Below are 135,847 nucleotides of genomic sequence, written 5' to 3'. Positions count from 1 at the left end.
TTACTTAAATGTTCAAGAGGCTTGATAAAAGCATTATATTTCGAAACTTCCATTTTTGACATTCATCCTTAATATCCCGTATCCTTTATATGGAATCGCCTATTGACCTCGCTAACTAGTGTTATTGTGATTAATTTAAAATGTTCATTTCTAGTCAATGGGTTTAGCACTGTTTTATAAATAGTCAGTTTCCTAATTGAATTAAATAATTAGAAAAAAATATTACATCCTTTTATAGGAGAGAGCTTATAAGGTTTTTACATTAAATATTTTTTTATTAAATAACCTTTTTACCTGAATTGTACATGTCTTAAAATAATGTGTTTTTATGTATTTTTTTGTTATTTTCTTATGTTCATATCTATAAATCTATTTATCTTTCAATATGTATCTTTTTTGGGTGATCCCATGTATTTTGAATTCGTTCCGACGTTTCGGCTACCTTCAGGGTAAACTGTGTGTGAAGATGGCTCCTGCAAAGGTAGCCGAAGCGTTGGAACAAATCCAAAATATACAGGATCACATAAAAAAGATACATATTAATAATAGTGACCGTGAAAACCTATGCGCCTATCTATCTTTATCTAAAGATCATATAATAATACAGATTAAATATTTTCAAAATTGTCAAAATTAAGTTAGAGAACTTAGTGTAGACCAATTTATTTTTATGTTCTATTTTGAAATTTTACAATAGAAAAAGTTAATATAGGTATCTAAAAAATTATTCATGGTTTTATTATTTTTCTGTCAGTGATTTCAATGAGGAGCTTCAGTGTCTTTTTGAAAAAAATTTTATTTCGTATTATCAGCGCTTTGATTTTTTAAAGTTTTGTATTTCTGAAATAACGTCGCGTGTAACGTCAGAGGTTGTAAAATTAGTTCTTCCGATTGGTTCGTTTACGGTAAGCCAACCGGATATCCTTCACAGCTCTCATATCATTGGTTGGTTCATATGAACCAGTGACGTCAATCAAAGTAGTGCATTTTTTTTTTTTGTACATTTTCAAGAAACTTTGCCGTACAATTTAATGCTCTAATTTTCACCGCGCGCAAGAAAACATTTTTTGTATCCAATTTCCCGTGGGGCTGAAGTTCTTTATTAGACGCAGTGCTAACTATAAAAAAAATGAATAACCTATTCATGACCAACTGCTCTCTAAGACAGGAAAAAACCTTGTTAAAATTTCAATATGAACAAATTGGATGAATTGTGGTACAAAAATGTACAAATATATTATTATAGCACAGTAAATATTTATTGATTTTATTATATAATTATGTCAATTTTAAATGACCTTCACAAATCACTCCCTAATTGTTATCATAAATCATCATCATCATAAAACAATCACAATAATTTGTGATTTATGTACTACTATGTGAAAAATTCCTACAATTTATTTGATATATAAAAATAATTATTTATAGATTCAGAGCTTACTAGTATTATTTGTAAAATAATATTAGGTTAATGATTCAATAAAAATAGAGTATCTGCACATATTGTGATTAATGTTAAGCTTATTTCGAAATATCTAAAGGTCTGTGCCTTCTGGACTATAAAAGAAAAAAAGTTTAAAATAAAAAGAACTATCATTAATTTTAAATAGCACAAATTCAATGTGTATTTTTTATTTACTTATGTATTTTTATTTTGAAATGCTTACCTCTTTTTATAAATATGTATTTTTTGTAATATTTAAAAAGTGGTTCAGTTAAAATAATTTTATGGTGAGCTGTGTTCTTGAGAGTTGTGTTAACATCGTTATGAATATATTGTTGGTTGTTGTACAAAATAATGTACTTATTGAAAAATTGCATAAAATTGTTGTCACCTTTTCTATATTATTATCATTATTTATTTATTCATATTTTACTCTTACAAACTATGAACAGGGCACTTAACAAAATACTTTTTTGAAATGTTTTTACATTTGAGAATAAACAATGAAGACTAACTTAAAAAACAGAGATAATTAAAAAAATATTCACTCTGTTTTAAAAACTAGGTATATACAGTCAAACTCGGTTATAACGATCACGGAAATAGTGAGATCTCGGATGTATTGAGGAAACATTAGTTGACATTTAAGTTCATGGTTTTCTCCATACAATTATTCACTGTTACAACGAGCTACTTCTCGGACATACCAAACAAAAATAATGTAAAAAATTATACAAAAAATATTCAATTGTTAAAAATATCATTCTTGAAATAAGAATCGAAGTAATAAAATCCAAACGGCCGGCTAACGTAAAGAATAAATACCGCCGGGCGTTGGGATCGGATTATGTTTATGATAGCTATGTAAGTGTCTAAGTACCTAATTGGATTTTTCGCCGACAATATTGAAAAATTAAATTGGTGGTGGTTTTGGTTTTTGGTTTTTAAAATATCCGAGCTTTGTGAACTTAGTAAATGCCGGTTCGGCACATTGTTACAATTTATAGCTGCTTTTGTAGTTTATGAATGACATGCTTGTTTCGGGGGTTTTTACGGGGTTTATTTTTAGATTTTTTAATGTTCTAGGCTTATTTCAATACACAGTAAACATTACAAGTGGGTAATATCAAATGAGTTCTAGACCAGATCAGTTAAAACCTAACCCCTGTAAAAAAAATCCGTATGAATTATATATACACATATGTATTTACTTGTTTACTTAGTGACAATGGGCAATAGCGATTGTATAAAAAAAAAACATACTTTGGTATAATGAGTAATGCTTATAACGAGTAAATTCAAGTGGTCCCATCTTCCTCGTAATAATTAAGTTCGACTGTATGTGCGTCTATATTATTTATATTACAAAACGCACAATGAAAATAACAAAAACCTAACATAAGCTATACACTTGTGGAGCAGTTGATTCAATATTGATTTGGGCGAATGAGACAATCCATTTTACTTCTACCTTGCTCCACTATCCATTTTTTTATAGCCTTTTTAAACATTTTCTCGTATTTTTCGTATTCTTGTATTTAAACTATTATTCTGGATAATTTCTGTAACACCATTTTTATAAAAATCACCTCAAAAACATCCCAACATGATTTGCAGCCACAGAGCGCATAGACGGTTGAGATTCAGTTCCCCGTTTCCAACTATATGAAATTTTAGTAGCATACAGAAGCTAGATTGCGACTCGCCTTGCAGCTACAGAGCGCATGGACGGTTAGAAATCTAGCCCTCATTTACATTTTACGAATAAAGTGACTGGCGGTCTTTTAACAAAATTTCAGATAAAATCTAGATTACGACATTCTGCAGCTACAGAGCGCATGGATAGTTAAAAATCTTGACCTATTTTTTATAGTTAAAGTTTACGTTAGAAGATGTTTAGTTTATGTTATTTAGTTAGTTAATTTACATAATATCAAAGGTAATATTACCAAACGTCTTGCAGCTACAAAGCGCATGAACGGATGAAATGATTTTTTAAATGAAAAAAAAAAAAAATTGCGTCAAGCAAAGTAGTAAGTTGGCGATCATAAATATAACAAAAAGTAAATATTAAGAGAAACTAAACAAAAATGGCATTAAGGACTATAAGATGTAATTTACTAGTACTTGCAGTCAATTGAACATAATATGTATTGTATTTATAAATACAAATTCTGTAAAAACATAAAACAAACCAAATAAAAATGTTTTCATATTTCGATAGGTTTCCAGGAAAATTCTTTACTTTTATGGTCAAGTTGTTGGCTGTCCATATATTCAACATTTTTGTGAAATCATATAAACATTTTCATAATAAGAAATATACTACTTTTTCCTTTAAAAAAAAAATGTATCGCTAGAAAATTAAAACAAAGACTCACCATATCAGTTGGGTTTTTGCTGTTAGAGGACTGTAGTTAAATGTTCGCACAGGTTTCGGACGCAATGAGGGAGTTCAGTTGTTTTTTTATTTGTTTATGGTTATTTTTTTTTTAAATATTTTTATTTATCGTAGTATTATTAGCGCTATGAGAAATATATTAATACTCTGTTCATTCAGAGTAGCTAATTTTTATAATTTTTTTCATTCGTTTTCAGGAATTACAATTTAATGCTCTAATTTTAATGATAAAACATTTTTTATATCCAATTGCCTGTAGCACTGAACTTCCCTATTCTCAACTGGGTCAAAATTAAATTAATCTAATTGTTAACGTAGGTTTGCAAGAAACATAAGCAAAAATTATCTAGTAAGTGTGTAATTATTTTTTTTTATTTTATTTCAATATAGTGTATAACGTTTTGAAACACCGTGTGTATTAGAAATTGTGGACATTATGCTGTTTATCTAGTTTTAGTGTGTTTTATGTTTATACAAAATAACATATCCTCTGCACCAATAAAGTTTAATCTTGTTGAACGTTTGTTCGTTTTATTACTGTTCCAATATTTCTATAAACATGTTTATTACATTAATATTTTGTGTAACATTGATGTTTATATTTATTTATTTACTCAAAATATCCAGGGGAAAAACAATATAGAAATACTTGCTTTGTTCCTTTTTGTGATATAATCCCAAAGTGAGTTGTAAATTACTTTTATAACACTACAATCCTAATGAAATGACGGATGTTGCCGTGTGGTTTAAATGTCCAAATTGTTGTCTAGAAAAAGTGTTAAACCGATTTTTTAAATAAATCTAAAAATAATTTTTACCATTCTTAAAAAAAAAGATAATTTACATATTCATCTGTTGAAATCTTTAAGAAAAAAGAATTAGTACTTTGGCAAACTTATTGCTAAAATCTATATCTTCCAGCCAACTAAAATCAAATTAAATCTTAGCCAAATCAAAGCCAATGAGAAACTTCAGCCCTAATTTTTTTATATTTTTATTTATAAATCAGTCGGGACATAAATAAAATTAACATTTAAAAAAATAACACATATTGAGAACAACAAAGAAACAATGCAAGTTTAGCACCTTTATAACTAAATATAGCACAAAAATATATATGCCAAAAATCTTTTCGTACACAAATAGAATAAATATATTAAAAATAATGCTTTTAAGAATAAAAAAAAAGTGAATCTACTAAGGGAGATAAGGTCATTAACATCACATGCAATGCAGATGATGCAGCCATAGTGATGATGAGAAAATATCCACCTCAGTTAGTAAACATCTGGATGACTAAGAAATGTTGTGTAGTACAATGAACACATGATTATTGGAAACATAATTCGGATATACAAAGGCATAAACATAAGGCGAGGATAGATAGAGAGAAAATAAAAAATATGAAAAACCAAATAGAAAAACTAAATAGAAAATAGAAAAACCAAATAACTGCTCGGAACGTCGGAGATGAAAGTACTAAAGGCAATCGCAGGGAAACCCAAAAGAGGTAGAATCCAGAGTCAAGAAGTTAAATACAAACAATGTTTTCTCACATGTGGTAAAAATGAAAGCATTAAATTATTAATGCTAAATGCAAAGTTTCTTGAAAATGTATGAAAAAATATTTCAATAAAAACGAACTACTTTGAACGACGTCACTAGTTCATATGAATCAACCAATGATAAGAGAGTTGTGGAAGATTTCCAGTTTACTTACCGTCAACGGAATTGTCAGAACTGATTGAGAAAAAGCGGAAGAGATACAAAATACTAAACTTTAAAAAATCATTGCGCTGATAATATGATACATAAAAAAAAAATTAGGCTTAGTTTCATTTCACAAAAATAAACTCCTGAACTTCCTCATTAAATCTTCTAATCTATTTTTTATTCAACTAAGTATTCTTTTCAAAAAAGGCGACGTTTTTAGCTTTCTTAGTTAAATTTTTACATAAATCGAAATAAGCACTGTCAGAAAAAATTCATCAAAAACTGGATAGTGTCTATTTAACAGAAAAGAGGTACATAAATATATATAGGTAGATAAAATTTATTGTGTAAAAATCATAACAAAATATAATATAAATATAATCTTATAATAATGATTTTTCTTAATAAAAAATAATATACATAGGGAACAATAATGAAGTTAGAATATATCTTATACAAACCAAGGAATATAAGAAAAAATGTAGAAAAAAATAAAGAAATAATGAACATTATTACAATGAAACGAATACCTATGAGAATTTATTTTATATTTTATGGAATAAAAAAGAAAACTAGAAATATTGATTTTTTTTACAGCGATACAACTTTATTAACTACCCGTAATTTTAATTTCAATCCATACTAAGAGATGTCGCTGCTTTCTCCGCGTTAGCATTATACATAATAATAAATTATGGAAAAAACGACGCTGCAGTACAGCAAAATTTATCTATAAAAAGATTTTTACTTGGCTGCGTGAAAAGTTAAAGATAAAGAAAATCCAAAAGATGTTTCTGAGATATCTCTACATGAGAGAGTGCGAGTATTATCCTCGGCTCTACTCGACTGAGTTTCTCCAGGGTATGCTCGGCTACAACAGTTTAGAGACTAGAAGGAATGTATTTTATTCGTTCCAAAAGAATATTTTAATGTGCCAATATGTCTTCTTGCTCATACTGATCATCGTGGTTTCGGATGTGGCAGGGTTTAATGAACACCCTGAGTGTAAACATATTTTTAAAAATATACTAACTTACAAATGAAAATACCTATGTTGTATTCGTAAATGTTGTCACTAAGCATAATGATTTTTTTTAGTATAAAACATTTGCAATAGTACTTTCGTTCTTGCATCCGAGTACTTCCATGCCAAGTTTTGAATCAGATTGAATACTGTTGAAATTCATGGAGTCCAACTGAAAAAAATATATAAATCCCAAAGTCCTGATAAAACGATTATTGATAAAGTTACATTGTGAAAACTTGATAAAAAATAATATCTATTACAAATAATCGATTTAAAAAAAGAGCATTTTACCGAATTCAGTAAAAAAACAAGAGCAGTATTTATAGAAAATTCACAAAAAGAAATCATTCCATTCTATACACCGAAATATATTATGTTACTATACCGAACCTGCCAAACATACCTCGCAACGGTATCACAATCATTAGCTCAATCACAAACAACTATCGACGCGCTAATAAGCGACGTGTTATCAATTTATCACCATGGTTGTTTATCGTGTTCGCGATCACAATGGAACATCCGTGAACACCTGATATTAAATGTCAAAATATTTACGTTTCACGACGTATAATCCTGCTGCGCAATCACATATTTGAATTTCACTGGTGTAAATATGGAAAATATTCCAAAACTACTATTTTTATTAATTATTTTTCACGCTATTCATTGCATTTAGCCGGCGGCGGCGGTTGGCGAGCCAAATGTCAAGAAAAGCAGTCGCCATAGTAATTGTAATTTAATTTTCACTTTTTTGTATTAGATACTCCACTCCTTACTATTTTGCAAATGATTGCATTACAATATATTGATATTGTATTATTTTTTATAAAAAAACTACTTTTACTATAGTAAACGCCGATTTTTCGCTAGTGAACAGTTGTACAGCTGTATTTATAAATTACGATAAAGAGGAAAACAAAAAACAAACCGACACGAGCGTGTTCATCATTATTCATTGTGATGCTTAGCTTGTTTTTAAGCACGTCGATAGTTATTTGTGATTGAGCTACATATATTGATAATATTCACATTACTACAATATCATTTAACAACTCAAATGCTTATTTATTTATTTATATTTATTATATATACGGGCTAAGCAGATTACAACAGTTACGTGAAAAAACTGAACAAAAAGAACATAAAACTATGGAGCAAAGACAAAAAAGTGCAATAAAATAATGGTGTACAATACATTCATAAACCCGATAAACATACAAGACTTCGAGCTAAACCATGCCAATCTATCTTCATCCCTCACTGTTTTAGTGGCGAAGAGATCTAGGAAATCCAGGAAGACCTATCCCGAAGAATTCCAAGTTGTGAGACAAATTGATTTATCCACAAATCATGGATATATTAAAACATAAAAATAAATATAAAGCCATAAAAACAAAAGTTGCTCTTAGAAGATTTAATAAATAGCAGATTTTGACTTCCGGTGACATGGTTGGGAACGCGAAAAGAAATTGATTATATTAAATTAACAATAATAATAAATATTACATTAAATACACTAACTTTTTTTACATTGAAATAAAAACTTAAGATTTTTTTTCTCTTAAATTATTATTTTAAAATACAATTTCTAATACAAAGCATTTAAAAACCTACTCAAATAATGTTGGCCTCGTGGTGTCAGCGCGTTTGCCTAGCATTCAACAGGTCTCGGGTTCGATTCCCGACATGGTTGATATGAAATATTTATTTAAAAGGGTTATTTCACATTATAATATTTTATAGTCCCTGGACTGGTACCTAAAGCGTAAGACTGATCATCTGACCATGATATAACAAAAATGATTAAGATATAAATTTATTTTACATTTTTTATACATATCCAATTTATATACATATAAGGGCGGGCATATTGCCTTGAGGCAATTTCTTCCTACCTACTCGAACCGTTCAGTTTGAGAAAATTACAAATACATAGACATATTTTAACAGAATATAATTTTACATAACAATTTAAAACAAAATTTAACTAAAAATTTACACTTATAAAAATACAAAAATGAAATACTAAAATTCAATTTTAAAAATGCACTATACTATGAAGAGAGAAGAGTAGAGTTTATAGGATGGAAAGAAGAAAGAGAAAAGAACAACTCAAGCCTTTAGGTAGTAACATTTCAGTCGCAATTTAAATGTAAATAAAGAAGGGGCATCTCTAACATAAGATACGCTGCGATTGGTGTACCAATTCAGTGCCCTATGCACATAAGTTACGGAAAGTTAATGATGATGACTTAAATAATTATTGCTAACTTTAAGGGTCCAATTCCACACCGTGCAGCGGGCGTGCCTTGGCGTATGACGAGTGGCATCTGCTGCAGACGGTAGCTGTACATTGTGTTAGTGGAGGTTATTTATGCAACACGGCGATCAGCATTCTGCAGAAGGGGGAGGAAAGGAGGTACCGTCATCCCCTCTGCACTCTGTGTACTCTGCCACCACCCTTCTCTGCAACCCCCTACACCAAATCAATAGTTGTCCATGTGATGATGGCAAACCGGAGATGTTCCTCATTTGTTGATGCATTATCCTTTTAGGAGCTCAGAAGTTATGCAACTGAATCGCGATGAGGTCTTGAGCGATATTGGAGCCGTGATTTGAACATTGAGGTATATAATCAGAGTAAACATAAGCGTTCGAAATATGCTCCTTCAACCTGCGGCCAAGTGGTCTATGTTCGATAGAACGGACTTAAGTCTGTTGCCAGCGTTCGCCAGTTACTTTTCTCCTCGAAATTACTAAAATGTTCATATGTAAGCTAAGATACTGCATAAATCTATCTTGAAAAGCGATGGTATAATCTTTCACCAGCAAGTAATATTTTTATCTTAATCAATGCTTGTTTATTGTTTTAAAAAGCTATTTTAATATCAAAAGACGTCTTATTAATATGTTACAATTCGTGAGTTATCTCCTGTCTCCGTCCTGCTCAGTTAGTCGGGCGTAAACCAAAACGACAAATAAAGGTGAGGCATATATTATGTTATGGTATGTTGGTTATGTTTTTTATGATTATTTTAGTTTATATTGCTTATTATGTTAATGTTTATGTTATTAAATTTTTCAGGCGTTACCTAGTATGTAGGTGAAATAATTCGATGAGATGAATCTCACCCACATAAATAAAGGTTTCAGCTCTTTAACTTTACAAACATCAACAGATGAAAGGATTGAAGATATATAGATGTTAGGCCACTTAAACCAACCAAAAATTTTAAAATGAAAATAACTGCACATATAACTAGTGTAGCGAGAGATTAAAAAAAAATTTATATCTAAATCAAAACCCGTAGTACTTTATATAATTGATACACATATTATTTATATTTTAATGTATTTCATTGCTTTATATTGTTTAATATTATATATTATACCATATTATTTATGTTTAAGTAACATGTATTCTTGGCACATATATATACTTTAATTTGTATAATAACGATTTTTAATTTCCTACATTTGATTAGCTAGGCATTTATATTTAAGTAGTTTTAGTTTTTCTTTTTTATGTTATTGTTTTGTTAGTATAGGACTACTTATGCTCTAAAGATGAAAATCTCCATCTTAGAACACGCTGAACTATGTTAGATGGAGACTATCATAAACAGATAACCCTCCGTTTTCGTTTTACATCAATTAATTTTATATAGATTCTCTGTTATTAAGTATGTACACTATTTTTTTACAATAAATTTATAAAATATAAAAAAATGACAGGTCATAAGCCCTGTAGATGCCTAGACTACTATATTACCCTATCTAAAATGTTCTTCATCTCTGTTGTAATATGTTCATCTGGTTTGGTTCAAAAGTTAGCCTTCCCACAAAAAATACAAAACTGTGTTTTTCCCACATTCCTCTTCTCCTCGAGGCAATCCACGGAGGGAAATTTTCCATTAAATCAGGTTTAATTAAGTTGGGGGCTGTTCACGTGGTTATTTGATTCCAGAAATCCATCCCAGGAGAGGAAAAGTCAACTGGCAGAGTCTAGAACTTTAATACGGGATAATGTTTACCAAACACTCTTTCCGACCTTCCCGCTTTTCACCCCCTTCCTGATTATTGAATTATAATTAACATAAGCATCGTTAGTCCATTATTTATTTATTAGGGATATCAACAGTAATACATGTAAAAAAATATAACAAATAAAATATACAGAGAATAAAACCAATAACAGATATCCACAGAAATACATTAAATACTCGTACAATACATGCTAGTGTGTTTGTGTTAGTGTAAGTGTGTGAGAGGGTGGGTGAGTGGTTGTTTTATTGGAATGAGGGTGGACATGTGTGTAAATATTAATCAAATAGCGTGTGTAAATATTAAGTCAAAAATATAAAAATATAAAAAATATTAAGAATTAGAGATTAAATAAGATTTTATTATAAGTATAAGAAAAAAAAATGTTTTAAAATGCGAATTTCAAATGTCAATTTGTGACAATCAAACGGATCAATGAGGGGAAAGTTTAAATTATATTCACTAGCTAAACGTATAAATGGAGAGTTCTGGGCATAGTTCGTACGAACTGCTGCCACATGAAATAGAGAGCTTGACGTGTGATTGGTGCAGTAGCCTTATTAGGTAGTATTATTAATTTTCATCAGCACTTTCAACTGATTGCTAATTTTAATTAAATAATTTTTGAGGAATCTTCGCATAAATTTTTGTCTTTTTTATTTCACAAAGATCATCAGGTACAAAATCATATTGATGTTTTTTGTGGATATTTCCTGATGAACTTTCCTTGTACAACCGTATTCTTGTATTGTCATCCTGAATTATAGGAACTAGAGTAATATTTTTTTACACACTACAGAAGGGAATTTGAACGTCTAGGCATATACAGGGCTTATGACCTGTCATTGGCTGGTTTAAGTGGCCACTTTACACACTGTGTAACATTCACCATTTCGCCCTGTAAATGCCTAGACTTCCATCCCTGTCGTTATTTGTTATATCAAAGTATTTTAAAAATAAAAATAAAGGTATTTTTCTTTGTTCTCAAATATCATGTTGACATTTAAACTTTTCAATTAAAAATAATATTTGATTTCACTGAAACGAATAAAAATGTAAATGTGGAATGTCGTGTGCGGTGAAAGGTCACGATACAAAAATATTAGTAACTTATCGTCCAATTTCAAGGGTCGTATTCAAATGCCAAATGCTACACAATAACATTATGAACAACGACAATACGGCCCATCTGATATCTACAAATCTACATACTTTCTATTAACGCTATAATATAACTATATACAAGGTGGCGCAAAAGTCATCATCCTATCGAAAGATGCTATAATTTTTGCAAATGGCGGCAAATGTCAGTTCTGCTTTGACATTTTTGAAATAAACATATACAAAATACACGTCAAAAAGACATGAAGCGCTATATTTATTAAGAACGCGGAAACATTCATTTGATTTTTGGCAAAATAATTCGTCGGTGGTGTTGGCGCAGCGGGAATTTAGGCGCAGACTTCCCGGTCGTTCGACACCAACTGGGCAAACACTACGGCGTTTAGCCGCTCGCCTAGAAGAGTATGGGACAGCACGGGATGCTGTCAGGTCCAGCCGGCCCCGGAGCAGCCATTCGGCTCTGGCTGAAGATATCGCAGAGGACCCTGGAGTATCGACCAATTGACGTGCCACGCAGCTGGGCATCAATCGGCGGTTTTTACTGAGAATTTCGGTCAAAGTCTTGAAGATGTTCCCTTACAAAGTGCAAACAGTGCATCAGCTGCTAGCCATGACCGCCAAGCGCGTGTAACGTACGCTCAAGCCTCCCTAAATCTCGACCACGAGGAAGACAACTTTTTATCGAAAATCATCATGAGCGACGAGGCTCATTTTCATCTCTGTGGATATGTGAATAAGCAGAATTATCGTTATTGGGACACTGGAAATCCGCGTATAACCCATTAAGAGCCTAGAATATTTTTCAGTCTGCACTCACTTAGAAGGTTGCAAAAATTCTTACCCATTAATACTAAATGCAACCTTGTACAAGCATTACTACTACCCATTCTAGATTACGCTGATGTTTCCATGAAGTTGTGAGCAACTAGATAAACTTGAACGACTTCAGAATACATGCATAAGGTACATTTTTGGTCTTAGGAAATATGACCACATTTCTGACTATCGTAGGCAACTGATATGGCTCAAAATTAGACAGCGGAGAGACTATCACTCCCTCTCACTTCTGTTCAATATACTTCATAGTCCTAACGCTCCTATAAACCTGCGCGAAAAATTTCAACGCTTATCAGTTCATGGTTTACCTCTTCGTTCTAATTCTCAAGGCACTCTCTTAATACCCATCCACAATTCCTCTTTCTTCTCTAACTCATATAGTGTTCATGCGGCTCGACTGTGGAATCATCTTCCATCCACCATTAAAGATGTTACTACATTATCTCTGTTTAAATCACGTCTGAAGAAACATCTCCTTTCTCTTCCTTAATCTTTCCTCCTTTCCTCTTTCCTCTTTTTTTCCTTTTTACCATTGAGTAATAGTTTTGATTTATGGTAATTTATTACGTTTATTTCTATTTTAATATATCTTTAGCTTTTTAATATTTTTTTTCTATTGAATATGTTCTGTAACTTGAATTATGAAAATAAAACTTTAATTTTGTTGGTTGGTTGGAAGAAATTGCCATTTGGCAATAAGCCCGCCAATGTACAAATAACATTATGTACAAAAAGTTAAATAAATAAATAATATAATAAAAAAAGCCATTAATTTCCCCCAAATTTACTGCATGATGTGGTGTTTACGCTGAGGGCATCATCTGGCCTTTTTTTTCGAAAACTCTGCGGGCCAAACGACTATTGCGGACGTTGAGCGCAACAGAGCCATGCTCAACGACTTTCTTCTTCCTCATTTGGATGAATTGAGATTGGAAAACATGTGGTTTTAACAAGATGGAGCTACGGCTCATACTGCATGAACCACGACCAAGATTCTGAGGGCTGCATTTCCGGGTAGTCTAATCTCTCGTTTAAGTGATTTGCTCTGGCCGGCAAGATCGCCTGATTTAACCGTTCCAGTCTTCTTTTTGTGAGATTTCTTGAAGTCACGAGTCACGATTATAACAAGCTTCAGACTCTTAAAGCTGTAAAAGAGAACGTCAGTTAAGAATGCGAGAACCCATTCCCAGAAGTTCTGGAAAGAGTGATGGATAATGCCATAAATCGGGCCCGCGTGGTCATCAATTCTGGCGGCGGCCACTTGGCCGATATCATTTTCTCGACCTTATGGAAAAAAGTCAAGACATCAAAAAAGCAGAACCAATTTTTTTCATTATAAAAAGTAACAGCCAAAGAACATCGGGTGACAACTTTTGCTCCACCTTGTGCAATAACGCACTGACAGTTGAATACGAATAACGAACAATTATTCGGAGCCATTTTATGTGAAAAATCCATTAGTCGATATTCAAGAGAAGAAATACGAAAACAATGTTGTAGCCAAGTCTTCTAAGTGCAAAAAGGTGTAAGGTAAGAATTTCATCCGATTATTTCTGCAGAATATAGAGAATAATTAATTTAAAAAATGGCATTCACGATAATCGAGAAATCAATACTCTATACTTCGATATAAAAATTGTTAGGAGCTGAAACGTAATCTGTATTTGTTTATTTATTTTTATTTATTTTTTATTTCACATTTTACAAAATACTTTAAAAAAAAAATTAATACCTTACTGGGCACAACCCGTGTCGAGGCATTTATTTACATGATTAAATATATTATACTTATAGTGTCTAAAATATATTTATAAATTACGTATAAAATATTACATATTCATATTTAAATCCACACAGATATATATACATATATATATAATAGTAAGAGAAAAAAAAAGAAAGAAAAAAAGAGAAGAAAAAGAAAACAACATTATATTATTAGTACAGCTCACACATTTAACTACTGTGCAGACATTGGGTCAAGTAACAAGCTACTGTCAGCTCCCGGTGGCCCAACATCCGCACAAATACCAAATATACGAGTATATGACATATATTCATAGAGACACTGTGTGGATACAAATGCAAAAATAATTATATAAAAACAAGTTTACTGCTTTGGTGGGGAGACCATCTCGAGACAGTTCTCGGGACCCAAATCAAGAAGCCATTTTTTTACAAATAGTTTAAATTGCTTAAGATTTTTATCTGCTTTTGTGGCAAATAGTATATTGCTATATATTCTTGGTCCAAGGTATATTTGACTCCTTAGACCAAATGATGTTGTCATTTTAGGTGCCATGTATAGCTGTTTTCTTTTAAGAACCTAAATTAAATTGTAGCTTAATATGGAAAGGTTTCGGAGAATTGTGTATTAATTATTGTTCACAACTAAAAAAATAATAAAAATCAACAATTTAAAAGTCGCTTATTACGCAATTTTACAATCTTTGTTACAATATAGTATTGTAGGATGGGGTAGTTCATACGCCAATATATCAAACCCCCTTAAAATAGTACAAAGATTAATTATTAAAGTAACTTTAAAGAAACCCTCAACTATCAATAAAAAAGTCTACTTAAAGTTCAAATAATTTACACTATTTATAAAATAAATTCCACTATACAAATTTATAAACAAGAAAATATAAAAGAATTTGAGATGAATAAGTCATTCAGATACCAAAATAATATTAAAATCCCTAAATTCCACACAAGTCATGGTCAAAATAGCTTTTCCTTCAAAGGTATAAAAAATTACAATAATCTCCCCAATGAACTAAAAACTATAAAAACTAATATATCTATATTTAAAATCAAAGTAAATCTAAAGAATTTTTTGAATTAGTGTAAACACTGCATTAATATTTTATTAGTATGAATGTATTATAATTTTCTGTTTTTCTTTATATATCCTATGTTTTTTTTCTCATGTACTTGTATATTCAAAATTATATAAATTCTAATAAATAAACAACTATAACAGTGTAAGTCACTCTCCGAGCACAAGAGCTAGTCTCTTTTTTGGAGAGTTACAGTTATAACATTTACTAAATGTATAAAAGTAAATTTGTCTAGTATAAAAAAAAACGTTTACCATTTATGAAATTTATTAATCCGTTAAAAAAATGTATAATATACCATTTGATTAATCATCCTCATAATCATTCCCTTTCCGCACCCAATGGTGCATAGGGCACTGCATTGGCACACCAATTTCAGCGTATCTTGATCATTTTTGTTTCCTGAAGGTATGATGATTTTATATACCTAAAAATTATGCTTGATAAGAATAAAACATATCCCTCCATCCGATTATTTCAAGAAGCCAAACTTTTAAATATAAGAAGGTTGTATTGTTCTCAATGTCTAAAATTCGTTGTAAATCGTCAGGACTTATTCCCTCAAAACCCAAACCGCCATAGTCAAAGAAGGAATAAAGTGCTGGAGATTTCTGTTGTTTGCGGATGACTTAAAACTGTTCTTAAAGGTTGCAACTTCTGACGATTTTCGTCTTCTCCAAGCGGATATATCTAATAAATCTGAATGGGGAAGGCGAAACAAACTTGGGTTTAATGTTTTCAAGTGTTCGATCACGTCCTTCACTAGGGACCAAAAAACTCTTTTTTTTCGCTACAAAATGAATGACCAGAATCTGATACGAACATCGAATGTTAAGGATCTGGGCGTTAGATTTGTGAGCACTCTGACATTTCATGAACACATAGAGACAATCAGTGGTAATGCATTGAAGATGTTAGGATTTGTTCTGCGTACTGCCAGGGTTTTCGAAAATACCCGCGTACTGAGAACTCTATACAACTCCTTGTGCGAAGTAGACTCGAGAGTGGCTCAATGATTTGGGGGCCACATGAACCGAAGTACTCTCTTATGATAGAGAAAATCCAAAAGAAGTTTCTGAGATATCTCTACATGAGAGAGTGCGGGTATTATCCTCGGCTCTACCCGACCGAGTTTCTCGAGGGTATGCATGGCTACAACAGTTTAGAGACTAGAAGGAATGTGTATTTGACTACACATTTTCATCGATTGTTGCGCGGTATGATCGATAATTCTGAGATTATGATGAGCATTGGTTTGTATGTTCCTGATAATTACCTAAGACAGCGTCAGCATAGATTGTTTCATATTCCGATATACAGAATCAACCTGCCTATGGTTATGCCTGTTGGAAGAGTTACCGCTATGCTGAAAAACATCGCTCTGGATATTCATCTGTTCCATGTATCCGAAGGGGTATTCTGGAGCAGGATTCTCCTACTACTTTGACATGAGTCTCTTTCATGTATTTTTTTCTTTTTTATAATATGTACGTATTCAATATATGTTTGTAATGTATATGTTATATTTAAAATAAATTAATTGAATTGAATGAAAAAAACAGAGAGTACAAAACATTTATCAAATTCAAATTGAGTCGATATAAATAAAACAACACTTGACAATAGATCCCCTACATAATATTATATAAGTTGAATCAAATGATGGACAGTTTCCGCTGTTTTAACAAAGAACAACAGTTCAACAAAATAATGATTTTACAAACCTTGTAAGAACGACATGCTTTGAGTTTACCTGCGTAAATAAAAAAAGCGAAAACTTTTGTTTTTAACAAATTACAACCATTACATTTTAACAGACAAGGACTGGATTCAACTCCCTGGGGAGCTCTGAATATCAACATATTACAACAGAGATGAAGAACATTTTAGAGAAGGTAATATAGAAGTCTAGGCATCAACAGGGCTTATGACCTGTCATTGGCTGGTTTAAGTGGCCACTTTACACAATGTGTAACATTCAACACGTTGATATATCAGCAATGATATATCCACGTGGTCCATAAAGAAGAATAGAAATAGAAAAAAAAAATTCAGGCGTTGCTTAGTATGTAGGTGAAATAATCAATTAGATTAATCTCACCTGCATAAATAAAGGTTTAAGCTTTTTAACTTCATAAACATCAACAGATGAAAGAATTGAAGGAATACATGTTCAAAATTTTGTTTGTTAATGCTTCTTTCTTTTTTTAAAAAATGTTTTAAACTATTCTTTTATTGTAATATTTAAACCTTATAAATTGTATACATGGACAATGTTCGTTAATAAATAAATAAATAAATAAACATGTACACACTGTGTAACATTCACCATTCTACATTCTACTCATAAAGTCGTATGAAAACCATTTTTACTTTTTTTTTTAATATAGGTTTAAACCATTAATATTGTGGTCTTCAGAGTTTGCTAATCATCTTATAACTTCAAATTACGATTTCGATAAGGATAAAGGAGTAAAAATTTTACATTCAAATTTTTATTATTAAAAAGAACTTAAATAAAATAATAATAATTGAATAAGTTTTCAGTACGGCCCTCTTTTAGAATTAGAATTTAACCAATAGGGTAACCCCACCTCTACCCCTCCTCCCTCTCAACTCCCTACCAATTCTTAAATATAAGATTAAATATTTTTTAATTAAACTTAGTGCATGTTTATACATGGTGGTGTTCGCATTTCTATAAATCTGCAAGTAATTTATGTATTTTTGTATAGTGAGATCCATGTTGGTATAGTGACTGTCCCGACAAAGAGACGGTAAGTGGTTATATTTCAATATTTACTAACATTTGTTAATTATTATTGCTATTGGTTTTTACTTGATATTGAAAAACATCGCTTGGAATTTTATTCAGAAATAAATGTCCTATACATATTTGCAATTCAGCTTCATTCGCTTGCTCCAGACTTGCAATTTCCGCCGTTAGGATATTGATCAAAAAGTAAATACAATTTCTAACATGTTTTTTCTATTTATAACTAAAATATCGGCTGAAGATGAACAGATCCTCATTTATTACACGATGATATGTGCCAATCAAAACCGTAAATTAAAAATAGTACGTCCTCATACAAATTAAAATAGATACGTTCAACCATTTCTCTTCCGAATATGTGCTGCGCTGTTTCTGACGCTGATTACCTTCCCCTTATAAAAATACAGTATAAACAACCAAACATCCATACAGGTAGATTGAGTGTTAACAGAAGCAGCCCGAATGAAGCAGTCAGATGAATCTCTTCACAAGAATAAAGGTTTCAGCTCTTTTACTTCACTAAAATCAACAAATGGAAGAATTGAAGCAATATGGATGTTCAAACATAGGCAAAATGGTGAATGTTACACAGTTTGTAAAGTGGCCACTTAAACCAGCCAATGACCTGGTCCAAGAAAAAGTTTAAAAATTTGAAAATTGTTTTCAGGCGTTGCCTAGTATGTGAAATAATTCAATCAGATAATTTTTTCACAACAATAAAGGTTTCAGCTCTTTAGTTTCATTAAAATCAACAAATGGAAGAATTGAAGAAATATTGACGTTCAAACATAAAAAAAAATGGTGAATGTTACACAGTGTGTAAAGTAGTCACTTAAACCAGCCAATGACAGGTCGTAAGCCCTGTAAATGCCTAGACTTCCATTTTCCCTTGTTTAAGGTATTCTCCATCCCTGTTGTAATTTGTTAATAACATTTTTTTTTTAAAAAGGTTGTATGTTAAGGAATGGAGGAACGTTTTTTCAAGACACGAAATTCGCCCCACATGGCGATTTGTTTTTTTTTTTAAAAACACACTGAAAATCGGCTTAAAAAATATTAAAGTCTTTTGCTTTTAAAGCAAGATATTTTATCGTGTATAATTATTATACAACATTATTTTTGGTACGTGTATTTTGTACATACACAAATCTGGATTTCTCCCAAGGGGGAGTAGGTATATATTAAAATAAAGTAATATGCTAATTAAAAATACTTAACTTCAATATCAATACATAGATGGCGCTCCAACTCGCTTGTGAATGGTTTCTCATTTAATAACATATATACAAAAATCAAAAATGTTACCTGTGTCGATATTCGCTAATAAGCGGAATGGGGAATGTTGTAGTACGTAAAGTGGCCACTTAACCCAGCCAATGACAGGTCATAAGCCCTGTAAACGCTCGAATATCTATAATCCTGAATTTGAAAAAATTCTACCTCATCTCTGTAGGGATATTAATAAAAAAAATATAATTATTATGTTGATTAATATATTCAATAATTTATATTGGGCGCTAATGAAATATTAAAGGAAATTACCATCTTTATGTTTTTAAATTAGATTACTTTCAGGCTTAGTTGTAAGATGTATTTTTTAAACAAAGATTGTTTACGCGATTTGACGCAAAACACAAAAAACCCTCTCCCGAAAAATTACGTTTCTAGCAAATTTCGAATTTTTAAAAAACGGTCCTTGATTACTAGGTGAATAGTTGGTACTTTTTTATAAAACCCTATCGGAATAAATACATTGCATTACAAATAAGGCATTTAATGCCAAAAAAACATTTTAAATTTACTATGTAAGTATATATAGGCCAAATTAAGTTTAAACTTGCTATGGAAGTACATATGTAGTTTAGGAATCTAACTACTGTTGAAATATTTATGTTAATTGTAGAATGAGAAAAACAAATTAATAAATAAATACATGTTAAATATGTGTGACTGGATTTTTGCAACTTTCTGTTTTTTTATATTTTAAAAATCTTTTTTTAAATTTTTATAAGACTATTTTTTTATTATTATTGTGCACCCCTTATATTATAGTCACAATACTGTCTGTATTACATCTAGGGCATTCAATATCAAAACATTGCAACAGTACCAACAATTAAAAAATTTAGGATTAAGGATTTGTGCCATTCCCTATTTACTGCGTTTTCTTTATTTTTATTTACCGTAGTATGTTAAGTATAATGTATCGCATGTAGCATTATAATGCACTACAATATCGCTAGCCAAAAAGCAACACCAACGGTGAGATATCTCTGAAGAGCATATTCTAAAATAAACGGACTTTGAGGTGCGCAAAGGGTCTGACTGGATAAAATTATTTAAAGTAGATTATAAAGACTATTTTTTCACATAGGTAAACAACCTAACGTTTTCTTATGACCGAAAACATTAATTTATTTAATTAATTAGCGTATCTGCAAGTGTATCTCAATATCGTCCCACTCTGTTGCAACAAATTTAGATCTAAATAACTCCTCAGGGAGGAAATCCAGCCTGTCTACAAACATTTGGACATACTCAAAACATTGTTGATTAAACTTACTGGTATAAGAGGTATATAAAAAAAAATTCAGGCTTTGTCTAGTAGGTGAATTGGTTTAGCCGGATAAACCTCGCCTACACGACAGGTTTCAGCTAGTTTACTTTACAGAAGTCAACAGATGGAAGAGTTTAGAAAATGTGGATGTTCAAACATGGCTAGAATGGTAAATGTTACACAGTGTGTAAAGTGCCCACTTAAACCAGCCAATGACAGGTCATAAGCCCTGTAAATGCCTAGTCTTCCATATTCCCTTATCTAAAATGTTTTCACTCTCTGTTGCGACATATTTAAATTCACGGGATGTTTACTGTAGACTGCACAAATATCGCGAGCAGCTTTTGGCAGCTTTATTCCATCGATGGAACGTGAACAGAAGGTGTCTAAAATGCTCACTTTCGTCTACTTGCCATTCCGTTTTAAAGGCTTTTAATAATATAAAATAATATCCGTAACATGAAAGCAAACATAATCTCTCGTAGAGCAGATTTTTTTTTCTCGAATGACGTATCTTTACCGCTTTGTATTATTTTTGATGCTCATTTTAAAATGAGGAAAAAACGGACGCAATTTATGTTGACACCTAATACAATCCGTTCCTTTACTCGAATGGCTTTTTTCTTTTGTTTAAGGCTGTTGAAAAATACATATATAATAATTTATATAAATACAAAGATAGAACATTTTTGAGAAGAGAATATAATATATTATATTACTTTTATTATTATTATGGATAACTTATACAGCGCCATTTTTGTAATAAAATACCTCGAGGGCGCTTTACATAGTGATTTTTATTGAAGCTTTTAAATTTGTAATTTAATTAAAACAATTTATTTTGTTGTCACATGCCACGGATTTATTCAAATGATTTAGAGAACAAGGGGGTTTTAAGTTTTTTCCGAAACATCACTTCACTTTTACAGCCTCGCACCTCTGCTGGGAGAGTATTCCATGCCGTAGGGCCTGCGACCGCAAATGCGCGTTCACTAAATTCAGTGCGCTGTTTGCGTAGAGGTATAATAACTTTTCCTCTGTCCATAGACGTAGCTGATCTAAGCGTGAGACGCCTGTCAGCTAGTTCATCTGGAATGCATAGTTCCCTTAGATATTATGGAGCCGAATTGTGCAGTGACTTAAACATAAGCCAACAGAGTTTGTATTCGACTCTCTGTGTAAAACGTAGCCAGTGTAGTTCCCAAAGTAGTGGAGTAATATGACTGAACTTAGAGATTCCGCAAATAAGTCTCGCTGCGGCATTCAATACAGATTGTAGGCGAGTCATTTTGTTCATTGGTAGACCTGCATAGATACCATTACAATAATCGACTCTAGACACTACAAACGCGTTTATTAATTGACGGGCGGCATCAACCGGCAAATTTTTGCGTATGCATTTAATTTATCTCAGCTGGTAGAAGCATGAACTTATCGTTCTACTGCATATTACACATAGATTTACATACATATTATGTCATGAAAATCTATGTGTTCCCTCGGCACGGAACACCTCCGTGACGGAACATTATTCTGTATAAAAAAAAGAATACAAACATTGTAAAAGTATAAATGAATAAATAAAATAAATAAAAATGTGTTCACAAAGTTTCTGACCCGGTATTTTTTCTATACTAAACATCTGTCGATGGCCTTGTCGTACAAAAGTTTAAAAATAAATATGGACAACGTACGTTGGATTATATTGTTCCAAAAATATTTAATATGTTGCCACTTGACACGAAAACATGTCGTAGTAAAAATAAAATTATGTTTTTATTACGTAAGTGGTTAATAGACAGAACGTTCCTATATTGATTTATTATTTATGTAAAACATCTTTTTTTTATCTCTCATTGAATACATTTTGGTTATTTTCTTAGGTTAACCTTTTTTTGCTTATTTTATTTATATTTTTTAGATCTTAACTTTAATAGGTACTTTTAATTTTCTTATTATTTTTATTTTTTCTGTAGATATGAATTGAAATTTTCGAACTACTTTGTTTTATTTTTAATCTTGTTTTGATTACATTTATGAACACACATTATTTATATATGTGTTCAATTTTTTTCTTATATTTCAAAAATATTCAAGTGAATTGCTATTCTTTAATTTTAATTGTATTATTTTACTCTATTTTCTTACTTAAAAAAAAAAAAAAAAATTTAAAACTATTTTTTATGTTTTTTATTTTATACGTATACAGTATTATGTCTGTACTATTATTAATTGAAACTAATGTCTGAGCACCCGATGACAAACTATTATTGAATATAGTTTATCGGGACAAAATATATTTTAATACTTTGTTTTCTTTATAATGTATTAATATTGCAACAATGTGTATATTTGATTGAATAAAGATTATGAAAAAAAAATATATGGGAAAGGGGTCATAAGCCCTGTTAATGCCTAGATATTGATTTTCCCTTCTAAAAACTTTCTTTGTATATCTTTTTATGTATGCCAATATCATTAAAGTTAAATTCTAAGGACACTGGAAAAAGGGATTTATCAGATATTTTTTTTCCGAAAGAAAAGACGGTTATTTATTTTATCGGAATTTTCCCAGAAATGAATTCCGCTTTTAGGAAACGAAAATTTCTTCTGCTTTCTTGTTTCCCGTTTCCTCCCTTGTAATAAATTGGGTTCACACTGTGACGTCACAGGAGCGGGATGACGTCACGCGAAAGGGGAACTACCCACCGACCTAGTTGTGTATGTGTGTTGGTTTCCGAATAGTTTGACCTACATTGGTAAGTCAATATTTTGGCTTAATTATTGTGATGTTAAATTGTGATCTCTTCACATAGCATTATGTTATACGCAACATTCGCCATTATCAATCCATGACCGTTTGATAGTTAGAGAATATGAAACCACGGGAGAAGAACAAGGAATTTCAATCAAACATAAATTCGGGAAAATCGAATTTTAAAGATTAAGATTGAGAGTTTCAACCATTTTAAGACTAGAGCAATAATACGTTCTATAAAGTTATCTGTGGTTAATTTAAAAGTATAAAACTAGCTTGTTTTATTTAACACATTTCAATAAAATGGCCGTTAAGGGAAAGCGGTATTTTTTTAATTTACAGAAACGAGGAATGTCAATGACATTATAACCCCAGTAATAATCGGACAAAGCAAATTATTTTATAGGCTGCAGCGTTGAGGTTTTTTTCTGACTATTCTTACAATAATAACGGCATTTTAATTACAATAATAAAAATATGTATATAGCTTCATTCCATAATGTTATTACTTTTTACTTCAATTCATATTCTCATAAATACATGAAATCATGCTTGACAACACCCCCTTGCACTTTGATGTAACATTTAGAATAAATATAAGTTTATTTAGACTGCCATCAATCTGACGATATCGGTCACAACGAAACTCGGTCACTGGTTAAAATTAAAAATAAAAGTTGAATGAAACTATCTATTTATTTTTACTATTACAATTGTGACATTTATGGCGCAGCCGAGATACTGCAACAAAAATGAGAATTTTCGTGTTGAGTGACGTCAGCAGGCGCTACTTAGGGGCGATTTTGTGGCGCTACGAAATTGAACAGTGCTAATTTATTTCGAACACCTGAGAGATTCCGAAACAAAAACCCGGAACCTCAAGCATAGTGGCTGAACGCGCCAATTACTAGACTGAGAGGCGGACTTATCTCTACTCGATAGTAACTATCGAATCGAGTCAAAACACTCGTCCAGGCATAGAATATACATTGGACTGTATTAAAAAATCCCCCACTTTGACACACTTTCGTCGCCGCGTAATGTTGCTAGATGGGAAAAAATAAAATCATAACATGAATGTAAGGTAGAAAAATCATTTTTTTTTAATTTTTATAAAATTTTATTGGGCACGCGGAAACGTTGATTGACACAACTAAGTAGATAAGTAAAGGGCCATTTAATAAAAGGAATTTAATTAATGAACTTTGAACTTAAAATATAAAATGAATTTTATTTTACATTAAACGGATATTTTTATATCATGTTAAATAATATTTAATGTTTTTAAGTTAATGTGGGTCAAATGTCCACCACGGCCTTGTTTAAACAAGGTCTGAGGTCCAATTTTTATTAATTCTCTCATTAGATGAGCAAAGTAGGGTAAAAAAAATTACTACCCTGGCAACACTAACGATATGTTCATTTTGATTTCTTCGGCAATCTGACAGATGGAAAAATAATACGATTTTTAAGTAATGTATTTGCTACTTACACATTGATTTGCTAATTACACATGAAATGTGATTGCATCCTGTTTCTTTAAGATCCTAGCAGTATTTTTACACTTTAAAAGGACACAACACGGCATAGTTGAATTCAAATCAGAAGTTGCGTACTGAGCGACGTCTACAAAGAAACTAATGGGTCCAAACGTAAATCTACTAATTTATGAGTAGTTTAGTCGCCTTCTGTTTGATGCTTGTATGCGGTTTCTAAACTATTTTTAATTCTATGCGTCCAGGTTTCTGTTTCATTTTACACATAGAACTTATTCTTCATCCGCTCGGATGCAGAAAGTATACCGTATAATGAATGTACATTTTTATGCAGAAATCCGGCGGAATTGTGATATTGGGTTCACACTAATAGTAGAGTTTTCTACGAGTATTATTACGACCTACATAATTATATCGCTGGTTTTACGAAAGATTGTATCGCTAGTGGGGCGTGATGGAAAACAGTCTTACTTTCTTGTACCCGGATTACAATAAAACGGTAAGGGATTAAAAAACAATACCTATATATATTTATCAAAAGCATACAAAAAATTAACCTATTAATTATACTATGTTTTTTTAAATATATCCTATGTTTTTATTTTTCTTTCTCATGTACTCGTATTTAAAATTATATAAACTCTTATAAATAAACAACTAAAACAGTGTAAGTTACTCTCCAAGCACAAGAGTTAGTATTTTTTTTGGAGAGTTACAGTGTTAACATTTACAAGATTTGTAAAAGTATATATGTTTAGAATTTTACAAAAATATGTACTTTTTATGAAATTTATTAATAAAAAAATAAGTCCCACTGAACTGCATAAAACGCAGTTCGTCAGCAGATGCTTATAGTTAAGTTCTAATATATATACATTATCTTATCTCTTAATTTGTGGCAATTTGTGCTTTTAACCACTTTAACGTATAAGGAGAATACATTTTTTATATACATCCAAGTAAATAGATTTATTTGTAAATATGTATATATATATTTTTTTATTTAAAAAGAAATATTAGCGTTCTTATAATTTACACAAATATTTCAATTTTGGTGACCATTTTCAACGAGTTGTAAATAACTCACTATTAAAAAATGGAAAATTAAGTTGGGGTAGAGTGGGGTTTGAACTTCGAACCTCTGATCCTTGAGTCCGCAACACTAGCCACGGGACCACAACCCGATTTATGACATAATAAATAAAACAAAACAGTTGAGCCAAAAATTTTCAAATTACAGTATTTTGAGTTTGTTAAATTTTTGTCGGCCTCGTGGTGCAGTTTTCAGCACGTTTGTCTACCATGCAAGAGGTCTCAGGGTAATTTCCGGACATGGTTGATGTGAAACAATTTTCTGTTTGGTTTTTTGGTTTAACAGCAGACGTGTAACGAACAGTTTCGTCGCTGCACTTACGATTCTTGTCCAATTGGTTTATTTATTATATAGAAACACGCAGTCAACAATTAAATTACATACTAAAGATAAGATTGAAGGACAGATCAGCAAATTTTCTAAATAATAATCATTCGACAGTGTTTGAGTATGTCCAAATGCTTGCAGACTGGATGGATTTCCTCCCTAGGAATAATGTTTTACCTCTCTGTTGCAATAAATTTAAACATGAATAACTCCCTAGGGAGAAAATCCAGCCAGTCTGCAAGCATTTGGACATACTCAAACACTGTTAAATTGGCTACCTGGTAAAATAAGAAGTATAAAAATTGGAAATTGTTTTCAGGCGTTGCCTAGTAGGTGATTTGGCTCAGCCGGATGAACTCGCCAGTATAATAAAGGCTTTAGCTCCTTTACTTCACAAAAGTCAACAGATGGAATAGTTGAGGAAATGTGGATATTTAATGTGAATGTTACACAGTGTGTAAAGTGGCCACTTAAACCAGCCAATGACAAGTCGTAAGTCCTGTAAATGCCTAGAATTCCATTTTTTCTTCTCAATAATGGTTTCCCTCTCTGTTACCATAAATTTAAATAATCATTCATATTAAATTATGCCAATGTGTGCGTGGATATATATATATATATATTACGGTGTCCCAGAAAAATTAATGTTTTATTTTTTCAATGCATACCCTCTAATTTTGTTTGAATGATGTCAAAACACTTACAAATAAAATTTCACGTAAATTGAATCACGGCAACCCGTGCCGACTTGCATCGGAACTTGTCAGAACTTACATAGTACGGCGCGCGCGAACTAAGTGTTAATGTGCTTGTTATATCGTGTTTGTTTTTATTAGTGAACGCATTGTTTTCGTTATGTTAACATGTCTGTGCAGTTTTGCAGTTCTAAAAAGGAAATATTTTTGGTTGGGGATATAAAACATCAAATTACAGGTTCTAAACTTCCTCTAATGGACAAGTGCTGGCGGTTTTATTTTATAATATTCGCAAAGTCAATTTAAGCGTCAATGAAAGTGCAAATCTTACTATTCGTGAGTGCATTATTTATTGGGAAAAGGCACGTATACCGACTAAATCTTTACCTAACTGTGTTAAGAAACTTGTAGCCTTATACCAAGATTGGAGAAATTTGCAAATAGATGCAAACAAAACTCAAGATGTGTTTGATCAGCGTCGACAAGAGTTTGTTACAAATACAAAAAACATGTTTGATATTGCACATGCCGATGCGCTTCAATTAATAAAGATAAGATTTTCTTACAAAAGCAGAGAGAGCCAGGACGACCCGGTCATTTAGCTGGAGTGGACAAAAAATTGACAGGAAAGGAGGAAAAGGCGAGTCTTAGAAATATCCAGGAGCAAAAGCGGCTGGCCACTTATTTGGCATCCATAACACCCTCAACGTCTTCTCATGAGCCATTACAAGAAACTTCATTTTCTGATTCTGAAGTAACGGACTTACCAGAAGATTTGTCTATTCCAATTGAGAGGAAACAGCCCGTTATTATTAAAACTTCTGTGAAGAAAAATTTCGTTACTCCGAAACTGGTGGCGGCATTAGACAGGTGTCAGTTAAGTATGAGAGATTCTGTCTTTATTATTGAAGCAACAATTAAAACACTTGGCCACAACACTGACGAATTTCCTATAAGCAAGTCCTCCATCCAAAGAATTCGTACAGAAAAGCGAAAACAGCGCGCAGAAGCTATAAAACTTAATTTTCAAAACGATGTACCAGATACTGTAACTGTCCACTGTCACTACAAGTCCCGATATTCCTTTAATTTTTTTTTTCGATCAAACTGGAAAAACATCAATGTAGAGAAGATACAAAGCCACAAAGAAACGCTATTACGTCTGAACGATTCTAAAATTGATGAACTTTTAGAGTATTACAGAACTGAATTGACCAAAGAAATTGTAAGAGATGACTATCGAGAGTTAAAAGAGCTCTGCATAATATTTCTTGGCGGAGATAAAGTTAATGAATTTAAAATTCGGCCTCCAGGCGCCATGCACCAAGCAAGATGGATGGCGAGAGCTATTTATTCATTAAAAATATTGTTGTATAGCTCTCAATTCAAAATGTCAAATAAAGACAAAACAGCTCTATTAGACATCGGCCTGTTTATCGCGACATCCTATGTCAAGCCTTGGCTGCAATGCACTTTAGCGGTAAAAGCGTCCTACTTGTGCTTTTTGAAGGCTGTAAAGGCATAAGAAATGGTCGACAAAACTATATTAAAAGCGGCTATACAGAAGTTTTGCCAGCATTTGTTGTATTTAGCAGACGAAGTGTCTATCTTGTCTCTATTTGACGATGATATTAATCAAGAAAGTAAGGTAAAAATAGTTGCTAATTTGGCCAAAGAAAATCTATCGGTCCACAATAAACGCTACATTCCATCGATAGAAGAACTTAGCTTACCTCTTTTCGAAAAAAAAATCGATGACTTTGTTTCCATGAACAGCAGATCCTTTTTCAGGCGACTCAAAATTGATGACAGTTTTCTCATGGAGTGTCCTACTTCGTGGCCTGCTAATGCTTCGTTTCAACACGCTAAAATGAAGGTGCAGTCACTGAAAGCAGTTAATGATACGGCTGAAAGAGCTGTTAAGTTGATGCAAGACTTTCATGGCTTAATCACAGTGGACGAGGAACAAAAACAATATTTATAACGTTGCGTACAAGAACACAGAAAAGTATATCCTGACTGTAAAAAACAAACCTTAAAAAGAAAATTTAATTAATAATATCCTTTAAATAATTAATATGTAAAATACATAATAAATATGATACAATAATCAAAGTACCATTGTTTTATTTACAAAATAAATATGAAGTTAAAATATTCCCCTATGGTTTCCATAAAAACTTTTATATTCAAAGTTTGACATCAAGTCGGCACGGGTTATCACTATCCGATTTCAATAATATTTATTATTTCAGTTATTAAGGTCAAATGGAACAAAATAAGAGGGTATGCGTGTCTCAATCTGTAAAAAAAAAAAATGCCCCTATAGTCTGGGACACCCTAATATATATATATATATATATGTATGTATGCAAGAGGGTGTGTTTGTGTGTATTTGTATGAAAGTAAGTGTTCAGGTGTGTGTAAGCATGTGCATCATTAAAAAGCAAATAAGAGTGTATCGCAGCCTGATGGAATAAGTCGTAATTTATTTTTAAATAAATTTAGCGACATGTTCATTTATTTATTATTATAACTAACGGCCGTAGCAAATTTGTACAAAATTGAAGTTAAATACAAAGTTATTTATTAGAAAGAAAACAAAGTTATGGTTTTAGTTCAAATTAATAAAAGTAATGTATAGTAAAAAAAGAATAAAATATTTATCGTAAAACAGTGAAGTATAGAAGAAAAGTAGTAAATAAGAGATGCATTTTAGGTTTGTAAATCTTACATAGGCACACATTATTAGGCACAAATTCAGCAAAAATAAAAATAAATAAACCTTTAAAGTGTATCATACAAACGGACTGAAACTGACTAAATGTTAAATATATATACTCATTGCATGTTAATTTTAGTTTATATAGGACGGCCCTTCACGCGTATTTCATGGGTAGGAGAAGCTAGTATTTAATAGTTCTAGATAAGAATTTTTTATCAATTGGTATTCTTCAAAATTGGGTAAATTTCTTCATTAATGTTTTTTTTTTTTTTCTTGATTTTATTTAAAAGTACAAAATATTTTTTTTTATCAGTATGTATTTATATGTATATTTATACTAGTTACCTAAGTAGTAGATTTAAATCTAATAATTCATGTAATTTAAAAAAGAAAAATCTTCGTTTAGTGTTATTCAAAATTGTTTTAATTTTTTTTTATTTATATGTGTTTTTTTTTTTATATAGAAAAAGAAATATTAGCGTTCTTATAATTTACGCAAATATTTAATTTTGAAGGCCATTTTCAACGAGTTGTAAATAACTCACTATTAGAAAATGGAAATCAAGTTGAGTTAGAGTGGGATTCGAACCACGGATCTTTGATCCGTGAGTCCGAGAGACTAGCCACGAGACCACAACCCGATTCTGTTGCTTTTTCACTTTTATTTTCTCCTTTTTTTACAGTTTCAAAATATTTCTATTACCAAATATTTAATTTTTCAAGTATTTTTATAACTTGTAATATTATTTTTAAACCATGTGTTTTTTTTTACTACTTAATTTGTAAATAACTGTTTAGTAATAATTTGTTTTAAATACTATATTTTACTTATTTCACTTACATGCGTGTATAATATTATATGAAACTTATATGTAAAAGGCACTGAGTGTCGTTTATTTCAATAAAATAAAATATACAGACAAAAAATATAATTATATTTGAACAAGAATGATAGTAGAAATAGTGTTGTACATAGTTAATGCTACAGACTGGCAGATGGAATAAATATTTATTTAGAGTCAGGCGAGGTAGGCTTAAAGAGTCTACTTTAATTTTCAATATTATATATAAATAGCGTAATTTAGATACAGGGCGACTATTTTCAAGGGTTTTTTGTAAACTATAGCTAACTTCATGAATGACAATCCTAGAATAGTATTTCTCTGTACGTAGCGCGTTATTACTCTGAGGTTTACAATGTACATTTTTTAATATTTGCGAAATCAGAATAATGTTTGAGATCATGTTTTCATTTTCACTCTCACACGTGACCCCGCTTTGGTTGTTGGTTTATTCAAAATAAAATTAATCTTACGTTATGGTACATAAGGTCACTGAGAACATGCAATAAATGGCACACTTATGGGAAAGTATTATAAAAAATCGTTAGTAAAGAATCATCACGCGATACGAGCTGTGAGGAAAAGTTAATTAGGAGACCTTAGCATAGGTTTTCTGGTCCCCAACACCTACTTATTTATGTGTTTATTTTTATTTAAATCTTAAAGTACAAAAATATACGCATTTGGGCTTACGTACTGTTAAAAGAAATATCTTCCACCAACTAAAAAACAAACTGGTCGAAAAAGAGAATTGGACGAAATCTGTACCAACTAAAAATAAATATAATTTTTATTTTATTTCATTTTATTTATTTCCTTTACGCTTAAGAGTAAACACGAAAAAAATAAATTAAAATTTACAGTGTTTAAATATTTTTAAACGAGATGTTTTTAATTTACTTTTTGCTGCGTTTACTTTTAATTGTATTTTATCATAAGGGAATTCTGAATTGGTTGGATCCAAAAATTGTATACAAAAAATGTTTTCTTGCACGCTGTAAAAATTAGAGCATTAAATTGCATGGCGAAAATTCTCAAAAATGAATTAAAATGACCTTCTTTGAACTACGTCACAAGTTTTAACGAATCAACCAATGATAGTGTTATGATAGATTTCTGGTTTACGGGAATCCAACTGACCAATCAGAAGAACTCAACGAAGAGAACTTGTGACGTCACAGGTGGAGTACTGTATTCTTACCTAAATGTTTATACCTAGATGCTATTAAATTAAAGTTGAGCCTTGTGTGTTTTATAAATCAAATTATTTTTTTTATATTTTTTAATTCCCCACACACGTACTTACATATTTATAATATAACTTTTTAATGCTGATATGTTATTGTATTTATACAATACGAACTGAACCCGGCAATGCTTTGCTATTGCTAGATTTGAGTACAAACTAGTTTCAGGCAAAGAAGAAACATTCACATTCTATCACTATTTTACAATATTTTAAATAATCTCACCACGCCTTTTTATCTGAGCGAGCTCTTCCAACCTCTATCACAACACGGACTTTTTCATCGTTCTAGTAACGAGAGAACCTTTTTAATACCCTTTCATCGCTATAATTTTCTTGCCTCGTCTTTCACAGTAGTAGCTGCTCGATTGTGGAATAATCTACCCACTAATGTTGGAGACGCCCCCTTCTTTATTTACATTTAAGTCAAGATTGAAATGTCACTATCAAAATATTTTAGTTGTTCCTTTATCCTTCTTATTTTCTTCCCATCCCCTCTCATCTCTTCATAGTTTAGTGTTTTTTTTTATTTTGTTAATCTTTGTTTTTAATTTTGTATAAAATCTTAATATGTCCATGTACATGTAATTTTCTCAAATTGAACTGTTTTGGTAGGTAGGAAGAAATTGCCTTAAGGTAATATAAAAAACGAAACAAAAGAACGCACTTATGGTAAATATCTATACCGTGTAAAAAAATCACTGCCTAGTGCCATAATCCAAAGAGAAAATACGGGAAAATATTCATACAAAGAAGAATCGGACCGCGTTTCCTCTTAAGATTAAACATTATTAAGCATCCTTCCAAAACTTTACAAAAAAATCTTTAGTAAAACCCGTTTAGATAAACGTTAAAAAGTTTGTGTAACTTTTCATTGGTAAGTAGGTACCTAAGTACTTTTTTCATGATCGAATTCCAAAACTTAAAATAATTCGTTTTCAAATATTGAATTTAAGTAGGTACCTAGGTACTTGCCTATGGTGGAATTCCAAAACTTTAAATAATTCATTTTTAAATAAAGAATTATTTTTGCAAATGTCAAACTCTGCTCTTCTAACCAACAGGGGTGCACCGTATAAAGGAATGCGATTTTCAAAAATGCATCGAATGTCAGTTGATATTATTTTAATATTAGCAAACATAAATCCAGTAAAAAGAAATAAACGGGAAGAAAGTATAAGGAATTTAAGGAAATAATCTGATTGGGATTAATAAAAAACGAATGTCAAAAAAAAACTTTTTTTATACACTTATAAATAGCATCTTCCCAATTGTTTATTATATGTATTCTCGTCGAATGCAACCCTGGTGATGGATAAAAAAAACATTTACGCTAGTAACTTTTTTCTACTTAATAAATTGAAGATTTTAATCGCTATAAATATGCTCGTGGCAAAGAACTACATTTCGCTGAAACCCGCAAGTAAATTGGTCCCGTAGTTATTCAGTCTATTGAGGACACACATAAGAACATTGCTTTTTTAAATAAATATATTGAACTATTTGAAAATCTAGGGATTCGAGGATTTAGTAAACTAGAGTTTTTACTTTGAAAGTTTGTATAATAGTTGCTTTTTCAAATAATATAATTCTATAAGTTGTGTACCAATGTTTTTGTATTTACTAGAGTATTCCATCACCGCCATTTTGATATCAAATAATGAAATCTTTATTATTGTATTTGATTACTTGATTAAACTTGTAACTGGATTATAGTTCCGTAGCAATTTGCCACAACCCTACCCTTATTTTCTCCCTGCTTTCCATTTGCTTCCAATGTATTTTCATCTTCTTAATCAATTCAACTATCGTCCTTATTTAAATAAAAAACATTTCAGGGAAGTTGATTTGCAAAAGCGAGATGGCTTCAGATCAAAACAGAGTTTAGCCGAAACGAGAGAAAGAATAAATTGATGGCCACGTTCAACCGTTTCGTAAACCTTCAATTTACTCCTACAAAATAATATTATTAAAATATATAAGTAAAGCTATCTCTTGTGGTATTCCCAAGTCTTTGAAGACAAGTACTTGATATACCCACCCACCGAGGAGTTTATTCAAAAGTATATATAAATCAACAGAGATGAAGAAAACTTTTGAAAAATATGTATGGAAGTATGGAATTAAGAATAGTCTATAGAAGTTTTATTTTTACATTTAAAGCGCTAATTTATTTATTTAAACGCACTGTAAGCTTTTGTATACATAAACATATAGAAATACATTTTACAAAATTTAAGTGACAGAAATGAAAAAGTAATAATATAATACCTAATATTTGGAATCATCCAAAATTTAATGTTTTCACTTAAAGCAAAAATAAAACCAAAGTAGGAAAAAAAAAATTAAAAAAAAGTTTACACATTAGTAAACAAAATAATATTTCATCCACACTTTTACTTTTATTTGCTATTTATATATCTTGAAATATTTTTATTTTTTTCATTTCGTATGAAAATTATTGTATTATTTAATTTAGTACTCACTGTTATTTGGCAAATTATTTATTACTCTTATTTCTCACTATTTATATTTTTTAGAAACCATATGTCAAGTATCATTTCAATTATGTTTTTTATATATAATCTTTTTCTATTGATTTCAAAGATACTATTATTTTCTTGATTTCAATGATACTAATATTTTGTTTATTTGAATACGTATAAATCTAAATTTGTATAATTTATATTTTAATATCTAATAATATTATAATATTTTAATATTTTATATCTGTTTATCGTTTTTATATTGTATTCTTTGGAATTGTATCATTTATTACTTATACCTTGTTTTTTTGGATTGTTATTCTATTGTATCAGATGTCATTATAATTTAATCTTATTAATTTTACCATGTATTTTTTATTGTTAATTATTACGGCTTGACGAGGGCACAGACTAAAAAGCCTTAAAAAGTTAATTAATATTTGAAGGAGTGTTATTTTGAATGAATAAATAAATAAATATACATAATATGTTGCGTATTATTATGACCAATCATTAACTGGTTAAAATAATCACTTTTTTAATTTTATTTGTTTGGACGAAATTCCCATTTGGCAATAAGCCCGCCAATGTACAATTCACATTTCGTACAAAAAATTAAATAAAAAAAACTCTTTACACACTGTGGGTAACGGTAGCTTTCTGTCTTTGTTTTAACATTCATATTTCTCCAGTCTCATCAATCAGTTTTTACGTGAAAAGTAAATTTTACACAGCGTGCTAAGTGACCACTGAAACCAACAAATGACAGGTCATAAGCACTGTAAATGCTCAGACTTATACATTTACTCATCAAAAGTGTTCTCAAACTCTAATGTAATTTGTAATACCTGTGCTGATCGTGATAACTCCCTAAGAGTTGAAATCCTGTCCTCGTCTACAAATATTTGGACAAACTAAAAATATCGTGCTTCTGTACAAATTAAAGACCTCAAACACGTGATCTAAAGCATATTAGACAAATGTACCAACCATTACACTACGAGGCGGGCTTATTTCCACTCGGTTTCCTTTTCCAGGATTTTTTTACCTGAGAGTAACCATCGAGTCGAAAACACTCGTCGAGGGTTCTGGCTCTACTTCACACACAGACTGTATCCTTCATCCGCCGGACATTGAGAAAATAGTTCACATGAATTAAAAAAATAAATTAAATTTTGATAATTTACATTGCTAAATGTTTATTTTGATAGTGTTTACGTGTGTATACAAAATGTGTTTTATATTACTGAATTAGTTTATACTATAATTTAATTTTGATCATTTCCTTTGCTAGTATTATTCAAAAGTAAGTATTTATTATTTGTGTTTACATATGTATACGGGATGTGTTTTATATTAATAAATGAAGTTTTACAATAATGTAATTTTTAATAATTAATTTTATTTTAATGTGTATTTTATTGGTGTTCACATGTAATTGATGAAAAATAAGTAGTGCAATTTTTTTATTAGAATATTTCTGTATTTTAAATCCTAATTTTCTTTGTTTTAGATCAAATAAATAAATGCACTGTGTAATCGAATTTTTCGTCCACATAAATCTGTGGCTTGGATCTATAAGGGCCAATGTCGTAAATTGAAGAGTAATTTGTGGCGCTATGATAAACTGTTTGACGTGTTTGATAACTTATAATAATAATAAAAAAGAAGGAAATCAGAGAGCAGATGAACGAGCAAGAGCCGCAACTTGTAAAAAAACGGCACCTTTCTTCTCAGAATTTCCCTTTAGCTTTGCTAAACGTATAAACAAAGTACGCAGCAGCGTCGGGAGAATCATTACCGCGTTTCTTCTACAGGTAAAATCACTAAACCCAACTCTGGCTGATGCAGCAAACTTCCGCCGTCATCACCAAAGTACTTTCCCCAAACTTTTTACCGGACACGGAGCTATGAGAGGCTACCTATATAGGTTTAAATAAAGGAATGATGACTATTGTCCATGCGATGATTTTTCTTCACAAAGTATCGAACATCTGTTATTTTGCATGAATGCAGGAAAGATGGAATATCCTTAACAGATATTCACGCTGTCGTTAAAAGTAGTTATCACGCGCCATTGTTCTTGGACTTTGCAACAATGGTGATTGAACTCATAAAGGTAATAAACCAAAAACAGTGATCGAATATCCCATTTTCAAGACAAACAATAAAAAAAAATTCCGAGTACTTTAGCCTTGTACATGACACGTAGGGTTACTAAATACAGGGGTCCAAATACAAACAAAACAAACAAACAAACCATCACGCCGTTTCCCCGTAAGGGTAGGCAGAGAGGATAGAACGCTGGCGGCCTCCGTAGTGTAGTGGTCAAGACGCTTGACTCACGCACGGGAGGTTCCGGGTTCGATTCCCGGTGAGAACACAAAAAATAAAATGTGATTTTTCTCAAGCCTGGGTGCTCTGTGATGTAATTCACCACTGTAATTAGGCCTCCTGGCCTGTTGTGGTGCAAAAAAAAAATGTAAAAAAAAAAAAAAAACGCCACAACACTCTATCTTTGCATACAGATCTCGCTTCCTCTACATTCATACATCTTCTCATGCACGCGCGCCGATTATTCCGACTTTTGACATGTCCATCTTTAAGTATTTGTTGGATTTGGTCATGCCATGTCTTTTTCGGTCTTCCTCTATTTCTGCATCCATCAACATTCGCATTGTAAATATTCTTAGCCGTTCTCTCGCTGTCCATTCGTTCTACATGTCCAAACCAGCGCAGAGCTCCTTTCTTGATTTTGTCGATAATGCTTGTCTCAGCCTTACATAATGTACGGATCTCAACATTTGTGCATCTATCGTACAAAGTTTTACCACACATTCGCCTGAGAGATCGCATTTCGACAGCATTCAGCCTACTTTCATCCGTGTTTTTCCAAGTCCATACTTTGCTCCCATACATCAGGGATGGGACCAGGACTCCGTTGTGAACTGCCAATTTTGCCTCTTGTGACAAGCATTTATTTGCCAAGGTCGATTTAAGTGCACCGTTCACTCTGTTCCCGGCACTCACCCTCCTTTCAATATCTTTCTCAGTCATTCCATCCCTAGTGAACATACTTCCCAGATACACAAATTCCTCTACTTGTTTTAGTATAACTCCATTCACAGTGATTTCACATTTAGTCATACTTTCATTTCTTTCAAAAACCATTACATTCGATTTATCGACATTCATCAGCAAATCGCTTCTCTTGCATACATCGTAGACCTTTGTTACCAAGAATTGCAGTTCCTCTTTGTTATTAGCAAGGAGTACAGCATCGTCAGCATACAAAATACAATTGACTTTTAAATCACCCATTTTTGCTCCCATTCTTAAGCCTTTCAGTTCTTTCATGCAGTTATCGATATACACCAATCGGGTCCAAATATATTACAAAATAATAATAAAAAAATAGAAATAATAATAAACATAACAATATATGTATTTGTATAGAATAGTTAAATATGTATGTTTTTAAATTGACATCGACTCTCTACGAAACGTTGGTGAGATAAAAATTAAATCCGACGTTGGCCCTTATAGATCCAAGCCACATATATGTGTAAGCTTCCGAAAGTTTTGAGGAAATTTGTTTTATTTTTAGCCGAAAACTTTACCACTGGAAGTGTTTCTGAGGGGTTTTGAAGCAATTTTGCTCCTGTATATGGTTCACTGAGAATAAGCAAACCCTCGTAATTAGCCTCTCGGTCACGTCAACGGAACATGTATAATTTGGGTTTAAAACACAATTTGGTTTTGCTAATGTATATAGTATGCATGCTATGCTTTCTATTCACTCAGCTTTTGTGTTACATCCAGAATGAGTATTTGTGCATTGTAAGCGTCTTAATAACTCGTGTGTAAACATTTTACACATTTCTCTCCATGAATAGTATTACTAATTTCAGTACTTACATCTATGTAAACCAGTGGCGTGAGTTCCATATGGGCACATAAGCAGTGCCTACCCTACTAGAACAATAAGAAAAACTAATATAAAATGTACGAGTAACTATTTGTAAAATGTGCCAGATATAATTCAGTTAACTACTATCTCGTACCGATCTGCGCACCGCCATCGGCCAGGGTCGGCCAAGGCAAAAACGTATTTTTGCTTATTTTGTTCATATTTCAGCTGTTGTTTACATGAACAAAACGAGTATGCGTGGGTTTTTTTCCCTTTGTAATTACGCTTTTATGGGTAACTTTGTAGGCAGTCCTTTTTATGAACTTTGGTTCATTGTTTTAGAAAGAAAAAACAAACACGTTACTTACATCTGGCGTTTTTTTCTATTATTATTTAACAAAAGACAGTCAAACATCAAATGTCAAATAAATAACCTCAAATGCCTCAAATCGATTTCTTTCATACAATCTTGAATATGGTCCACGTTTATTTTGTTAATAAAAAATGAAATGGAGTTCTCTGTGAAACTTGTGATATTAACGGAAATATGTGTTTAACCGTTTTAAGAAACAACGCGTTTTCTCGATTATCTTTTATAGACAAAAAACTAATATGACTAGTTAAGGAAACTGTTTGGTAAGATTTTTTACTTTTATTATTTAAAACTAATTTTTTTCTACTGCCTACACTTAGCTAAAAACTCTGTGCACGCGACTGATGTAAATTGATATTAAAAAATATAAAAATTGATGTGTAAACTAAAAAGTTATTCGTCTTTTTTTAAGAATAATAAATTACAAATGCAATGCTCATTGTCGGTTCTTATTGTTTTCTTTCAGACAAGTTAGAGAGAAAAAGATCTCAGGTGGCTTCTTTTAAATTTATTACGAGGATCTATTCGCTGATGTTGCAATAAGAAGTTCAATTTATTTGTAGTCTAGTCAGACCATCTCAGGGTAGATTGGCCATTATTCTTCGGGACTCACCAAAACAGTTCTAACTTATTAAGTCTTCCTTGGGTTGCCATTTCCCTGGAAAACTCGAGAACATTCCGCCTCATTGGATAATATTTTCCACTTCGTTAGTATTCTCTGCCAAAATGGTTTTATTCTGGAAACGAAAAAATATTATAAGGGCAAGAAATCTGCTCGTGTCTTATTTATAGACATTCGTTTAGGGTCACTGCCGTGAGATTACTTTTTCTCGGGTATATTTTTATTATAGGATTTCCTAATATGGCTTTACTTACTCGGATTTCCTAATATGGGAATAACGTTATTTTAAGATATTAGATAGCATAGATCAGCATAATTATGCTCACCAAAGACGTGTTCATTTATAGAATACCTTTCCTGGAATTTAAAATAGACGAATTAGATTTTACAAATTCCTTATACCGAACACATAAACGAAATGTTATTAAATATTTGTATATAACTACTTACAGAATTTTCTATGTCTACCGGTTTCGAGGCATACCCGTCTCTTCGTCGGTAATCGCCCCATTTGCCTGTTGGCAGATGAACTCTTGAAATTGTCTGGTTCGTGGAGTGCGTTATCTTTATGTACTTTGCCACCGAACCCTAATACAATAAATGCAATTACCTAACTTGTACTGGGATTCTGGCATCTTATTGTTTAGAACTTCTCTCGCGGCCGTCAGGATCATATTAGACCCTGTGGTCAGGGAGGAGGTGCACTTGACGTAATTTCTTGAACATGAAATGAGATTTCACGACACAGTGGGTTGAATTAATTATTGATCGCAAAAATAACTTATTCGCGATCGCGGTGAGAATATCAAAAGGCACATGCACACACGATCAGTTCAGTTGTTATTATGGGGCTGGGACAATATTGGTACCCAAAGTAGGCATTGTAACATCTCCACCAGGGCCCAGTAGATAGCAAATTAATTTGAACGCCTTAACCTAGTCAATGTGCTCTACACACATAGAGTAAACGAGGCGTAACCAGTCGGGACACCAATTAAACCAACATATTTATCAAAATAATGTCAAAATTTCAACAGAAGGTTAATAGAATTATCTGTTAAATAACTTATAAATGAAATATATGAAGATCAAAATTTGTTGCAACAGAGAGGGAATTTTTTTTTTAAAAGGAAAGTGGCCACTTAAACCAGCTAATGACATGTCATAAGCCCTGTAAATACCTAGATTTCCATATTTCCCTCTCAAAAATGTTTTCCCTCTCTGTTGCAATAAATTTGAATCTGAATAACTCCCGAGGGAGGAAATCCAGCCTGTCTGCAAACATTTGGACATACTCAAAACATTGTTAAATATATGTACATTGCTAATTGCTATTATAAGAGCACACATAAGAATATGTTTATGAGTGTCCTATTTCAAGATTTAAAAAAATATATACATATATAATGGCGCGTACATTGCTTTAAGGCAATTTCTTCCTACCTTCCCAAACCGTTCAATTTGAGAAAATAAATACATGTATAAGATACTATTTACTAGAATCTTTTTAATTTTACTTCATTAAAAAAAATAAAAAATATTGCGTGTACGGTAATGCCAGCCTCACCCGAAATCACGATAATTCGTATAAGCGAGAAATAATATATTTAAAAAATATATATTAATATATATTTAGGAATAACCCACTAAGCCTCTTCTTTAGAGGCTTGTCAGCAGGTGGGAAATAGAATATGGAAGGAAATTATTAAATATGCCATAACACCCAGACCAATTGCGAAAATATCTTTCTTGGATTTTTTTCTTGCAATTGGCGGGAGTCGAACCCGCGACCCTAGCTTCACAGTTAGCAGTCTTACCAACTGCGCCATAATGCCTGTCAAAAAGGCGAGTTAAAAAACTCTTCTTTTTTTTTAATAGGCCAATATGTCTTCTTGCTCATACCGACCACGGTGGTACAATACACACCCTGTAGATATTTTATTTTTAAAGAAACAAATTAATAAAATAAATACAAATATCAAATAAAATATAAATATCTCTGTAAGTGCCGCGCCCATAAATTATTACGCTGAATAATCTAATCTGTTCTTGATACGTTTCCCACTACGGGACAGTTACATACATTTCCAGTTAAAACGTATTCGGGTGATATGTCTGAAGTGATTACGGATCCCCAGTCCCAGATGTTGCCATGTTGCTATATTGCTATGTTGCTATGTTGCTATGTGAGTAGTCCCAGTTTTCAGAACTGTGCGACATGGCGGAATCCGCTCCTCGGACGAATAATTGCGCCGGCTATAAATAGCTCAGGGGGAGGCTGTGATCACCTTTCCACCCCCGCAGCGCCAGCCCGCCCGCGCCGCACACACCCCCTGTACCCTGTACAGGCTGTACCGCGGGAAACGAAGATTTGCGCAAGGGTGATTTTATATATTGTCAGCCGTCCTTATTTTTTTCTAACTTAAGATTCAGCTGAACAAAGGTTCCACGGATTTAAGTATTATGCGGCGAAAGCTAAGAATAATTCGGTATCAGCCTTCTGTCTTCAATATTTTGTTTAATTCAAATATCATTATCCGTTTTTTTCGTATTTAAAAATAAGCACCAAAAATAAAATAAAGTGGTACTTATAAAACGACATTCGAAAAAAAATTCTACTCTTCAAGGCATTGTGTTTGCTTTTACGTTACATATGTGTCAATGGGTCATTACGTGTCACCTAACTAAATAGTTCGGTAGTCAGATGGCAGAAGAGGACATCTGTATTTTTGTCAATGGTTTAGTTTTCAAAAGTTTTAATTAATATTTCAGTAAATACACGCAGAATTTTTTTTTTAAAATCAGCGTTGTTTAGAATGGTAATTTATTATTTAAAAGCAACACTAAAATATTTTAGTTTGTAGATTAAAGTCTTGAAATTGAAACGTATTTCAGATCTCCTGAACATTTGTTAAAATTACAGATGGTCCCTTCTGCCATCTGACTACCGAGTCACGAAAAGACACTTCAACACTTTTACTTCAAAACGTTACAAACTGGAATAAAAATAAATTATTTGTTTTATTTATATAAAATTGACAATGGTAAATCGGAAAGTTTAAGCTGTTTGAGTAATATAAAATTAGGGTTCCTAATGGTCATACCTTAAGGAACCCAAAAACATAATACGTAGATTTGTTTAAGAATAATGTGTCCTTCTTCAATCCAGTATCAAATATGTGTAGATTATACAACAGCATTGAAAACGTAGAAATTGACGTTTTTGACACGGAATTGTTTAGGTTTAAGAAGTTTATACAGGTGCCTTTTTTGAAATATTCATTTTTACAATAATTTAATTTAGATAAATTACATAAATAATAACAATAATAATAATAATAATAATAATAATCATGGTTTATTAACAAAAAAATACAATGTCTATATCTACTACATACACGCTTATGTAATAGATTTCTCTGGATTATGTCTAGTCTGTCTAACTAGGTACAACCTGTTTAAGGCAGACATTTTTATGCAAAATAAACAAAAACACTAGTTAATTTATTATACAGTATTAAATTATACCATTTATTATTTAAAAATGTTTTTGTGTAATTATTCTGATTTTTCTCTACCTAAACCCAGTAACCAACTTTTTACTAATTTATTTAGTTAAATCCGGGTCATGGTTTTGCAATGTCCGGATAATATATTGAATATTTTAGGGCGCAGAAGCTTGAAATTTCTTTGCCCGAATTCAGAGTTTGTGGCAGACCCCATGACCGATCCTCTAGTTTGACTTCTGGTAGTATGGGAGGATTTGGTTAAATAACTTGTTTTCACATACATCTAGAAATATAAAATTGCCTTATCTAAGATCTCGCATTCTTTAAACAACTTGACGCTGGGGTACCTGAAGGGATTTTTAAAAATTATTTTAACAGTCGATTTTTGAGCAGATTTGAGAGGTATTGATTTATTAGTGCCTCCCCATCATATTATGTCATAAGTTATAATTGAGTTACATAAAACATAATATAGTTGTTTGAGTTTGATTAGGGATAAGATATGCTAGTTACTGGATACATTGCTAGTTCTATTTCGATGATTATTTTATAAGTATTTTGTTTGGTGTTTAATGATTTAGTTTTAATTATTTGTATTTTATTAGTGTTTACATGTAATTGATGTAAAATAAATAATGTATTTTTTTTATTTGAATAGTTCTGTATATTATGTATTATTTTTAATAGTTGGTAAACCAAATAAATTGATTAATAAATATATTATTTTATTTTATTACGAGCCTTCAAAATGGAATGTCGATTAGACGAATGTGGGCATTTTAGACACATCATTCTGTTTGCGTTCAATTGAAGCAATAAAGCTGCCAAAGCTGCTCGGGATATTTACGCAGTGTAAGAAGTATAACGCGCTAACCATTTGCCACGAGGCGGAATGACAACGATTTAATTTTTATTATTTAAAAAAATACAATATCATCATCATTCCCTTTCCGCACCTAATGATGCATAGGGCAATGTATTAGTGCACCGATCGCAGCGTATCTTGATACTATTTTGTTACATGAAGATGAGATGATCAGTCTTACGCTTCAGGTACCAGTCCATGAACTATGAAATATTTGGGTGTGAAAACACCCTTTTAAATAAATATTTCAAATCAACCGTGTCGGTAATTGAACCCGAGACCTCTTGCTTGTTAGGCAAACGCGCTGACCATTACACAACGAAGCCGATAAAACTAATTTAAAATACGTAATAACGTCATGATTTACTTTGAAGTGATATTATTAGTATTTATCTAAAAAACAGTATTAATCTTAAAAATCGTATTAATCTATAATATAATAAATTAAATGATTTTATTTGTGACGCCATCGAGTCAAAAACACTAGTACAGGGTCGTGGTTCTATTTCACACATAATTGTATTCTTCATCCGCCCGGACACAGACATACATACAAATACTTTTTTTTTTAATGCATATGCTACTTCTATTGTACAATATTTATTTATTAATTCTCGTTACTCTTGATAATAACGCCATTACTGAAGTTTGTCAGGGCGGAGGCGGCTTCGGGGGATGCTGGTCGCCATGGCAGCTCCTGGGGTGGCAGCGGGGGGCAGACGGGGCGTGAGAGGGGGCGCAGGCGCTCTGCCCGCCGGGTCGTGGTCTCCTATCGACGGGTGCGCTAATTGTGGCCAACTTCACAAAAATCCCCACCTTCCTTCATAACCTGAGAATTCTGATAATCAACCTGACTAGTGCAAATTCTCCATTATCACTACCCTATTCGCACCCTACTAAAATGTTTTTCCCTACAATTTTTCATGCCTTAGATTTCAGGAGAATGCAGAAAGCTGGCTACGAGCTCACCCAGATTCTCACGGGTCATGGTGGGTTCATGAGCTATCTGCATCGCTTCAAGCTCTTCGAAATCGACAGCTGCCCGTGCGATGATGAAACTCCTCAAGATGTCCCTCACCTGTTGATGCGTTGCCCCTTTTTCAGCTTTCAAAGAAAACAGCTGGAGGCGCGATGCAGAAGCCTGGGTGAAGATCTTTGCGACATTCCATCAGTGATGACGATAAATAAAGAACTCACACGAGAGGTAGTATCATACATGATCAATATAGTGCGGGCAATTGGTAAAATAAAACAAAGTAGGGGACAAAATGCCGAACACTCCTCTAGTGGAATGGAAGGCCGGTTGACAACTGTCAATAGGCCGGCTTCTCCTGAAGTGTTTTAAGTGGTTTCCTCTCCACATGAGCAAATGCTGAGAAGTTCCTGATTAGCCCACATTAGCATATCCTTCCTGATTCCAAACAGTTTAGCTAAAATAAAGTTATATAATTGCAGATCAATCCTCTTTGTACCTTGTATATTATAAGCAAGGTAAAAAATAATGCAACTCGCATATATTTTATTTTTTTAAAAGTACATCCCCCAGGGCACTGCATTTGTATAAGTGGCTACTTTATAATAATAATTCAAATCCATAATTTCTAATAGAACTTTATTCTGTCGGGCGGCTGAATAATACAGGAGGCTTATTTTGTCAAAATTTCGTTTCGTACGTTCGTTCGTTCGTCAACATCCATCTCACTCTAACGCAATCAAAATTGTATTTCGCTCTCGTTCCGTCTTGTACGATACGAATGAATTTACGAAACTTACAGAATAAGGCTAAAGTTCTGTCCGTAAAATTAAACTCTACCTGGGCCAGTCCAACACTCGTTGCTCGTACAATGGAGAGTTAACATTCTTTTTCAATTTTATCTACAATGTTAAATTATGTTTTCCAATTGAAAAAAAGAATACGTATACATTTTTTTTCTAAACATGATAAATTACAGGTTACCGTTTACATACAAATATACTCATTTGTGTACATAAAAATCGATTTTATTTTTTACCGTCTCGATATGAACCGATGAAAACAGCGTTTGTAATCGCGGCCCAGAGACAATGAAATATTAATATTTAAAACCGCATTTCGTATTGATATTTAGCCAAGTAGCCAACGAGTCGGATTCTTCACACACAGCCATTTCACATTCAAAACTATTGTCTTTATCCGCCCGGAGACAGATAAAAAACACAATCTTTTTTCAACATCTTTTCAGACACATATTTTTTCAACATCTCTTCAACAATCGAATCTGGGTAAAAAAATAATACATTCATCGAGTATGTTCGTCATACAACAAAAAAATTAGCACGATAGATCTTTTCAACGAAAGAAAATATTATTTTAAAAAACATGTCGAAATTGCCATAGAGACGTCACAAGAGCAAACTTTTTAGTTACTATTTTTTTTTGTTTTATTTATTCGTTTTCATTCTTTTATTATTAATTATGTACATGTACGCGTATGTATGTGCATTTGTGTATGCGTATATGTTCATGCGTGTATGTGTATGTATATGTACTTGTTCATGTGTGTATATGTATGTATTTATATGTATATATACATATATATGGATGTGTGTGTATGTATATGTATGTACGCTGTATGTGTACATTTATATTAATTTTTATTTATTTTTTCATTGTTTTGTATTTATTTACTATTTCTTCTTCCTTCTTCGCCTCCTTCTCTATTTTCCTATCTCCCTTTCTTTCACCCCTAGCGAACTGTACATTTTGTTTTTTTATACTTTTGTTCCAAAATGAAACCCGTAATTGGTCTTATTATTTGTTGTTATTCTGCATGTATTGTATATAACTATGACTGTGTTGGTTTCAAAAATGAATAAAAAATATAGTAAACTAAAATCCCTACAGAGATGAGGTAGAATTTTTTTTTCAAATTCAGGATTATGGATATTCGAGCGTTTACAGGGCTTATGACCTGTCATTGGCTGGGTTAAGTGGCCACTTTACGTTTTACAACATTCCCCATTCCGCTTATTAGCGAATAATAAAAAAATATATACCTACTCCCCCTCGGGAGAAATCCAGATTTGTGTATGTACAAAAAATACACATACCAAAAAATAATGTTGTGTAAAATAAAAATTATCATCGTATTTCGATACAAAACTTTTTTTAGTATTTCGTATGACGTCATTTATCTTATCTCGCATCACCATCCGTTTTCCACCCCGGCAGAGATCTGCTCTGCGCCCTGGTCGATAGCGTCCCCCGCCGCCCTCCGCCGCGCGCCCCGCCCACCCGTGGCCGGGCCGCAGTCGTGTGGGACCCTCGACACAGGTGAGTTCCGCTCGCAACCCTCCTCCCTCGAGACACCCAGACACTCAAAACACACCCACCCCCCGAGAAAACCGAAAAAAACATAGTTATCTGCAGATCGAACCCCTAAAATCGAGCAATTATTTTTAAGGAATACGCACCGCATATTTCGATAAATTTCAGTAAGAATTTTCGTATCTAAATACAGGCGCACTTGATCGGTTTGCATACAAATGCATTTTGTTGCGTTTTTCGCTTTAAATTTATAAACGTGTTTTATTTTTAAATGTTTAACTATCTCTAAAATTAGCTTATACAGTTGTTTTTTTTTGCAAGATACTAATTAATCAAAATTTACAATTATTTCAACAATAATTAAAAATGGCGTTATTCTGATGAGTGATGTTTTCATTTTTCATAACATAAGTCGAGAGTTTTGATGTTATCGGAGATTTGGGGGTGTTTTCAGTTTTCAGGACTCGTTTACGTAATAATGAATAATTGGTTGTGTCAAGGATCTCGTGTGAGGCTTGGGGTGCTGGTAACTGGCAACTGGTAACATAGTGCTAGCATTAAATAGTGTTATAGTGTCGGTGATAGACGTTCTGATTCCTAGAATCGGAGATGTGGTGATTTATTTACATTCCGAATAATTTCGCCGAGTTTACGAGTCTATTTTCTTGATATTTAAGGTAAGATTACTTTAATTATATTATAACCCACATAATATATTTATTTATTTTATCCAATAAAGAATACAAATACACAGTTTACAAAATATAATGTTTATACAATAGCTACATTCAATATAATTTCCTTTTTATTTATGAATGTAGCCACTCCACTGCCTCACAGGCACGTTCCGGAGTCTAACTAACTAACTAACTAACCATCACGCCATTTCCCCGGAGGGGTAGGCAGAGAGGATAGAACGCCACACCACCCTGTCCTGGCACACTTCCTTTGCTTCCTTCACATTCATACATCTTCTCATGCACGCACGTCGATTATTCCGACTTTTCACATGACCACTTTCAAGAATTTGTTGTACTTGATCATGCCATGTCTTTCTCGGCCTTCCTCGACTTCTACAACCAGACACATTCGCATCATAAATCTTTTTAGCCGTTCTTTCATCATTCATTCGCTCCACATGACCGAACCATCGCAAAAGACCTTTCTTAATTTTGTCGATAATGCTTAACTCAGCCTTGCATTCTGCTCTAATTTCGACATTAGGGCACCTATCATACATTGTTTTTCCGCACATTCGCCTGAGGGAACGCATTTCAACAGCATTCAGTCTACTTTCGTCCCTTTTTTTCCAACTCCATGCTTCGCTTCCATACATTAGGGTTGGTACCAGAACTCCATTATGAACTGCGTCTCAGTGTATTATTTATTTTATACATAAATGTACATACTTTCACATCAATTGTTGTGTAAAAACTCAAAAGAAATATGAAATAAGATTCTTAAATATACGTACATTAATAAAACGAGAAAGGGCTTTCAAGAAATTAAAATTATATTCTGATATATGAAACATATTCCTCAGCTTCCTGTCTAGTCTTTTTAGCAATCCATTTATGGACTCGAGCTTTGAAAATATTGTTTTTCATTTTGCTCACCAATATTTCCTTTCTTAAAAAGTTGTATGGCTTATTATATTCTTATTATATTCTTGTTTAATATACCTCCTAATAAATATCTATCAGCGTTATGAACGGTGTATTATACCTAGGTAATAAGGTCAAAGTATAAAATTTTGCAATTCAGCGCAATTTTAAAAACACGTTTTAAGATCACGTTTTCATTTAAAAATGATAATTTTAAGAAAACATTATTATTAATATTGAAAGAATTAACGTTGTAGTCAAGCGTTTGTTAAATATTATTAAATATTCTTATAAAACCACTTACCGACTTTTCTATGTCTGCCGGTTTCAAGACGTACCCGTCTCTTCGTCAGGACACCAATTAAACCAACATGCAAAACCACTATCCACCTTCACCATAGTTGTTGCAGAAGAATAAAAAAACCACATGCCTTTAGTAGGCAATCCACGGCCTTAAAATAAAAACATTATGAAAAACTAACAATAAAGTATAAAATCCCACCCCTTATATTTATTTTTACTGATCCTGTCTCAAAAATAACCCTATTCCCAAATTTATAAAACCTTAATTTATAACCTAGTCAGTGCCATGTAAGGGTTGCCTACTAAAAGCATATGATTTTAAATGCCTCAGTGGTCTGGTCTCCATTCTATGTCAATGGCATAAATCACATTGAATCAGTCCAACATCGCTTGCTTCGAAAAATAGCGTGGATGCTTGGACTAGAGAGAGATAATTATTCTTATGCTGAAATAGAGTCAATGTTAAATATTTCTAGTCTACAAAAACGTAGAATTAATATTGACTCCGTATATATGTTCGGCATACTAAATGGTATAATCGATGTTCCATCATTACTGGGACAAGTAAAATTCAATATTCCGACTCGTAGATTGAGAAACAATGAAGTACTGTTCATCGATCAGCATAGAACAAACTATGGCCTAAATTCTCCAATGACCCGCCTTTGTCGTATTGTTAACTCAAGATAGGATCTGGACTTTTTTGGTTTAAGTTTACAACGATTTAAACGAGCACTAAATAAATAGTCCAGACCTTTTCTCGATGTCCCTTATGTTTGTCAATGCTTCTTTCTTTTTTTAAAAAATATTTTAAACTATTCTTTTATTGTAATATTTAAACCTTATAAATTGTATACATGGACAATGTCCGTTAATAAATAAATTAATTAATTAATAAATCGACATCGACAATATTTTGAGTTTGTCTAAATTTTTGAAGACAAGTACTGGATTCAACTCCCTGGGGAGCTGTTAATGTTAACATATTACAACAGAGATAAATAACATTTTAAAGAATGTAATACAGAAGTCTAGGCATCTACAGGGCTCATGATCTGTCATTGGCTGGTTTAAGTGGCCACTTTACACACTGTGTAACATTCACCATTCCACCCATATTTGAACATCTACATTCCTTCGATTATTTTATCTGTTGATGTTTGTGAAGTTAAAGAGCTGAAACCTTTATTTATGCGGGTGAGATTTATATAAATGAATTATTTCACCCACATACTAGAACAAATAAAGGTTTCAGCTCTTTAACTTCACAAACGATGAAAGAATTAAGGAAATATAGCTGTTCAAATATGGGCAGAATGGTAAGTGTTACACAGTGTGTAAAGTGGCCACTTAAACCAGCCAATGACAGGTCATAAGCCCTGTAGATGCCTAGACTTATATATTACCTTCTCTAAAATGTTATGTTTTTTATCTCTGTTGTAATATGTTAAATCGACATGTTGGTTTTATATCATTTGACAGTTGTTTTCTCCATAGTTATGAAGAAGGTGTAAAGTGGGTTTTGCATGTTAGTTTAATTAATGTCGTATAAGTATACTTTTCGGTTTTTACCGCTTTAAATTTTTACCCGGCACTGGTGAATAATTTAAAATTAAAAGTGGTCAAAAATTAATCACATAATTTTAAATATTCCAGTTTGTCAATCCAAATTCTTTGTGTAAGTAATTATAATAATATAAGTAATTAGCGCGTTTGCCTTCCTCCAGCGTAAACACCCGCATGGGCGGGTGTTTACGCTGGAGGCGTCATCGGGTCTTTTTTTTCGAAAACGCCTTAACCTAAACGACTACTGTGAACGGCCAGCGCTACAGAGCCATTTTCAACGACTTTGTCCTTCCTCGATTAAGAACTTCAGCCCTACGGGAAATTGGATACAAAAAAGTTTTCTTGCGCGCAGTAAAAATTAAAGCATTAAATTGTAAGGTAAAATTTCTTAAAAATGTCCGAAAAAAATAATGATAAGTATTTTAATAAAAACGCACTTCTATAAATGACGTCACTGGTTCATATGAACCATTCAATGATATGAAAGCTTTGAAGTATATCCAGTTTGGTCACCGTAAGCGAACCAATCGGAAGAACTGTCATAGAACAACCTCTGACATCACACGCGAAGTTATTTCAGAAATACAAAACTTCAAATCATCGTCTTCAGAAAATGACATAAATCGGGCATCTATGGTCATCAATTCTGGCGGCGGCCACTTGGCTGATATAACTTTTTCGACTTAATGGGAAAAAAAGACATTAAATAAAAACAAACAACAAAGCACAACCAACATTTTTCATTCGTAAAAAAAAATACAGCCAAAGAACATCGGATGAAAACTTTTGCCCCACCTTATACAAGGTATATATATACGTATATAAATCTGTTTTACATCATTGATATTTTTATTCATTTTTAACATACACGCTTTGTAAATACCCAATAGGCGCGAGTTTATGTTTCAAAACATAAATTTCATTATTGAAAAGTTTCACAATATTTTATTTTAATTTTAGTCTACGTTATTTCCTAGAAAGCTTTTCTCTCGACTGCTCGTTATATTTATATTGAAATTTATTGAACTCAACTAACTGGCAATTAGCATTTACAATATCGTTAGTCCAGTTAGTTATTTCAAACTGGTCGAGAAGCGTTAATGAAGAAATAAAAGTGTTTAATGTTTATCTTTATTGGTAGGATTAACGAGGGGCCTGGAAACTGAAAACATTTCACTCTGTTTACTGAACATTTCAGGAAATTCGGAACTTATTTTAAGATTATTTTTAAGTGGCCAGATTGTTTGATATATAAATGTTCAAAAAGTAAAATAATGAGTAATTTAAATGAACTAAATTAACGAAGATACAGCGTAATGAAACATTAAAAAAGAACATATTTAATTATGTTAAAACACATTTTTTAATTATTTTTATTTAGTCTTAAAATTGTACAAACATAATATGTGAATGTCGCTAACTTATATATAATTATTATTAAAATATGTACCAATTATTAACATTTCTAAATAATATAAGTACACTTTGAAAAAAACTTCTCTAAAGCCAACTCGAATACAATTACTTTTTAAGAGCCAAATTATCTGTTACACACGTTTTTTTAAACTTGAGCTTAAACGAAATAAGTTTTATCTAATGTTAGTAAATATTACCGACATTTAAGTAATATAATCGTAATATAGTTAGTATTATAGTTAATAAATAATCAAATAAGTTTCCAGAACAGTCCCCTTTTTAAATTAAAAATTAACCAATCGGGTAACCCCACCTCTACACCTTCTCCCTCTCAACTCCCTACCAATTTTTCAATACAAGTTTATGTTTTTTTTTTATTAATCTTAGTGCATCTTTAGGCATGGTGGCGTTCGCATCTATATAAATCTGAATGTGATTTATGTATTTTTTTAAATACTATATATATATATATATATATATATACTACCGTGATGGTGTAGTGAGTGTCCTGACGAAGAGACGGATACGTCTCGAAACCGGTAGACTAAAAAAGTCGGTAACTGGTTATATACAAATATTTACAAACATTAGTTAAAATCGACAATATTTTGAGATTGTCCAAATTTTTGTAGACAAGGACTGGATTCAACTCCCTGGGAAGCTGTTTATATTAACATATTACAACAGAAATGAAGTACATTTAAGGTTATAAAGGTACATAAAGGTTTCAGCTCTTAAACTTCACAAACATCAACAGATGAAAGAATTGAAGGAATATAGATATTTAAATATGAGCAGAATGGTGAATGTTACACAGTGTATAAAGTGGCTACTTAAACCAGCCATTGACAGGTCATAAGCCCTCTGTAGATGCCTAGACTTCTACATATCTTCCCTTAAATGTACTTCATCTCTGTTGTAATATGTTAATTAGTTAAAATGTTTGACAACAATGTTAAAGTACAGCTCGGTGTTCAACGAGTTCTGTGTTATTGTCTTCTTGCGAAATGACAGCCTAACTTCATTTTTATTTCTAGTTTCATATCTGTGTTCACATTGATTGGAACAACCTTATTAGTCAACTCTTTTAAAGAATAATATTTGAGAACTGCTTATGGTTTTATTTTGTTTGTAATTTTTAGAGTATGTATTTAAGTTTTTAAAAATGAATGCCGCCTCTCTCTCAACAATAACGTTAACAACAATATTTTGTATTTAATAAAATTATCGGTGTCGATGAAAAATACAGTTCTGTGTATGAAATAAAACCAGCACCTGGACGAGTATTTTCGACGCGATGGCTAAAAAAGGAAGTCTAGTTGAGAAACGTCCGCCCTCAAGTGTAGTATTTGGCGTGTTCGCCTACCGTGCTTGAGGTACCGGATTCGATTCCTAGGAAGGTTAACATGAAACATTTAAACCTATTTACACAGAAGTTTTTCCTACCACTCGCGATTGCAATATGATTAAAAGGATGAATAACAGTGACCCGCTAAAGCCCTCCATATTATTTTTCAAATTCATAGTAAAAGTGGTAAAATTAAATTAAACTAAAATCCCGATATATGGCATTGAAAATTTTAAAAGTCACTCGCTTATCAAAAAAATAACGTTGCTTTTTTAAATTAGTGAAACCGATAGGAAGACCCGCGGTTTTAAAAATGTTTTCGGATACATACTTGAAAAAAGTACTTTCACTGAAATATTTGGCTGTCTTTGACTTGCACCATATCTTAAATCCTCGTTTTTCTAAATCATTAAAAAAGTATTATTATTATTAATAAATAAATCAATGCAATTTATAATTTATTAAATAAATACAGTTAAAATAAAAACGTCGTGTCAATTATTCAAATAAATGTTAAATTTTGATACATGTGCCGTACCTATTCGAATCTTAAAAATTCAGTTAAAATTTCAGATCATTGTTTTTCCATTGAACAAAGTAGATTTGTATTTTTTTTAAATAGGTATATAAAACAGTAAATTTTATTCCACTTTTATTCAAACTGATTACAGTATTATTATTATTATAATCATACAAAATATAAAATGCCTATTTTTCATTTCCGTTATTTAATTTTTGTAAAAGCTATTTTATTAATTTCTTGGTAAGTGTAAAATAAAAAAAATTGCAATTGATTTTTAATGACAATTTTGAATTAAAGTTCTTTTTTTAATCTTTTTAGTTTCAGCAGAATTTATTTTAAGTGGATATCAATTCGATTTTAAACGACTTGTAAAAAATAATTACTGCTCCATTAAATTAGAATCTTCGCATTTTACGATACGATGCCTTCGTTTGCCAGATGTAAATATTATTTTTCTTATTTTTGTATCCACCAACTCGGATATTAAGACTTTTTTATCAGATACATTTATGAGTGAACGGTTTTGGCTATCCATTCAAGAATCTCGTTAAATTATTATGTAAAGTGGGTAGTATGCGTTTATTGCACATATATATATATTTGGACCCCTGTATTTAGTAGCCTTACGTGTCATGTGCAAGGCTAAGGTACTCGAAAAAAATCGTTATTGTTTATCCTGGGAATGGGATGTTCGATCACTGATTTTGGTTTATTACCTTTATGAGTCCAATCACCACTGTTGCAAAGTTCAAGAACACTGGCGCGTGATAATTACTTTTAGCGACAATGTGAGTATATTCCATCTTTCCTGCATTCTGCTTCAAGATTATGATGTTGTAAACTAAAAAATGGGCACTGAAATAACAGATGTTCGATACTCTGTGAAGAAATATCATCGCATGGACAATAGTCATCATTCCTTAATTTAAACCTATATAGATAACTTCTCATAGCTCCGTGTCCGGTAAAGATTTGGGTCGTTTCGAAAGTACTTAGGTGATGACGACGGAATTTTGCTGCATCAGCCAGCGTTGGGTAAAAAATTTGGCTACTCATATTATTAGCAATTTATATTTTCACAGTAAAAAGATCTGAAACACATGTCTCGTGAGAGTGTTAAAACAAATGTATAAAAAAGGTTGATAAAGATGCAGCTGTTGAGGGCTGCTTGAGGAATCTCATATGAGGGAGTAAATATATGAGAATAGATTGCTACTACTACTACTACCATCACGCCATTTCCCCGTAAGAGTAGGCAGAGATAATGGACCGCCACACACGTCTATCCTGGCATACATTTCTAGCTTTCTCCGCATTCATACATCTTGTCATACATGTCCTTCGGTTCTTTTTCCTTTGATATGACCAGACTTAAGATTTTGGTTTATCTGATCATGCCACGTCTTCCTTGGTCGTCCTCGTATCACGATGCCGTTCATTTTCGCCATATACTTGTTTTACCATTCTTTCGTCGTCCATTCGTTCTACGTGACCAAACCATCTCAGACACCCTTTCTTAATCTTATCAATTATACTTGACTCAGATTTACACTCTCGCCTGATTTCATCATTCGTAACCCTGTCATACATTGATTTCCCACACATTCGTCTGATGATCGCATTTTAACCGCGTTCACTCGGCTTTCATCCTTCCTCTGCTAGTTGATTTTGAGCCATGATTCACTTCCATACATAAGTGTTGGGACTAAAACTCCGTTTTGCACTGCCAGTTTAGCTTCGATTGACATATTTTTATTGGAAATTACTTCGCTTAGTTTTCCGTTCATTTTGTTGCCCGCATTCACTCTTCTTTCAACATCTTTTTCTACTCTTCCATCTCTTGAAAAAATGCTTTCCAGATACACAAGTTCTTCTACTTGCTCGAGACAGTCGTTGTTTACATTTATTATGCAGTCAGTAACCTCATTATCCCTTTCAAATACCATCACTTTTGACTTACTTTCGTTCATCGCCAATTCGCTCTCCAGGCATACATCATACATTCGCTGCTTGCTAACAGAACTGCATCATCAGCATACAACAAGCAGCTTACTGAAAAATTCGAATTTAGAAAACCTCAGTGCGTCCTACTCTAACATATGTCATTTAAGGTAGGGCGTACAATTTCAAGACCTGTAGAAATTTTCTGTAGAAGCTGTAGAAATAGCATAAAAAAATTATCACTTAACTGACTAGTTTTTTAATGATGTGCGGAAATGCACAAAAAAATAAATTGTTCGCATACTTTTTTCTGTGTTTGAATGTTTTTAGGTATGTTTGACCGTTAGTCTCAATAAAATTTGTTTAGTAGGCGCTAGAACAATATGTTATCGTGCGAATAACACCAAATTTATTGTTCTGCGATATTTACGTACTCAGTTATTGAAATTTTTGTACATGCACTAGCGTAATCGTAACGTAAAAATAAAAATGGCGGCCATTTAAAGGGGGGTGAGGTAGGTCATTGTAGGGGAGTGGATTTGTCGATAAAAATACCTGAAAAATACTCCCCCTAAATATCGGTATGTCATGCCCGTCCATATTGTAAGTATAGTTTATTTAATAAAAACATGTCATAATTGATACGTAAATGCATTACGGAAGAATACCAAAAATTTTTATCCAGTTTTTATTACATATATAGAGATATTAATGTTATTATAAGCAATATGTACAAGCATTTTTTAAATGTGAAGTAAAGAGATAGGTCATTGGCCCAGTAAATAAAAGCCTAGACTTTAGTAATTAATACTCGTATTAAAAAAAAAAACTTATTGAACTCCCTGAGAAATTCATTAAATACGTGTTTTACAAGATTTTAACAGATTCGAAATATAGTACATTTTTATCTACTCAGCAGAACGTTGACACTTTAACCGCAAACAGTAAACAACACAACCTGTCATTACGTCCATATATTTTCCTGTTTAATGACACAATAACACATTACTTCCGGCGCGGCTACCGCGTGCCCCATAAAGCAACCATTTCAACTGTAATAAATAACACTCAAACAAAAATAGGAACTTTTTAAAATTTTCTTATTGATCAAGACTTATTGATAGTGTCCACATTACAGGTATTAACGAGGTTAATGATAATGAGCATTAGAAAAACCTATTTGTTTCTGATTCTGAAAGATAAAACAAAGCATAGGTGGCTAAATATTATCTGAACATTCTCACTCTCTTAATACCCATCAATCATCACAAGGCACTCTCTTAATACCCATCCACAATTCCTCTATCTTCTCCAACTCATATAGTGTCCATGTGGCTCGAATGTGGAATCATCTCCCATCCACCATCAAAGATGTTACTACAGTATCTCTGTTTTAATCAGGTCTGAAGAAACATCTCCTTTCTCTTCCTCAATATCTCCTCCTTTCCTCTTTCCTCTTTTTTATTTTTCCCCGTTGAGTAAAAGTTTTGATTTAAGGTAATTTTTATATATCTTAAGCTTTTTAATCTTTATTTTCTGTTGAATATGTTCTGTACTTGAATTATAAAAAATTAAACTATTATTTTATTGGTTGGTTGGAAGAAATTGCCATTTGGCAATAAGCCCACATATGCCCAAAAAGTTAAATAAATATTTTTAAAATCTGAAACTTCTAGATGTAGGTCTACAGTGCAGATGGTGACACACCAATACACATTCTTTGCTAATGCGATGCTATATATTGCAAATCGAGCATTGGTAGACCATATGTTAACTCTTGAAAGGCTCTGCTACAAAATTCATAATACAAGGTCAACAAGGTCATATAACTAGTGTGCACTTCCATTTACTGCCAATAATCGACTGATTAAACGAATATCTTATTTTGTGTTCGTCTTTTTCACACAAACACCGGCCACAGAACAGTGTCTCGGTCTTCCTTGTTATAAGTTCTATTCTCGTACTGTTTCTTATACAGTTAAACAGATATTGGCGTCACTTTCATTCGTATAATTATTCTTGGCATGGTAGGAAAAATATTTTTTCTATTGAAATCCAGCATATTTATACAAATTTTACTTTCCAAAACCCTTGTGAAAATGTCCATTTGAAATCACTTCATGATTTAAATAAATAAGATATGTGGGAATAGGTTGTTTAGAGTTGGAGTTCCTACCCCAGTTAAAGATTGACAGGCAAATAAGATACAGCACGTGGTTGTGTAGCACGAGCGTAGCGGCGATGATGGGTGAAGAGACTGCACTTGAACTACATGCTGGAATTGAGTGACTTCGTCGAGCTGGCCTGAAGTGAGCTGAACTTGTTGGGCTGACTGAATTTGACTGCGTCCTATGGTCTCTTTATAGACCACGTTCCTTTGTAGTTCATTATCATATTAGGGACGATGTGAATGTACTGCAGAACGAGGCTCTCGACTTTATGTGCTATACTGTTAGAGTTGCATTATAATATTGTATTGGATTCTATAAAAAATAATGACATTGGTTTCTTCAGTCATCACACTATTTCAGGTGAAACGTTTGAGCACGTGTGTGTCATCGATTATGGACTATGGATCCTACAGATATATCTATCTGATGTATCCATCAACACGCAACAGAAGTTCAGTGTATAAGACCTGGCCGCAAACAACTGAGTTAGACAACGCAGGTTACGCTACCGATTTCCATCAATCAGACGAAAAGACCTCTCCCGTTCCCCGTTAGTTGCTCACGCGCTGACATCACTACGGACATTCAGGATTCTTTCAGAGTTCGGTTGAGCTTAAACTCTACTCTGTCTTCTTCTTCGAGTGCCGATTCAGGTCCCTGTCTTCAGCTATCCGGAATAGTTAATCTATACAAACTATTTTAGTCCAATCTTTTATATTGCGCAGCCAGGGTATTAAGCCTCCTACCGGTTCTTGGGCGACCATCTATTTTGCCCTTTAAGATTACGCTTTAGTTTCCCTGTATGCATAATCTAGAAGTTTGAAAGCGCTATAATTTATCATGTGAACCATAAACCTTGCTCGTTTTACTCGGTCTGTATAATACGCTTCCCTAAATTACACCTAAATATTCATATTTTTAATGTAAAAGACTTCCCCTTTAGCAAAGGGGTGAAGTGTGAACAAAAAAACTGAGAACCCTCTGAAGACGTTTATTCCGGCCCGCAATACAAACCCACCTCTGTCTGAAAATAATGTAATGGGAAGGCGCAGTTTTGTAAAGAGAATCTGATATTGAACACGTAAAATACTTAGGACTAACAATAGACGTACAATTAACATGGACAATTCATATCAACCATTTAATTAGCAAAGTGGCGACATTATCGAGTCTTTTTTTAAAAATCAGCTTTGTTCCAAAAACAAAAAAAAAAAAAAACTAATGTGTGAAGTCTTTGTAAAAACTCAAATATGTTTTATGCAACTACTATGGGGAACAGGAAATCAAAATCAAATCACTCGGCGAGGCAAAATGATGGCAGGTGGACACCAAGAATAATAAAGTGTAGACCATGGGCAAACAAAAGAAGTGTTGAAAGGCTACTGTTTCTGGTTAATATTAGCGAGAATGGTAAAGGTCATAATAAAGAAAAAAAAAAGGCTACAGAAAAGATAGGTCGATGACATCGCCTCTATTGCCGGTAAAACATGGATGATGAAAGCGGGTGATAGGAAGGAATGGAGACGTTTGGAAGAGGCCGCGATCCAGCAGTGGAGAGAATAAGGCTGAAAAAAAGAAGAAGATTATAAAAAATAATTAACATTATTATTTATTTCACTTACGCATAATTGATGAATAATATCTAAACCAAACTTTACGGCATTTTGGGTAGCATTACAGCGTTCATACATCATCAGAGTTGATGTAATTTAAGTAAGGTTTTATGTAATATTATGTACATAAGATTTGTAGCGTGTCGTAATCGTTACTATATGATTTCCGCTTATTAATCTAAACTCTGAGTTGTTTCACAAGTGCACAAGTTCACAAGCATAAGACTGGTCTTACTTTATTGTATCAAAATTTATTATTGCAATTCGCTGGATTTTATTAAGATATGGAAATAACTGTGATGTTTTCTTTATTATTGTAAATTTTAACTTTGAAATACAACGCAGGTATAAAAAAAACCTTTTAACGTCAATGGGTGGTGTCACTTTTTCAACATCAATAGGTGGTCCCTTTACATATTTAAAACTAATTTCTACCTAAAATATTGGTAAATGCTTTGAAAAGCAGGCCAAACTTCAGCACAATAGGGGCCGGAAGTCGGGACGCCATCTTGTGTTGGCGCTTAAAAGCTTCGAATATAACTTTTGAAAAACAAATTGACGCGAGTCTACAGCTTGCAGTTAAGGCTACAAGGGAAAGCTTTGTTGGTTCAAGACATACTTTATTTTGTATGGAACCGTTTTACTTTCAATCTACTCGTATTACGAGAACAACCTTCATCCCATTCCCCCGTCTGAAATTACTTTCAGGTCTTTCAAAGCGTGTACGCGTAGGAAATATTATTTTTGAAAACGTATTTATTTTTCTTTCGTACGTTAAACTTGAGTTACAATTTATAAAAGAACGTGGTTCGTGAATTTGTACGTCTTTTTCCGTGGAAATAAGCTTGGTTTTAAAGAAATGCGAGTTGATATCTTTCTGAATACGTTTTCCCATAATGACAAGCACGTGACATTACATTTGGTACGTAGCACGTAGCACATGTTTTCAAAGTTTTCACATATTTTTAACTATGGCAATTTTTATACTTCTTCTTTTACCCGGTAGTTAATTCAACAATGTTTGAGAATGTCCAAAGCATTTGGAGATACTCAAACAAAAAAAACTAAAAAATTGTTTTCAGGCGTTGCCTAGTAGGTGATTTGGTTCAGCCGGATGAATCTTACCCACGTGATAAAAGTTTCAGCTCTTTTACTTCACAAAAGTCAACAGATGGAAGAGTTGAGGAAATGTGGGTTTTCAAACATGGGCTGAATGGTGAATGTTACACAGTGTGTAAAGTGGCCACTTAAACCAGCCAATGACAGGTCATAAGCCCTGTAAATGGCTAGACTTCCATATTCCCTTCTCAAAAACGTTTTCCCTGTCTGTTGAAATAAATTTAAATAAGAATAACTCCCTAGGGAGGAAACCCAGCCAGTCAGCAAGCATTTGGACATACCCAAACATTGTTGTCATGATTTAATGTTGACCTTCCCAAGAGTCGAACCCGGAACCTCAACAAGCATGGTAGGCGAACGCGCAAACCACTTCACTTTGAAGCTAAATTATCTCCATTCGATTTCCTTATTCGTTCTATTCGATTATGGCCATATTTCACTCACAGAACTGTATTCTTAATCAGCCCGGACACGAAAAGATACATTGAAGTTCAGTTATAATTAATGATTTTGATAAAATTATCAATGAAACTTCTTGGTTTAGTTTATTTTATTTTTTTAAATTCATTAATTTTATAAAAATTACATGTTTTTGTAAAATTCTAAACATATCTACTTTTACACATCTAGTAAATGTTATCACTGTAACTCTCCAAAAAAAGAGACTAACTCATGTGCTTGGTTTAGTTTTATTTTTTCTCATTTTGACCAACGAGCGCTTTTGCCTAAGTAGGCATCTTCAAGACTGGTGAACTGTTTACAACGTTTACAGCTTTTATACTAGTCTTAACACATTTTGGAGATAAGAAGATCAAACAAGTATTTTGGCAGAGGCCAGAAAACATAAATATTTACAACTAGTTTGCTAAACAGTTCATTTTTGGGAGTTTTTAGACCGGAATTGGGATTAAGCTTGGAAAAGAACACATGGCGAAATACAACAAAGTGGGAAATGCGAATTTTAACAGATAAAGTTAGCACAATACTTTGCTTTTTTGACAGGGAAGTTTACATACCTATAGATGAATGACGAAATATTTTAAGATACGTACCTATCTAGAGAATACATTTGTTTATGGAATGACATTTTGATAGTCAATTTTATGTTAATTATATTATTTTAGTTGTAAATAATTCAATCAAACTAAACCATGAAGTTTCGTTGATAATTTTATCAAAATCAATAACTATGGAGTTTTATCCAAGAAATATCAACAAAAAACATCAATATAAATTATAATTGTTTGTCTTAGCTTTGTAGCCATGTAGTTTTCTTTTGTTCTTTTTGACGTTGTTCCTTTTGTTCAGTTTCTTGTACATATTATAATTATAATTATAACGGACTCAGTATTGATGTAGACATTTTTAACTGCACTTTGGATTTGTACAGAAAATTTCTTCATGGGGTCGATTATTTGGCATAGTTGCTGAATGTGCATCTTGAGTGGTTTATGCTATGTATATGTGCCGCGTGTAATGTATATGTTTGTGTATGTTTTATATGTGCGTTCACGTGTGTGCGTGGATGGCTCGGAGTGTACATTCGGCATTTTTATTTATTTTTATTTATTACCTCCATGGAAAACGCAAATGTCAACAATTATTCTTTTCTCACTTAAAATTATTATTTATTTTTTTGTCACATTTAATGTTTATATCTTTTTAATTTATGAAAACTTAATTGGTCTATTTATGTTTAAAAAATGTTGTTTTTAATACTTATTTTGTATGACTGTATGTTTTCTGAATAAAATAAAATAAAATAAAATAAATAAAATAAAATATGTTTCTCCATACAACTGTTGTTATTGCCTTAGGCCCTATAAAAATAATTCAAACAAACCATCACGCCGTAGGCAAAGAGGATAGAACGCCATATCACTCTATCTTTACGGACAGACCTTGCTTCCTCTACATTCATACATCTTCTCATGCACGCACGCCGATTATTACTACTCTTGACATGTCCATCTTCGGACTTGATCGTGCCATGTCTTTCTCGATCTTCCACGTTTTTTGCATCCGTCATAGATGCTTTAAGCCGTTCTTTCGCCGTCCATTTGCTCTACATGTCCAAACCGACGCAGATTCTGTCGCTAATGCAAGTCTCAGCCTTACCCAGTTCACGGATCTCGACATTTGTGCACCTATCATACATCGTTTTACCACTCATTCGCCTGAGGGATCGCATTTCGATAGCATTCAACCTACTTTCATCATCATTTTTCCAATTCCATACTTCGCTCCCACACATTAGAGTTGGCACTAGAACTCCGTTGTGAACTGCTAGTTTAGTCTCCTGCGATAAATATTTGTTTGTCAAAGTAGATTTCAGTGCACCGTTCACCCTGTTCCCGGCACTCACCCTCCTTTCAATATCTTTCTCGGCCTTTCCGTCTCTAGTAAACATTCTTCCCAGGTACACAATTTTTTCTACCTGATTCAGAATATCTCTGTTCACACTGATCTCACATTTAGTTATAATATCATCCCTTTCAAAAACCATCACTTTTGATTTATACACATTCACAAGCAAATCGCTTTTCTTGCATACATCGTAGACTTTTGTTACCAAGAATTGCAGGTCTTCTTTGCTGCTAGCAAGAAACACGGCATCATCCGCATACAGAAGACAGTTAACAGTTATACCACTCATTTTTGCTCCCATTCTTAAATCTTTCAGTTCTTTCATACAGTTATCGATACATATGTTGAATAACCACGGTGACATTACACATCCTTGTTTGACTCCTTTTGGAATATTAAACCACGATGTGAATGACCCATTCACCTTCACACATGCTGTGCTGTCCTTATGCAGTGACGCAATAGCCCTTGTCAGGTTACCATTCACTCCATACTCCGATAAAATCTTCCACAATTTATCTCTGTCAACTCTATCAAATGCCTTTTGCAGATGAACAAATGCGCAGAAAAGTTTCTGGTGTTTAGCCAGAAACTTTTTTGTCATATTTCGCAGAGCAAATATTTGATCCATACATCCTTTTCCATTCATAAATCCACTTTGTATATCCCAAACTCTATATTTAATTACTTTTCCAATTCCATGCTTCACTCCCATACATTAAAGTTGGCACTAGAACTCCATTGTGAACTGCAAGTTTTGCCTCCTGCGATAAACATTACAATAATTAAATAAACAAATAATATTGTAAACTTATAATATTAGAAATCAAACACGGATTTGAGTCTACTGAACACTTTATTTTATTTTTACAAATATAAAAATCTTTTATAATCTTCAAATTCGTTTGAAAATGCCCTAACAAGGCGAAACAACTGTTACGAAGTTTTCATTTTAACTAACTAACTAACTAACCATCACGCCATTTCCCCGGAGGGGTAGGCAGAGAGGATAGAACGCCACACCATCCTGTCCTGGCACACTTCCTTTGCTTCCTTCACATTCATACATCTTCTCATGCACGCACGTCGATTATTCCGACTTTTCACATGACCACTTTCAAGAATTTGTTGCACTTGATCATGCCATGTCTTTCTCGGCCTTCCTCGACTTCTACAACCAGACACATTCGCATCATAAATCTTTTCAGCCGTTCTTTCATCATTCATTCGCTCCACATGACCGAACCATCGCAAAAGACCTTTCTTAATTTTGTCGATAATGCTTAACTCAGCCTTGCATTCTGCTCTAATTTCGACATTAAAATGTAAAAATAAAATAAAGTCTTCAGTAGACTCGAATCAGTGTTTGATTTCTAATATTATAAGTATAAATATGGAGTTCTACAAAATAAACACCAAATCAATCAATAAATAATATTGTGTTGGGTTTTGGGCAAGAAATTATCATTTCATGACAATTTTTAGATGTAAAAATGTTTCTAATCTCATCGTTTATAGAAAATGTGAATATCCTCTGTAAAACTCGACTGTTATTACATTTTGTTGACATTTCTCACAAACATTCCACTTTACAGAAATATTTCGGTCTCACGGTTAGTAGTTGTGATGTTTAAATAGATCTTAAGATGTTTAAGCCGTTTCGTGTATTTATAACACACATATTCAAATAAATATAATCCCTCCTTGGAACCTAATGACCCGATAAAAGCTGTTGAAATAGAGATTATGAGATGGAAAATTCAAAACTCATCTCAAAAGTTGAAAATGTGAAATAAAATGAGCTTGTGGTCCCGTGACTGGTGTCGCTGATTCGCAGATCAGAGGTCCGAGGTGCGTAGCCCACTCTACCCCAAATGGGTCGTGTAATAAGTCGGTGAAAACGGCCTCCGTAATGGAAATATTTAAGAAAATTATAAGAACAAATAATAATATTGTTTGTTTTTATTAATATCCCTACAGAGATGAGGTAGAATTTTTTCAAATTCAGGATTATGGATATTCGAGCGTTTACAGGGCTTATGACCTGTCATTGGCTGGGTTAAGTGGCCACTTTACGTACTACAACATTCCCCATTCCGCTTATTAGCGAATATCGACACAGGTAACATTTTTGATTTTTGTATATATGTTATTAAATGAGAAACCATTCACAAGCGTGTTGAAGCGCCATCGTTGTATTGATATTGAAGTTAAGTATTTTTAATTAGCATATTACTTTATTTTTATGTATTTAAGACTCTTCCGAGTTAAATTAAGTACTAGTAATCGCCTGCAGATGACTCTGCAATTTATTTTTACTTATATTTTGACCAGATCTTATTCCACAACATTATTTTTGGTACGTGTATTTTGTACATACACAAATCTGGATTTCTCCCAAGGGGGAGTAGGTATAGTAGGGGGAGAAATCCAGATTTGTGTATGTACAAAATACACGTACCAAAAATAATGTTGTGTAATAATATTGTTGTATGACTGTCATATTTTTATATTATTTTTCAAACTCAATAAAATGACAACCGATATCTTTATTCACTTAGCATCCTCTTTCCAAATCCGTTGGTGCATAGATCACTGAATTAGTAAATTGGCAGCTTGGTTCGATAATCTGTTACATTAAGGTAAGGTTATCAGTTCAAAAAATAGTTTAAATCAATATTTTACGCCACCCTGCTAGGAATCGAACCCGAGATCTCATGAATGGTATGCAAACACTTCAACCACTACATAAATTAATTTAATAATTTAATTTTTAAAGTTCTCGTATACTTTTTATTTCAAACTTTTGTTTTATTTAAACTTTTTTTTTTAAAAAATATTATGTTATATAATTTTTAGGCTTGATTATTGTTCCTTAGTTTTGAGTGCAAATATGTAGTTTAAAAAATATCAAACCTTATATGTTTATATTATAAATTTGTAAAAGGCAATTATGCCGTGTATGTTAATAAATAAAAATAATAAAATAAAAAATAAGGAGGCGGACATATTTGCACTCGATTTCTTTATTCAGGATTTTTACATGAGAGCAGCCATCGAGTCGAAAACAAGTGTTTCACTCACCGAACTGTATTTTTAATCCGGTCAGAAGCAGAGAACACGGGGGTATTTTAATTCAATCGTGCAGAAAAATCTATGTAAATGTTAATTTTATAGCAATAATTAGAGATGAAATATTATTTGATATTGAAGTGAGAAAAAGAACCATTAATAATTTAATCATGAAACGTGGCAGGAAAAAATAATTAAAAGAACAAATGGAATTACTTTATATTTTCCTTAAGCTGGGGCCTCGCAGGCAAGGAATTAGTTACAAGGGACGTGCAATACAAAATGTGGCAGTAAAGCCTTCTCGAAGGCTTTTGTCTCTCGGACAAAAAAGGCAGTTTTGGCTGATGGACCATTAATCTCCCAACACGAGATGTGCCAACGTGCGGCCCGGGGTTGTTCGAGGTTGGGGGTTGAAGGAAGGGGTTATGCAGAGAACGCGCCAGAGGGTTGCCAGAACGGAACAATCTATTTATCTAAATTTGCAGCCAGCCCTGGAACTTTGTAGGAGGTGTTATGTCTTAATTGAATTTTAGACAATAAGTTATTGATGATGTCGGGCATCAATCAAAATTTAAATTACTACAAGCTTATTATGTACATAAAGACAAAGAAAAAGATTTTCCAAAATTGTTTTTTTTTTATATACTTATTTTATGGTGCCATATATTATTTATATTCACTGTGTCCAGGCGGGTGAAGAATACGGATCTGTTTGTGAAATACTACAAGAATCCTCGACGAGTGATTTCGACTTGACGGCTGCTCTTAGGTAAAAATCCCGAATAAGCGAATGAAACAGAGATGAGTTCGCTTCGTTGTGAAGTAGTCGGCGCTTTTAACTATCATTTTTGAGGTTCTGGGTTCGATTTCTGGCAGGATTGACTTAAAGTAAAATAAAATATAATTTTTCATGATACCAAATTAATTGAACGTAGTTATGCAGAAAACAGCCAGTCTACTTTTATGCCAAAAGCAGGAAACACCCACAGGACTAGAAAAATCTTACGGTACTTTAAAAATCATTAAAACTGGTCAAATACAAAATCCGATTCTTCTTTGTAATTAATAAAAAAACTAATTTATTCATTGTTTATCATTTCTCAAAGTCAAAAACATAAGAACTGTTGTGTAGATTTTATTATTCACTCTTCTGACAAAGGTGCGATTATCTCAGTTTTACTTTTCTATGGCTGTTGGCTGCTTTCTGCATTATTACGTTCAATTAAAAAATAAGGCAGTTACTTGTTCTCTCAGTAACTAGCCATTTATCATAATTATTTATCTATCCACACACATTGATGCATAGGGAACTGCATCGGTACTCCAATTGCAGCGTACCTGGATTACAATGTTTGAGTATGTCCAAATGCTTGCAGACTGGCTGGATTTTCTCCCTAGGGAGTTGTTCATATTTAAATTATGGATAATAATCCCTTCTCAAAAACGTTTTCCCTCTCTGTTGAAATAAATTAAAAAGTACCTGGATTAATTTTATTACATGGAAGGTAAGCTCTTCATTCTTACGCTTAAAGTACCTGTCCAGAAACAATAAAATATTGATATGTAGAATCATCTTTAAAACCAGTATTACTCATCCAAGGAATCGAACCTAAGAGCATGCATCTCAAGCATGATTGGCGAATGCGCCAACCACTACTCTACAAGCAGACCTTTTATCTGAATCTTTACAATCTTCTCAAAAAAATAATAATTTAATAAAACCAGAGTACGTAACGGTAATCTCCTAGTTGCGTTTGGTTCGTACGAGATTTCGTACGAAATACGAGACCCCGGTTTTGTTGATCTTAGTTATGCAAAATCAGTTCTGTTAATACCCCTCTTCTCAAAGGAAGAATGATTTAATAGGAGCTTTTAGAACTTGAGTACGTAACGCTAATCTCCTAGTTGCGTTTGGTTCGTACGAAATACGAGACCTCGGTTTCGTTGAATTTAGTTAGGCAAAATCAGTTCTTTTAAAGCCTCTCTTTTCAAAGAAAGAATGATTTAATAGGAGCTTTTAAAACTTGAGTACGTAACGCTAATCTCCTAGTTGCGTTTGGTTCACCAATAACATTACTAATGACCATTCTTACTGTATTTAGATATCCATTACTACAAGCCTCGCATATTATCATAACATAATATATATTTCTGAGCAAATGGTTATTTTTCTTCGGTATAATAAATCAAAGTATTGTTCGTTATTAGTCGGCAGCACACACGAAGTGATGGCTAGCTGGAGTGAAAGAAAAATAAATAACTGTACTTAAACCTAATATATTTTTAATATCAAAAACATTTTTCACTTTGTAGTAAGACATTTTACACTTATTTATAGAGGAAAGTACCCAGTACCCATATTACGAATATCATTTTGTTTTCATTATGTATAATTAAACGAAGTTATGCAAAAAGCAGCCAGCCATAAAAAAGTGAAACTGAGATAATAGCACCGTTGTGAAAAGAGTAAATAATCAAATATACACAAGAGAATCTCTAAATCTCAGTCATATTACTCCACTACTTCGGGAATTACACTTGCTACGTTTACCACAGAGGGTGGAATACAAACTCTGTTGGCGTATGTTGTAAACGGTGAAGTTCAGTGTAAGTTGAAAAAAAAGTTTTTTGGTCCCAGGTGGGCTACATTATAGAGATAGATTATCAAAAATCAACAAGCAAATTTTTAAGATTAAAAAGACTAATGCAGATAACCAAATAAAGTACCTACAAACACTTACCATTTCACCAGTTTCGCTCAATCGACAAGAACATGAGATTACTCCAAAAATAAGATTATGTTGTATCGATTTAACTTTATAAATGAAATCAAAAACGTTATTTGTAAAATACCTTACTGTAAAATGGAACAAATATGACTTAAAGATCTGGATTTTATGAAATAAACAACTCGTTAGTGAAATACAAAATTTTAATAAAGGAAGCAATTTTCTACAAATGTACCAAGATTAATTAATATAAAAATTCAGAATCCTGCCTAGCTAATATGAATGAGTGGTTGACGATAAATTTATCTAAGAAATAAATATTTGTAACAATAATAATGACAAGTGAAATAGATTCTTGATTGTTTTCTTCTCGAGATGATATGAAATAATGTTGATTTTACAAAATAATATCCGCAGATGGGACTCGATTTGAGATGTCATCGGTTGGTGTATTTTTTACTCCGGGTTGCCTCAGTTGATGATTTCCCAGAAGATTATTTGTCGACATTTTAATTCAGTAAATGATCGTTAGCTTTCTTGCATTTGTAAATTTGTGTCTCATGATCTTGAAGAAAACTTAAAAATGCTGACATCGATTTTTCCAGATATTTACGAATAAACTTCGTAATAATAAGTGATCCATTCGAATCGTGGAGTAGATATACTATATTGTAAAATCTTTATCATCGGACAAAATAGATAAAAGATGGAGTAAATTAAATAAAATAAGGTGAAAAAGGTAGAGAATAAAGGTAGGTAAAGAAAGAAGGGAACCTGTATAAAATACAATCTCATTAGAATGTGATATCTCTTTCTACAAGAATTTAGGTAATAAATTTTTAAAAAATAGGCTTACGTTACGTTGAACGTTCCCTTTCTTGAAGGACTACATTTTTGAAATGTGCGATCGCCTCTCTTCTAGTCTTTGGGCGGTAAATGGACCGTCCGTCTCGAGTTTTCAAATGGAAAGAAATCTATTTCTAATGCACGGATATCGTATGGATGAGTTACTACCGTCAGATGGCGCTAAATCAGGGAATTTAGAATTATAATCCAGTACTAAAATGCTTTCAAAACGGGGTACGTTGGACTTGTTTTTTACAACGTTACAGTGTATAAGTAACTGCACAACTCTGCTTCAGAATATCTAAGGGAACTCTGCATTCCAGATGAACTAGCTGACAGACGTCTTACGCTTAGATCAGCTACATCAACGTCGAAAGGAAAAGTTATTATACCTCTACGCAAACAGCGCACTAAATTTGGCGAACGCGCATTTGCGGTCGCAGGCCCTACGGCATGGAATGCTCTCCCAGCAGAGGTCCGAAACTGTGAGAGTGAAGTGATGTTTCGGAAGAAACTTAAAACCCACTTGTTCTCTAAATCATTTCAATAAATTCTTAGCATGTGGTGACAAAGTACATTATTTTTCTTAAATTAAAAAGTTTAAAATTGAATTTAAATCTTCATATAATCACTTTGTAAAGCGCCCTTAATGTATAACATTACGAAAATGGCGCTTTATAAGTTATCCAATTTTATTATTATTATTAAGAGTTTGAATGTTTTTGACTTTGACAAATGATAAACACTGAATACGTTAGTTTCTTATTATTTACACAAAAATCTTATTTGGTATTTGACCAATTTTAATTATTTTAAGTGCCGTGAGGTTTTCATACTGCTGTGGCTGTTTTTTGCAAATTGGGGAATGCCGTTTATGTGATCGACACTCTTTTCAGAAGGTGATTAATCCAGTTTTTTGTATGAAAGCGGTTTGGTTGATTTTAACAGAACATAGAATTGACCTTACTGCACCCGATAACATCGAAATATATTTTTTTCAAAATTGTGGAATAGCTGCTTTCAGCATAACTACGTTCAATTCAAAATACGAAACTAACCAAACGATTTGGAACTATCTATTCGATTGATTCTAAAAAGTTTAACACCCATCGCAATGGAAAACATCATCATCATTCCCTTTACGCACCTAATGGTGCATAGGGCACTGCATTGGTACACCAATTGCAGCGTATCTTGATCATTTTTGTTACATGAAGGTAAGATAATCAGTCTTACGCTTCAGGTACCAGTCCATTGACTATGAAATATTCCAGTGTGAAAACACCGTTTAAATAAATGTTTCATATCAACCATACCGGGAATCGAACCCGAGACCTCTTGCACCACGAGGTCGACTGGAAAAAGTGCATTTAAAAAAAATATTTTTCCTAGATATTTTCGGGGTGAGAAAACTAGTGTCTTAATTTCGGATACAACGGACAAGGTAAAAAAACAGCCAATGAGAAAAACAGTATTAGAAACTTTTAATACAGATATTCCTACTACAGTGTAGAGTAAGTTTAAAGAAACCATATATCAATCATCATTTCAATCATGTTTTTATATATATATTCTTTTTCTATTGATTTCAATAATACTATAATTTTGTATTTTTTCAATACTACCATATTTTACTATTATACTTTTATTTGGTTGATTTCAATGATACTGTTATTTTGTATATTTGATTATGTACGAATCTAAATTTGTACAATTTATAATTTATATTTTAATATTTAAGTCTGATTATCTTTTTTAAATTGCATTCTTTGGCATTTTATTATTTATTACTTATACCTTTTTTTCTGGATTTTTATTATATTGCATCACATGTCATTATATTTTAATCTAATTTATTTTACTAGGTATGTATTTTTTAAAGTTATTTATTATGGCTTGACACGGGCACAGCCTAGAAAGTCTTAATAAGTTCACTTTTATTTCAATAAGTGTAATTTTGAATGAATAAATAAATGAATTCCAAACAAATAAATTTGACTGTCTTTTACTTTTTGACTAATTTACTGCCCTTAGCCCAATCTTCCTAACTTGTATCTTCTTAATATGATTCTAGATTTTCTTAATATAATTCTGCGACATTATACACTAAGCATCTTCAGGATCTTCAAAACCGCATTTTATCGGAATAACTTGAATAGCTTACTTTTTTCATCGTTTTCTTGGCGGCGACTGATTTTGGGTATCCGAAATTAGGAACGGTTGAAACTAATATACGCGGTAATGACGCGGAGTCGCAGTTGGGAGCTGCAAATATTGCATTAGTTGACAGTGACGGACATTCTCATTATGCATCATAATCATATTATGACGTTATTGTACGCGGCTCCCGTTTCCTTGGATTAATGGGGGAATCAAGTCTTGCATCACGCAACGACATGCTATGGTTTCATTTATAATGTATAGTACAAAAAAAAATACATTTAAATAGTGTATGCATATAGGAAGCGAGGTATGTGTGCAAAAACTAATGTCCGTACAATCAAAACTCTTTATTGCTCAACTGTTCGCCCTCTTCTTGAATATGCCTCCGTGGTCGGGTCTCCATTCTATGTCAATCGCATAAATCAAATTGAATCAGTCCAACATCGCTTGCTTCGAAAAATAGCGTGGATGCTCGGACTAGAGAGAGATAATTATTCTAATGCTGAAATAGAGTCAATGTTAAATATTTCTAGTCTACAAAAACGTAGGACTAATATTGACTCCATATATATGTTCGGCATACTAAATGGTATAATCGATGTTCCATCATTACTGGGACAAGTAAAATTCAATATTCCGGCTCGTAGATTGAGAAACAATGAAGTACTGTTCATCGAACAGCATAGAACAAACTATGGCCTTAATTCTCCAATGACCCGTCTTTGTCGTATTGTTAACTCGAGACAAGATCTGGACTTTTTTGGTTTAAGTTTACAACGATTTAAACGAGCCTTAAATAAATAGTCCAGATCTTGTCTCGATGTCCCTTATGTTTGTCAATGCTTCTTTTCTTTTTTTTATGTTTAAAGTAGTCTTTTATTGTAATCTTTAAACCCTATAAATTGTATACATGGACAATGTCTGTCAATCAATAAATAAACAAATAAAAACAAAGTGATGTGGCGTTCTATCGACTCTTGACTACCCCCAAGGGAAAACGGCGAGATTGTTTATTTGTTTAATATTTTCATAAAATAATCCATTAAGAGCAAATTAATCTTTTGTAAATAAATAGTCCAACCCCAATATATATATATATACAAAATATTTTTAAAAAAAAAAATTGGAATTTTTCTCTCCGTGTTTTAAAAAGAAAATCAAAAGCCTTAATTTTCTTTTTTCATTTACAGTTTTTATGATTTATGTTTATTACGTTTCAGAATTTCGTAATAAATGTTATTACCGATATTTTTTTTTTCTTAATAGTATATTTTTGATTGATAAAACTGACTCTTGTCAAGCTAGTGACGAATTATTTTTTAGTTATTTTTTTTCTTTTTATTTGTAACTTACTTGTAAACCCTTAATATTTTTTAATTCGTATTCTTTTGATCAATTTTTAGCATCTTTTATAAAGAGTCTTTTGTTCAGTTGTATCTGATAGTTAATTATCTAATTTCAGTCCCCGGTTTATTAGTCTCGACTGTCCTTGTCTCGTTTTAGGATGTTACATGTGATATTGTACCGATATTCTCGTATTGTGTCCCTATGTTTACTATTGTTTTCCAACTTTTAGTTCTCGGTTTTACTCTTCTTTGCCTAGAACCCCAGGAGCTCAATCACAGATGGCTATCGACATGCTAAAAAACGTGCTAAGTATTTGAGCAATCACCACGAACAATCATGAACACGCTGAAGTTATCGCGGTCGCGTTGCAAAACGAAATTCAACTTCGGTCAGTTCAAGAGGATTGGTTGAATCTCGCACACGCCTTCTTTCAATTTTTCTCGATGCATTTAGCCGGCGGTCGGCAAGCCAAATGTTAAGAAAAGCAGTCGCCATAGTAATTGTTTGTAACTTGAAAACGAAATAACAAACCGGCACGAGATTACACGCGTGTTGACTTTTTTGATTTGACGTTTGACCACGGACTACGGATACGGAACTTATCTATGGCGTTTTGCAACGCGACCGCTTTAACTTCAGCGTGTTCATGATTGTTCGTGGTGATCGCTCAAATACTTAGCACGTTTTTTAGCATGTCGATAGTTATCTGTGATTGAGCTCCTGGTTAGCTAATAATTACTGAAGACGTGACTTTTTTGATAATTTATTATCTTTCTTCATGCTACCATTGAAAAAACTTCGAATAAAACCATCTCCTTGTTCATTTTATTTAAATTTTTTTTTTTTTTTAACAGTCTTTATTCAATAAAATGTACACAATATTACAATATTAATACATTATAAAAAAACAAAGTTTTGAAATATATTTTGTCCGATAAACTATTCAATAATAATTTGTCATTGGATGCTCAGACATTAGTTTTAATTAATAATCAAATAAAAAAGTACAGACATAATACCGTATACGTATTAAATAATTAACATAATATCATATTATTTTGTTTTTGATGCTTCGAAAAATATTATCAAAAATAAAAAAACTCAACAAAACCAGATAAAAATTGTTTAAAGAAATATTTTTACAATACAGCCATTTACTTGGATATATTTTGATATACGAAAAAAATACAAACACATAGATAAATAGTATGTGCTCACAAATGTAATCAAAATAAGATAAAAAATAAAACAAAGTAAATCAAAAATTTCATATCTACAGAAAAAATAAAAATAATAAGAAAATTAAAAGTACCTATTAAAATCTAAAGGTCTAAAAAATGTAAATAAAATAAGAAAGAAATAAAAGAAAAGGTTGACCTAAGAAAATAACAAAAATGTATTCAATGAGAGATAAAAAATGTTTTACATAAATAATAAATCAATATAAGAACGTTCTGTCTACTAACCACTTTCGTCATAAAAACATAATTTTATTTTTGTTACGACATGTTTTCATGTCAAGTGGCAACATATTAAATATTTTTGGAACAATATAATCCAACGTACGTTGTCTATATTTATTTTTAAATTTTGGTAAAACTAGGCCATCAACAGATGATAATCTTGTTAGATAGCTGTGTTCTAATTTATTTTTATATCTCGAGCTGAACACCTGTTGGATAATAATTTGGCTCCATAAAATACCCTTAACTGGTAAAACAATTAATTTATTATACATGAGTGGAGTATTATGTCTCTGTTAATTAATAAGTTCTAATTTTAATATCTTCGTTTAATTTGTTTTTTTTCTGTTTTATATTTTGATGTCTAAATTTAAAAACTTGTTTTCGTCCATTATATAATATGTTATACAATTAATGTTCGTTATTTTATTTCTTTATTTAATTTACACGCCCTACGGGCTTTTACATATATTAGAAATTACATTCAAGTGCAGCAGTGAAACATAAGTATGTAAATTTAGTTAAAATTAAAGATAACATAAGAAAAACTAAAAGATACAATAATAAGTAAATGGAAATGTACCAACATAGGTATATGGGTACATAGAAAAATATTTAATAAATTTACATATGAAAACATACACACATACATACACATGCATATGCATACATACACACACATATACATACATGCATGTACATATATATACATTCACATACACATACACATACATGCACATACATATACATACACATACACATAAGTTTATACATTATTATAGAGATACATGAGAAGAAAAAAAATAGTAAATAAAGAACAATATTAATAAAATTTTATGCAAATTTATTTATAACCTTTTAAATACTTAATCTATATTTATATAAAGACAGACGAAATATATCAACTTCACTATACTCGTTACCTAGCCCGACCGCAGACTATATTTTCCTGTTGTCAAAATGTTAAATAAACCAAATAATACACGATAAACTTTGACTTTAACGTCTAAACAATACTTTAAGACACTACTGGAGTACTGCTAACTGCTATACTATACCGACTACATATGCAGCTCTCGTAACACCAATATAGACTTGGCAAGTGAAACTCTTTCCTCTAGAGTTCAATCTTGAGTGAATAGGGATCATTGTTTAACGACCAGAGTACCTCAAGTGGAGCATTGAAACAGGTGTATTGTTAAATCCAAGATGTCGAAATGTTACGACTGTCTTACCGTGTGATCTCCACAATAATATACATTTTAAAGGCGAGCACGTAAAAAAAACAATTAAAACAGTCGTTTTAAACAAGCTTGAGCTATTACGAAAAACATTGAATTAATATGAGTGTTACATTGGTGCTCGATATGAGACAGCTGTGCCTAAAACAAGCACTTACACACTTCTGGTGTTCTGGTGAACAATAAGGAGAGGTCTCAGCAAAATATCCGTACGGGGTTTTCCCAGAGCATGAATTGTGTCATACCCAAAACCCATACGACTTTTGCTCAGAGGAACCTCTTATTTATCACACCGAGAGTGTTCAATATTTTGTAAAAGCGTATTAAGCTTCCAAGGACAAAAACTATTTTCAAGAAAGGAGTTAAGGACTGGATTCTCCTTAGTGGGAGGGATTTGAGTAGGAAACTCCTTGATGATTTTCCGAATGTTTGAGTTTACTATTTACCATTTTGATGTGCCATATATACTTATGTATTTTAAAAATATATATATATATGTTTCTGATTCTATATTTGTGGTGATATACTTATGTGTTTGTGTCAACTAATTGTTAGTCCCATCTCAACACAGGACTTTTAGTCCCATGGAGTTGGGACTTATGTCTTAAATAATGTACAATAAACTTATGTACGTAAATAAATAAATAAGAAATAATAATAAAAATAATAATAATATCCTAATGTAATAAAATTTCGTAGCTTATTTTCCAACTAAATTTAATTCCAATATTATACGTAGTTTATTTTGCGTATTTAATAATTTTAACTAACCTCGTTTTTTTCTTGTTTAGCTGCGAGATTACTCGTACGTTTCCATAGTTATTATAACTGTTGTTAAATATTATGAATGATATATCCGTTTATCCGTCTCTGTGTCCAGGCGGGTGAAAAGTACCGTTATGTGTGTGAAATAAAACCAGAATCCTGGACGAGCGCTTTCGACTCGATGGTTCATCTCACGTGAAAAATAAATCAAGTGGAGATATGTACGCTTCGTAGTGTAGTGATTGGCCTTCGTCTACCATTCTTAAGGTCTTTGGTTCGATTCCGGGAGGGTAAAAGTAAATTATATGTTTCCTAGTTTGTAGTCGGGCACCGTAACAAAATATGGAGTATCAATTCAGTATCCAAGGTGCCACTACGGTGAAGAGGGAAATGCTGATGATATTTAAAAAGCCTTTTCAAAGAAAATTAATAAAATTTGGAGAAGGATCTACGTAAGGATTTACGTTGGGCGGTTTACGTTGAGCGATCCCTGTAGTGTAGTGGTCAAGACGCTTGACTCGCACATCGAAGGTTCTGGGTTCGAATCCTAGTAAGAACACAAAAAAGTGTGATTTTTTCAGTTCTGGGATGTATTTAACCACTGTTATTGGACTTCCTGGACTGTTGTGGTGCAAAAAAATTGAAAAAAAAGTAGTATTTAGAAATTAATAGCAATTGTAACAATTGTAAATATATCTGCATTTAACACTTGTGTGGATATTATGATGTCACATGAATCTTGATATATCTCCCCCTTAGATCTCTCTACATTTTTTTTAACTCTTAAAAGACTGTGGTAAACAATCCCTTTGCGCGCGGTGATGTAACATTGTGTTACCACTAGTAAAAGACGAAATATTCTAAAGTTAAGACATTTGAAAAAAAAAAACATGGAGACATACTGTTTAATAATTCTTTTTCCATAACTTATGCAAATAAACATATAATTTAGCGCTGTTATAACAAAATAAATTCAAAATAAAAAATACGCCGCTCATATTACGCGCGTGCGTCCCCCATCGCTGTCATCAACCAACTGAAGACTGAATCTGTTTTACACAACACTCGCCACAGAACAGCGTCTCTGTCTTCTTTGTTGTGAGTTCTATCTTCGTGCTCTCTCTTATACATATGTGTTGCTGAATTAGCTGACATTTATTCTTCGCGTAGCAAGGATAAATATTTTTTGTTTTAATATCCAGCATAGTTATACACATTTTACTTTCCAAATCCGATGTGAAAATGTCCATTTGAAGATTACAAAAAAATAGGTGATCACCATTTTAAAAAATAAGAAAAATATATCAAGTCTTGTGTCCTATGTCGACTAGTGTGACATCACAGCCACACAATAGTTAAATAATGAAGTCGTATTTTTTGTAAAAAAAAATAGATATCCGATGATTTTCCTTAATTTAGGAAATTGGGTAATTAAACAGCATATCTGTATAGGTGCGTAGGTTTTCACGATCACTGTTATCAATATATATATATATATAAATATTAGGTAATCCCGTTTAAGTTGGATTCGTTCCAACATTTCAGCTACCATTGTGGAGAGTTTCAGGGTAAACTATGTGTTTTGTAGAAAAAAAATGTGTTTATGTACGAGTGATTGTCAAGTATTCAAGTAAAGTAAACAGAAAAATCTGCAAGAGCGGAACACTTTATAGGTACAGGACATCTTTCGCCTTCGAACCAAAGATGTTGCATCAAACTAGAAATTACAGTACACGAATAATAATTTTATTAGGCAATTAAAATACACAAACACTCGAATAACATAACTAATGACAACGGGCTAAAATCAAACTCAACATGGTTCCCGGCACTACTACTACTACTACTACCATCACGCCATTTCCCCGTAGGGGTAGGCAGAGAGAATGGACCGCCACACACGTCTATCCTGGCATACACTCCTAGCCTCTTCCACATTCATACATCTTGTCATACATGCCCTTCGGTTCTGTCTGCCTACAAAAATGACAAGGAATGTGCCGTGCCTACTGCCGACTCCGACACGGTACAAATTACTAGTACGTTAACACATATTTTTTCTACAAAACACACGGTTTACTTTATTTATTTATTTATATAAATACGCCACATGTATACATAAAAAAACATATGTATACATAAAAAAATATTATAAAAGAAAGTATTTATTTATTTATTTATTATTTACATACAATAATAAATTTTTATTATTTTTTAAAACATTTTTTGATTCATTTTTTTTACAGGACTCACCAAGCCAATTGATATGGCTTGTCGGTAAAGATCCTTTACATTAAAACATATGACACTTCATAGTTGTATAATAATAATTACTACTAACTTAAATATACGGAGCGAAAAAAAAGTTCATGTAATTTATGTTTTCAAATAATCTTTTGAAAAATGTAAAAAATATGTAAATGATTTCGCAATTATAAGATAAAAAATAAATTTAAAAGTAGAAGTAGAAAGACACAATGGTGTATAGTAGATTTGGTGGAAGTGGAAGCGGGAGAGAGGTGTTAATAATTGAAATTGATTCAGTGATCGTATGAAAGAAGACAACTTGTTATCAAATAAATCAAGACTGGTATATTTGTTGGCAGACCTAAAAATTCTGGGCATGGGGGAATAAAAACCATAGTTAGTTCTATGATTATTGGTATGAAAGAGTAAGTTTTGTCTGAGATACCTAGTTGGGATATTTAGGCGCATCAAAGAGTGAGTTGAGAACTTTAAATAGGACTAGAAAGTCGGATTACATAGACATGTCACAACAATTCATTCCCAAAACATGGATGATAGTTACAAAAATTTGAATAAATCTTTAGTTACAATATGTCACCTTACATTCTTATAAAATTGGAGGTAATCTATAAACACTTTTTACCCCTAAAAATTGTCTGACACGAGTTCAATAGCTGTAGTCATTAGGCCACTTGGGAGTTAGAAGTTAGCAGTTAGCAGAGTTTCTCTATTGATGGGAATCTTTAGCGAAACTTCCCCGGGCAGTATGCCAAACCTCCCCTTAACCCATTGGGTACAATTTTCCCATTTAGGACACGTCGTTTATCGGATCGATCTCCACGATCTCCACTCAATATTGAAATATAGTTTTCGATCCTCATTTTGAGATATTTGTAGTATTTTTTTATACGACACGTTTGGCTGTCAGCTGTAATATGACACGCGATCTCATAGATTGTCCTCGCTTGATAAATGAAATAATTATCATGGTTAATTTTAAAAAAAATACAATTTCTTTATCTACTACAAACATACTTAGGTAATAGATTTCTCTGGATTATGTCTAGTCTGCCTAACTCTTTTTAGGCAGACATTTTTATTTAAAAAGTAACAATAACATGACTACCCACTAGTTAATTTATTATAGAGTTATACAGTATTTAAATATATCATTTATTATTTTAGAATGTTTTTGAGTAAATTTTCCGAGTTTTCTCTACCTGAGTCCAGTAACCGATGGGATTCCATTTAAGACCGCCAGACTTGAATGTATTTTCCACAAAAACTCTTTTCAAACAATCTATGCCTAGTTCTCTCCATAAGCGCAATTTCATCTAAATTTCGTCAAATACAACGATTATTATTTATTTCATTAAATAAATTACTTATTTAAAAAAAATATATACATCCTTAATAAAAGAGAATCTATATAAAACCAATAAATGTAAAATGAAAACGGAGTGTTCCCTGTTTATGATAGTCTCCATCTAACATGGCACAACCTGTTCTAAGATGGAGATTTTTTATCTTTAGAGCATAAGTAGTAGTCTTTTATCTACCTCGAGTCCTAAGTAGTCCTTTACCAATAAAACAATAACATAAAAAAGAAAAACTAAAACTACTCAATTATCAATGCCTAGCTAATCAAATGTTAGAAATTAAAAATCGTTATTTTACAAATATAAAGTATTTATATGTGCCATGAATACATGTTACTTAAGCATGAATAATATAGTATAACATATAATAAAACAAATATAAAGCAATGAAATACATAAAAATATAAATAATATGATTGATTGATTGATTGATTTACATATATTTATCAAAAATCTCTCGCTACACTATTTATATGTGCAGTTATTTTACGTATTTAAATCGTGTTTTGAGGTTAGAAGACGTAGAAAGATCCTTTTAGTAGGGGCCAGATCTCTCGTAAAATTAAAAATCTTAGGCCTTACTTATAAACCTGGTATAATGTTACGCCTGGGCATAATAAGGATAGTATTCTCATCCGTATTCTAACACTTGCCCAAGCGTAACTTTGTATCAAGTTTATGAGTAACACCCTCATGTTATATTTGGCTTAATCGGTTGTTTGAAGAATAGCGCACCCGGATTTCCTACATCCACACCCGCCCTTAGGTACTCTGATATTGCAATTAACGAACTGTAACTTCACGTCGAGTTTTATGAGGAAGTTTGCTTTGTGCTAACTAGATTTTCGAGACTTTGATTTCTTTATTACTGTAAACAATGTTCAAACTATGGAAATAAATATACAGAGTTGCCTACGTATGTTACATCACACTCGTAATTTGTACTTATTAAATAGGGTTCACATGAGGACTACACAAGATTGTCCGGTCCTCGTGTGAACAGAAATGCGGAGGACAGGAAAATGGACCGAGACATTGTCTTTTTGTCGTTCTGGTATCCTCTTTCTAAGCACTGAAAATCAATAAAATGTCATGCAAGAGGCTCAGAATAGGATGTATGAAGTAGAGAGTATGAGGACGATTTTATAAATGTGGCAGATATACAAAGATTTAACATATGCTGTCGGTACTGATCATGCTTTCGATAAAGTAAAGAGTTTTTTTCCATGCTTATATTTACATAGAATTTTAATTACAAAAATACATCTTAAAATTAAGCTATAACATAATTTTGAAAAAATACCCAAATAAACTTCTGCGTCTGAGCGTGGGCCATTCCTTTTTTAATTACTATCAAGTTTATAGCATATAAAAATTGTATGACATGACTATGGAAAGAAAATAAAAACAAAATTAACATATGCTGATATTACGAAAATAGAATTTATTTGCAGTGTGCATTTTATTTTTATTTTTATTTTTTAAAAGGTGTCTATCTGTTCCTTCCATGCTAATCCAAGACCTCAAACCTACTTTAAACTGTACCAGTGGTTTAATGTTTTGTTATTCTTTAGGTAGAAGATTGGTAGATCGAAAATCGAAAGGGTCGAGAGTTTCTAAAATAATTGCTTTGACAAGATTGTTCAATAAATCCCGTGGCTAGAGCTGTGGACTCACGGATCAAAGGTCCGAGGTTCACACCCTACTCTACCACAACTTGATTCCCATTCGCTAATAGTGTAATAATTCAAAACTCATTGACAATGGCCGCCAAAATAGGACTATTCGGGTAAACCATAAGAACGTGAATTTTTATTTTTTTGTAAAAAACAAACACCCGCATTATTAAAGGTTTCAGCTCTTTAACTTCACAAACATCAATAGATGGAAGGGAAACATTAAAGGAATAATTATGTTTGAATATAGGCAGAATGGTGAATGTTGCAGTGCGTAAAATGGCCATAAAAATTTAAATACTTGAGTTATACTTTTTTTAGTGTAAAAAATATAAAAAAATGAAAAATAGGTGCGAAGGTTTTCACGGTCACTGTTATCAATAATATTAAATGAAAAATAATCTAAAAAAATATTTTTGCTGCCTTATAGTAAATGAGAATTGTTTATTAAATACAATATACGTATGTTTGTAAAACAATATATCTCACCGGAAAGTCTCTAAGTGGTAGCTAAAATTATAACATGTAACTTTAAAATTAATTTACTAACGCTGTTCTGCAGCAAGAGAGAAAGAGGATGGCATGACACATTAAAATGCCCATTATTTTTATCAATCCAGTATTTTATCCCCTGTAAAATATAATAAGTTAAATCACACCGTCCCGAATACGGATATCTTTTTTTTGAAATATAAAATTGCCTTTAAATTAAAATTGCTCTAAATCAAGCACTCAACGAAAGCGTGTATGAATGCCAATGAACCCCTCACCCCAATTCGTGATCAGGTAGTACTAGTATCTACCCCCGCCCACACTTTATTGGTCGTCTGCCAAGAATCCGCTGATCTTCCTTCGTTATATTATTAGGTGAAAGGAACATTGGCTCGTAAATCAATCACTTTCCATATATCCGAGCATGTAATAATGATATTTTTTGTAGATAATTCGTGATAAATTTCCGTAGTGATGACTTTAAAAAAAACATCAAATGAAATCCTTGAAAAGCTTCATTTGCTTAAGATGCTTATGCCAAGATAGGTGAAAGCGCTCGTTTGTCAAATTATTATTACTATTTTTTTATGGTTTTATTTATTCAAATTTATACAAAATTAAAAATATCTAGATCGCGCTAAACTAATAATAAACAAAAACATTATCGGCGCGTTTCATAACAGGAAATTATCAGAAAAAAAACAATAAACACAAAAATAAAATTAATTTAAAAAGTAATAGGTACTGCGAATTTATAAATAAGGAGAAATAAATTTCACACATTTTTACACTTTTTTTTTTGTTTTGATTTTCAATTAAGAAGTACTTTTATCGTCCGCTTCTTTGCTCGAAACTAGTTAAGTTCTTTACCTCGGCAAGAAGCTAATTAAACAGTCTTGGTAAAATAAATTCTTTTGTTCTGTTTCCATAGAAGTGTTATGCTTTATATTCAATACATAATTTAGTTAAGTTTCCTTAAGATATTTGTTATCTTGTGTAATTATTTATGCAATTAATCAACCCATATTGGCTTGAAATTCCCAAATAGGTAGTCTCAATATTATCGTTTTCTTCAAATGAAGGACGTTAATTAAACCAAGGAGTGTCCATAAGGACACTCTTTATAATAGCCCCCAATGTACATTGCAATAAAACAATAAATATTAATTTTTATATCGTTATAGAATCCTCCCTTCCAGTACACCGCCAACACATGTTTTCAATAACTTTGTCCTAATCTGCTTCATTTAAATATTATGTATTGTATCTCATTCGACTTATTGCACCTTGCACATAAGACAATGTTTAGTTTTGTAAAAACACATTTACGTATACAATACTTACAGTGTATAATATTAATCAGTCTGAAGGTGCCCATTAGAGAGTGAAAGTGTGAATTGGTCAAATAAATAGGTAAAAGTGTACCAAGTATTTTCTGTTGGTAACTTATATTTACTCCTACCATCACGCCATTTCCCCGTAAGGGTAGACATAGAGAATGGACCGCCACACACGTCAATCCTAACATACATTCTTAGCTTCTTCCACATTCACACATCTTGTCATACATGTCCTTCGGTTCTGTCTGCTTTTGACATGACCAGATTTTGGTTTATCTGATCATGCCACGTCTTCCTTGGTCGTCTTCGTCTCACGTTGCAGTTCATTTTCGCCATATATACTTTTTTTACAATTATTTTGTCGTCCATTCGTTCTACATGACCAGACCATCTCAGAGACTCACTCTCAGAAAAAACTTTTGACCTTTATGTCCCATATGTAAAATTTTTATGTTTTTTGATTTGTCAAAATTATGTTTTTATTTAATTATATGTAAATATAAGTTATTACATCATGATTAATAATTAGTTTATAAAAGAAAAAATAACGTCTTTGAAGGATTAAAAACACACTTTTTTGTTATTTACTGTAGAATTTTGAGTTGTCAACGCTACATCAATTAATCACTATGCTTGATTGATATTGTGTAGGTACTAGTCTCAAGTTATTGAATAACGTGCCTCGGGCATTATTTCCCCGTGAAAAGATTAAAGGATTTTAAAACTTATAATACATAATGCGATTTTTATAGCGAGTATATCTTTATAACATTGGTATTTAATCTGCGCTGGATAAAGTTAGTAATTACTTGGCAACTGTTACTATTCACGCTTCACGCGAGACACTGCACTTGCTATAGTAAATACTAAAATAATCTAGGCGTATGCGCACGTCGAGATTAAATACGTAAATAAAACGATTTTGCCATTTTATAATAGATGACGAAAAAACGGTGGCGAGAATGAACGGTAACGTAGGGCGAGGACGGCCGAGGAAGACTTGGCTCGATCAGATTAACCAAAATCTTAAGTCTGGTCATGTCGACCGGAGGGTATGTTTGACGAGATGTATGAATGTGGAAGAAGCTAGGCATGTCAGGAAAGACACGCGTGTGACAGTGCATTATCTCTGCCTGCCTCTACGACAATCGCACCGTTTGAAATGAACATTAAGTAAATAAGTCATTTTCCTTGGTATTCCTGATGCAAATATATCTAAAAGTTTTATACTAAAGTGTAATTACTTTTCAACTGGCAGAATATTTTACTAAACTTATGTACAACAACAAACCATCACGCCGTTTCCCCGTAAGGGTAGGCAGAGATGATTGAACGCCACATCACTTTATATTTGCATACAGATCTCGCTTCCTCTACATTTATACATCTTATCATGCACGCGCGCCAATTATTCCGACTTTTAACATGTCCATCTTCAAGTATTTATTGGAATTTGGTCATGCCATGCCTTTCTCGGACTTCCTCTCTTTCTGCATCCACCAACATTCGCATCGTAGATACTTTTAGCCGTTCTTTCGCTGTCTATTCGCTCTACGTGTCCGAATCAACGCAGAGCTCCTTTCTTGATTTTGTCGATATATATATATATATGATAAAGAAGTATTTAAGAAAAAAATATAATGAATTGACACACGAAAAATCATTTGTAACAGGCGTGTTTTTTTTTTTTAATACTGTGCTTGAAACAACATTAATATATAAAATCAATATTTATATATAAAATCAGCTTTAAAACAAAAAAAAAACGAAAATAAACCTAATTATTAACGACGTTCTTACAAGGTTACATCATTTTGCAAAAACGTTAGAGATGGGACAAATTGATCAATGTAAATTAAAAACACCTTACTGGGCATAACCCTTGTCAAGGAATTCATTTACATTATTTTTATATTATGTTCTAGTACATAATAAAAATATATTATACAATAAATATCACTGTATATACATTAAATATAAATAGCAGAAATGCAACAATAATTCCGAGTTTAAATAGACTACTGTTTAGGTGGGGTGACCATCTGGAGGCAGTTCTCGGGACCAAAATCCAGAAACCATTATTTAACAAATAATTTGAATTTCTGTTTATTTGTATTAAGTTTGAAATCAAGGGGTAGAGTGTTGTAAATTTTAAGAGCAAGGTACATGTGACTCCTCTGACCAAACGATGTTGTTATTTTAGGTGGCACGTAAAGTTGTCTCTTTCTTTATCTTGTTTCATAGATTATTTTACTCCCACCATTTTTATGTGTGTGAACAAGAAGTGCACTAGCGTCCTGACGTCCAGAACACCTACTCGTTCAAACACCTCCGTTGTGGGTGTTCTGATAGGGACCCCGAGCAGAGCCTTGCGTACATACTTTTGTGCTATTTCCAAGGTATGCATAGCACTTTTGCTGGCTCCACCCCACGCAATTATTCCGTAGTCTATAATGGATTGACACATATTTGATTTTAAGTGATTTTGTCAAGAATGTTTCTTATGGTATTAAATAAGTAAACAAGTTTTTTAACGTTTGCTGAAACATTATTTACATATGTGAATTGTCTAGTCCAAGATACAATCAATTTCGACTCCTAGATATTTTATATTTTTTACATTATTTATAAAGTTACACTATCCAGATCAGTTTTATCGCATTTATGTTTCATTCATTTTCATTTACATTTTTATCAAAATTTTAATTAATGAGAAGGCAATTTTGTCACATACCTTTCAGGGAATCGAACTCGGAAGCTTAGGCATAGAAAGAAAACACACTAACCAGTACACGAGGTGGAATATTATTCACTCGGTTTTCTTGTTTCGGTAATTTCACCGATTGTACCTATCGCGCATTAAGTCTTGTCCAGGAAACTTATCCAAGATTCAGGTTCAATATAAAAAAGATTTCTGTGTTCTTAATTATATGGAAATAAATCTTAACTACCAACACAGTCCCTTGAATCCGTTCAGCCATGTTTTTTATTCGTGATTAAAAAGTCAAAGTGATTTGAAAATTAAACTTAAATTAAAACATATTTTTTATACAGTGACAAAGCGTTTTTAACACCTACGTAACCACATCAAAAGATGTAACATCAGACAAAGCCATCACATTGTATGAACGAGCACAACTTAAAAAATATAAATCATGGAATATATTACAAAAAGTTAAAGTTTTAAAAATATGTCAGTAAATCTGTCACATCCCAGGAAAAAATATCTTGCCGTGAAAATATAAAATGTGAAAAACAATCTTAATAAATGTTTTGACATAAAACTCTGTGTTGTTTTATCCGAACAACTACAAATCAACTTTTTTGTAAGGGAATTTTATTTGTTTCTCTCGTTGATCAAAATAATGATTCAGATTTATCAAAAATACTTTTTAATATGCAGAGTATTTTATTTCCATTTTAATTGAATTTTTTGAAACATTCAAAATTTATAATTGGAGGAAGTTATACTTAATACAGTTTTGTAATTATTTTTAACGTAAAAAGAGAATGTAGTTAATGTTTGTTTTTTGCAATTAAAAGTATTTTCAAATCAACAAAATTTCTATGGAGAAATTTATTTCTCTACACAACGACTAAATTTCAATACCTGGGAAGTAATAAAGATAAACATATTTCAACAAAGATGTGAGGTTCATAGTCCATAATCGATGATCGATGACACACACACACGTGTTAACATATGTCACCTGAAATAGAGCGACAACCGATGAAGCACGTCATCGTTTTCTATAGAATCCAATAAAACAATTTATGCAACTCTAACAGTATTGCACAAAAAACGAGAGCATCGCCCTGCAGTACATTAACATCATTCTTGCCATGGAGAAATTAACAACAAAGGAACGTGGCCCATAAAGAGACTACAGGGCGCAGCCAACGCCCAGTTCAGTTCAGCATCAGTCAGCTCAGTCAGTCCGAAGACTCAGCTCAACGCAGTCACTCGGGTCCAGCGCGTAGTTCAAGTGCAATCTCTTCAACCCATCATCGCCGCTACGCCCGTGCTACGCAACCAAGTGCTGTATCTTATTCGCCATTTAATAAATACGTATTTAACAGCAACCTCGTGTCTTCGGTCAATCTCTTACTGGGGTCGGAGCTTCAACCCTCAACAACCTAATTCTACAAAGATGAAGAATATATTAGAGAAGGGAATATAAAGGTTAAGGCATTTACAAGTCTTACCGATAGATTTGATAATACATCTTAAAACGTTGCCTAGTAGGTAGGTAAAATAATTTAGGCAGATGACTCTCACTCGCTTCAATAAAGGTTTCTTTAACAGAACCTTCACAAAAGTCACAGAGGAAAGATCTGAAGAAATATGCAGCGCTAAACACTCGTCTTTTGTTCCATTCAACGTATGTTTGGGAACTTAACTTGTAGTCATGTGTTGTAGTAATGTGAAGCTTTAAATTTACAGTAAACTGGCATAGACAGTTAGTCTTTTTACTCTACTACGCGTTCCGCACGGCAATGTTGACGCGACAACGCAATTTTTTTAAAACACAACTTTAAAGTATCGTTTTATAAAGCGTCATCTCTATTTAATCATACCTCGGTGGTTACAATATAGAATGGTGAAGCAACCAATGACAGGTCATAAAAAATACCTTTTCTTTCATGTTATGTTGTAATACTTTAATGAAAAATAGTTGTTTTGATATTTTTGAATCAATAATCATTTCAAAACTTTTATTGTTCGTAATTTTGTGTGTTTCTATTGTACAATAGAGTAATTTGATTTCCATTATATTGTATCGACAGCATTGTAAATATCTGTTGACGTATTTACAAAACCAATGCGATGTGGCATGTTGTGTTACTACCTACGTACCTACAACATTTTTATTTCAATAACTCAAAGCTTCTGAATGAGCTTTCAATACTAATTTTCTTTCGATTAATTCTGTAAGGCTATGATGCCACATAAATCTACACAGAATAGAAGACATGACAATTTTTATTTTTTTAAATGCCGTCTCGTTTTGCTAGAATTGGCCTACATTATTGGATTATTTTAATAAATTAAGAAAAAAAAATATCAATAAATATACATATCTGTATCACGGGAGTCAGATAAATGAAATATTCTGTAAACAAGATTTTGTGATTTAATGATTTCCAAAACATTACAACTTTTGAACCAAATGAGATGAACATATTACAACAGAGATGAAGAGCATGTTAGATAAGGTTATATACAAGTCTCGGCATCCACAGGGCTTATGACATGTTATTGGCTGGTTTAAGTGCCAACTTTACACACTGTGTAACATTCCCCATTCTGCCCATATTTTAATATCTATATTCCTTCAATTCTTTCATCTGTTGATGTTTTTGAAGTTAAAGAGCTGAAACCTTTATTTGAAATTTATCTGAAAACTTTATTATCACCCGCATAACTTGCTTCTTCTCGGTCAGTTCTGCCGATTAGTCCGTTGACGATATTTGAACCGGATACATTCCACAACTCCTTAATCATTGGTTGATTCATACGAACCAGTAACGTCGTTCGAAGTAGTTCGTTTTTTATTAAAATATTTTTTATAGTTTTTTCGTTCATTTTCAAAAAACTTCTCAGCTCTAATTTTTACCGCACTTAAGAAAACATATTTCGTATCCGATTTCTCGTAGGGCTGAAGTTCCTCATTAGACCGCGAATGTACGAGTATTTTATAAAAAAATCATTTAATTTTATTAAATATCGCTACTAGTTTCGGAACACGAGTATCGACGCTTTTACTTAAACATATTTATGTGAGCATAAAAAAATGTGTTTCAGTGTGCGAAATAGAATCAGAAACGTAGGAAAGTTTTTTTGACACTCAGATAAAAATCCGTCAGAGAAAAGTCCGTCTCGCGGTGTAGCGGTTGGCGCCTTTGCCTACCATGCTTGAGGTCCCTCGAGAGAACTTGTCTTGCAGCATAGTGTTCTCAGTAGCGTAGCTGACGTGCGTGAGACGTTACCACACGGTTGCCTTAACGGTAGAGATAAATCTATTTTGGCAAATTATGAATGTATATTTTCGTCTTTCTATCGGCAATCATTTGAATTTGTGACTAGTGACGAAAATTACTGCTATTTTCACCACTTAACTTCGTTAGCATGTGAAATTTTAGTGGTAATGCCAATACTATTTTTTTTTTGTAGTTGCAAATTATTTATACCTTGCTTTTGTTATGTGCAAAGTTTTATCGAATTTATTTATCTTTGGGTTATATTCCGTTAACTTCAACATTTTTCACCGCAGATAACAATAATAAAAATAAAGCTGAATCAGAATAAACAAAATAACTCTAGAAATATTACATTAACAAATAATAAAAAATAAAAAATCGTAAAAGTTGGACACAAAAAAACAAAAGGAGCTAGATACTACCATTAAATAACTTAGCCTGCTTGATCGTCCCTATAATGAATTGAACAGTCTCTCTTCGTGTATCATTACAGTTCAGAAGCTCAGCTAGGTTTCAGAAGCTCAGCTAGGCTAATGCTAATATTTCGAAGGTATAAATAAAATTATTTTGAAATGTTTTGAGTATGTCTAAATGCTTGCGGATAGGCTGGATTTTCTCCCTAGGGAGTTGTTCATATTTAAATTTGTTGCAACAGAGAGGAAAAACATTTTTGAGAAGGGAATATGGGAGTCTAGGCATTTACAGTGCTTATGACCTGTCATTGGCTGGTTTAAGTGGCCATTTTACACACCGTGTAACATTCACCATTCTGCCCATGTTTGAACATCCACAGTTCCTCCATCTTCCATCTGTTGACTTTTGTGAAGTAAAAGAGCTGAAACCTTTATCATGTGAGTGAGATTCATCCTTGGCTGGTCATAAGCCCTGTAAATGCCTAGACTCCCATATTCCCTTCTCAAAAATGTTTCCTCCTCTGTTGCAACAAATTTAAATATGAACAACTCCCTAGGGAGAAAATCCAGCCAGTCTTCAAGCATTTGGACATACTCAAAACGTTATTGAATTAACTACTTGGTAAAAAAAGTATACAAAATTGGAAAATTGTTTTCAGGCGTTGCCTTGTGGGTGAATTGGTTCAGCCGGATGAATCTCACCCACATGATAAAGGTTTTAGCTCTTTAACATCACAGAAGTCAACAGATGGAAGAGTTAAGGATGTTCAAATATAGGCAGAATGGTGAATGTTCCACAGTGTATAAAGTGGCCACTTAGAGCAGCCATTGACAGGTCATAAGGCCTGTAAATGCCTAGACTCCAATATTCCCTTCTCAAAAATGTTTTTTCTCTCTGTTGCAATATATTTGAAAATGCTTTTGTTTTATGAACCACATTTTTATTGTCACAACCGACTTGTTTCGGCAACTACACGTTGCCTTCTTCGGGGTTATATAATAACTAAATATACATATGTAAAAGTAACAGTGAACAGTGGGTGTCGATAAAAGATAGAGGAAGGGGTAATTGTGTTAATGGTGGAGTAGGAGTAGGGGAGGGGTAAATTGTGTTTAAAGTAGGCTTAGACTTTATAGGAAAAATATTCAAATAGGGCTTTGACTTAAGTTTAATTGATTATTTATAATTTTAAAATTTTGTTGATGGCTTTTTTTTATTTCTAAAACTTTATTTAAAAAACAAAACGTTCATAGTAAATATTTATATTCAAACAACATCGATTTAAATAACAATAAACGATGGAGGAGATTTTTTCGCCCAGCGATGTTAGACCGGCATACACAAATAATGATATAGGAAATTTTATTAAAAATACTAAAGATAAAACAAACAAATAAGACAAATCAGGGGTTTACAAACTTACTTGCCACGATTGTAGGGAATTTAATTTTTAAGAATCTCGCGATCATTTAAAATTAGAAAAAGAGAACACATGAGATGTCACAACAATTTTTTTTTGTAATTTTTACAAATAACCACTCCTTTAATTTTAAAGATGGATTCGAAATATTACATTTAAATAATAAAACTCGTAAATTAAATAATTCATTGAAATTAGCAATTGCTTTTAGCAGTTGCTAAAGCTTTCAATAACTTACTATGAATTCACATGCTAATTATTTCGTCGCTTGTAGTGTGTACTCAGTACCTCCTGTCAGTAGCAGGCACTGAGCCGGTGCCAGATGGCAGTTAGCAGTTAGCCTGTCGGGTCGGGTAGAGTGAAAAATAGTGCGTTTAAGTGCATCGCGTGCAATAGTGAGAATGTCAAATTTAGCTCGCAATTAGTCACGAATTCGTGTTTATGTGCATAAAATGATGCATAGTTTATATTTGTCCATTTAAAAAAGTGAGTGCATCAATTTATTGCAGTTATTGAAATGGTAAAAAAATATGAAAACACGTACCTATCATTTTTGTTACACGCAATATATCAAATCAAGAATTATTTTGCTTTGACCTTGCCAGGAATCGAACCCGAAAACTCAATAATAGTAGGCGAATGCGCCAACACCTACACCACGAGACCGATTTACCACCATGGATTTCTTATTTTAGGATTTTACCTGAGAGTAGCCATCGAGTCGAATTTGCTCGTCCAGGGTTCTGGTTCTATTTCACACACGGAAAGGTATTCGTCATTCGCTTGGACACGTTATCGTTGCAACAATAAAATTAACAGCATTAGGAATCTTTAAAGATAAATACTGAATTTAACCTTATTAGGATTTTATAGATGAGAATCAAAAAAAGATATCTCACCGAGTTAAAGGTATGAACGTGGAAGTCTGAGCATTTACTGGGCTTATGCCATGTCGTTGAAAAATTTAAGGGCTCGAAATATATAGGCAAACAAGGTTAAGTGTGGGGGTAACTAATGTCAAATTGTAAAGTAAGTTCAATAAAAAATAAAAAAATTCGCTAAAAAAAGTTTACCAAACAAATATTTATAATTATAATTTAAAAAATACGTAAATGGTTTCATTCCACTTTTATTGATAATTTTCGCCAGTGACTGAGTTTCATCTTGACTGATATCGTCAGACTGGTGGGAGACGAAACGAATTTCTCTGTTAAAAAAGTGCATGAAGGGGTTGTCAATTATAATTTTGGGAAAGAACATTGTTTACTGTTTTATTGAGTTTTTTTTAATGTTGCAAATATCCATCTCTATTATTATTGATGGCAATTTACTGGCGCCATCTCAGTGCAAAAATATCGTTATAATTTGTGTATTTGTTTCAGAGGACTGTTATGGCGGAGTCCCCCCGCTGGTTGTCGCTGTTACTGGCACTCGTCTGCTGTGCGCATCTGGTCAGGTCAGTCTCCATCCATACCTGGTGTTCCACCGACCGTCACCATTGTCCTTACCCCGACTAAAGCCGACATCATTCATTAGTACTGTATATACGTCCGTCGGTTTTTACAATGAAAACGAAAAGTATAGTGAAATAACCAATCAAAACTAAGGTACTACACTGCGATGTTTTGTTGTTTCTGGACTGGCACCCGATGCGTAAGATCGGTCACCTTACCTTTTATTAAACGATAATGATCTAGGAATAACAGAAGAGTATTAACCCTCCAATTAGATTACCAATTAAGTACTCTATGCACCGCTAGGTGTGGGTAGGGAAATTATGATAACGTGTTCAGACTGCATATGAAATGGATATCCGGTAACTATCCAGTATCCGGCCAGATAGGCGATAGTAGCTCAGTATCCGGCGTATACCTAGAGCTCATTTAACTGCAAAAACCTCATGAAATCGACGCGACTTAATTGACATTGACCGTGTTAGAGAAAAATGGAGTAACCCTCATTGTTTGAAAAATTAACGCTCGCAGTATGAACCCTAGAAAAATAATTTAACCTGCAAACAAAAAATGTTTTATAGTTTAAAAATACATTTGGGTGAAAAAAATAAAGCTCAATGGGTTAAACAAACCAAAAACATTATGATAATTTAATTAATAAACTTATTAACCATGTTAATTATCCAACTCAATAATCGATAAGTGGTTGTTTAAAATATAAATTAAATATTTTAACCGCTTTTTCTTTATGCACAGTAAAAGTTTTGTCTTTAAATTTAAGATAAATTCTAGTATCGGGGTGTTTTTATTGTTTTATAAGACAATGAGCCGCATATCCAGCTATCCGACTTAGGGGCTTGCCGGATATCCGGTATCCGGCCAAACCACTATCCGTTTCATCACTATGAAAATAAGCTTCCTCTTCTACGCCTTGAGTAAGAAAAATAGTTGCGTTCTGAAGCCGGTGGGCAATTTATTTTGATTCTTATAAAGTGAAATGTGTATTTTCCTAAAAAAAACACTTTGTTCCTAACCATTTATTTTTTATTTAATTACCGACCGGTTTCGAAGCTACGCGTGCTCTTTTCTTAGGGTATAATTGGGAATTGAATATGATTCCTTTTAACAGTATCTTAAGTTCAGTCTGATCCACATGGACGTAATAAATTAAGTCTTTATGTCAAGTAGTATTTTGTATTTGTGGAGGTATGGATGAATAAAAATTTGATCATTTGCACTTGGTCTTAGTAAAGTAAATAGGAGTGGACTATAGGAAACGTTGTTTATCATTTATTATATTGGTTAAAAACAGTGTTTTTATTTCAACTTTACAAAGTGACTGGAACTGAACCGGCCATTGCAAATTCGCACATAAAGGAGGTCATTTGCTAATTATATGACCTTACTTTCCTTGGCTAAAGTTTTGATGTTTGAAAGATATGTCAATTTTTATACTTTATGGAGATTTTTCCAAAACTTGACCTTTAAGCATTTGGAACATTGTTTTTTAAAATTAATTTTGTATTTTTTTTTATTATTTGTTAGTGGTGATAAATATTTTTGATTCAAATACGTCGGAGCTTTCCTAAAACTAGGGTTAAAAAATTAGAAATTACACTTAAAAAAAAACAAATGCTTAAAAAAAAACTTTACGATCAAATTCAACCTGAAATAAAAAAAAACATAGTGTTTCAATAATTTATTCTACTCTAATTTAGTTTTCTAGATTGTCACTTTTTCGACGGTACTAAATTTGTATTCTAAAACTATCTTACTTAAAAAAAAAATATAATTATTACACAGTATTATTTGTGTAATACTGTTGTATTTTTATTGACAGCTTGACTTTGACAAACTAGAAAACTAAATAAGATAAGAATAAATAATTGAATCACCATCGTTTCTTTTTTAGGTTAAATTTGATAGTAAAGTTTTTTTTAAGCATTTGTTTTTTTTTAAGTGTAATTTCTTATTTTTAACCCTAGTTTGAGGTAAGTTCCAACGTATTTTAATCACAAATCTTTATGACTACCAACAAATAATAAATATTTAAATAATGAAAATAAATAAAGTTCTGAATGCTTGAAGGTCAAATTTTGGAAAAATCTCAATAAAGTAAAAAAAAAATCATATCTCCCAAACTATAAAACTGTTAAAGGGAAAGTCGGGTTCAATAATTAACAAATGACCTCCTCTATGTGCGAATTTGCAATGGCGGGTTCAGTTCCAGTCACTCTATATAAAGAGTAACACCCAAGTCAGTGCTTTAAATACAAATTTTATAATATATGTTTCGATATCCACAGCGAAGTATTTGGAATGAATTTTCAGAATAATGTTCACACTTATATTCGGCTCATAAAATAACGTATAGTCAATGTAGCACTAAAATGGCCATACGCTTTGAATTATTTACGTACCAACGAAGGATGCTCCTTTTTTTTTTTCATTTATTTTATTTATTTTTGGCACAACAACAGAGGCCATTGGGCCTAATTACAGTGGTGAATTACATCAGAGAAAGCCCAGGCTTTTTTTTTGTGTTCTCACTGGGAATCGAACCCGGAACCTTCCGCATGTGAATCAAGCGTGTTGACCACTTCACCACGGAGGCCGCTTATTAACACTGTGCATTGCCAAGATTTACTTCACAAGCCCACACATTACGTTGTTAGGCGACAGAATACTGCAGACTGATATATGCATGGTCCAAAACTGACAAATTTGAACTTTTTCGGGAATCAGTATTTTTGAGTACAGACTATTCGAAGTACAAAATATTATAAGATGTAGGTACCGTACATTCACGGTGACTGGACCGCTGTGCACGTGCAAACCACGAGCCCACTGCGTGATATCGCATGATTGGCCCATTTCACACCACGGCAAAAATCTACACGTTATGATAAAATACAATACGTTGGATCGATATTTAATGTTTTACAATTATTTATTTATTTGATGCCTGGCAAACGCAATAACCAGTCCACCATGAGACTGACTAATCTCCAGTCGATTCCCTTTTGCAGAATTTTTATCTGAGAGTATTCGCTAAATTTAAATAATGATTTTGATAAAATTATCATTTAAATTCACGGACAGTGTATACTTGTAATGCCGTATTGAACAGACCTCATGAACTCGGCAATAGTTATTCCCACGTATCGGATATATTTTGGGTATCCGATACGTGGGTAACCTTTTGAACTTTTTCAAAGACGGTAAATCATATTTATTTATTTATACATTTCATAATATTATTATTAGGCTAAATATGTTATTGTTGTAAATTTTTTATAAAAGGTAGATTTGCATTAAAATAAAATCTATTCGGTTATTTACGGTTTTAATCGGGTTGTGGTCCCGTGGCTAATGTTGCGGATTCGCGGATCGGAGGTCCGAGGCTCGAACCCCACTTTACCCCAACTTGATTTCCATTTTCTACTAGTGAGTTATTTACGCTCTTATGCATACGTATGTAAACTGTATATGTGTTTAAATAAATAAATTGTTAAGTAGAAAAGCGGTCTGATTTTTCACGCGTTTTTCTTCGAGCGTATTCACGTATTTTCTCCCTAGATTATGAAACTAGAGAAATGTTTTTTTTACGCACTATAGATATTTACCACTGAATAGATAATACACTATATCTGTGATATTTACCTTTAGCGTGTCCCTATAGTTTTGTTTTTTTTTAATTGGACTGGATTCAACTCCCTGGGAAGCTGTTAACATTAACATATTACAACAGAGATGAAGAACATTTTAAAGAAGGCAATATATATGTCTAGGCATCTACAGGGCTTATGACCTGTCATTGACTGGTTTAAGTGGCCACTTTACACACTGTGTAACATTCACCTTTCGGCCCATATTTGAACATCTATATTCCTTCAATTCTTTCATCTGTTGATGTTTGTGAAGTTCAAGAGCTGAAACCTTTATTTATGCGAGTGAGATTCATCTAATTGAATTATTTCACCTACATACTAGGCAACAAAAAAAATTCAGGTGTTATATGTTATTTTTAAATTTGCATCATTAATTTTGAATCATGAATTTCAACTTTTTTCGTAACATATAGAACTCATACGCACAAATAATAATCACTAGCAAAATAGTCATTTACTTTGTACAAAATTAAATCTTCATAAATATTTTTCTGATTTTTTAAATTTTCGTAATTTTTTTTTCTATATTTGTATTTTATATCATAATTATTGTAATAACTAAACCAGTTGATGGTACTTACCTCTTAAAAGACTGTGGTAAATAATTCATTTGCGCACGGCGATGTAACATCGTGTTACCACAAGCAAAATACGGAATATTCTAAAGTTTACACATTCAAAGAAAATAAAAAATCGATACATCCTGCATTATATAATACTTTTCCATAATTAAAAAAAAAAACTAAAGTTTTTGCCCTGTTAGAGCAAAATTAATTTAAAATCACAACACACAAACACTGGCCACAGAATAGCGTCTCTGTCTTCCTTGTTATGAGTTCTATCTTCGTGCTCTTTCTTTTACAGATTTATTCCTGTATTCTTCACGTAAAAAGGATAAATATTTTTCGTTAAAAACTCCAGCAAATACAAATTTTACTTTGCAAATCCGATGTGAAAATGTCCATTTGAAGATTTTAAAAATAAACTTCATCCTTTAACAACATAAGATAGATATATCAAGACTTGTATCGTATGTAGACTAGTGTGACATCACAGCCACACAAGAGTTTAACACGCAACCAATAATTTCATATTTCACAAAATCAGTAATAATAATCATTAAATGTAGCAATTTTTCATACGAACATCAACCGCGGTCGTAAGGTTTTATATGATTTTTTCAGATGCAATAATGCGAAGATTAACTTCAGGGAGAAGGAGAAGCAGGTCCTGGATCAGATCCTGGGTCCAGGGAGATATGACGCCAGGATAAGACCTTCGGGGATCAACGGCACTGGTAGGTTATTCAAAATGTTATCCTTTATTTCATCTTAAACTATGCGTCTTTGTTAGATATTCAATGTTTAATGAAGGAATGAGTGCATCAACAAAACTATTAATTTTACTAACACTTTAAACCTTACCAAAATAAAAAACAGAAATATTAGAGAAAAAAAAACAAAACATTAAAAATTGAAAAATGATATAAGGCATGTGGAATATTTCAGAATAATTCACTTTGTGGGAGGAATTATATTCTGTAATAAATTACTGTTTTTATTAAAATTATTTTTACAAAATATATTCTGATTTTTCAAATAAAGCACTGAGTTTTTCTTGAATATAGCCGCCAATACATTAGTCACATTCACATATCTCAAATAATACATTTCGATCTTTTACAAAAACATTTTTACTAATCGACGAAAGACAATGACGGGGAGTCTTAACTCATTATTTTCCGTTATAGACGTAACTATAATACTATCATATATTATTTGATAAATAAATTCGACAGTTTTTATTGGCACAAAAATATTACATTAAAAATACAGTCAGTACCACTAATCATTACTATTATCTTTAACATGTTCTAATTTTTTGTTAGATACATTTAGTATATTTTATATGTCCTGACTTTTTGTTTATTTGGACACTTGCAATCTTAAGATAGATACATCTAGTATCTTTTATATGTTCTTATTTATTTAAACACTTGCAATCTTAAGACATATATACATCTGGTATCTTTTATATGTCCTGATTTTCTGTTTATTTAAACACTTGCAATCTTAAGATATATACATCTGGTATCTTTTATATGTCCTGACTTTTTGTTTATTTAAACACTTGCAATCTTAAGATAGATACATCTAGTATCTTCTATATGTCCTAATTTATTTAAACACTTGCAATCTTAAGATAAATACATCTAGTATCTTTTATATGTCCTAATTTATTTAAACACTTGCAATCTTAAGATAAATACATCTTGTATCTTTTATATGTTCTTATTTATTTAAACACTTGCAATCTTAATATAGATACATCTAGTATCTTTCATATGTTCTAATTTATTTAAACACTTGGAATCTTAAGATAGGTACGTCTAGTATATTTCATATGTCCTGACTTTTTGTTTATTTAAACACTTGCAATCTTCAGATATATACATCTTCTATCGTTTATATTTTGTATTAACAATGTTTTGAGTTTGTGTAGTTTTGTCTAAACGAGGACAGGGTTTAACATCCTAGGGAGATATTAAGATTGACATATTCCAACAGAGATGGATAGCATTTTTAAAAAAGGAGGGAATATGAAGTTTAGGTATTTTAAAAGGTTTAAGACCTGTCGTTGTCGTCATCCATGTTGACCTTTGTTAAATTAAAGAACGGAAACCTTACACAGTAATGTTTTCAATTCGACAGCTGGGTTTTAGCTGGTTTATTTATTTGGAAGAGAATTCCTTTTATCCTTGCCCATTTTTTTATTTGGTTTACCAACAATGAAAAAATATATTCAAAAACAGAAATGTTCACATAAAAAATTACATTACATATTTTTCACCAATTACATGCAAACACTAATAAAATACTTTTTTTTTTAAATTTAATAAAATAATGTAACATGTTTTGAATAATGCAAGCAATTAAAATTTGAATGTAAAATACATTTTTCAAAACTAAATAGTTTGCCAAGCAAGTACATTTTGCCGAAAGCAAACTAATTTGATCGAACAAACTAATATTGTTAGTTAATAAGAGAGTACATTTTATAAATTAAATTTTGTCGATTTATAATAAAATTTGACACCCAGTGATCATTAAAAATAAATGTTAAATAACTTTTTAAAATATTATTAATATTTAAAGCATTAACTTTGTGGTCAAACATTTTACAATATGTTATCAAATATTTGTATATGACCACTTCCTGACTTTTCTATGTCTACTGGTTTCTAGACGTACCCGTCTCCTCGTTAGGACACTAATTAAACCCATATGCAAAACCCACTATACACCTTACCATAGTTGTTGCACAAAAATATAAAACCAACACGACATGCATTTTAATAAGCACATGCACTGATAAGGACAAACATGCACTGATTAAATTATGAAAATATTTTATTTTGTTTGAGAAATAGTTGAAAAAGTTAGAGGGGATGAAGGGAAGGGGTGAGCTTATGAGAAATATTTCACATTAGGAAAGCTTTAAAAAATAATATTCCTTTGATCGATAATCAAACAACCATTTGATATAGTCCGTTATACGATGTTCCACTGTAATAGTCACCCTAAACCTAATAAGCTCACCCCCTCCCTCCATCCCTTTTACTTTTTCAATTATTTCTCAAACAACATTAACAGTGCATGTTTGTCAAAATCAGTGCATGTACTTATTAAAGAGAATATCGTGTTGGTTATATACTTGTGTGCAACAACCATGGTGAAGGTGTATAGTGGGTTTTGCATGTTAGTTTAATTAGTGTCCTGACGAGGAGACGGGTCTTAAAACTGGTAGACATAGAAAAGTCGGTAAGTGGTCATATAAAAATATTCAATTACATTTAGTAACTTCTAAAAAGTTTTAAAATAATTTTTAAATCCGAAATTTTTCAAACCCAAACGCAAAAAATAGAAGAAAAAAATATCAACAGAAAAAAAATCGGCAATTTAAATGTACTGCGTAATTACTCGTTTATTATATTTTATTATAGTCAAACTGATTGGCGAACTCAGCCATTAGGTTCATAGTGTATAAAATACGTTACCTTACCGCTTCATTCCTTCGGTTTTTTAATTACTTTGTTGGTACATATATTTAAGAGAAGTTAATCATAAAATTACAAGATTTTGGTATCATTACATCCTTAAAATGTTTCATGCTGAACAAAAGTTCCTCAGTGGATATTTTATTTGAAAATCAAACACGCGAAGTTTCCAAATAAAATATTTATCAAGTTCTTTCAAAGATATTTGATTGAAACGTATTTGCAAATAAATACATACGTGTAAGTGTAAATAATTGGTTTATATAATCCTATTAATGAATATAATATCTACACCTTGTTTGACATTATATCCTATCAAATCAAATTACCCCAAACATGATTTGATACTCAACTAGATTCTGAATGGGATGAAACGTTAGATTAATTTTATGCTAATCCTACCCTACGCCTAATTTAGAAAACCATTTAAGGCCTATTTTATAAAATGTATAATTAAATGCGTTATTTACATTATAATACATTTGTCTACTTATTAAGGTGTTAAAAGGTATGTATAAAGTACTTAGTCATCAAAAGGAAAAGGTTAATTAATAAGATTGTATTGTATTTGATTATTCGTCGTTAGCAGATTAATTTAGTTTAATAATTTAATTTAGCAGATTAATTAATTGAAGGTAGTGTTAGATAATAATTATAAAAATACCGTTTATTCATTTATTTAGTTTTAGGTTTACGAACAGAAAAAAATATCCATACACATGTTGATATTCATAAAATACAAAAATAAACATTACATTATCAAAGTTATTAACATAAATATCAAATGATTATAAATTTTAATGCATAAAATAAATACGAGCGCGTTATTATGAAATAAGATATGTAAATTATTATTCAAAAATGTTTGAGTATGTCCAAATGCTTGCAGACTGGCTAGATTTCCTCCCTAGGGTATTCATATTTAAATTTATTTCAACAGAGAGGGAAAACCTTTTTGAGACGTGAATATGGAAGTCTATGCATTTACAGAGCTTATGACCTGTCATTGGCTGGTTTAAGTGGCCACTTTACACACTGTGTAACATTCACCATTCAGCCCATGTTTGAACATCCACATTTCCTAAACTCTTCCATCTGTTGACTTTTGTGAAGTAAAAGAGCTAAAACCTTCATCACGTGGGTGAGATTCATCCGGCTGAACCAAATCACCTACTAGGCAACGCCTGAAAACAATTTTCCAATTTTTGTACCTCTTCTTTTACCAGGTAGTTAATTCAACAATGTTTGAGTATGTCCAAATGCTTGCAGACTGGCTGGAGTCAACATATGGAAGAGTTAAGGAAATGTGGATGTTTAAACATGGGCAGAATGGTGAATGTTACGCAGTGTGTAAAGTGGCCACTTAAACCAGCCAATGACAGGTCTTAAGCCCTGTAAACGCCCAGACTTCCATATTCCCGTCTCAAAAATGTTTTCCCTTTCTGTTGAAATAAATTTAAATATAAATTATTATTACTGAAAAATTCAGAAACATATCAAAACAATAATGTCTAATATAATGTAATACAAAACTTTATGAAACTGAAACGAGAAATCAATGACGTAACAAAGTTTAAATTATAGATTATTCAATTTAATATTTAAAATACTTACTTTGTCGGTAATCTTTTTCATATAATTATTAAATAAAAACACAATATTTAAACCACTTATTATTTTTATAATTGCCGGTTAATTTAGGAGCCACAACGTGCTCCCTTACCAAGGTATATTTAAGGCTATTAAAAGCCAACTTAGTAATCTCCACCGATCCTTCGTTACTGAGATATTTGCGAAAAAAAAAAAAAAAAAAGTGAGATTTCTAATTATGCTTCACCAACTCAATGGAGAATGCTAAGTTCGCGGTGTCAAGTAGTATAATTGAAATCTATTTTTGCAAGATTTAGAGACGGTTTCAAATTACGCTATTATTTAGGCAGGTAGGTTTTAATACCCTGATTAGTTTTAAATTATACCGTCATAAGTAAGCAGGTAGTACCTCCGAAACCGGTGAGTAATTAAATAAATATTAAGTGGTTAAAAAGGAAGGGTTTTAACTTTAATTTTAATTTCAATTAAAATTGATGTCTCCAATATTGATTGTCACTTCACCCAAATACTAGAGAAATTAATTTTAAAGCAAAAAATACCTGTTCAATATAACTAGAATATAAGGCCCAAAAAATGTGGCGTTTGTTAGTGTCACCTTAACGTAAAATTGTATATTATATCGTACAGTTTCTTAACCCCAAACTTCTGCCAAGTCACCCCCTGGTAATGCTTTTAGCACCCTTTTACTTTAGATTAAATTCAATAATATACTCACCGAGGTACGTGAACCGTGTAAAGACTAGAAATATAGTATACGGGTTCATTTTAATCACGTTTATATTTTTGTATGGAAAAATATAATCCAATATTATACAGCGTAAAATTGGTTACATAACATTTGTGTTAAACTGTCTACAGTGTGTGCTTTTATGGGCTTTCCATTGATCAAATAAAAAACTTTATTTGTTTTTTCGAATTAATTCATACTATAAATGTCTTTGATATGCTTTGTTCTGTATCCAAGCGGATACAGAATACAATTCTGTTTGTGAAATAAAACCAGAACCCTGGAGACCCGTAAAAACTCTGAATAAGGAAATCGAGTAGGGATAAGTTGCCATAAGCCAATCTTGCTTGAAACTCTGGCTCGATTCCTGACAAGGCGAATGTAGATTATTTGTTTAAAACTACACTGCAATATTTACATGTCTCCGGACTGGCGCCTAAGGCGTAAGACTGATCACCTCGCCCTAATGTAATAAATAATCGAGGCACGCTGAATACACAAAGCTATCAATTTTCGCAGCTCGTGATGAGATTGAAATCAGGGTCTTAAAATAGGTGCAATTAAAATCTGTAACTTGGATAATAAAACACGGGAGTCCACTTTTTGCTGTTTTGAAGTTAAAAATTAAGAAAATTATCACAATAAACTATTTTATAGGCTAATAAAATGTATATTCGTCGTAAAAATGCATTGTAAAATAAAAATCAGTCCATTTTGTTTTCATGTAAAAAACACAAGTTGTGCTATTTTAGCGAGTTGAGATTAGTCGGCCTCATGGTGTACTGTTTCGTGTGTTTACCTACCTATTGACAAATGAAATAATTAAAAAAATAATTATTGATAAATCCACCCTATGTTATTTCATGGTCCGTGCAATGTTGAACGAACGACTAAGTTGGCGGTTAGAAATTTGACCTCTATCCTTTAAGTAAATCTAACTCATTTTCGTTTGATAAAATTTGTCGTCTAAAGCTTAGGGTGAAATTGTCCGTCGGCCTAAATCATTCGGTACAGTACCGTCTCTCTCAGTCCTACGGAAACAATGTGTATGAGGAAGAAATAGTTTAAATTTCTCTCTTATTACTTCAATCAAATTCATTGAAATAAAGCAAAATTAAAATGTCAAAACATGTAGAAAAAATCATAAAATTTTAGTATTATTCATATTATTTTGCTCTAATTTATAATTAAACACCGTTTTATTGTCAAATTGTAAAATTTCAACCTTTTAATTCAATAACACTAAATCGTGTTTATCGATTTCGTGGATTATAATTAAAAACAATAAATTACATAACTAAATATGCAATTGATAAGAATGTTTCGATAATTGGATAAATGTAAATTTAAATATGTTTTACAATAAATGTTAATAGTTTAAATATGGCAAAACAACAAGGATCATTGTCCAAATATCTGCTAAATAAAATTTATCCGTTGCCTGCTAGTATGTTTGTAAACTACTTTCAATTTGAAAATCAAGCAATACACCAAAAGCTAATATTCCTGTTTAACATTATTTCCGACCGAAAACATGAAAAAAACTATATTTTAAAATGATGTCATTAAATCATAATGTTGTTTAATAATCACCTAAAGTAAATAATATAAAACGAGACACTCTTTGCGAGGCTACAGTCTCAGGCTGGAGAAAATCAGATTCAACCTAAACCCACGGAAGCATTTCCTGAGCAATAGGGGTTGTTAATGGTTGGAATAAGCTGCTTTAAGAGCTGGTCACAACGCGTAATCGCAACAAATGGGCTAGATTTGGTTTGGAAGAGTCAACAAAAGCCAGCATCTAACTTTCGTTAAAATGTAATAGATTCAAGCATGTCAGCTTTGAGAAAACGAAAATAAATTTCGTCAAAATGGTTCCTGACTACTAACGCATACAATGGCAATTTTTTAACTCACGCAGAACATAACTTACAAGATAAAAAAAAAGACAAAAGATATTTTTTTCCTTTATTAGGGCCTTCTACCAAAACTTGATAACATCGGCTAAAAACAAGTTACATTAATAAACAAAAGAAAAAATTAAACAGAAAGGAATAACAATATAGATACAAACAATAGACAACAAAAATATAAGTACAAGAATAACATCAAAATATCAATTGTAATAATAAACACATATGTAAACCATCAAAAATTTCAACATAAATTGAAATGGGCACTAACAGAAAAAAACACCAAAACCTGATAGTGCCTATTTAACAGAAAAGAGAAACTTACAGTAAAATTAGAAGGAAGATAGAACTTAATAACTAGAAAAATTACAACAAAATAATCAAAATATTAACAAACATAATCTTATATTAATGATAAATTATAACTATTGAAATTTAAATGAAAAATTAAACGCCGGAAGTAATAATGACGTTAAACTATTTTACATATACTGAAAATGTAAGATAAATTTATTGTAAAAAAATAAAGAATTCATTTAAGCATAAGATATTGGAACCTTCGAAGAAAATTTAAACTTTGACGACGTATTGTTTTAATTTGGCTAGGGCTACTAGAAGTAGGTACTTTAAATATCCCATCAAAATATCACATTTTAGCATTTTTCACGCCACTCTACCTTAAGCTGATCGCTTAAAATAAAAATAGTACCTATAATAAAGTTTTAATCTGCTCATTTAACGAACTATATTTTAATAAATTATTAGTGATAAAAGGTTGGCGTAATTCAGGGCAGCTGTACCAATATAATTTTATTTTAGCGTGCATTGCTGGCAGTACGTGAGTTTAACTGCCAATAGATTATTCTTCGTTTTGCATTATAAATAAATCAAGCGTGTTTATCGAGTGAAAATAGTCCAACTGAACTAATCGTTCATACATATTATATCACCCGGTTTGGATGGCTTCAAAGCAACCATAAAGGTTACGCTGGAACTATAATATACAAATCTGTTCATTTGAACCGCTTCCCCGAAGTACACTTCCGTGTTACCCTCATTGTGTCTGTAAACGTAAACGTGCGCCTGCAGTATAGGGGTAACGCATTAGCTTACCACGCAAGAGGTCTCGGGTTCGATTCCCGACATGGTTGCCATGAAGCATATATTTTAAAAGGTTACACTGGAATATTTCAAAGTCCTCGGACCCTGAAGCGTTGTACCTGAATTGGTGTACCAATGCAGTACCCTATGTACCATTAGGTGCGGAAAGGGAATAGTGATGATGACGATGAACATAAATGCAGGAAAAACATAAACCACATACATTTTGTTTTCACACAACATTTTCACTCTTATAAATGACTACCCACGTTAATTTTGATATTTTATCTCATATCTTGAAAATTGTACCTTTGTTTAAATGTATAAAAAAAAGCAATAATTTTACGAATTAATAAATGTAAATTTGTGTTTAATGAATTATTATCGGCGTGGTGTTTTTACGCTGTTTTTATATGACACGTGTAAGATCCCCCGATCAGATATCCGAAGTAATGGAGGTACAAAAATGAATTTACGTGTACCCGATAATGTTCTGAATAACTAACCTACTTTTTATGAATTTGCATGATTATTGGACATATCCACGGTGGAAATGTAGGTACTGTATCGATATCAAACGAAAAATCTCGTAAACTAAATTCATTGAAATCAATTACAGTATTTTGTTATGTTGTATCTTTACCCATTCTTACTTGGCTTACTAAGTTCATAAAGGACACCATCTACGTGTATTATTCAATTTTTAACAATTAAAATTGCTAAAAATTATGTAAGTCCAATGGCAATTTGATATTTCTTCAATCTTTGTTCTGAATTGTTCTTCGGATTGAATGCGAATTCAAATTGTCACGAGAAAGATATTCTGTCAATGAGGAATACATAAAAAAATCTCACACGCGGTAAAAATTAGAGCATGAAATCGTACGACGAAGTTTCTTGAAAATATAAAATAAAAAAAAATTGATTTTAATAAAAACGAACTACTTTGCATGACATTACTAGTTCTTCCAAATCAACCAATGATAATACAGTTGTGATAGATGTCTTTAACTTTAAAAAATCATAGCGCTGATAATATGATACATTAAAAAAAAATTGGCTTAGTTTAATAGTCTATTGACAAATAAAAAATATTAAAAGCACCATTGAATTTCCTCATTTAGTAATCATAGAATATTTTCAAAGCATGCAACTTTGGATCCAATCCACGTTTTCGTAAATTTTAAACAGTTCAATAAATATTTCTTGGTAGAAGAACGCCGCGAAATGTCTGCGAGCTGGTCAGTGATCAATTGATCATTTCCATCCTCGGCTCGGTTTCGCAAGGAACTTGACCAAAGCCTCCGCAGTCTGTCGTCTTATCTAGATGCAACTGAACTCCTTCCAAGTGAGAGTGTGAGGGATCCAACACGTCGCAAATTACATAAATCGGAAGATTCAAGCTTTACACCTGGAAGAATCTATCCACTTTGGATGTGTCCATGTGTATGTCCGTGTTTTGTGTGCCATACTGTTGTCTCGCTCATCTCCAGATGGTCCCGCCGTGGTTCGAATTAACCTGTTTGTGAGAAGCATCGTCACCATTAGCGACATCAAAATGGTAAGTTCCGACAGGACACAAATTAGAGCCAACTTCAACACAACACGTCATGACTGCTCATTTGTTTAGGTTTTCACGAGTTTTTGCAAGAGGGGGAACCTTATCGTACAAGGAAAGATTTATGACACAATCCTAGAAACTACTTCAGCACGCTCAGCACAGTTTTAATATCTACAATAATTTGTATTCACTGTAAAACTCTTTCATTCGTGACTGACCAAAGTCAAAAGCAATTTTAGTATTAATTTTTATGTAGTTTTCAGCTCACGTTCAAGTTGCGAGCGAATCTACCCCGCTGTTGCAAGTACAATAAGGTTTTCTTTTCTACTTTTTCGAGACCTTAAATCAAACAAAATGTCACACAATTTTTATTATCTTCACCTACAACAAAAAAGCAGTTGATTCGAGCAAAGATTTTAATATTTTTTGTGAGTGTGTTTAATTTTCATTTGTATTTTATTTTTTGAATTCGTATGCTGTAATAATTTATTTTATTATACAATTAAATGTAGGCGTCTATCGCTGTGATATCTAAATCTTAGATACCGCTACTCTCATTCCCTTCTTAGAGTCATTCAAATCATCACTTGAAACTTTTCAAAATAACCATCGTATCGATATGATTGGTCCCGAATCATGCGATTTGGCGAATCTTACAGTTTCTGTAATGAACTAACAAAGGCATCAATCCGATTACAAATGCTCATCTGAACGTGGTAATGGTATCATTCGTTTAACTCTTTATTTGAACTAACGTGTAAAAAAAATCACGACTACCCATACTAAGATTCCAAAAAAGAAAATCAACATCTCAATATAAAACAATAAAGTTTAATTCAACTCAATGAAATCATTTTATTGTCACTTCTTTACCACATTAAACGTAAAATCGACTCGGCTCGTATTCGGTACCTTTGACCTACATACTCGTATTTCATACATCAGCCCGACACGCCGCCCGTTACTAGAGTTATACGATGGATACCGGCCGGCATTGTTCAGCTAAATTATTCAAATGATCGAACCGCTATTATCGCCAATTTTAGAAAAATCGGGAATTAAAATTTCTTGAAAATGGAAAGTAAAAACAACTGCATGCCTTCATCAAACTATACCTACCATTCTTATATTTTTATTTGGAAATGTTTTACAATTTTTTTAGTACCTTAAAATATTTCCTCTGTTTCCGCTGAAGTGCCTGAAGGGTGTGTTCTGAGTTCTGACGAAGGACTTCCTTTCCCAAGTCCTCCTGTAGACCCGCTGGTCGAACTTTTGCCTCCCTTTCATCTGCCATGGCACATACTTATATTATTATAATAAATTAGTTGATTTGGTTTGGTAAAATGACTGCCCAATAGAAGACTTGTCGCTAAATATTTTTTTATAGATATTTTTATAGTTAAAATGTTACAGTGTGCAATTCAAGTTTGTGGTTAACTTCCTTGTTTTTTTGTGTAAATGAATTTGATTTTGAGGTTTTGCAACAAAAATACTCTTCCGTGCGGTCGGAGGAGTGATGACTTTGTTTTGCCTAGAATTGGTTGTTTTCAGAATCGGGAGGTGATGACATTTAGGTAAGTTCCCCTTTTCTGTATCTCTCATCGGTTGCTCCGCGGAAGAGGTTGCCTTTTCACCTGGGTAAGTCCCTTGATGTAATACCTACTATTTTCGTAATACATACGTGTGGAGGCTCACGCCTTTATTTCAAATTCAATATTATTACAGTAATACCCCTATCTTGCGAGCCATAGGTATTTTTTAAATAATATCGCAAGGGATGCAGCGATAACTGCTTACAGATGTATATTTAATACTGCTTTGTGTATAGATTGCTTTAATTTTATTTTGTAAGTTTATTGTTTAAGAAATTCTAAATTATTGCATTGCTTTATGGATAATTATAACATTTGAATGATACAAACGTAATGGATCAATTTCACATACAATATTTTCCCTCATTTGGGTTATCAGTGAAAACCACACTCAATTTTCAGTTAAATATATTTTTACTTGAAAAAATTCTCAGTTAAATAAAATGAGATAAAATATCATACGGTATGTTATGAAGGGCAGAGTGTGGATCCTTGTGGAGTACCTGTTGGGGCATGAAATAAATACTTTGTTTGTTTTCCGATACCTCGCTAGATGGACCCGCCATTGTCCGGGTCAACATATTTGTGAGAAGTATCTCAAAGATCGATGACGTCACAATGGTAAGTTTCTACGGCACGAAATGCGCTCAAACCCTCGAAATACCAAAAGAAGTTTATGTTTTGTTTCTTTGACTGAATACGCTGCCAAAAATATTTAACGCTCTTTAAATAAATTTGTTTTGCCATTCAGCTTAAAGCTTCTAACTAGATTAGAATCTCTAGGTCTAGCAGGATCATTTCCCGCCGAGGCGGGCTCATTATTAATTTCAGTTTCCATACCTAAGAGTTTGATTAGAATAGTACAATCGGTACCTATCGACGAGACCTAGCAGGGAAATATTTTTGGCGGCAATGACATCACAAAAGTATCCTCCCGAACATCGCGGAAACAGCACTCCGTTAGCTTCCGAATCAGCCTCCCCTGCGGAGACGCCGGTCGCCGCTCGGGTTTGGAATGTTCCGAGCACGCCGCAACCTCCGGGCCTCCCCGACACCCGACACAACACTCCGACCAGAAACACTTATCAGGACAATTCATTCGATTTATCGTTTTCCGTTTTGTTTGATTTCGATAGTTAGACTTCCAGTATTTACTAGAATTTCATATTGTTTGTTTTGGTTACATGTGATTTTATTATTGGTCTTAAAAAGATGTCTAGTTGGTAACTATCGTAGAACTTTTGAATTGGTCAGAATTCGTAAAACGTTCTCAGATACAATGTCTTGGTTTCCTTCATCGTGTTCATGCCGCGGGCAGAGCCGCGCGCGTCCCCCGCCCCGGGAACGGCCGCGCGCTGCTTTGCCCGCGGAGAAGCGCGCTCCGGCAGGGTTCTGCGGCTGCAGCTGCCGCGACCAGTTGACAATGATCTGCCGCTGGGTGTGCTTTACGTGTTTACTTTACTTTCTTTCTAAATTTGTTTATTCTATCGTAGTTCGGTAATGAAACGTGAATTTTGTGTTTTATCCAATGTACGCACTGTTAAAAGAGACGAAACGTAATGTTTCGTCATCGTTTCTCTAAGTCGCTTTGTTACTTGATTGGCTGTTCTTTTATTTCTCTAATGCGTGAGTACAATCACGGTGGGTATGTAGCCGTAAAGGTTGTTTAGACATCATTATATTGACCGTTATTCCCTACGAATAACCGCTCGGCTGCCGCCGTGAGTTGTCGACTGGTTCCATGTTGTATCTGTGCATGCTGGTTGAGACCTTCCTTTACATCATCATCACCTCCTTTGTCATGTACTGTTTTAGGTTTATTCTCATTCAGGGTAGTTTCATCAACATTATTATCGAGTGTTTTTTTAATAAAACACACGTCAAGTGCACATCTACTTCAATTTTACTCGAAAAGCTCTGAAGGTAATATTTCCCTTGCTAAACAATACTCGTTTCACTTTGACACGAAATCCCTCAGCACGACTATACAAATCTATATGGGACAACGATTATTTGAAAGTAATGTATGCATTTAAAATTGTTTTAAGATATTATCTATGTATTTACTATACTTTACACGTACACAACAATTCTACCCTTTAACCCTTAAGCGAGGTTCGAATTCACCATTATGGAAGGAAATTTATTTTCTTAACATTTAACGGGTGATATTTTTTTTCAGGAATGTATATTTTTCTAAGCAGTTCATAGACTTTCATATTCGCATCCAACATTAAACGTTCATTTATTTTATTTTAAAAGGCGACGGCCCGACGGTTGTTCGTGTCAACTTCTTTCTGCGATCCATCAGCAAAATTGACGATTATAAAATGGTGAGTGAGACATGATCACTGAACGCACTCCACCCCGGCCTGTGGAGCCTCGCTGAACTCATACACACGATGTTGCATGACCGTCTTCCCGTGACACTCAATCACTTTGAAAGGGGAAACAAAATTAAAGAAAGATAATCCATAGTTGTATCTCTCTAGAGGAGAATCGCTGGATCGATGGAGCGGTGTAAACAGATATTCAGAAAAATTGTCTGGGATGTTTGAAGATATTTCAAAGTGAGTGAGTGTCATCGGTACATCGGGTTCCCGCTTAACCGAGGGTCGGCAGGTTCCACTCAGCCAGGGGTAGGGTCCAAGTTCTCCTAACTGTGTCTCTGTTCGTGATTCTGTTTTGTTTTACATAACTACTAACTTACTAACGACACAGCGTTGTATTGGATGTCTGATATTGTAAAATTGCGATACTTTTAACTTTTTCGAAATATTGATGTTACTACATAGGGCTGTCTTTATTATCTTTGACTTATTGACAAAACTTTTCTTTTTTTAAATCGAAAGATGGAAATCAATACGACAGATGTAAAATTAATAATTAATGCTTATTGTAAAAGATAGATAGTACGTTAAAATATTTGAATTTTTGTTTTGATTTACTAAAGTTATTAAACAATACTAAAATAATTATTTGGTAATTTGCCCACATTATTTTGAGCTTCTACCAGTTTAAAAAAGACTGTTATCGAGCTGATTTAGTAATACAGTATAGCTAAAATTTATTATTTTAAGTGTGATTCTTGTCGCTTCCGGAAAACGATGTAATAAATACAAAATAATTATATGTTTTTATGCTAAAAAATATTTATGTGTGCATTCAAAACCGTTCTACGCACGCCATCTTTGTTTTCATTTCCATCTGTCGATAAAGCAGACCTCTGTGTCGCAATGCTGCAGAGCGCGTGCGCGTCAGCTTATGGAACTAAATGTCATTTTTATTATTCCTGGAACCACACGCCACCAGACGGCTGACGGCAGACGGCACCCGAGGAACTCCTACTTCATTCCTCGGATCAACACGATAATCAATAATTTCCAATATTTTACGTCCGCTTCCGCAAATGCACTACTCACCCTCGACAACAAATTCTTTAGAATTAAAGTTCTTTATTTTCTAGCGTCCTCTTACTCACTAATTTTTATTATCTCCAAATTTACTTAGGTATTAAGATCAACACAGCACTTTAGGCCCTTTCTAAATTAAGATTTAGGTGTTATACCCCCCCTATGAGACGGGAACCGTACTTTTTTTGAAAATGTTTATATTGGCCCAAAATTCTTTTTCGTATTCTCAATCGTATTTCCTAGGCATCATCCTATTTCAATTCGTTAAATGGCTTTATTTTTTGTTACTATTCACCCTTTGTTCCGCATCAAACCCCAGTACATCATCATGATCGCTCATTTTAGTGTCATTCATCCAATCTGTTCGTCGTCCGTTTTCATCAATAATAATATTTACAAATTTACATGTAAAATAATGGCGGAATTTGTACTGCTTAGTCCATGTCTTGTATTATCATTTGTCGAAGAAATTCCATCCGAGGTCACCGATTGACAACAAAAACATCACGCCGTGAATCTCGACCTTAACTGATGGTGGAGACATTACTATTGTTGATCACCGAGTGTAATGGCCACCGATCGATGTGTGTATATTTTAGACATGTGAAGTGGAAATTTTGATCTATGACCTCTGATAGAAGTTTCTTTCTCTGTTCGCGAACGAGGATAAGATGATTCTACTTCCGCCGCGCGGAGTCAATGTTCCCTGTGGATGGCCTGTGCCTGCGCTTTCTCTATTGTCTATACTATTGTCGTATCTAACCAGACCCGCCCCGGCTAAACCGACCCTCACCCGCCTTCTTCAGACATATCCGACAGCCGCAACCCCCGTCCAAACAAATAGTAACTTTACCAAAGTTGTTACAATCCTACAAAATCCCAATCTGTCGAACCCTCCTCTCCCGCACCATTAGTAAGTTAGATTAGGTTCTGTCCATGTCTACAGTCCCATCTGTTTCGGTCACTTTGTATGTATTATGTCGCTTTCCTTCGCGTGACTTAACTTTTGCTCACACGTCGAAGACAAAAAACAACTCTTCCGTTTAATTGAAATCAGATCATTGTACAGCGAATGCTTCTTACCGAATAAACGCTGACATAACCTATCCTAACTTACCGACGGCGACACGGCAACCTCCCCTGCCTACATACCCCTACCCAAAGCACTCGTGTGAGTTAGGCCGGGTGTTGCCCGCTACCGTCACCCAGTCTTCCATCACGAGGTAATTGTTTTTGTATTTTCTTTGTACTTTGGTGGACTGATGGTTACAATCTGTCGAAGATGTAAGACAAAATCTCCCTCATCGAGATATTCCAAGCATGATGTGGGTAACGTGTCACTTACTAACTCTTTTCTCTTATAAGTAATATTATTACTCAAAACTGCAATGGAGTTTTGATAAACTGGCATATGGGTTCTTCCACCATCTGCTTTTTCGCACTTCGTATAGTTCAAACAGTTTAGTAAAAACAATACGGAACAAATTAGGTGAACTCAAACGATCGGTAATCAATTCATATTGCTTCCGAAAAACCATTGCAGTTTCAAAAAGCTGATCATGTCAAAATTGTTAATATAAACTCGTTTATAATTATGTCTCGATTGTAAATTCAATAAAATCATAATACCAAATAATTAATACACAACAACGAATGACATGATCAATTTTCGTATTAAATTTGCCACAGCTTTTATATTCGAAACATTGGCTACCTTGCTCTCGCTTCGTTCCGAATATTATATATTATATTTGATGCGCGGCAGGTTTGTTTATATTTTATTTTAAAAAACGCAAGAAAATGAAATTATAATCTCCTTTACCTAATTGTTTAATAAATTCAATATTACTTACTTTATTGTACCTTGAATATACATACGTAAAAAAACTTAAATAAAGCTAATTACATAAGATAAAACAAAATATTTTACAAATAAAAATAATTTTACATTGAGGTTATTCCATTGAACAGTTTATTCTTGATAACGATAATTGCTAAAAACAAAGTATCAATGTATGGTTAGGAAAATTCACTAAAGAAAGGAATCTGCATGTTTACAATTTTTTTACTGAATTTCACCAGCCCTTTTACAGTACGAAATAATGAAGTCGCTGCATCACAATAATTAGGAATGCGTAAGGCCAGGGTAGGGTAGTCCAAACTCAGTCAGTCCACAGCCAACTTGGAGAACATTCTTCATGTGGTTTCTGTTCTCTACAAGTTGAGTAAATGTTGTCGCCTGCTTTGTGTTCTGCATGAGTATTGCCTTGACGCTTTTTGGAATGACTTTTATTTCTTTAATTTATTTCTTTTTTCACTTATAATTTCTCGATTAATTTTATTTTATACTTTCGAAAAGGAAACGATTATTGTGTTTATAATTTATTTATTTTTTAACTATACACCTCGCTGTACAAAAATTATCCAAGATACGAGTGTTGCATTAATTGTAAATTTTGACACGGAATATCGTGCATTTGAAAAAAAAATGCTTTAAAATTCTGACAAATTTAATTATTAAAAAGGCGTCATAACGCATTCAAAATTTTTATTGGGATTTCTTGATAAGAGTGCTATAATTTACAATTAATTTACTATACTAATCAACTCCCGTTGATTTTAAAATATATTAATGATACAAAAATGTTTTGAGCATGTCCAAATGTTTGCAGACACGATGGATATCCTCCCTAGGGAGTTATCTAGATCTGAATTTGTCACAACAGAGTTGGAAAACATTTTTAAGAAGCGAATATGAAAGTCTAAGCATTTACAGGGCTTATGACCTAACATTCACCCTTCTGCCTATGTTTAAATATCCACATTTCCTCAACTCTTCCATCTGTTGACTTTTGTGAAGTAAAAGAGCCGAAATTTTTATCATATGGGTGAGATTCATCCAGCTAAACCAATTCACCTACTAGGCAAAGCCTGAAAACAATTATCCAATTTTTATACTTCTTTTTTTACCAGTTCGTCAATTCAACAATGTTTCGAGCGTGTCAAAATGTTTGCAGACAGGTTGGATTTCTTCCCTAGGGAGTTATCTAGATGTTAATTTGTCGCAACAGAGAGGGAAAACATTTTTGGTTCATCCGGATGAAACACCCATTTGATTAAGGTTTGGCTCTTTTACTTCACAAAAGTCAACAGATAAAAAAGTTGAGGAAATGTGGATGTTTAAACATAGGTATTATGGTGAATGTTACACAATGTGTAAAGTGGCCACTTAAACCAGCCAATGACAGGTCACAAGTCCTGTCCTAGACTTCCATATTCCCTTCTTTAGGGTATTTTCCCTCTCTGTTGCAAAAAAATTGTCGGCCTCGTGATATAATGGTCAGCACGTTTGCCTACCATGCGAGAGGTCTCGGGTTCGATTCCCGACATGGTTGATGTGAAATATTTCTTAAAAGGGTATTTTCACACCAAAATATTTCATAGTCCCTGGACTGGTACCTGAAGCGTAAGACCGAGCATCTTACCTTCATGTAACAAAAAAAAGATCAAGGTACGCTGCGATTGGTGTACCGATGCAGTGCCCAACGCACCATTAGGTGTGGAAAGGGAATGATGAAATTTTTATATTTGGGATAATTTGTTTTCAAGTATAACTTTAAAATTATTAATTTCAAAAGATATTCAAACTTGACTTATTTGACGATAAGTTTTTTTTTCTTGTTAACCATTAAACTAACCATTAAAATTAACAACGACACAGACCTGAAAAGATTTGCGGTTGTAATTTATAAATCTGGCAGATCCGCTTAAATGTCGGGACTGTGTTTACCCAACCAGTTCGGCAGTTGGCACTCAGCCACATTCCGGCCCATTACAATGTTTTCCTCATATAACAGAACTGTCAATCTGAATAGAAAAAACAAACATTCTAACGCTAAAATACGCTCTCATTAGAATAAATCATATGTCTTATTTGAAAACTGGTAATTTTTGGAATTTGAAATCTTTCTCAGTTTTTTAATGTAACAGATTTGATAAATTCAAAAACTCATTAGAAATAATTCAATAGCTCGAATTCATTACTTTTTAAAATTCTAGGAGTACAGCGTGCAACTAACATTTCGAGAACAGTGGCTCGATGAACGACTCAAGTTCAACGACTTCGGAGGTAAGATACACCCTTTTACTTTACAATAACTCACTAAAGCTATGGTTTCCTAGGAAAGCAGCAGGGGCGAACCGTGTATAGAAGCGATTATGCGCAGCTTACCATTATATTTGACTAACTATAATAATGTTTTATTGTAACTTTATTTACTGAAAAACAAATAAATAATTACCATTTATTTTAAATCATTTCCACCGATTGTATTTTTATCCTAATATAAATATAAATTTTAATAAAGCGCGCCCAGCGCCTGCGGTGAGCCAAGAAACTAGCCGATTATTCCAGCTTTTTTTTATACAAATAAGTAAACTATATTTTCAATGTATTAACCCCAGTGCGGGTTTTTTCTCCTAGATTAAACCTGCAGATTACACAAATTATTTGAAGATTCTTGATTTGGAAAACAGTATTTCAAACATTGTTTCTTAAGGACTATTTTTCTTTGAGATGGTACTTTTGACATAAGACCATAATTACTTTCATGCGTCATATTGCAGGATATATAGCGCTCCACGCGGCCGTTTTTAGCACTTTTAATTACTAGAACAATTCGGCCAGTTGACATTTCAATTGAATACCTAATATCGACTGAATTCATAGTGGTATTTTTATTTATTTTTTGATGAATTATATATTAAAGTAATGGATAATATAACTATATAATATAATATATCACGAAGTTACATCGTTTTAGTTGATTTCATGGATGAGAGTTGTTGTATCACACAGAACCACAGAAAAATATCAATTTATAGTGTGTATTTATTACATTATATTATGTACCTCCTATGTAGGTACAAATATATGATATTTTTTTATAGCTTACCTGTAAATAAAATCACCTTTCGCCACTGGAAATAAGTGGCCTTATCTATTATCCGTAATATACGGTGATGCGGTTGGAATAAGAAGACGGCCGTCTTAACGGTGTCTAGAGATGTAAAATATGAAAGCGGTGTCAGCTGACAGCTGTGACGGCTTATTTGTCAAAAATAGACACTGTTATGCGATCTGTCATCTGTCAAATTTTTCAGTAGTCATATTGGAAAGTTTGTCGGTTTTTTTTCCAATTTTGAAGTCATGCGACCTTCTCATGCACGACAATCTTATAATTGTATTGTTATTTACAATTTTGTACATACCTGATGTTTCAAATGTTGTCTCTCAATATTTTGATATTACCGAGCTTTTTTGAGTCTTTGCTCTTCAAATTATACAAAACTTCAAGCTTTCTTACAAAATCAATCAACATTTCGTCAATTTCGCTAGTCCACGTCACGTTTGCACTAATTTTGACAGCTTTGACAGGCAAAAATGTTCACCATTTCCCGAAAAAAAACAGTTCGAAGACTATTCGCACCGCTATGACAGCCGTTTCTATTTCCATCTCTGTGGATCTGTGAATAAGCAGAATTATCACTTTTAGGACACTAAAAATCCGCGTTTAATCCACAAAAAGCCATTGCTCCCGCTCAAAGTTACTGCATGATGTGGTGTTTTTACACTGGAGGCGTCATCAAACCTATTTTTTTCAAAAACGCAGAGGGCCAAACGACTACTGTGGACGGCAAGCGCTACAGAGCCATGCTCAACGACTTTCCCCTTTCTTTATTGGATGAATTGGGGTTGGAAAATATGTGGTTCCAACAGAAAGGAGCAACGGCGCATACTGCACGAGCCACAACCAATATTCTGCGAGCTGCATTTTCGGGTAGCCTAATCTCTCGTTTTGGTGATTTGCACTGGCCAGCAAGATCACCCGATTTAATTGTTCCAGTCTTTTTTTGTGAGGTTTCTTAAATTCGCGAGTCTATGTCAACAAGCCATTGAAGCTTTTAAAGAGAACATCTGTCAAGAATGCGAGAACCTATTCTGGAAAGATATTCATCAATTCTGGCGGCGGCCATTTGGCCGATATCATTTTCTCGACTTAATAAAAAAAATTAAGACATCATTTAATGTTATGTTTATTTAAACACAATTCAAAAGCAGAACTATTTTTTTCATTAGTAAAAAAAATTACAGCCTAAGAACATCGGGCGACAACTTTTACGCCACCTTGTATTTCCGCTTTTTTATGTTATTGGCAAAACGTTGCACACAAAGGGTCAATTTTTGCAAAAGTTTAATCCAATACTTGCTTTTAAAAATTGTGATATCATATCATATATTTATTTATTTATTTATTAATGAAATCATACAATCTTTGTATAAAACAAGGCACAAAAGAACAATTTTAAAAAAGTAAGATTAATTACAGATTTCACACTAATTTATTATGAATGCAGGAGGAGAGGGGAAAAATAATTGAATTCTAAAAAAGTAAAAATAAAAATATTACATAAAAAGGAGAAGACATTGTATAGCTACTCTACTTTCCTCCCTCTCTCTCTGCTTCCATGAATATTTAAATTTATTTGTAAAAAATCACAACCAACAATAAATTATTAGATGCAGGTAGTAGATGTAGGTAAGTATAAATTAAGAGTGGAAATCAAAAGTTGAAATTAAAATCCAAATTAAAAGTTAAAATTAAAATGAAAGGTTTAAATTAAAATTAAGTTAAAAGTTTAAATTAAAAGTTAAAATTAAGCATTAAAATTAAAAAGTTAAAATTGAAAGATAAAAGTCAAGCAGGAGATAAATTAAAAATGTCTTTAACGGATCTGATAAAAATATGGTATTTACAATGTGGTATGTCGATGTCACTAAAACTGTCATTATAGGTAATCTGTATTCTTCGTAGAATGCTATTTTTTATATAATTAGTCATTGAGTTAGGAATGTCGAAGAGTACAGATTACGGACAGGGACTCGATATGAAATGCCTCTAACAATTTCTGGGCTATCAATTCAAAATATTGTTACATAATATTATATAAACATTTGTTTTCTGTTCCATCAGGTCGTCTCAAGTATCTAACTTTGACAGAAGCCAGCAGGGTATGGATGCCAGATCTGTTTTTCTCTAACGAGAAGGAGGGCCATTTTCATAACATAATCATGCCGAACGTCTACATCAGGATCTTCCCCTACGGCTCCGTCCTGTACAGCATCCGTATCTCGCTCACCCTGTCGTGTCCCATGAACCTCAAGTTGTACCCCCTCGACCGGCAGGTCTGCAGTCTGAGGATGGCCAGTTGTAAGCCAATTTTTATTATTTTGCCTATCCCCGAACTGCTCTGCAGTGTTATTGATAAAAATATATTGAAATAGATCGCGACAAATGAAGCGTACATGGCAAAAACGTGGTTATCCCCTTTTTTTTGTTGGTGTTTACGCCTTTTTATTTTTATCCCGTTCGAGTACAATTTAATGTAGTATTAAAAACTTATCAAATGTGGCTTCTCGTTTAATAAAAGTTTAATATAGGAAAAATACGGGGTAATCGTTGTTTTTATATAAAAGTTAAAAGGTTTTTTTTTAAATAATTAACATTAATTTTTTTTTCCTTATTTGGATAACCAACAGCTATATTTATATTATACATAAAAAAAACAAATTACAAATAAGCCAATTACAGATTTTCAGAAGTAGCATAACAGTAAGTTAAAAAATATTATCAAACGTAAAATGAACAGTAATGTAAATCAAAAGAAATGAAAAAATACTACGAGTTATTTCGAAAGCAAACGCCGCACGTCATTATGATTTTATTCGCAAATAAATCTATTTTGAATAATTTTGTTTTTACATCAAAAATATTAAAGGTTCGCCATGAATATGAATTTTGCCTATAATTAGACGAAGCACGAGAAATATGCAGAAAAAGGTTATTCCTTAGAACTTTGGAAGGAACATTAACAGAGAGTTTGCATAGTAGTTTATAACAGTCAATTGAACCAAATGCAATTTTTAATAGATAAAGTACATCAGCTTATTTTATCAGCTGGTTTTATTTAATATGTAAACCTGTTATCTCAGAAAAAAGGCTTTTTAATTAAAGACCTTGTTTTAAAAACCTCAAATGTCGCAAACTAACATTTTTTTAGGAAAGTGTGTAAACTGAATACCACCGCTTTAATATTTTTTTAATGTTTTTTAATGAAATTAAATTATAGATTATTTTTATAATTAAGTGCTCTGTAAATTTTACAACATTTTATCTGAAATTTAATTCAATATTTAATAAAACGTTCGTCTGACGTTTACTGTTTTTAGGCAATATTTGAACCTCTGATGTTTTTGGTCCAATTTAAACAAAATCAAACAAAACTGATTATAAATGCGTCGGGTTTCTAATACAAGGTGGTAATCACCTTTTACTAGTTGTGAGATATTGCACTTTTAAAATTAAAAGCTCATCACAAATCAACAATTTAAATAAAACTGACAATTGAATATTATAAGAATGTTATTTATTGTATTTACAAAATATAAAATATTTTTATTTTCTTTTTGAACGAAGATTATTTGATGTAAATTATGAAGATATCTCATTTTTCGAAAATCTGTAGCCAGTAACTTGACGAATAGTTTAGATAAAAATAGCGGTTTTACAAAAACATGCATAGTAGTTGAACTTTAAATATTCAGTTAAAACTGCTGAAAACCTATGTAAAAGAATATCTAGAACACTTTTCAACTATCATTGAATGAGTGATAGTGATAGAAATGCTAATTAAATTATACTTTTTATTAATTCATTAATTAATTATTGGTGTTTTCAAACAAACAGACGTGCACAATTTATGTTTTTTTAAATTTGAGATACTTTAGATTTTTTAGAAATATTTTAAAGAACTATTATATAAATGGATAGGAATAGAATAATAAAATCAAAATATATCGTTTTGGTAAATTTTGGACATTTGGTGTTTTTAGAACGAGGTCTTCAGTTCTTCTTTTAGACTCCTGTTAAATTCATAATTTGTTAATGCGCCCGTTTTTGCCGTGTACCGGGGGGACGAGGGGGCTCCGGACATTTTTTCGTATATTTTTTTGAAGTTTTTGAAGATTCGGGTAAAAAAAATAATTGTAAAAAAAAACAATTTAAACAAGCCAATCTTTTAAGTACATGTGAAGCACATTACCACTATCAAATATATTATGTTTTTTTTTATTTGCTGGTTTTCGAAAAGTGTCCGGAGACGCCACTACAAGTGTGGTGACTTCGGACAGCTATGAAATTCTCTCTGTAAAGAGAATTCAATTGAAGTTGTGGGGACAACATACACTAAAAGACCAAAATATTCGTTTTTTTTTTTAATGATGTGCGTAACACGTGTGGTGTTAAAAAAAGTAAAAAATAAAACATTTTAATGTAAAAAACATGCACTTGTTTATTTAATTTAAATAATAATTAAAACCATTTGAAATATATAAATCTAAGTACTTATGGCAAAGAAAACTTGACAGCTGCATCTCGAACAGACAATTTTTTGTTCCGTACTTCCAAAATAGCTTTATCCATATTTTGTGAATCATATTGCTGATATGGTCATCCTCCAACCTTCCGTTTGTGTATTCGCGGCATGTCCACTTCACCTCGCAAAATAATACTTTTTTATATTCATATAACGAATAAAAGTCTACAAATCAAACCAATCAATAAACAAATTGATAATTATATTGTACTGATCTAGGCACGAGTTTGTTGAACACCTTACGAAAATTCAAGATTGGCAGAGACACAGTAGTACCGCTATTATTATACTGAATCACAACACTAGCAACAAAAGATAAAACATACCCGCGTAGCGACAGGCCGTTGCGAGCATACTGACGCAAGAGGACTGTGATTCTCGCTACCCCCTCCCTACAGATTACCTTGAAGTGAAACGATTTGCCACGGTCCAACTTTTTTTTTCATTTTCATTTTCACCCCGTTCCCCGGTACCCTTAAAAAATTATGGAAATTAGAATTTAATATAAAACTTTCTTTACAGGTTTAAGCTAAAAAAAAATACTGTTACCCATTCCATCATTGGAAAAAGTACATTTTTTTTTTTTTTTTTAAATTTATTTTATTAGGTAATTCACCAAAGATACATACTAGAAAACATACGATTTGAAAGCATTCGTCGATACAATTTTACGTGCATATATATCTTCAATTATAGAATTATACAAAATAGATTTATACATTAAGTTGTAATACATATTTTTAACTATTTTTTTTATACAGGATACAAGGCAATAAAAAAAAGTTGTACGTGTGTACTTATCGAATAAGATTTATTTCTAAGAGATTATTCGCAAAAGCTGAGAGAGTATCATGAAAAATGAAAATTTTACTGTAGTATATATTATATTCCCGACACATGCCGGCCATAGGTGTGTGGTATGTAGCATTATTTGAAAACAAAGGCAGTTTAAATATTTTCCGATGTCTGAGTGTTCTCAATACCGCATTTATTTGTATTTTATTTAGGAGGTTAGTATCTACTTCGTAGTTGAATATTTTATACAAAAAAAATATATCGAAATTAACATTTGCACTAGATGAACCGTTCTTCATGTCAGTATTTGTTTCCAGACGGATGGACGACAGACGATCTCGTGTTCCTGTGGAAGGAAGGTGATCCAGTACAAGTTGTCAAAAATTTACACCTGCCCAGGTTCACCCTCGAGAAATTCCTTACAGACTATTGTAACAGCAAAACTAACACAGGTAATTCCCCGGTAGATTCGCGAAACTTCCAAAATTGAAGTAAACAAATTGATATTGATTGATTAATATTAGTAAATATTAGTTAATAACCACTTACCGACTTTTTATGTCTACCGGTTTCGAGACGTACCCGTCTCTACGCCAGGACACTCACTACACCAACATGCAAATACTAGACTACACTTTCGCCTTTACCATCGCCGTAGTATATAAAGCATTTACGAAAAAAAATATAAATTACATGCAGAGTTAAAGAGGCCTGAAGTCGGCCTCGTGGTGAACTTGTTTTCTCTTTTATTCAGGAAACATACCGTACGGCTACATAGTTTTATATTTTACACAGTTAGACTAAACTCTAACGAACCAGTGCAGTTTCCATATTATAAAGTAATTATATCTAAGGTAATCAATGAACTATTTTTTAACTACAAAAAGGAGAAGGAAAAAAAAACATAAACGGAAGTTGTTTGAAAATTAATATCAAACTAAAAAAGATTATTTAAAAGTTTTAGTTAGCATTTCCAAATGGAAATAATATTAAAAATGAAGAAAAAAAAATAGTAAAAGTAATTAAAAGGTAAGAATTCAAATAAAGAATGAAAAACATGCTCAGATGTAAAAAAAAATATTTTCAAAAAGTAAAAACATATATATGCATACATATTTTAAGGGATTCCAAGAAACGATGAGAAGAATCTTTATATGAAATATAAGACAGTTAATTTAAGTCAATTTAAAAAACATCTTCAAAAATAATGACACATTATAGTAAGAGCAACAATATATTGATTTTATATACATATACAATATAAGTTATTTCAATATATATTATTTCCATTTGTAAATACTCACTGCAAACTACAAACCTTAAAATATTTTTTTTTCACTTAAATTTTAATTTTTAAACAACTTTCATTTATGTTTTCTTTTTCCTTCTCTTTTTTATACTTTCATAATTAACCTTACATTCAATTGCTTTTTAATATGGAAACTTCACTGGTCCATTAGAATTAAGTCCAATTGTGTAAAATATTAAACTTTGTAACTATACTGTATGTTTCCTGAATAAAAGAAAATAAATAAAAATAAAATAAAAATAAGTTATTAAAAATATACATATACAAAATAGGTCATGGTCAGTGCGTTTGGGTACCATGCGAGAGATCTCGGGTTCGTTTCCCGACATGGGTGATATGAAATATTGACTTAAAAGGGTGTTTTCACACTACAATGTTTCATAGTCCTTAGACTGGTACCTGAAGCGTCAGACTGATCTGATCTGACTGACCTTCATGTTACAAAAAAATATCAAGGTACCAATGCAGTGCCCTATGCACCGTTGGGTGTGGAAAGTAAATGATGATGATGTTGAAGGGGATGCAAACTCCACCATGTCTGAACATGCACTCTTGTCTGTTAGTAAAAATATATATACTTAGAAACGGAGAACTATGTAGAATCCCATCATTCTTAGCTGCAAGACGTGATAAGATATTGATTGTACCGAGCCTTTGAGGTGATTTTCAGAAAAATGTCGCTGCTTAAATTACCCGGAATCATAAACATAATACAATACCATTGATTCCAGGTGAATACAGTTGCCTGAAGGTGGACCTCCTGTTCAAGCGAGAGTTCAGCTACTACCTGATCCAAATCTACATTCCCTGCTGCATGCTGGTCATCGTCTCTTGGGTGTCCTTCTGGCTGGACCAGGGAGCGGTGCCCGCCAGGGTCTCCCTAGGTAAGCGGAACTAGGATTTACATATTGACTTGACTCTTGTTTCCTGCAGATCAGCGGTTTCCAACCACGAAGCGAGCTAGATTTAGCAAATATACCCAAAAAACTTAGTAAGTATAGTAAATACATTTTATATAAAGTGATCTCCTAACCCAACCGATGACAAACCATAACCACTGTAAATAAATTGACTTCTCTCCTTTCTCAACGGCTCCATCTTGGTATAGAAAATATATAAAAAATGATTATTAAACATAAAAAGAAGCAATTTGTAAAAAATGACACTTGCGGTGATAAACATATTTTCTGCATGACTACACCTCCGTGCTTATCTTCAAAACATTTATCTTAGCCTGTCGATACCACAGAAAAGTATAAAAATACGACAGATGGATTATTAAAAGGTTACGACATCTTCAAAAGACGATCAACAATTTTAATAACCTCGTGAAAGATCTGACAGCTTGTTTAAGGGGTTTTTAAACTAATTTTGTCTTAAATTGTGGTCACTGTTTCGTATAAAAACACTTTAAAGCTCTGTTTCTGGAGATTTGTGTTCTGGTTTGGATAAAAATGAACTGAGGCGACGATTTCTCGAGTCAAAGCCCTTCTTGATTTGTCGGTCAAAAAAAAAAGTGAAGCTTTCAGTAGGCAGTCGAATTTATTAGAAGTTTTACATTAATTTTATGTCACCAAAACCATGAAATTGTAATCTTGAATTGCATATTTATTAAACATACATAAAATATATTTTGAGTGCCGCATTTGTAACTCGGTGTATGATTTTTTTTATTTATTTCATGTTTGCCGAATTTCTAATCAATAATTAACTTCCGTGTATTTACACATAAAGTAAAATTAATAAATTACAACAGAGATAAAGAATACTTTAAAGAAGGTAATAATACATTTACAGAGCTTATAACCTGTCATTTAATTTGCCACTTTTCACGCTATGTAACATTCACCATTTTGCTTATGTTTAAACATCTACATTCCTTATATTCTTCCAACTGTTGATCTTTTTGAAGTTAGAGAGCTGAGACCTTTATTGATGCGGGTGAGATTCTGACCTATTTATTTCACCTACATACTAGGCAACGCTCGAGAATACTTTTCAATTTTGATACTTCTTCTTGGACCAGCTGGTTTTGTCAACAATATTTTGAGTTTGTCCAAATTTTTGTAGACAAGGTTTTGTATTCAATAATGGCCTCAGCTTTTTAAATTCACAAAAATCAACATATGGAAGAATTGAAGAAATATAGAATGTTACACAGCGCGTAAAGTGGCCACTAAACAAGCCAATGATAGGTCATACACCCTGTAAACGCCTAGACTTCTTTATTACATTTTATTAAATATTCTTTATTTCTGTTATAATAAAAATATATTAATAACCCCAACTTAAATCCAGTCCAAGTCTAAAAAAATTTGGGCAAACTCAAAATATTAGTGATATCGTAAAATATGTATCTTATTGATTCAATATGATACACAATTATGTTATTTTGTATCGTATATAAAAATACAAAAACGTGGTTCTACAAATTTCAAAATCGAGATAACCGAGTTTCAAAGTTTTCTGGGACAAAAACTTTTCCTTTTTAGAACCAAAACGAAGCATTGAAAATGCTACTCACGCGACAACTTAGTAAATGAAGAAACTTAGATTTATTTTTATTCTGTAACAGAAAAATCCCATTTTACACATAAGTCACTCAAAATATAAATGCTTATTGAAGTCAAGTCTAATTAAATTACTTTGTCGGGAGTATTCTCGAGAAAAAAGGAAAGATAATATGGAATGAAAGACGAGTGATATTCAGAAATTTCGGATAACCGGTGTCCGATTTCGAAGTCCGAAGGTCTCGTGGCATATTTAAGTCCAGTCTTGAAGTTGTCGCGAAGTAAATCCCCACCCTAGTATATTGGCTGGCGCGTTCACTTACCATTTACTTCTTGGCAAGATAGACATGATTGTACACATGAACATTTCACTATGAGTGGACTGGCATTTAGAGCGTAAGACTTGTAACCTTACATTTTATATTCTTCTTTTTGCTATGGTACTTCAGAGCTGTTCAAACAGGATATCAATCTTGGTCCAGTGATGCAGGCGTCTTATTTTCTCTCCATCTCTTTGATGTTCGACGAGACTCTTGAGTCTCGTGCATCAGGATCTTGAGAATCCTCGCTAGGTCCAGCCTCTCAACATGGTCTCTTCAAAATCATCTTTGCATATTCCATATTACAATGTCCTCCGTAGTGCGGGTTCTGCGAATCTCTCTCCTGGGCATCCTATGTCTGAGGGTTCTACCTACGATAGGTTGCTGTTTTTTCATTTTTGCTGTTCTAAGAAGTTGTTTCGTTCTAACAATTTGCTCCTGCTTCTATTCCGTAGGTCTTTATGGGTCTGATGCATTTTTTGTGTATTCTAACTTTGCTTTCCACTACCATATTTATTGTCTTTGTATTGTCCTAAAGAGTGTCTTTCGGGCATCTGGAGACTACTGCCGCTTTATTAATATGTCCTTTGACAGCATTACCTTATCTTACCTAATAAATGCTGCATCTAGATGCATTTTTACATATTTTTTTTTTGCACCACAACAGGCCAGGAGGCCTAATTACAGTGGTGAATTACATCACAGAGCATCCAGGCTTGAGAAAAATCACATTTTAATTTTTGTGTTCTCACCGGGAATCGAACCCGGAACCTTCCGTGCGTGAATCAAGTGTCTTGACCACTACACCACGGAGGCCGCCGTGACCTTTCAGGCATTGTACACTGATAACAGAGGGAATTAGAATTTAGTGGACTGTATGGAAATTGTTACTCACTTTTAAAGTTCTTCCGATTGTTTCTTATATGGAGCACTTCACTATTGCTGTAGCGCGGATACCGGTATCGTGTAGATGATGACTGTATGATTTAGTCTGTTACACACGAACTTCACTTTGTAGGAAATATGCTGACGCAGGATATGATAAAGATTTATCAGAGAGTCAAATTTTCACATGTGACTTGCTCACAGGACGGTAGAATAACAAGAATTTGAAATACGAAGGATTTGGGTAGGAACGGGATATTTACAGTCTTATATAAGTTGCCAGTAAAGAAAATGTAAATTCAGTACTTAACAGTAGCATATGCTGATTTTTCTCGATGTGTCTGTTCAGGTGTGACCACGCTGCTGACGATGGCCACGCAGACGTCGGGCATAAACGCGTCGCTGCCTCCCGTCTCCTACACCAAGGCCATCGACGTCTGGACGGGCGTGTGCCTGACCTTCGTGTTCGGGGCGCTGCTGGAGTTTGCGCTGGTGAACTACGCCTCCCGCTCCGACATGCACCGAGAGAACATGAAGAAGAAGCGCCGCGAGATGGAGAGCGCCCAGAGCATGGACGCCGCCTCGGACCTCATGGACACTGACAGTAATACCACATTCCCAATGGTGAGCCCCGACACGGTACAGTACCCTATATGTGTGTCCTAAAGCATGGCGACTCTCTCGTATGGCTTTTTCATTTTCTTTTTCCTTTGTTTTCCTTATTTTGGAAGCACACTGTCAACAAATAAGCGGAGAGTCTTGTGTCTAACTGTGTTCGATCGTTCGATGTAAATGAGGGAATTTAGTGTTTTCTTTTGTGTATGGTTTTTAAATAAAGAGTTAAACTGAGATTTAAACTTCAAACGGAGACAATACAATAAACATGACAATACTGTCCTGTCCCAGCTCCGTGACAGCCTCAACATCGCAAGACAGGACAGTGGAACAGTACAACAATACGACGGTAAATTATATAGATTTTCATGGCCGTTCAGATACACAATGAGTTTTTCTAGGTTATCCCAACATCAATACTGATGATGAACGCTTTAATGAGATCCGAAACGTCGGAAAAGAGTACAAACGATACACGACATAATATCCCATAAAAAACATTGTGTTATTCGACCTTAGTTCAAACGCGAAACGCTGCCAAAATGGACACACCACAAAGCGCGCGTTGGTGGGAGTAAACATTTGTCCAGTGGAGATAGCCTGCCTGTCCTGTTGTCCTGTCCTCTAAATTGTTGTGTTTACATTAAGATAATAGGTTTAAAGCTGGGACAAGACAGTATTGTCCTGTACTCGTCTGAACTGTGAACTATACATATCTGTGCAGTTTTGAAGACGCTACAAATATTTAAGATTTAGGTTTTTTAAATCATTGCGGATTTTTAAAGCGCAAAAATTAGTTTTGGTTCTGCGAAGATTATTTCGTTCAACTGTATAGCCATGCTACTCGTTTGTAAAGGCGGAGAAATTTTAAAAATAATCTGGCTATTACTCGTATATTTTGGTGAAATTTCGTCAATTATTATAATGTCCAAGAAAACATGATTAATTCGGACAACTTTTAACTTCCTAAATTTTCAAACTATAATGCAGTATTTACCAAATCTTCATATGTACATAATATCTATGAGAACGCCTACGCCAAATATTTCAAAATAGACATTCAGTTTAAAACACTATAAAGGTTCCCTGAAAAAAAATTCAGATGAAAATGGTCGTACGTGCTAAACAAACGCATGCTTTATTTAAAAGGGATAATGGTTATGTACGTTTGCTAAAAGCTGGTGTAAATGTTACAAAGGAATATTCCAGAATTCAAAATATGGAACCTTTTTATAACCACTACGTTTTATGTTATTAAATATATTATTTTTGAAATTTTAGAAAATTTATGTTATCCGAAAAATAAAAAGATTTTTAAAATTGAAGTCTTAATAAAATCGTCTTAATAAAGCTAGTTGTTTAAAAAATAACCCAGCTGTAACATTTATTTATCAAAAATCACTGGCTGAGTTGTTTTGCATCGTTTGCCTCATTACTGCTATTCTCATATATTTTCTAAGTTAAATATGTGTGTTGTTCGTTTTAAAGTATGTAAGTTTACCAAACTAACTAGATATTCCTTCTTTCTGTTAATCATTTGATATCTGCTCGATCCCTTCTGATTACTCAATGGCTGTTGCATTCCCAGTAAAATCCAATCCACGAAAGGAAATTCGTAAAAAGCCTCATCGTTTAATAAGATGCTACTAAATACAACATCGTGACAAATGAACCTTAATTTTTGGGCTCGGTTCAGCTCAAGCATGACTCCTACAACAAGTTATGAAATAAAGACTAAAAAAAGGTCGTAAATTCAGCAGTCGTTAACAAAATATCCGCACCAGTTTTTTTTAATTGGACAAAAAAAAAGCTAAGCAGGTCACTTACCTCGATGCAATATTTTGGCACTTAAAAAAATTCTTTATAATTTCGTAAAGTTACAATGAAATTATTAACTTGGCGGGTCACCACCCTCGAAGCTTTTAGAAGTATCCTTTTGCCGATTAATCAATCATGAATACAAAAACATTTCATAAAATTCGCGGATACAAACAAAAGCGTTTTTTACGAAAAAATTATAAAAACATTTTGAGTCTGACGAAAGCATGTTCGATTTAGCAGATATAAATGTCTATAGTAGTTGAGCCGATATCCCGTGAACCCTGTGATTATGTAACGGAAATAACTCCCCAGAAGCCGCTCGCGCGGCGCGCGGGGGACTCGGGCGTGGAGAAGGTGCGCCAGTGCGAGGTTCACATGCAGCCCCCTCGGCCCAACTGCTGCAAGATCTGGCTGTCCAAGTTCCCCACGCGCTCCAAGCGCATCGACGTCATCTCGCGCATCACCTTCCCGCTGGTGTTCGCGCTCTTCAACCTGGTCTACTGGTCCACGTACCTGTTCCGAGAGGAGGGCGAGGAGAACTGATGGGCGCCGTTCCTGTTGCCGGCCCTCTGCGGCACCATGTGCATCTTCTACGTTCTCATATTCTTCGCCCGCCCCGAGGGGATGCTTTGATCTGTGAGCTGACTGGAAGTTTTCTCCTCTGAAACTCATTTTGTTCATTCCATTATCTATTCATATATTCAAATTTCATGTTGCAATATTCATTACCTTATCTCGACTCTGATAGGAGTGAATCAAACGTGTTGTTTAATATGTCTCTGGCAATCGTTAGTTCGAGAAGATAGTTTCTTTTGTAAATATGGGGTGATTAGATTATTTGAACGTGCGACGTTTTCTTTACACTCTAATTCATATGAAACTGCGACGCAAATAACAAATACAATAGTTTTTGTTTCATTATAGAATGAGAATAATAATCAAAATATTGAAAGTGCATAAGACCCTCAATCACACTCTTGAAATCGTGAAAACTCCGATTACTATCAGCCGCTTTGCTCACCGTAATTTTGACCAATATTGCTCTTTTTTAACTGCAGTGTGATGCTTTTTTCCTTTACAACACCTCAGAGCATACAAAGACATTTATTCTTAACCTACTACAGATCGCATTTCGAGAATTGTCGGATGAATATTGTCGTAATGATTTTTGCCAGACATTTGTATTTCATAGTACCTAAACTAAGCCGATTCGAATGATCGAGCCTCAAAGAACGTTAATAAAGTCATACATAATAATTATCATGAATGTTATATAAATGTTACACCATATTATATTATAATAATGTATATTTACAACTATCGACTCTTCGTGTCTATCACTATTCTGTATCAGTACGTTTACTCTCCTATCGAGATAGTATTGGCAAAGGAAACCAAATAGCTAGCGCCAGAGAGCGGCCAGCGGGTGGGATCGTGGAGCGACCCGCGACTCGACTTCTTGCTGTACTATTTTATAATAACCTAGGTGTATAGATTAGCGTGGCGCACATAACCAATATCATGTAGTTTACATATTCACCTACAATATAATATATTAATATCTACCCCTGACACACTGAAAAGATTACCCTCGGGTTTAAATAATCCTTTACTGTAAACATGTGTGATAGACGAAGAAAAAATGATGAAAGAAAAGAAAGAGCGAATATTTTCTAGGCACTAAATATTTGTATATGACTAGAAGATATTACTTTTTAAAATAATTTATTAGCAATATGTAGATAAAAATGTCATAAATTTATCGATATGTTGTGAAGAAATCCCTACTATTTAAACTTTATTTAATACGCAATATTATTGTACATATTTATTGTTAATCCTTTTACATTTTACTAGAATATCATGTTAAGCATAAAATGCTTTTTTCGTATTTTTATTTTTATTACACAAATTAACATAAAATCTAAAAACTTCAATAATAGACATTCGGGAAAAAACCGTGTGGACAAAACGATTTTATCCGAAGTTTGTTGGTTTTATATTAATATTGATCGATTTTATTTTATTTTGTCTATTGTCAAATAGGACTGCGTCGAAGCAAAAAGCAATATTTCAAGCTCAATTTATGATTTACAAAATGGCTGATCCTTGAAGGAATTCCGTAAATTAAGTCAAATTTCGGTAAATCAATCTCTGTAGAGGGTATAGAAATAACAGGGTAATTCAAATTTCGATGCTTTAAAAGACATCTCTCTACTGTCAGTCATTTCTTCCAAACATCACTGCCGTTTTTACGATTTCGAAAATATTTACATTTCACTCGGTCACCGATAACTTTTATAAATAATATTTATGAAATAAAATATTCATTATTATTGATCATGAGCAGATAGTGAAAAATACCAATATGAAAATACTGTAAAATATGTTACTTTTAAGTGCATTTTCTGTAAAACAAAATTAACTAACAAAATATTTTAGTGGTGTCATGTTTGCTCGGTCTAAATTTAATTTGTAAAAGATAGCCCACAATTTTTTCAAACATATTTTCAAAACATGTATGCACATGTTTCGAAAATATTTTTTTAATGAATTATTATTATGTAATATAATAATAATTTATCTATCATTTTACGAAATACAACTAACATTTTTTTTAATGAAAATAATTCATACTCTAATTATAATTTATTTAATAAAAATAAAATATGTATAACGTATATTCATTGTTGAAAAAATACTTTTATTTAAATTAGCACGGATGATTCGAGCATATTTGAATATTATTTGCTCATAATTTACACGATAACTCTAAATATCACATTACCTAAATACGTAATCTGAAAGTATTAAATACATATTTACTATTTTAAGTTTTTACTTACTTACATTTAAGCCACTTGAATGATCTTTGTGTCATTATCATTAATATTGTACCGTGCCAAAGCATGCTGAGTTGTATTCATTAATAATTATTAAACTTTATGTAATTTTTAAACTAAAATATTCAACCGTAAATGTTTTAAGTACTCTGTCTTTAACCTAAGTTAAGAAACATTTATAATTAAGTGACGTTTTTTATCGCTTTTCTTCCTTAAGTCACAAAACATGCGTACACATTTAAAATTCAACCTGGCTAAAATACTCCTAATGTATGTTTCATTTTTTAAACTTTTCGCATTACTTGCAAGTAACGTATTTTGCATCTTAAACGTTTTGTTTAAAATTTTAATCATTTGTTCAATTTTATACTAGTTTTAAATAAATTTATTCTGTTATGCCCATCGCTTACCCTACATCACTTCCCCTGCAACAAAATGCATTTATGTCTTAGAGTATATATACTCTAAGATTTATGTTCAACAAAGTTTGATTTTAAAAGTAAAATTCAAATAAAAATGATGATACAAAATAAAACAAATATTTATTTACATGAAATTCATCTTAATTACAAAAATCATTTAACAATTTTTGATAACACTTTTGACAACTTTTTCAACTTTCTGAAATGCAGGGTGAATTTGTAGGGCAAACTGGGGTTCGGCGGACAACATTTTTTTTTCTTAAATCAGTAATATTTAAATAAAAAAATAACTTGTGTGTTTATATCTCTGATTGCATTGTTGTAATAAAAAGATTTATGGAAATAGTACTTTCAATACTGTGTGACTGAACTCTACAAAAGAAAATTCGCTCATAATACTTTCGCTATTTATGATCTTTTTCTAAAATATTGTCAATGAATTGTATTTGTTAATTTATACTTTTTTGTATGATTCTTAAATGAGTGAGTGATTTAATTTATTTAAAAGCATGAATTTACAATAACTTTTGTTAATCCTATTTCATTACTATCCTATAATTTTACCATCCATTAAAAATGAACAAACCACAAATCGTTTTATTTAACTTAAATAAACCTTATTAATTTCCTGCTGTTTTTTTTATATTTTTCAATAGACGCTAAATTCATCAAATTAACTTAATACTGTTTGGATATAAAGCGTAACACAAATGTAATGTATCAAGAAAGGTGACAAGACATTATTTATACTTTTTCATAATTCCCCCGTAGATTATAAATATTGTCATACACCTTTCCGCAAATGTTCATAAATTAGTAAATAAAAAAACGTATTTTTACCAAAAATATTTATTTTCTAAGACTAGGTTAAAAAAATACATATTTATATGTTGCTTGTTCATTACTTAAAACTCGTTACGTTTATTTATACAAAAATATTTATAAAGGTACACAAAAAATACTTTATTGTCATAGCTAAGTTTATAAGTTTCAACTTACATTTAACAAATAGTTATAAATAAATAAAAAATACCTTATACAAGTAGAGTTTGTCAATAATGAAAAGATAATAACAGGATTTGAATCAATAATCATGCTTAAATATATACCATATTAGCTCCCCCGTTAAAAATTGTTTGAACAAAACTGTAGGAATGCGCTTCGAAAAAATATTAATGTCAAAATATTCTCAAAATTACAAAAAAAATGGTAATTATTGAACTTGTAAGTACGGAATTTATATTCCAAATAGCCAACTTTATGGATATTTCATATTAACTTCATGTATTTCTGCGATATTATGATTTTGATACAGAGCAAGTTGGCGGCCATTGAGTATTTTCATTCGTTGTTTTCAATAAAAATATATAAATATACATGTTTGTATTCGTATATCGCACGTAAGTTCAAAAATGGCACCATTTTAATAAATGTCGAATAGGTATGAAGATGTGCATTTTCTACTCTATGTGTAAAAATATGGACATGAATTATATAATATACATAAAAATCACTTTTAAAAAAAAAAGTTCTAAGGAGGTTAAAGATACATGAGAATTATGCATTTCATATAGACGATACATATTATTTTTTTATTAACTTTATATATAAATACGATAGTATTTAAGAGAAATAATTATTATCCTCTAATTTTGTGAAATATTTACAATGCTAATATACAATAATAGACTACAACTAATTTAAATATTTAATATTATTTATTTTATTCTCTAGTGTAGAGTACCTCGAATTGATCAGATGTTTCATTCTGATATGAATTTTTCGTTTTATGATAGCTTAAAATTAGTCATTTCTAATCTCTACATTCATTATAATCAAATCTACATGGCATAAAAAACTACCAAAATGCGATAAATTGTTGTTGACAATTTGTCTGCCTCAAAAAAATAACGAATTATCAAATATTCAATCAGTATTGTTATTCAGCGGGAATCAAACCTGGAACCCTCTTGTAATGAATATTGCAACAGCGAATGAACTTAAAAATATGATATTTTCATTTTTCAAATTCAAGTTACAACTTTGCAATTTTACGTTAGAATTTACTTTTTTACAAAACAGACCCAAAATTAAAATAAATCAGGATGAATCGCCATGAAAATAAACATGAAAGAAGCCTTCGAGTATCAATTACAGCAAA

The 135,847-nt window shown here is 32.5% G+C and overlaps 1 protein-coding gene across 25 annotated transcripts; it reads left to right on the top strand.

Moving 5' to 3' along the window:
* The first annotated feature begins 46,975 nt into the window (after positions 1–46,975).
* On the top strand, positions 46,976–132,486 carry GluClalpha (glycine receptor alpha 1). Of its 25 annotated transcripts, none has more exons than XM_088243520.1 (11): positions 47,007–47,030; positions 47,525–47,701; positions 92,954–93,027; positions 97,881–97,993; positions 109,812–109,879; positions 116,731–116,800; positions 119,706–119,942; positions 123,279–123,413; positions 125,002–125,154; positions 128,335–128,624; positions 130,734–132,486. In XM_088243520.1, the coding sequence occupies exons 3-11, from the start codon at positions 92,963–92,965 to the stop codon at positions 130,962–130,964; spliced, it is 1,362 nt and encodes a 453-aa protein (XP_088099646.1). In that variant the 5' UTR covers positions 47,007–47,030; positions 47,525–47,701; positions 92,954–92,962; the 3' UTR covers positions 130,965–132,486. The 25 variants fall into 25 exon arrangements, with proteins under 25 accessions (XP_088099642.1, XP_088099653.1, XP_088099645.1 ...); XM_088243533.1 differs by having other exon boundaries at positions 128,335–128,609; positions 130,776–131,347; XM_088243537.1 differs by lacking the exon at positions 109,812–109,879 and adding an exon at positions 107,599–107,666 and having other exon boundaries at positions 128,335–128,609; positions 130,776–131,347.
* The last annotated feature ends 3,361 nt before the right edge of the window (positions 132,487–135,847 follow it).

The sequence above is a fragment of the Micrasema longulum genome, unplaced genomic scaffold, assembly GCF_059751315.1.
Source record: "Micrasema longulum isolate JH-2025_06_02 unplaced genomic scaffold, ASM5975131v1 h1tg000215l, whole genome shotgun sequence".
NCBI lineage: Eukaryota > Metazoa > Arthropoda > Insecta > Trichoptera > Brachycentridae > Micrasema > Micrasema longulum.
This window is presented reverse-complemented; position numbering and strand designations above follow the sequence as displayed.

Excerpts from the sequence above, each read along its gene's own strand:
- GluClalpha (XM_088243511.1), top strand. Across the intron at positions 123,414-125,001 it reads TAACAGCAAAACTAACACAG|GTGAATACAGTTGCCTGAAG; the intron begins GTAATTCCCCGG and ends CATTGATTCCAG. Across the intron at positions 128,625-130,733 it reads CAATGGTGAGCCCCGACACG|AAGCCGCTCGCGCGGCGCGC; the intron begins GTACAGTACCCT and ends ATAACTCCCCAG.